The sequence below is a fragment of the Malus domestica genome, chromosome 01, assembly GCF_042453785.1.
Source record: "Malus domestica chromosome 01, GDT2T_hap1".
Taxonomy (NCBI): Eukaryota; Viridiplantae; Streptophyta; class Magnoliopsida; order Rosales; family Rosaceae; genus Malus; species Malus domestica.
In genome coordinates, this window is record NC_091661.1 from 16,878,773 (window position 1) to 17,022,080 (window position 143,308).

The window sequence follows — 143,308 nt, forward strand, 5'->3', positions numbered from 1 at the left end:
TCATATCATCTACATAAATAATCAAAGTTGTTACTTTACCGTTTCTCCGCTTCACAAATAAAGTATGATCAGAATGACTCTGATAATACCCATTCTTTCTCATAGCCTGAGTGAACCTCCCAAACCATGCACGTGGTGACTGCTTAAGCCCATAAACAAACTTCCGCAATCGGCACACTCCCAATTTTCCGCCGTTGCTATACCCTGGAGGGAAGTCCATATACATTTCTTCCTCCAGATGTCCATGAAGAAATGCATTTTTTACATCAAACTGTTTCAATGGCCAATTCAAATTTGCAGCTAGTGAAATAAGAACTCGTACCGTATTCATCTTAGCCACGAGAGAGAAAGTTTCCTGGTAATCAACTCCGTACATTTGAGTATACCCTTTCGCCACCAACCTTGCTTTATACCTGTCAAGTGATCCATCAGCCTTGTATTTCACAGTAAAGACCCATCGGCACCCAACTAGTTTCTTTCCCTTTGGCAGCTCAACTATTTCCCAAGTATTATTTTTCTACAATGCCCTCATCTCTTCATCCATTGCTTCAATCCATTCTAGACTCTTCACAGCGTCTTCTACTCGAGTTGGTACCTGAATTGAATCCACATATTCACCCATGCCTGACGTTTGGATGACAGACTTTCACAGAACACATAATTGGCTATAGGATACTTCACTTTTCCTTCTGGAGAGAACTTGTCAGGTGGTACACCACGATTTTGCCTTGCTGGCAATTTATATGTACTTATAATATCATTAGTTACATGAGTATCACTAGTACTTACCTCAGGGATATCCAAAGAAGATGCATTGGACGACAACACTGTTGAGTTAGAGAGAGGGGGGAAGCTTCAGCAATAATTGGCTGGTCACCAGTGCACTCCCCTTCGGCAGCACCAATACATGGACTAGTAGTCTTTTCTTCAGTGGGAAGCTGAGGGATACTTGGACCAGGTTTCGTGGGACCCTGTTGTCTACTCATAACTGCAGGCTCGGTAGAATGAGACTGAGCATTATCACTTACATCACTCGTCACACCCTGCACTCCCCCTGAAGATGTTTCCTCTGGTACATCCAACCATTCGAGAACACCACCAAGATCACAACTAGAACTCTCCCCCTTGTGATCAAAAGGCGGTGATATAGGAGTATAAAAATATTCAGACTCAGAAAAGGTCACATCCATGGTGATATACATGTGACGAGTGGCAAGGTGGTAAAACTTGCAACCTTTCTGGTGGGATGCAAAACCCACAAAGACACACCGAAGAGCACAAGGATCCAATTTACTACGATGAATCTTGTGAATATGAATATAAGCCACATACCCAAACACTCGAGGAGTCAGTGTATTGGTAGAAACAACCGGAACATGTTTTGTTAACACTTGGAGTGGAGTACGAAATTCGACAACCCGGGATGACATGCGATTGATAACATACACGGCGTAGGTGATGTGTCCGTCCAAAAACTCTTGGGAACTGACCCACCAATAAGCAGTGCACGAGCAGTTTCCAAAATATGATGGTTTTTCCTCTCAGTAACCCCATTTTGTTGTGGGGTGTATGAGCAAGTTGTCTCATGGAAAATTCCTTGATCATGGAAAAAATTGGAAAGCTCAAAGTTAGCATATTCTCCCCCATTATTAGGACGAAGAACTTTAATAATGGAGGAATATTGAACAGCCACCATCTGAGAGAAAGACTGAATAATTGCACTTACATCACTTTTATGTTTCAACAAATACACCCATGTCATACGAGTGCAATCATCAACAAACATAACAAACCACTTAACTCCTGAAACTGTATTAACGGGTGAAGGCCCCCAAACATCTCAATTCACAAGCTCAAACGAAAGCAATCTTTTATTCATATTAGAAGGAAACGAAGCATGATGGCTCTTAGCAAGAATACATACTTCACAATATAAGTCTGATTCCTTTATTTCATGAAACATACTAGGCAACATACGCCTTAAATAACCAAAAGAAACATGTCCTAACTAACGATGTAGCAACCAAACTTCTTGCAGATTACTAGTACAGGATGCTTGAACTGCATTAACTTTGCCAGGAACGACGTCATCCACATAGTACACTATCTTAGTGCCACGCCAAATTATCTCCTTGGTCTGAATATCCTGAATAAAACAAAAAAATGGATACATAAGTACAACACAATCCAGTTGCTCAGTAACTTGGGGAATAGATAATAAATGGTGAGGCAACGACGGAACAAGCAAACAGTGGTGGAGAGAAAGAGATGGCGTGAAGTCCACTATGCCAGCTCCAGTCACCATGGCAGTGGTGCCATTTGTCGTGGCAACACACTTTTGATGTGTCATTGTCATATACTTAAATAACCTTTTATCAAACGTCATATGATCAGTTGTTCCAAAGTCCATAATCCAACTTGTATGTTGTTCAGTACCAGAGGCTAAAAGAACACGCCCACAATACCTGTATTGGATGAAGACTCACTGGGATTGAGTCGGGTCAACAAGGCTTGACTTGGATCCCCTGAGTAGGCACGGCATCTTTGTTTCCAGTTGTTGTGGCAGCCATAGGTGGATGCCTTCCACTAGCTCCGCTAGAAGCACGCTCTTTAGCACGCAACTTTTTCTTCAATTCCGGAAACCATTCAGGTACTCCATGTTTCTGAAAACACGTATCTTCCGTATGACAAGTTTGCCCATAAAAAGTACACTTCAAATCATCCTTATTATCTCGAGTGAAAGGGTAAGAATCAGGTGATGAAGATGGACTAGGGCCGACCAGAAGAATGAGGTCGTGACATCATAGGCACGAGAAGGGTTCCTCCTTGGTTCCTAGCGGCACTAACTCCCATCATAATAGCATGGCGTTGAGCTTCCCGCCTAACTACTGAAAACACTTCCTCCACGGATGGTAGAGGGTGAGTTCTCAAAATATCACTACGGACCTTGTCAAACACATCATCGAGGCCCGCTAAAAAAGCATACACACGGTCTAGTTAAACTTCTTCCCGAAGTGTCTTCAAGTCAAGAGCACACTCCATCTTGATTGGTCTTATCTGATCGAGTTTTTGCCAAACAACTTTAAGATCAGCATAGTATACACCAATAGGCCGCCCTTCTTGGCAAAGTCAAGAGCACACTCCATCTTGATTGCTCCTTAATACTCCTTGTCACGAACCCTTTTTTTCCACGCTCAGCAATATGCATCTCTAATACTTTTGACCAAAGAGGGTAATTTGATCCATTGAGTTTTACGGTATTTGGTACGTTTGAAGCATCATTTTGAATAACCACATGATTGACAACTGACCCGTGGGTAGAGCCAAATGCCCTACCTTCCAATTTCAGCACAGCCTCTCCTTTGTCACTTGCCATTAATCACAATACACACCACACACACGGTTTTGCTGCAGGGATGCAGTGACAAACCCTGAAATCTGATGTGGTCCTTGTCTCCTACAACAGCAACACGGCAGCCTGGACTTGCTGCAGAAACGTAGCAGAGATCATAGATGTGTGAGGGGCTTTCTCGAGGTTTTCTTGCTTTTACTGTAGCAGCGGCACGGTGGGAATTTTTTAGGGTTACGCTTGTCTCTGATGCCAAATTGAAATTACGGCTTGAATTTCATTGTATTGCATAATAGACATATATACAAGATACAATCCTTGTTCTATAAGGAAACAATAAAGGACACACACATATCCTTCCTAATAAAGAATTTTTAATATTTACAATATATTTATATGCCTTTTTTAATACCACTCATGGCAACATTTTGCTCCTTGATTTACCTTGTCCCGTACGTCTCAGTATGAACGTGTGACTGTTTTAGCTACAACTGGCTTCATCATCTTTTTTTTCTTTTTTTTGAATCTCCGCAGTACGAAGAAAATTTATTGACATGAAAAATAAAAGTTACACCTAGTTAAAAGGACAAACATTACATGTCATACTACAACAAATGAGAAGGGAATAAAAACTTGACCCCTCCTGAAACTTGAAGAAAATGAATACAAGAAAAGACGGGGGTGCAAATGATAAAAAACCCTCTGATATAGAACTTAGAAGTCATTGCAACCAAGTGACAATCTACAAACCATATCCGAAAAAGATTACCTCGGACGAAAAAAATGAAGTCCAACACGGTCTCTTCTATATGATGCATCTGCAAAATCAAGTATCAAGTCCCACTATGTAAAACTACTATTTATTGTACCAAAATTAGCAAAAGAATCTGCCAAACAATTTCCTTCCCTAAAAGATATGAAAAACGGAAGCACAAGCGAGCAATATACCATAGACAACTTGCTTCATCTAATGGAGGTAGATTCTCTGCCCTCCCGTACCCTCCTGTTTTGTGTGGTTATGGTTAAGCCATGTCAACATTTTATATTTTTTTTTATAGAGATAATAAGATAAAAATGAATAGTAATATAAAGTGCTGACGTGGCTTAACCGTGACCACACAAAACAGAAGGACACGAGAGGGCACAGGAAGTGGGAGGGCAGAGAATTTGCCTTCTCATCTAATTGGCTTTGTGTTTTCTGTTTGTATATGGGAAACAAAGGTCAATGGATTCATTGACGTTTAGCATAACTGACAATTGCCTCCTTATGAATGGTTGCTTGGCGATTTGAAATTACAGGTCTCCTTATCACATATGTGGCTTTGAACTTGATGGACGGCCATGGCCAACCGGCTTTCTTTGTTCCGTTCACACTTGGTAAGACACAAGCTTGGCTAATCTACACCAACATCTATATTGCTTGTGCTCTATAGAACGGAATTAGGTTTCGCGCTGATCGTTCATTGCAAAACAAAATCCACGAGCATCCATTGACATAAGCTAGTTGCATTTGGGGATGGGCAATGGTTATGGTGAGCGGGTAACCGCGGTTATTTACCCATAACCGTTTATGCTCATACCCGCATAACCGTTTACCCATTGGGTAATTGCCTAAACGGTTATACTCATACCCATAACCGTTTATAAACGTTTAACCATACTCATAACCGCATATCTATTTAACCGTAACTGTTTAATACCCGTTTACCCATTTATCCTTTTTAACCTGTTTATCTTTTTTTTTTTTACCATTACTCATTTTTCACCAGTCTACATGTTTTTTAACAACTTGAAAATTTAAAAAAAAAATTGTCATAATTTTTTTTTTTTTGACAATTAAACACCGTTATAGGTACATTCATCATACATTTCCGTATTTTAATTTTTTAAGTTCTTATACCATTCCAATAATTGAAATAATAGTTTACAGACGATATTTTTAACTGTTACCAATGAAGGTAATATAATATTTGCTAAGTATTATTGGGTTACAAAAATTGTTTAGAAGACATTTTTGTCAAAGCATTTCTGTCAATTTCACGGTTATCTGCAAGAAATTTAAATTACTTGATGATGAGAATCATCATTCCTATAACATTGTTATTGAGAGAATGACCGATGAATTCCTTGCTAATTTATTGGGTGCTAAGTATTATTGGATCGAGAACATGATTTGTATTAGTTTTACATATATAAAATAGATGGGTAAACGGTTATCCGTTTATAACGGCGGTTAATACCCATAGCCGCTCATTTAAATTTCACGGCTAAACGGTTATACCCATAACCATTTATTTATCTAAACGGTTACCCATAACTGTAATCGTTTAATTTAAATGGACGGGTTACCGCGATTACCCATAACCAATGGGTATTTGCCCATCTTGCATTTCTGCAAGTACCTTTTTTACTTTGGGAGACATGAGAAGTGATCTCAAAGTTCTGTGGATAAGGGGGGAATCGGGAATCGGGGAATCGGATAGCAAATATTTACCAAGTTGTAACTATTAGATGATTTTTTAAAGAATCAACTAATACAAGTTAGAATTCAGTTCCAAAAACAGAGTCCGTTTTCTTAGACCCTATATGGTCCAACGTTACTGGATTATATCACTAGTACAAAAATGGTCATAAACGACAGTTTTTAACTGTCTGTCTGGTACCAATTAATCGAACTTTGATGATAAAAGTCAAGAACAATTGTGACTGGGATTAATTACCATGAGACCCTACAATATGTAGAAAATTTTCATTGTGACTAGAACACGGATGGTACACCATGTATTTTTATATAAATAGTTGAAAATTTTATTTTTTAAGTTATTAACTTTTTAGCACACATATCTCACTTATTTATATGATGACATGTGATGTACCACCTTATGTTCTATTTACACTAAAAAATCTCTCTACAATATTTGCATTTAGTGAAAAGGGTGTGCTATCCACACACCCCTTTTTACTTCTCACACATCCCTTGTTAATTTCTGTCCGTTGATCTTCTTCAATTCATCTGATCCGATAGCTGAAAATAAAAAATGTGTGAGAGAAGTAAAAAGGGGTGTGTGGATATCACACCCCTTAGTGAAAGTATAAACACTACTGTATATACTGGGCCTGATTTTCACGGCACGGAGCTCATTTAAGCATCTTTTTCTATTAATATATATATATATATATATGTATGTATGTATGTATGTATGTATATAGTGTGTTATGAATTAACAAAAGCAATTGAATGCCTTCAAATTTGCATTTTATATTTTTGGTTGACCGCAAAGCTTTCAAAAAAGAATATAAAATATTCAATTTTGTCGAAAGATGTAAATAATAATGTAAATTTACATATATTAGAAGTGGTCCGCGCTAATAAAAAGGGGCACAATAAATGGAATATACATTTACATGTCTCCGATTCAAGTAGAAGTAACATTTATCCCTACAAATGTGAAATGTGATTTAAATGTAATATTGATATCCTAAATTTGCATCTCTCCGATGAAAATGATTCAAATTTAAATTTTGACTGACGAGTTTGGTATATTATTTATTCCACTTAATGTGAAAAAAAAAAAATATATATATATATATATCCCCCAAAAAAACGAAACAAATAACAATAAACGCGATTTTGAATTTTGACTTTTGACTTTGAAAGCTGCACATGAAACAAAACAAATAACACGTTGACATCAAGGACCAGCACAAGAAAGAAAGAAAAAATCTAGGGTAAAAGATTGTTTACTACCCTAATGTTTCGTGGTTTTCAACATTTAGTACATCAAGTTTTTTTCGTCTCAGAGTCATACCTAAAGTGTAAATTTTGGGACAATCTCATACATCCGTTAGTCAAACTGTTAAGTTTTTCGTTAACTGTGACGTGGCGCATTGAGTGGGCGCCACGTGTCATCCACGTTTTTTTTTTTCTTTTTTCTTATTCTTCTTCCTTCTTCTTCTTCTTCCTCCGACTGCAACTTTCTACTTTTTTTTTTTTTTTTTTTTTTGCTTCTTCCTTCCTTCCTCCTTCATTTCCCTTTCTTCCCCTTCTTCCTTCTTCTTCCTTCTTCTTCCTCCGAAATTTGGGGAATGTTTTTTTTTTTTCTTTCTTCTTCTTCTCCATCTTCTTCCTCAAAAAAAAAAAAAAAACACTTTCATCTTCCCCCAAATTCGGAGGAAGAAGAAGAAGAACGAAGAAGAAGAACGAAGAAGGAGAACGAAGAAGGAGAAGAAGGGGAAGGAAGAAGGAGAAGAAGGAGGAGGAAGAAAAAAAAATTGAATCTGGGCAGATTCGGAGGAAGAGGAAGAAGAAGAAGAAGAAGAAGAAGAAGAAGAAGAAGAAGAAGAAGAAGAAGAAGAAGAAGAAGAAGAAGAAGAAGAAGAAGAAGAAGAAGAAGAAGAAGAAGAAGAAGAAGAAGAAGAAGAAGAAGAAGAAGAAGAAGAAGAAGAAGAAGAAGAAGAAGAAGAAGAAGAAGAAGAAGAAGAAGAAGAAGAAGAAGAAGAAGAAGAAGAAGAAGAAGGAAGAAGGGGGAGGAAGAAGGAGGAAGAAGAAGAAAGAAAAAAACAAAAAAACATTCCCCCAAAAAAAAAAAAAGCAGAAAGTTGCAGTCGGAGGAAGAAGAAGAAGAAGAAAAAAGAAAAAAAAAAGAAAAAAAACGTGGATGACACGTGACGCCCACTCAGTGCACCACGTCACAGTTAACGAAAAACTTAACAGTTTAACTAACGGATGTATGAGACTGTCCCAAAATTTACACTTTAGGTATGACTCTGAGACGAAAAAAACATGATGTACTAAATGTTGAAAACCACGAAACATGAGGGTAGTAAACAGTCTTTTACCCAAAAATCTATCTCCTCATCGTCCCTTCAGTTGAATTGAGAGATATCGGATCAGATTATCTTGAAAAATACGCCGTCAATTGTGAAGAATATGAATTTGATAATTAAACCAACTTTGATTGGAAATGACTCAGATTCATGCAGCCACTATGGTAACATCTGGCGTTTTCATGATAGCAAGGTGCTCCCCTTTATTTGAATACCCACCTACGGCTTTGATTTTATTCTCAAAATTTCGTTCTCATGCTCCATTTTCAAACATGGAAAAAAACCTGAAACAAAAAAGACAAGAAGAGTGAGAGAATCCACTTTGGCTCGTTTCTAATCACGCTAGTGCTCCTTTTCTTCCCTACCCTTTATTTTGTCTCCTTGGACTTCTCTCTACCTCTCTGTCACTTCTTTCTTCCTCTATCTATAACACCACCATTTCATTTCTGTTTGTTTAAACATTTAATTTCAGTTTTTTTGCAAGTACAAGCAGAGGAGGAAGAGATATGTTATAGCATATATATTAAAGGTTATTTTATAAATAATAGTGGGTTTGAAAATAACATTTTAATTTTTTCATCTTTTTGAGGTCGGTGAGATTATAATGTGGGTGGAAAGATAAAACATTAGGGCGAGTCTAGTAACACTCCATGAAATATTGATGCCAAAGGTCAAGTCAATATATTTCAATTGGCATCGTGAAAATTTTAATTTTGCTCGTCACTTATTTTCTTAGCTTGTAATTTATTTGTATATGTATATTTATTTTGTAGTACGATTGAGACAAATGATAAACGACTTGGGAAAAGCAGAATTCACGTTTAACCATAATAAAGATGGTGAAAACGCGTCAAATCCTGAATCCATAGTTTTCATTCTTCATTCATTCTTGAATTGTCTCTTCTTTGCAAGCTGTGACGATTCCAAAGCTAAAAGAAAAGAAGACTTGGAACAAATTTATCCCTTTTAATAGTGTATCATTTTATTCTTTTCAATAATTTTCCTTGAGAAACTTTGGAACAAATTATTAATCAAGATACAAAGAAAAGAAGACAAATAATTCAACCAAGATCAAAGACATTAACATTGAGAGCGTGTGGTGGAATTGGAGCCGGTCTTCCCACGCTTTTGTTGACAAGAACCTTAATGTTAAACAACAATGCTTCAGGCAATGTAAAACATGAGGTTACCGAGTGCACAAAAAACGAGTTTCAAAGGCTTGCTGGACACGTTAATCTCACCTCAACAACAACAATGATAAATGAGCAGAAACGGATTAAAAAGAAGGGGGTTTTGAACTTTAATCTTTGGAGAAGATTACACTTCAATAAATATTTAGTGTTAGATTGGATATTGATTTTAGTCCTTTAATGTGTACTTAATTCAAATTTATATTATATTTTTGTTTTAATATTTAATAGATATCTTATTTAATGTCATTACATTAAAATTTAAATTGATTGTTATACACATTTTAATTCATTAATTTTATTTCCTCTAATTAGGGTACCTAAACGTCTGTATTATAATATATTTTACTAAATTAGGGTACCGAAATGTCTGTACCTAAATATATTGTAGTGAATTAGTGGCACATAAGAAAATATGCAAAAACATAAGTGTACCAAAAAATTCCATACCTAAATATATGATATTAAACTAGTGTACTGAAATGTCGGTACCTAAATATATTATACTAAACTAGTGTACCAAAATGTCCGTACCTAAACTAGTGTTTGAAGTGAATGACATTATTGGATATTCTATTTTTAAAATTTAGGAAAACTAATGAAAAGGGCTTGAAAACTTTGAGTTTTAATGATAAGGACAAAATAAAGGGTAAAGTGAATAGTATCAGGATTGACTTTTTAGTGTAAAAATATGGTTTTTCGTTAAAGTGAACAGTACCGGGTGCTTTTCGTTAAAGTTCCCTTTTAAAATCTTATTCATTTATTCCGTATCATTCAATTCAACGTACTATTAAATAATTTTCTTATTTTGTGGTGTTCTCTTTTATAATTTGGCTTTTCAATCTCATGACTTGAAAATCCCACACCCAAACATAGCGTGTCATAGATTGTCCGTGACATTTGTCGGTTTTTCATTAACAATTTTTCACATTTAGTACTACGAACTAATAATATTCATTTTCATTTATAAGTAGAAGGTGTTAAATTTAAATCTCGTAAAATTGTGAGTTTGATACAATATTTACTCTTATAGTGTAAATATATATCGTTGTATAAAAATAAAAAACAATTTCTAACCAAAAAGATAAGTCAGTCTAGTGAAAAATAGAGCAAGAATATCAAAAATATTACTCTTATCATCTATTATTTGGTGTGGAACACACTTTTTCCCTTCAATTGGTTTGAAATTCCCAGCAAGATTTTTAATGAAGCCATATGCATCCTATGGTTGTACGTATTATCTTCATTAATGCATATCCTACATTTTCATCCACAGCCACCCACGCCCTCAGCCAACACGGACCACACAACCCAACCCAACCAACCCACCCACCCAACAAAAACAAAAAATAAAAAATAAAAATAAAAATAATTCCTGACCATTTTGAACCCCATTTGCAGCTTCTTCTAAATCAAAATCCTGAATCCACAGTTTTTCTTTTTCATTCTTCAATTGTATTTAGGTTGATTTAGTTCAATTAAAATGGAGGGTGATGGAATCAGATGCTTCAACAAACTCTTTCATGCTTTAATTGTGGTGGTAATTTTACTACCATGTGTTGTCAACCATTCCCCTTCTCTTGGATTCAACAATATTTCTTCAGGAGGAGTGATGAGGTGCATTGAGAGGGAAAGAGAAGCACTCCTTGCTTTCAAACAGGCCTCGTGGATGACAACAACTTCCTCTCTTCGTGGGGAATAGAAGAACACAAACAAGATTGTTGCAAATGGGTAGGCGTCCACTGCAGCAACCGTACCAACCATGTTATTCAACTTGATCTTGGATTGGAACGTTACCATCGAAGTCGCTCATTTGATCAGAAAGGACACCCACACGATATCCGATATCATTTGCAAGGTAAGATGATGAATCCTAAACTCATTGAGTTGCAGCATTTGAAATATTTGGACCTTTCGTGGATAAACTTCAATGGGATCCGACTTCCAGATTTCATTGGTTCCCTTTCCAGTTTAAGATACCTCGATCTCTTTAGTGCTTCTTTTGGTGGTCAATTTCCAAGTCAAGTTGGAAACCTTACCCACTTGCAACATCTTGATCTCAGCTTCAATCACTTTGCTAATGTAGTAAATCTCAATTCATGGCTACCTCATCTTTCTTCTTTAACATATTTGGATCTGAGTTACAACAATCTTAGTAATGTTCCTGACTGGTTGGAAATAGTTAGTAAGCTCCCCAAACTTACAAACTTGACACTGTTAAATTGCAGTCTTCCTTCTCCTGCAATTCATTCCAGTACTCTTTTTAACATAAATTCGTCTAGATCTCTTGCTCATGTTGACCTTAGTTCCAACGAACTCACTTCTTCCATATTTCGTTGGTTGTCCAAATACAATGCCAGTCTTGGTCATCTTGACATGTCTTTCAACCAATTAACTGGCTTATTTCCCGATGTCATTGGAAACATGAGCTCTCTTACATATCTAGATCTCTCTTTTAACCAATTTGAAGGGGTGATTTCAGAAAGTCATTTCTCGGGTCTCTCCAGATTAAGATGTTTTGGTTTGTCCTCGGCCTCACTAACTTTAAACTTCCATTCTAAATGGGTTCCCCCTTTCCAATTGGATTTCATATTCTTGGGGTCTTGCAAGATGGGCCCACATTTTCCAAATTGGCTTCAAACTCAAAGAAGTTATTCAGTCCTTGATATTTCTAATGCAGGAATATCTGATACCCTTCCAAGTTGGTTTTGGGAAAGGCTGTCTCATCATAATGAAATTGATTTTGTAGATCTCTCCAACAATCAAATTAGGGGAACAATTCCAAACTCGCAAATCGATTTTTTATATTACCCTCGTCTACTAAATTTGAGTTGGAACCAATTGGAAGGTCAAGTCCCTCCATTCCTATTAAAAGCGTCATCTCTTGATCTGTCCCACAATAATTTTTCAGGGTCTTTTTCTTTCTTGTTTCCAATGAAGGCAAGTAACTTAACGTTGCTTGATCTCTCGAGCAACCATTTAGACGGACAACTTCCCGATTGCTGGACTCATTTCAAAAATCTTTTAATTCTTGATTTGAGTGACAACCATTTTTCGGGGAGAATTCCTACCACAATGGGCTCTTTATTTTCTATTCAAACATTGAACCTAAACAATAATGGATTTGTGGGGGAATTGCCTTCATCCTTGAACAATTGTTCAAGCCTAGTAGTTTTTGATGTTGCAAATAATAACTTATCAGGGCCGATACCTGAATGGTTAAGGTATGGACTTCCAAATTTGACTATCCTTATACTTCGTTTGAATCACTTCTATGGAAGCATTCCGTTACAAATGTGTAATATGAGAAGCATTCAAATTTTGGATTTCTCGATGAACAATATCTCCGGAAGTATACCCAAATGCCTCAACAATTTGACTAATTTGGCTATAAGAGGAAGTTCAAGTCTAACTATCACTCGTACCATTTATGTAAACTCCCATACTATCACTGGTTATAGTTATGATGACGAAGCATCCTTGATATGGAAAGGCATGATGTCCAAATACAAAAGCATTCTAGGGCTTGTAAAGAGTATTCATCTGTCCAGTAACCGATTAACAGGAGAGATTCCTTGTGAAATCACTGATCTTGTGGGGTTGGTTTCTTTAAACCTATCAAGAAACAACTTAACAGGTCAAATAACTCCAAATATCGGGAAGTTGCAGTCTTTAGATTTGCTTGATTTGTCAAACAACCAAATACATGGTACAATTCCAACAAGTCTCTTTGGAATATCTGGCCTTGGTATGTTGGACTTGTCCAACAACAACCTGTCTGGAAAAATTCCCATAGGATCTCAGCTTCAAATTTATGAGCCCTCTGTTTTTGCCGGAAATCCTCTCCTTTGTGGAATTCCACTTCAGACATGCTCTTCTGAGGAAACAACTCCAGAGGAGCAGCCGGTGGTTGGGAATCAGGATGAAGATAATGATGGGTTTATAACTCCGGGATTTTACGTGAGTTTGGGGCTTGGATTTGTTGTTGGATTCTGGGGAGTTTGTGGGAGTTCGATATTCAATAGGTTATGGAGATACACATACTTCAAGCTCTTGAATGGTTTAAATGATTGGCTTTATGTCGGGGTGACATTGTTCGGGCAACAAAGAATGCTCGATGAATAAACTGTAAGTTTTCTGTGACATAATGAATAATATTGCAATTAACATACATGTCTTCTTCTCTTTTAAACTCCCGGCTAACAGCTAACGCCTGTGGTTTACCTGAATTTTTGTAGCTCGTTCATCGTCTTGTTTGCTACTTCATGCTAACCCTTTCGGCTTTCGGTTTGAGGAGGAGCCTGAAGGAGAAGAAGAATGCAATAACTTTTAGGGTAAAAGACTGTTTACTACCCTCATGTTTCGTGGTTTTCAACATTTAGTACATCATGTTTTTTTCGTCTCAGAGTCATACCTAAAGTGTAAATTTTGGGACAGTCTCATACATCCGTTAGTCAAACTGTTAAGTTTTTCGTTAACTGTGACGTGGCGCACTGAGTGGACGCCACGTATCATCCACGTTTTTTTTTTTTTTTTTTTTTTTTTTTTTTTTGCTTCTTCCTTCCTTCCTCCTTCCTTTCCCTTTCTTCCCCTTCTTCCTTCTTCTTCCTTCTTCTTCCTCCGAAATTTGGGGAATGTTTTTTTTTTTTCTTTCTTCTTCTTCCTCCTTCTTCCTTCCCCTTCTTCCTTCTTCTTCCTTCTTCTTCTTCTTCTTCCTCCGAAATCTGGGGAAGTTTGTTTTTTTTTTTTTTTCTTTCTTCTTCTTCCTCCTTCTTCTTCTTCTTTCTCTTTCCTCCTTCCTTCCTTCTTCTTCTTCTTCTTCTTCTTCTTCTTCCTCCGAATCTGCCCAGATTCAATTTTTTTTTTCTTCCTCCTTCTTCTCCTTCTTCCTTCCCCTTCTTCTCCTTCTTCGTTCTTCTTCTTCTTCCTCCGAATTTGGGGGAAGATGAAAGTGTTTTTTTTTTTTTTTTTTTGAGAAAGAAGATGGAGAAGAAGAAGATAGAAAGAAAAAAAAAACATTCCCCAAATTTCGGAGGAAGAAGAAGGAAGAAGGGGAAGAAAGGGAAATGAAGGAGGAAGGAAGGAAGAAGCAAAAGGAAGAAGCAAAAAAAAAAAAAAAAAAAAAAAAAAAGTAGAAAGTTGCAGTCGGAGGAAGAAGAAGAAGAAGGAAGAAGAAGAAAAAAAAAACGTGGATGACACGTGGCGCCCACTCAGTGCGCCACGTCACAGTTAACGAAAAACTTAACAGTTTGACTAACGGATGTATGAGACTGTCCCAAAATTTACACTTTAGGTATGACTCTGAGACGAAAAAAACTTGATGTACTAAATGTTGAAAACCACGAAACATTAGGGTTGTAAACAGTCTTTTACCCTAACTTTTAAGTTATGGGGGAAGAGATTTTACAGATTGAAGAGCTCTACTGTTACTTGTAACAATAAGTTGGAATTTCTCCAAATACATTAGAGGTAGATGTATTTGACTCATTGTCGAGTTGTAATTTCACACAAGTATTTATGGTTTTAGTTTCAATTTTTCTCAATTTGTAATGGATGAATAAACTGCATTCCAAATTGAAAGCCAGGTTCAAAGAGCTGTGTGTAAGAGACTAAAAAGAATGGCACTAAACGAAGGACATGAATTAAAATTTCAAAACTACATTGAACTTGTTAAACAAATGCCAAAATAAGTGAGACGACCAGTTCGTGTAACCTCATACAAGCTCGTGATAAACGGACGAGTTTGGCTCATAAAAATAGAGGCAGAAGTATTATTTTTTGATTTATTTGTTGCCCTAACATACGAACAGTTGCCCCCAAAATCCAACTCCAGCTAATTACCCCAACAAAAGAAGAAGATTAAATTATGAAGAAGGGAAAAAATAATTATGTTTGGGTCCAAATAAATGAGAATAGGAACTCTTGGTAGCCTGTTAGCATCTGGTCAAAATTGTTCCAGCCTTTGGCCAATAAGAGTTTTGTTCGAGCCGTTTCCACTCTGGATATACTCCTGTATGCTCGAGTGGTAAGATGAGTAATAGGGAATGTAATGCTGAATAAGTGCTCTTGAGTTTAATGTTTGTCTCTTGTTCTGATCCTTCGGTGAATAACATACGATTCAAAAGCGGATAAAACAGATACACACTCGGGAGTTTCATAAAGAAAGATATGTTATACAATGTATTCAAACGTTGATCGAACATTCAGGATTGGTACAATACTAGTGGAATTAAGCTTGTCTGAGTGAGGGAATATCACTAATCAAATAGCTAATGCACAGCCAACTAAGTGAACAGGGAAGGGGGGCAATATCGATATCAATATCAATTCCTCTCACTTGGTAAAATTATAACGTGACAGAAACAGAATGGCCAACTATGAATAACCAGGAATACGAAAAGAAATACTAATGAATAATATTCATCAGCCCGTGAAAAATAAAAAATAAAAAATAAAGGAGATTCTGGAAAACCACACGTAGGAGACAAGTAAACAGATTATACTTTCCAGCTTTCACTCCACAACTATATACTTTATGGATATCATATAGTAAAGAGGAATGGTGAAAACATTTTCTTTTCGGGTTGCAGAGTTAAGTTTCACAGACCCACCGGGATTAGCACTCGCCCTCCACCCTTGGTCTTAAGGAACATGGCATGTCATTAGGTTCAAAAGCTATTTGAAGGGAGAAACATGTAAAGCATTTGTAACCTTACTTACCAAAAGAAAGTAACGAAAATATCTTAGCGCTGATTTACTTATGTGACAAGAGTATTATGTGTCAGGAAAAAAAAAATGGTAGAAGGCTAGAAGCTTTCGAAGAGGAACAAAAAAGTAAGAAGAAAGAGAACATACAAGCATATCTTCTGACAGAACTGTTTCCATTAATGGAAAATGGTACAGGCCTCCTTTCCTGACCCAAAGATAGGATTTCTTGCATCCTTTCAGGCCAGTCTGAATTTAACCTCCGAGCAAAATCTTCAACCTCCGTGAACAAAGATTTAAGAAAATACGTAACAGCAGCAAGAACAAGGTTTCTCTCTACAAATTGCGTATTTACATGCAGAACCATTGTGGATTACGCAACTTAAAATTTCCAGTTACATCCTAATCAGAAAATAAAATAATACTGACTGTAGAGAAAAAGATTTGCAGTGCCAGAAGAGTGGGCGGCCGGAACCATGTTTCGCAACAGATGCTTAATGGTGATGACCAGAACGAGAGCTCTTTTTCTTTATAAGCATAAACAAATATATATTTAAAATATCCAAACACACACACAAAATAGGAATTAACCCAAAACACACACAAAACCGGCCTAAGAGGGAATGGAGTGATGGCTCACTTACTACAAGTTTTTTACTCACTTAGAATGAGGTATAAGGTCAGCTTTAAGCTCCATCCTTCATTAGGGTTTCTTTGAGGAAAGATGAGCGAACATAAGCTCTCTCTTTCTCTCTAGAGAGGCCAGCCAACATCAAATCTTTAGCTAGCAATCTTTGCTTCCATGGTCACTTATCTTCGTCCTTCACCATTCTTGGTGTCAGAATTTAAAGGTCTCCAACTTTTGGGGACTTTTGGAGAATCATTCAAGCATCCAAATTCAAGAATCCAAAGAGGCTACAAGATGAAGATGACGACCATGGAGTCCTAACTCAAGGAGAAGAATGAAGGTCTTCTCATTAGTCTTTGCTCATGCAAAGAGAAACTCCAAAGTATCAAATTTTTAACTCTTTTGTTATTAGAGTTAAGTCTTAGTTCACTACCACTACTACGCTTTAAATTTCATGGTTTAAGTTTTGTTTTAAATTGCATACAAGCACGCTTCCTCCATTTAATTTTTGAAAGCATGCAATTTGTTGCTTAATGAACTTAGATTTTCACAAATTTTCCTTCAGTTATATGGATCCCCAAGCCTTCCGGCAGAAATTCAGCAATAATAGACCTGGGTTTTGGTCACATTCGCCATTGAAGATGAACTAACTTCGACAACCCGCTGCAGCGCAACCCACGAGGTCACCCACCTTCAGCCCTCGCGGTTTGAAGTTTGGATCGCCACGACGCCAGCCTTATTCCACAATAGCAGCAGCACTCCACAGACCCGTCGCTGCAACCCATGAAGCTTCAACCCGCGGTTCGTACCACCAGACCCCAGCCGCAACCACATTCGAATCCCTCGACAGCCGTCCCCCGAGCACAGCTTTCCCCGCGACGCAACTGCAGCTCAACCCACGACCAGTTTCAGTCACGAGCTTCGAGTTCAACCTTTGGAGGTCTCGCGTTTCCCAGATCTTCAGTCATGAACAGACGATGGTCTTTGTGCAGCCCGAAAAGGAGAGATCGACGAGGATAAGGAAGGAAATGGATGAAGGGATAAGGAAGGAAAGAGAGAGTTGTGTGGCTGTGCGACCGTTTGGAGGAGAGAGACGGAAACAACAATAGAAAGGGCGCTGGCTACTGCAACAAGAAGGCTGGGTCCAAACTTGGGCCTAGTGGGCGTCCAGCACAAAAGGGATAAGGTTAGCCTGCTGCAATGGTTAAGCGGCGTGGGCCTCCTTCCCTCTTTTGCCTTGAGCTATTAAAAATAAAAATCAGGGAGGCAACAAAGAAATTGAATAAAACAAAGATATGTGGCCTTATAAAAGAAGGCTCAAATGTACACCAGAAGAAGGAAGGGAGAGAATTTTTGAAATTTGTGCTCCTTCGGTGACTCGGGAAATTAAGACACCTTCTTCAGCAACTCTCCTTATTCGAAGATTTCAACAGACTCCACTATATGCTACTACACTTCGATAGTTATAAGTTTCGTAATTACTCAGTGACTTGGGTTTTGTAAGTCCCAACTAGTAAACTTTCCTCACTCGAGAACTTGGGGAGATAACTATTTGTATTGTACTTGACCAATCATGAAACTATCGGTCAACTTCATATCTTCAAGGACCCACTGAAGGGTTCGTGATGAGGCACTCCTGCCGAAGCACAAGAGTTCTCTCCAATTAGAAGGCCAATTTAGTTCCTGAATTATCACCTGAGTGAAAATTAGGTCCTAACTTCTTCTCTCTTTTTTTCAGAAAAACTAGTCCTTGAATTATAAAACTCGGCCAATTACATCCCTAATATTATATTTGAAGCTACGATATTCAATTTTCCATCAACTTAAGTCACGGTACATGCATGTGATACACATTTGAGGGTAGATTGGTAATTTTACATAAAGAATAGTGTTTGGAGTTAACTTTGAAGGGTTAATTAGATATTGGATTCGCAACCTATATAAAATGTTAAGGGCTTATTGGCTAAAAATGATGGTCTTACACTCTAAAGTGTTTCAAGTGACTTAAGTTGATGAAAAATTGAATAAAAAAAAGCTTTGAATATAATACTAGAGATGAAATTAGTAATTAACTGAAAAATAAGACCTAATTTTTACTAAGATAACAGTTCAGAGACTAAATTGACATTTTATCCTAAATCAATTGCATCTTTTGGGTTTCTCACCACTCCTTGAAACACCAATTCATTTATGCACTTCCAAATTCTCCAAAGAACAAAAACCACCTCCTACATAATCTCCTCTCTCCGCTGCTCATCCTTACATCGCATACCAATATACTCCAACACGCACGAAAATCAATCCCCACAAACGCCGTTGCATCCAGTTGTAATGAGCAGCAATACCAAATGACACGACTAAATTCACACCCAAAAAATAGGTGTTCTTCCATTTCCTCAGCACACCCACAAAGGACACATGAATTGTCCACTCTCATCCTCCTACGAATTAGATTTCACCGAACCGCCATAGAGTTGTTACAACACCTCCAAATAAAAAAACTTCATTTCTTTGGCACATGTAATCTCCATATATTCGGATTATTGTTTAAGTGTCGATTAACGTGTTTATTTCTTATTGGTGACACATAATTTGGTTTGAAATTGGCTTATAAATTTGATTAACCTAGCATTACTCAACACAGTCAGACTCATTCACAATCTAACAAATGTCCCTAACTTAAGCTATTTGTCGCCCCAACATACCTGGGTGTAGAAAATTGACTATAGCAGTATGCTTCTATTGAACTTGAACTCAATGTTCTAAACCTCCTTCCCATAGTTTAAATTAGATTAGAATATTGCTCAAATTAGAAAAGCTAGATGTAGCCCCAAACTTAATCCGGATGATGAACATGCAAAGTATGATTATGTTGTAAGCACTTATTTAAATAATATTGATCATTCTTGCTATAATATCTCACCTACTGAAGCGTGCACTGATTGCCTCGCTTTTAAAAAGATTAACTTTCATCCAGATTTAGTGGTTGACTTGAAAAGATAATACTTTTGAAAGTTGTTGCTTTAATAAAATTATTTTACACTAAGATTTCCATACCTTGGTGAATCAAAACAGTAGTTTGGCGGAAAGCAAATTTGTTAATCAAAAAAGTAGTTAATTTGTTAATCAAAAAAGTAGTTTGGCGGAAAGCAAATTTGTTAATCAAAAAAGTAGTTTGGCGGAAAGCAAATTTGTTAAACAACTCGTCTTTGTTTTGGTTGCTTGTATTTTATCAAAACTTAGTGGGTGGGCAATGCATATAGATTATTGGGCGAACTAGAAAAAGCAGTAAATTAGGTGGAAAGAAAATTTGTTAAAGACTCACCTATATCTGGTGCATAAAAAAATCTCATTTTATCAATCATTGTCTAGTGAAATTATTGTATAGCTTAGTGCTTGATGTAGTTTATCAAGTGGAATTATTCTGCTTTCGTAGCTGATTGTGCTTCTTGGTCTTAATTTGACTCTAATGAACATGGTTGAACTTGAAGGAATGTACAGCTTCAAAGTGCTTTACCCTTGGATTTCAGTACCTTGATGAATAAAAAAATAGTTTGTTGGAAAGCAAATTAGGTAAAGACTCACCTATATATGTGGTGCATTATAAAGGTTCAATTTATCAATTATAATGTCTACTGAATTATTATATAGCGGGCATTTCTAATGGGGACTCTAAAGCCATCTCCAACCGATGGTTAGCCAGATGACTCGTTTTAGTCATCTGGCCCTCTAAGATCCTCCAAGATATTAATATTTTAATGAACAATACATATCCATATTTGCCTCCGTCTCCAACCGAGGGCCAGATGGCTCGTTTTAGCCCTATCACACAAAAACCGTCTCCAATCGAGGGCCAGAGGGTCATAAGGCCAAACATAATTTATTATTTAAAAACTACAACTTAAAATAAAATGAAACAAATTTTGTGAAATAGAAGTTATAGGAAAAAATGGAATTTAAAAAAAATATGAAACAAATTTTGTAAAATAAAAGTTATAGGAAAAAATAGAAGTTATATGAAAAATTTTGTAAATAAAAAATAATAATAAAACTGTAAAAAAAAAAATCAAATCAAATGCAACAACTAGTCAGCTAGCCGTTGCATTTGAATTCTTTCTTAAGAAAACCGACAGTAATACATTTATACTAAATAATATAAATGTATTCATGTCGGCTATAACCGACAGAAATAACAAAACATTAAAAAAAATGGCCAGCCCCAGGCTGGCTGGCTGCATGCAGCTAGCCCTCCAGCCCTCTTCGATTCCGTGGGACCCTCCCAGGTTCCAGAGCCCTCTGACCTAGCCCTCGGTTGGAGACGGTTTTCAAGCTATTTTCGGCCCTCTGACCCTCTGGACCCTTAGGTTGGAAATGGCCTAAATGGTGTCTCCACAACCTTATAGCCTCTAAATATAGGGACAAAGGGCTTTCAATAGGCTTCTAATGAGCTGGACTAAAGGTTTTTACAGTATCCCAATGTATAGAGACTCATCGGATACCTCAAAAAAATTCTCAAATGTAAAGACAACATAGGGACTCAAAGAGTGCGCCCAAATGTTGATTTTAAGTGGGAAACAAACCTCACCCACGTGATAATGTTGGACAAAAGCTTCTCTCACCACCAAACTGACGCAACGTCAGTCATGGGCCCATACTGCACTTGTGTCATTTTTCTTTCTTTTCTTTTTTTTTTTTGAACCATTGAGAAACCAACGGTTGAGTTTTTTTTTTTTTTTTGGTTTTTGTTTCTTGTTTTTATCGGCAACCACAATACTATAACGAAATAAACAATGCTTTTTTTTTTTAAATATTTTAGTCCCTACATTTAAAGATTCTATTATAAGGACCTCCTATTGCAGACAATATTCATTTGAAGACCTGAATATTCTCTTAAAGCCCCTAAAAGTGTCCTCAAGTGTGGTGGTGGATACCCAAAAATAGGTATTCCATTGAAGATGCTCTTGGTACTCGATGAACTTTATCAAGTGGAATAACTTTGCTTTCCTTAGTAATTGTACTTGGTCTTAATTTGACTCTAATGAACATGGTTGAACGTACTGCTTTTATTACTACACATGAATCCCTGCATTGGATGCATTGAGAAGATTTTACATCAGTGTGGGGATCGGGTTTGTTGTTGAATTTTGGGATGTTTGTGGCACATTGATATTCAACAGGTCATGGAGATATTCATACTTCAAGTACTGAAATGTTGTAAACGATTGGATTTAGGAAAGGGTGGAGTTGACAGATAATGCTTTGATGTTGTTTTTGTGGATGCAAATTTCTTCCTTCTTGATCTTAGACAAAATTGCACCTACAAAACAATGAACATCTCAGCTCAAGGCCAAGAGCCTCACGTGCCCATGATGAATGGAGGGCTTTGGCTGAAGAACCTCTGATGCCAAAGTTAAAATTTAGAAAGAAAAAATGTTTGAGAATTCTAGAGAATTTTAGCAAGAGTTGGAACTAGTTTTTGGGAGAGAATGGTGAGCTATATATAGGGATATGGCCGGTCCTATTAGGAAAATAGGGACCGGCCATTTAGGTATTTTTTGGGTGTAAATTGTGGTTAATTAGCCATTAATAGTTTAACTAGGCAATAAATCTATTAATGGACTAATTAACATATTTTGAAAGAAATTATATAGGGAGTTATGGAATGATTAAAATAATTAGCTAATTGATTAGCTAAAAATGGAAAAATGAGGTAGAAAATATATGGAATGAAATAGGTTTTAGGAGTTACCTTGTAGAAGGGATTTGATGAGATAGGTTTTGAATTGTTACCTATTTTGGGCACTTTTGATTTAGTTGAAGGATGATTGCCCGCTGCTCATGCGTAAGAATCTCGTTGTACCTTAAGGGTATTTTTGTCCTCTTTTATCCTGTCGCATTGTGATTATTTTTGGCTCCACAGTTTTAGCAGCATCTTTTTGGCTCATGCATATCTTGGTGACACTCATGCATGTGCCATTCAGTTGGAGACGGAGATTGGTGACTGCACTTTTAAAATTATGACGGACAACTACTAGTGTACTTAACTTGTGTTTGATTTTGTGGCCTTGTCTCAATGTCGACAATTTGCGCACTATATTTTTGCTTTTGAGGAAGCAGCACATGAAAGATTCATGCCAAAGGGTAAGGCAAATACATGTAATAATTTGAAGACAAAAAATCACTAATTCAGGTCAATACATTTTCTATTTGCATTGTAGAAATTTTGATTTTGTTCATCACTTATTGTCTCCTCTTGTATGAAAAAAGTTGTTCTTTCTAATACCATGGAATTTTTTATTTTGCATTGTGAAAATTTTGATTTTGTTCCGCTTTTTTACCGTGATTTCGGCAACTATTTTCGTCGATTGAAGTATTGTCACGTCCCGGACTCAAAATGAGTGAAAGAAATGATCTCGGGCCCATATGCGAATAAAAATAAAATAAATAAAAAGAAACTTAAACAGGTTTGAAAACTAGCTCATTTAAAAATGATGCGGAAGAATAAATAGGCTAGTACGCCAGAATGAATGGGAAATTGATTTATTTAATATACGAGTCAAATACACAATAAATAAGAATTTACTAAAATACAATAATCACCATTCGACTTCACGTACATTTCACGAGTCCCTTAATTCTCTAAATTGATCTGCAGCCTTAGATGCTTGGATTCGACTCCCTGATCACTGATGTGAAAATTGTACTGTAATTCGACTTAACTCAAGTTATGAAAATACAGTAAACAAGTTGGAAGGCTACAAAGTTCCCTCTGTCTCACTTTCCTTCTTTTTCTTCGGGTCTGAAAACTTGGAAAACAAATGGTGTTTTCCTCGGACTAGGATTGTCTGCCCTCCACTTCCGATGTCATTTCCGTTTCCTCCTATTTGTGTGGTCACGGTTAAGCCACGTCAACATTCTATATTACTATTTATTTTTGTCTTATTATATCTATAAAAAATATATATATAAAATGTTGACGTAACTTAACCGTGACCACACAAAACAGGAGGGCACTGGAAGTGGAGGGCAGACAATCCTTGTCCGTTTTCCTCTTCATTCTTTTCTCTTTCTTTGTGGTCCAATCAAAGAACAAGAGGGCACGAAAGGGCACTGGAAGTGGAAGGACAGACGACCTTTGTCCCCAATCAAAATCCTTCATATGTGACCCCATGTCATCATTCATATGTGGCTAGCTATCAATTTGTCACGTGGCGAAGTCAACCATCTGTCGCTGCCACATGTCAATCATTTAGTCGTCCTCTAAACTGACAAATATTCCGAAAGATACTATCAAAATCACCTCTAGTTTCATCCTACTACTTCCGGATCATCAATTGTTCTCAATCAAAATAATATTTTTCCCAATATCTTAGTCATCCGAAATAACGACTACTTGTGAAACATTAATAATTTCAGGGTTTCAAAGCTATGAACCTTCATCTATTCTTCACAATCTTCAAGTTAGTATGCTTTGTTTCTACATTAATAGCCGTTTTGGAGTCGGGTGTTTAGAAACTTATAAATCTGGTTTTGGCCGATGGTTTTGGTCGGTTGCCGGCTAGAATTGATTGTCGGGATAGTTATAAAAGTTGATCCTTATGTTGAGTTCTATATGCCTGTAAAATTTGGTGTGTCAGAAAATTGGGTTTCTAGTTTCATAATCATATCAACACTAAATCAAGCCCAGAAAGGTGGCGTTAGAAAGATTTGTATATCCCTCACAAACTTGTAGAAGGAACCTTCCTTAAAAATCACCATCTTGACCGGCTTATAGAACAACTAAGCCCAAAAATTCAAACTGATAGCACTACGCAGTCAACCTTCTTTTCTTTGCCACAATCAAATGGCATGGAATAAAAATCTTGAATTTTTACACTATTAACTTGAAAGATCACAAACACACAGAATTACTTCAAATTCCTTTTTTTTGATAACTTTTTTCCCTACCAACGAAATATAGAATAAAGTATTAAAATTATACCAAAATAGTTAATAAATTATATCTAAGACTATGGTAAAAATATAGAATAATGTTGATTCATCAGCAAGTATTGAAATAATAGTTTAACACATTTTTATTTGGCCTATCGATTCACCAAACATATACATACACATAACTAGAGACAGCAAGAGAGAGAATAGTGGGAATCATTCATCCCACAGTCCGACGCATGGATTCTCCCCAATTCAACGAAAGTCCTCTTCATTATGTACACAAAATAACAACAAACACGTTTTTGAGTAATTATATCTCTGCCTGCCCTTTTACTTTTGACTTTAGAGAAAGCGGCTCATGTGATGTACGATTCATGCCTAACTTTAAAGGCAAATACATTATTCTAACAAACTATTAAAACTTAAAGGGGTAATTTGGATTTCAGAGAATTTTAATGGATTTTTTTTAAGTAACAAATTTGAAAAGATTTTAATAGATTTATAATTTTACTTGGATTTTGACAAATGTATATGGATTCCTATTATAGATTTTTATGGATTTGAATGGATTTCTTTAATGGATTTCTTAGGATGTTAGTTGACTCCTACAACATAAAATGAATTTGTTCGTGGCAGGAATTTCCTTGGAGGATGTTCCCTGGCCGACGAGCACACAGCTCCCCGGGATGGTTGGCGCCGGTTGAGGCTTCCTGTCAGGCTTCTGCTTTACTGGCGGGCTTGTCGGGCAAAGCTTAGTCGGGCAAGGCTTGTCGGGCAAAGCTTAGTCGGGCAAGGCTTGTCGGGCAAAGTTCTTCGGGCAAGGCTGAAAGAGAAGGACAGAGTTAACTTTGAAATAATGCCTTTATGGGGCCTTAGGTGTAGGCCTTCCCTTTCTCTTGGATTCAATAATATTTCTTCAGGAGGAGTGACGAGGTGCTTTGAGAGGGAAAGAGAAGCACTTCTTGCTTTCAAACAGGGCCTCGTGGATCACTACAATCTCCTCTCTTCGTGGGGAAGAGAAGATCACAAACAAGATTGTTGCAAATGGGTAGACGTCCATTGCAGCAACCGAACCAACCATGTTACTCAACTTCATCTTGGACGGGAAAGTCTCGTGCGTGTCGTACAGCGTGTCCCGCCTCCCCCAGTTCTTAGGGATGAAACCAGAAATTTAACTAAGAGGGGGCATCTTAAAAAATTTGAGCTCCTTTTTTGGACAAATAAAGTTAGTTCTTTTACAAATGCTGAAAAATTAATTACAAAATGCCTAATTTTATTACTCTATTGTCTAATTTTGTCTTTAATTGTTGACAATCTAATGTTCATTTGTACTAATTAACCAAATACATGTAACTCAATAAGGTTTAGACATTAGTGTGTGAGAAAAATATATAAGACGGAGGAGCATTTGAAAACTAAAAAAAGATTTTCACTATTTTAATATGATTAATTGAATAATCTGCCAAGCAAAAAAAAATAGAAATGATTAATTGAATAATTTGTCCTGAGGGACCACGTGTCGTGAGCCGTTCCTGCTGCGACTCAGTGCTTTGTTCGCAGAGATGAGCGATAGGATCGTCTCCGTGGCGGTCGACTGTAAGCAGAGCATGTTCTACGGGACCACCGTCCGTGGGGTCAAGTTCTGGGACCCTACTTCTTCTTCATAAACCCGAGGCCGACGTACGAGGCCACGTTTCTGGACCGGCAGCCGGACAACATGTCGGACGACAAGTTTCTAATTCCACAAAATACAAAAAGACTTATAAAATGTAAACAGAACGAAACAATCAACGCGGAATTGTGTTGATTGTTGCAGGCTTTGTCATTATTTTGGAGAGAAGAGTCAGCGTCTAATTACTACACCTACGTACAGAAAAGTAGGTGGTCCACTCACACATGTTTCATACTTGACCATTTGAGTCAAGACAACTCAGTGTGTGGATCGTATTGTGAACTATTACGTAGTGACCCAGCCTTATAAGATACTCGCATCTTTCCTTGTGCTCCTAAATCAATTATGATCGTACACTTCTTCTTCTTCATTCTTCAATCATCTTTGCCTTGATTTTGTTGAATTAAGATGGAGAACGACGGAATCAGGTGCTTGAAGAAATTCTTTCACACTTCCATTGTGGTGCTACTTTTTCTACAATGTTTCAACCCTTCCCTATCCTCTGGATTCTATAATGTTTCTTTGGGTTTCGGAGCAATTGGCCACCGGGTGGTGACGAGGTGCATAAAGAGTGAAGGGGAAGCACTCCTTTCTTTCAAACAAGGTCTGATTGATGACTACAATCTCCTCTCCTCCTGGGGAAGAGAAGAACACAAGCAAGATTGTTGCAAATGGCTTGGCATCCACTGCAGCAACCGAACCAACCATGTTACTCAACTTGATCTTGGATGGAATCATATGAATGAAGTTTACTCACTTCAACAGAAAGGACAGCAGGAGTATCCCGTATATTACTTTCAAGGTAAAATGATGAGTCCTAAACTAATTGAGTTGCAGCATTTGAAATATTTGGACCTTTCTTCCATTAACTTCACTGGGACCCAGCTTCCAGATTTCATTGGTTCTCTTTCCAATTTAAGACACCTCGATCTCTGGTATGCTTCTTTTGGTGGTCGAATTCCAACTCAGATTGGAAACCTTACTCACTTGCAATATCTTGATCTCAGATCCAATCACTTTGCTAATGTAGAAAATATCAATTCATGGCTACCTCATCTTTCTTCTTTAACATATTTGGACCTGAGTTACAACAATCTTAGTAATGTTCCTGACTGGTTGGAAATAGTTAGTAAGCTCCCTAAACTTACTAACTTGTCTCTGTCTTATTGTAGTCTTCCTTCTCTTCTAATTCATTCCAGTACTCTTTTTAACATAAATTCTTCTAAATCTCTTGCTCATGTTGATCTCAGTGATAACCAACTCACTTCTTCCATATTTCTTTGGTTGTCCAAATACAATGCCAGCCTTGTTCATCTTGATCTCAAATACAATAACTTTGCTAATGTAGAAAATCTGAATTCATGGCTGCCTCATCTTTCTGCTTTAACATATTTGGACCTAAGTTACAGCAATCTCAGTAATGTTCCTGACTGGATCGAAGCAGTTAATAATCTCCCTAAACTTACAAACTTGTCTCTGTCTTATTGCAGTCTTCCTTCTCCTCTAATTCATTCCAGTACTCTTTTTAACATAAATTCTTCTAAATCTCTTGCTCATGTTGATCTCAGTGACAACCAACTCACATCTTCTTCCACATTTCTTTGGTTGTCCAAATACAATGCCAGCCTTGTTCATCTTGATCTCAAATACAATAACTTTGCTAATGTAGAAAATCTGAATTCATGGCTGCCTCATCTTTCTGCTTTAACATATTTGGACCTGAGTTACAGCAATCTCAGTAATGTTCCTGACTGGATGGAAGCAGTTAATAAGCATCCTAAACTTACAAATTTGTCTCTGTCTAATTGTGGTCTTCCTTCTCCTCTAATTCATTCCAGTACTCTTTTTAACATAAATTCTTCTAAATCTCTTGCTCATGTTGATCTCAGTTACAACCAACTCACTTCTTCCATATTTCTTTGGTTGTCCAAATATAATTCCAGCCTTGTTCATCTTGACCTCTCTTACAACCAGTTAACTGGCTTATTTCCCGATGTCATTGGAAACATGAGCTCTCTTGCATATCTAGATCTCTCTTCTAACCAATTTAAAGGGGTGATTTCAGAAAGTCATTTCTCGGGTCTCTCCAGATTAAGATCTTTGTCTCTGTCCTCTACCTCACTAACTTTAAACTTCCATTCTAAATGGGTTCCTCCCTTCCAATTGGATGTCATATTCTTGAGGTCTTGCAAGATGGGTCCACATTTTCCAAATTGGCTTCAAACTCAGAAAAGTTATCGGACGCTTGATATTTCTAATGCTGGAATTTCTGATATCCTTCCAAGTTGGTTTTGGGAAAGGCTGTCTCATGCTCCTGAAATTGGTTATGTAGATCTCTCCAACAACCAAATTAGAGGAACAATTCCAAACTCGCAAATCAATTTTGTATGTTTCTCTCGTCAACTAAATTTGAGTTGGAACCAATTGGAAGGTCAAGTCCCTCCATTCCTATTGAAAGCTTCGTCATCTCTCTTTCTCTCCCACAATAAATTTTCAGGGTTGTTTTCTTTCTTGCTTCCAGTTAACGCAAGTCATTTAAGATTGCTTGATCTCTCGAGCAACCATTTACATGGAGAACTTCCCGATTGCTGGACTCATTTCAAAAATCTTTTAATTCTTGATTTGAGTGACAACCTTTTTTCTGGGAGAATTCCTGCCACAATGGGCTCTTTATCTTCAATTCAAACATTGAACCTAAACACTAATGGACTTGTGGGAGAATTGCCTTCATCTTTGAAGAACTGTACAAGTCTCATAGTTTTTGATGTTGGAGAAAATAAATTATCAGGTTTGATACCTGAATGGTTAGGGGTTGGACTTCCAAATTTGACTATCCTTATCCTCCGTTCTAATCACTTCTATGGAAGCATTCCATCACAATTGTGTAATATGGGAAGCATTCAAATTCTGGATTTCTCGATGAATAACATCTCCGGAAGTATACCCAAATGTCTCAACAATTTGACTAATTTGGCTCTAAGAGGAAGTTCAAGTCTAACTATCACTCACCTATTTAAGGCAACCTCCACTGATATTGCTGTCAGTATTTTTGATTATGAAGACGAAGCATCCTTGATATGGAATGGAATAATGTCCAAATACAAAAGTACCCTGGGGCTTGTAAAGAGTATCCATCTGTCAAGTAATCGATTAACGGGGGAGATTCCTAGTGAAGTCACTGATCTTGTGGGGCTGGTTTCTTTAAACCTATCAAGAAATAACTTAACAGGTCAAATAACTCCAAAAATAGGAAAGTTGCAGTCTTTAGATTTGCTTGATTTGTCAAACAACCAAATACATGGTACAATTCCAACAAGTCTCATTGGAATATCTGGCCTTGGTAAGTTGGACCTGTCCAACAACAACCTATCTGGAAAAATTCCCATCGGGTCTCAACTTCAACCCTATGACGCCACTGTTTTTGCTGGAAATCCTCTCCTTTGTGGAATTCCACTTGAACATATGTGCTCTCCTAAGGAAACAACACTGGAGGAGCAACCAGTGGTAGACAATCAAGATGAAGATGATGACGGGTTTATAACACCTGGATTTTACATGAGTTTGGGGCTTGGATTTATCATTGGATTCTGGGGAGTTTGTGGGAGTTTGATATTCAACAGGTCATGGAGATACATGTACTTCAAACTCTTGAATGGTTTAAATGATTGGCTTTATATCAAGGTGGCATTGTTCATGCAACGAAGAATGCTCGATGAATAAGCTGTAAGTATACTGTCACATAATGAATAATACTGCAATTAACATACATGTCCTCCTCTCTTTTAAACTCCCGGCTAACGGCTAACGCCTGTAATTTACTTGAATTTTTGTAGCTCGTCCATCGGCTTGTGTGGTACGACATGCTAACCCCTTCGGCTTTTGGGTTGAGAAGGAGCCTGAAGGACAATAGCTTTTAAGTTATGGTGGAATTTCTCCAAATTCATGAGTGGGAAATGTATTTGGTTCATTGTCGAGTTGTAATTTTACACAAATATTTATGGTTTTAGTTTCAATTTTTCCCAATTTGTTATGAATTAATGGATGAATAGACTGCGTTCCAAATTGAAAGCCAGGATTGAAGAGCTGTGTACAAGAGACTAAAAAGAGTGGCACTAAACGAAGACCAAAAAGAGTGCCACTAAACAATGGACATGAATTAAAATTTCAAAACTACATTGAACTTGTTAAACAAATTCAAAAATAAGTGAGACGACCAGTTTGTGTAATCTCATACAAGCTTGTGATAAACGAACAAGTTTGGCTCATGAAAACAAAGGCAAAATTATTATTATTTTTATTTATTTGTTGCCTTAACATACCAAACAGAAGCCCCCAAAATCCAACTCCGGCTAATTACCCCAACAAAAGAAGATTAAATTATGAAGAAGGGAAAAAATAATTATGTTTGGGTCCAAATAAATGAGAATTGGAACTCTTGGTAGCCTGTTAGCATCTGGTCAAAATTGTTCCAGCCTGTGGCTGATGAGAGTTTTGTTCGAGCCGTTTCCACTCTGGATGTACTCCTGTATGCACGAGAGGTAAGAGGAGTAAAAGGGAATGTAATGCTGAGTAAGTGCTCTACAGTTTATTGTTTGTGGCTTGTTTTGATCCTTCAGTAGAACGATGCAGAAGCAGATAAAACAGTGTATTCAAATATTGATCAAACATTCAGGATTGGTACAATACTAGTGGAATTAAGCTTGTCTGGGTGCGGGAATATCACTAATCAAATAGCTAATGCACAGCTAACTTGACTGAAAAGGGAAGGGAGGAAATAACGATGTCCATATCAATTCCTCTCACTTAGTAAAATAAGAACGTGATAGAAACAGAACAGCCAATTATGAATAACCAGGAATACGAAAAAAAATTCTAATGCATAATATCAATCAGCCCATGAAAAAAAAAGAGATTTTGGAAAACCACATGTAGGAGACAGGAAAACAGATTATACTTTCCAACTTTCGCTCCACAACTATATGCTTTTACGGATATCATATGGTAAAGAGGAATGTTGAAAAAACAATTTCTTTTCGGGTTGCATAGGTAAGTTTCACAGACCCACCGGGATTAGCACTCGCCCTCCACCCTTGGTCTTAAGGAACATGGCATGTCATTAGGTTCAAAAGCTAGTTGAAAGGAGAAACATGTAAAGCATTTGTAACCTTACCAAAAGAAACGAAAATACCTTAGCACAGATTTACTTATGTGACAATAGATTATGTATCAGGAAAAAAACAATGGTAGAAGCTTTCGGAAGGGAACAAAAAAGTAAGAAGAAAGAGAACATACAAGCATATCTTCTGAAAGAACTGTTTCCATTAATGGAAAATGTTACAGGCCTCCTTTCCTGACCCAAAGATAGGATCTCTTGCATCCTTTCAGGCCAGTCTGAATTTAACCTCCGAGCAAAATCTTCAACCTCCCTGAACAACGATTTAAGAAAATATGTAACATTAGCAAGAACCAAGTTTTGTCTCTATAAATTGCGTATTTACATGCAGAACCATGGTGGAGGATGCAACTTGAAATTCCAGTTACATCCTTATCAGAAAATAAAATAAACACTGACGAGAGAAAAAGACTTGCAGAACCAGAAGAGTGGGCGACCGGAACCATGTTTCACAACAGATGCTTAATGGTGATGACCAGAATGAGAGCTCTTTTTCTTTATAAACATAAACAAATATTTATTTAAAATGTCCAAACAACTATTGCACACAGAAAATCAAAAACCAACATCTCTCAAAGCCACCATAAAGAGCTAGCAAAGGCAAAACATTATCCCCAATGTTTACTCATTTTTATCACAGACCAACTTTTTTAAGCAACCTTTTTCATCTTCTTAGCTGGGTGAGGAGTGGATTTGAACATGGGACAGTTTAAAAAAGAAGTGGAGAAATACCACTACATTAATAGCTATTTAGTTTTTAAGCAAACTCTGCAACATTGAAAAACAAATGACAATTTGAAATTCTTTTGCAGTTATCAAATTTCATCTTCTAATTGCATATCTTCAATTTCAGAACTGCGTTCACAAAAATAAAATAAAAAAAGCAACGAAGTTGCACCATAATGAGATCCACCATTCTGTTTCCTTAAGCTTTCCATAACTAAAGTCATCATCGACAAAGTTATTACCACTGAGTTCAATTCAGTACTTTTTCTTCCACATGTTGCTCAACGTGATATATTTTTTTTTTTCATCCACTAAAATTAAAAAAGATGATATTATATTGCAAATCGTGTAATAACCCAAAATAGTTGCAGACAAACCTATCAATTTTTTCCTTCAATGCCGGATCAATCTCATCATCAATATCACCTTCATCAAACCCAATCATATCCTCCACCCTATCATCCTTTAGATCTTGTAGCTTTAATGTCAAACTAGAACTAGGCGTAAATTTGTTGAGTTCATCACTGGGGCAAGCAAAGTTAAGATTGCTCGACACCTAAAACATTTGGGCGAAAAGAAAAATGAAGAAAAACTAGCTACCCAACAACTCAAGCAGAAAAGTACAAGTTCAAGACCGAATTAGTGATTCAAACCTCATGGATCTCATTGGCCTCATATAGACACGTGCTTTTCTGCTGATCTTTTCTCCTGCGATTCTTCTTTTTGTTCTTGGAAGTTTTAATTCCTTTGGAATCTGTGAAACATAATTTCCTTACCTCCAATGAGGCCTTCAAAAGGAAATAAAGTAAAAATAGACGACTAAGACACTACACTTCAAATCCCATTTAAAGGAATCTTAAGTACTTCCAAGTACAGTATAATGTGGGCTAATGCAATCCTGAAAAAGATTAGTATCAAGTGTGCATTGTGCAATTTGCTCGTTGGAACTACAACCTACTCAATGATAAATCCAATTTCTCAATTAACAATAACCATGCAGTCAAGGAATAAGAGAGCAATTACTCAGGTATACCTCCAATTTCTCCATTAATGAATGACAAGAGATCATCAACTGAACGTTCATCGTTTTGCTCTTCTTCGAGATGACAAGAGATCATCAACTGAACGTTCATCGTTTTGCTCTTCTTCGAGCTCGTCATTCTGAAAAGTATGGAAGGTTCAATAATGACTACCAATAAGAAGGATATATTATTTAGCATAGTATAAAAGCCAGAAAACATATTATGTAGTACGTTTTGAATTTAGATTCATCAAATACCAAACTCACCTTCAATTTCTCTCTTTCCTGAAGTTCCCTCCTCTTTCTTGCATATAATCGATTCAAAAGTCGAATGCGTGGATCGTCAGTTGAATTTTTCAAAGGCTCCAACTTCTCTTCCTGGATGATTTCTTAGTGGTGTTAAAAACAACAAAGAAACACCAAGTTTTTGCTAAGCATACACAGAAATCTCAAGCATCGGAGACCTCTGTAAGATCATCAGGGAGATGAAATATTTCACGTATCTCCTCAGGTGTTTTCCCTTCAATTATTCGTGCAAGAGCACGACTAGTAAGATCCACCAATGGTTTTAATTGGAGGCTGTCAGCTGCTGAAGTCAACTCACAGAGCAACTTTGCGTCCATTCGGATGTATTTTTCATCAAAAGCCTTGCATTCCTACATAAACGAGTGGTGCCGAGTCATATGAGCGTGCCAAGTTTACACCAGCATCAGAGTAAACATTTAATCCAGTGTGCAGGTGGAGATTAATGTCCTCAATAGCTCAAATTTATGCAAAACAGACAGAGGGCATAGACTCAGAAAGAAGTAAAACAGAATGACATTCCAAAAACATGTAGAACCTTGTTCGAGCGACCTGGTACTTGATGAAATCGGCAGTAATCAAGAATTAAGCTCAACATTGCAGTACCGACTCTTTCAGGAAGAGATATTGCATGGTTCTTGGAAGCTCCCATCCCTTTCTGTATATTTTCTTTGCATATCATAGGGCAATACACGTGTTCGCTCCCTAAATCCGCCATGGCGCCTTGCGGGCAAGCCGGGGATTTACTTCACATATGAGATTGGTGGGTGCGGGCGTGCCACTACTAGATGCCGCTAGTAGACGGGATTTGAGTGATTGAGGTTGCGCCTGAATTTGCCCGAATCAAGAGATTGTGTCATTTGAGTGGGAGTTGCTCAAATTAAGGTTCTTTGTTTGCCTTAAAAATAAGGACTTTACTTATATGGAGAGATAGAACAATATGTAAATGATAAGGTTGCTTGGAAATATAAATGACAGAGGAAAGTGACTAAAATTGCAGATTGCTTGTAATTTATATGGCTGGAAATGAGTACATAACAGCTACAAATGAGATCGATACCGCAAGTGAGCAGCAGAGCTAATAAACTAGATAAAAGAAGGCTTTTTGGTGAAGGTTTATCCCGAATGGGATGAAGGTTTGGGCTGACTACAGCTTCGTTGAAGGCAAATCTGGCTTGAGCAGAGTTTTGGCTTTTGTTTGTTTGTTTGAGTGTCCATAATCCTTGTGCATCTGCTCCTTTTTATAGAGGTCTGGAGGAAACCCTCCTGCTGAGGTTTTGTATCTGCCCGAAAAAAGCTTGGGCAGCTTGTATTCCATTGCTTTAGACAGCTTGCATGCTTTTCACTTGCCAACTTGCATGGAGAAATAATATTAAAAGGGGAACTTGCATTTCCACCACAAGCTTTTAGCACATGTTTTCCCACTTGTAATAAACTAACATTTAAAAGAAGCAAGTTGGATTCTTTCACATGTTCCTTGCCCGAAAGCTTGCTGATGCTTTTCCATCCACTTGCAATACATGCATGTACCTTGATTAAACAAATGCTAGACAAACCTCCACCACCCAAACAAATAGGAGAAACAATATTATAGTGTCCAACCCCTCCACTTGCATCTAAATATCTTTCCAAGTTAGCTTTCTTGCATATTAATCCTCCAAATGCCATATTTTACCCAAATTGCCCAAATAAGTAAAAATGTGTATATTTTGAGTGCAAACAGTGCCCCCCAAGTTTTACAAATTTGAGCAAAGTTTGTGAAACTTACAACCCCAATGCTGCCAGGATTGATGTCGAAGGAAGAGGCACGTCTACATCTTCAGTCCTTTCGTCGTTGAGAAACTTGGCAAGATATGTTCGCTCCCTAAATCCGCCATGGCGCCTTGCGGGCAAGCCGGGGATTTACTTCACATATGAGATTGGTGGGTGCGGGCGTGCCACTACTAGATGCCGCTAGTAGACGGGATTTGAGTGATTGAGGTTGCGCCTGAATTTGCCCGAATCAAGAGATTGTGTCATTTGAGTGGGAGTTGCTCAAATTAAGATTCTTTGTTTGCCTTAAAAATAAGGACTTTACTTATATGGAGAGATAGAACAATATGTAAATGATAAGGTTGCTTGGAAATATAAATGACAGAGGAAAGTGACTAAAATTGCAGATTGCTTGTAATTTATATGGCTGGAAATGAGTACATAACAGCTACAAATGAGATCGATACCGCAAGTGAGCAGCAGAGCTAATAAACTAGATAAAAGAAGGCTTTTTGGTGAAGGTTTATCCCGAATGGGATGAAGGCTTGGGCTGACTACAGCTTCGTTGAAGGCAAATCTGGCTTGAGCAGAGTTTTGGCTTTTGTTTGTTTGTTTGAGTGTCCATAATCCTTGTGCATCTGCTCCTTTTTATAGAGGTCTGGAGGAAACCCTCCTGCTGAGGTTTTGTATCTGCCCGAAAGAAGCTTGGGCAACTTGTATTCCATTGCTTTAGACAGCTTGCATGCTTTTCACTTGCCAACTTGCATGGAGAAATAATATTAAAAGGGGAACTTGCATTTCCACCACAAGCTTTTAGCACATGTTTTCCCACTTGTAATAAACTAACATTTAAAAGAAGCAAGTTGGCTTCTTTCACATGTTCCTTGCTCGAAAGCTTGCTGATGCTTTTCCATCCACTTGCAATACATGCATGTATCTTGATTATACAAATGCTAGACAAACCTCCACCACCCAAACAAATAGGAGAAACAATATTATAGTGTCCAACCCCTCCACTTGCATCTAAATATCTTTCCAAGTTAGCTTTCTTGCATATTAATCCTCCAAATGCCATATTTTACCCAAATTGCCCAAATAAGTAAAAATGGGTATATTTTGAGTGCAAACAGTGCCCCCCAAGTTTTACAAATTTGAGCAAAGTTTGTGAAACTTACAACCCCAATGCTGCCAGGATTGATGTCGAAGGAAGAGGCACGTCTACATCTTCAGTCCTTTCGTCGTTGAGAAACTTGGCAAGATGAGCAAGGCAATTGGTAGTGTAACTAGCATTGGAAAGAATGTTGTCTGACTTGTGCATCCTTCTTGTTGATACCAAAAAACATGGGAGCAACCTCACTGATTACATAGATAATAAATTGGACAAATGCTCGAAGTCGGGCAAACTGGAGAACAAGGATAAAACATAAATAAACTTGGGCAACTATTTATTTTTTGTCTTTTTCTTTTGGCCTCTTTTCATATGTAATATAATATATAATACAAATACATATATATATATATATAATATAGCCCACTCGGCAAAGAGAACAGAAAGAGACAAGAAGAAAGAGAAAGGAAGGAAAAGAAAATAAATAAATAAAGAAAAAGGAAGAAAGAGAAGAGGACCCTTTCGGGCAAGAAGGGAACGGAAGAGACAGAAGAGAAAGAAAGGGGAAAGGAAAAGGGAGAGAGGGAAAGAAATAATAAAAAAGTAAGGAAAGAACCTTTCTTTCTTAGGCCGAGCCAAGTGAAGGACAGACCTTGAGAAAGGGACAAGGAACAGAAAGCAAGAGAAAAGAAAAAAGAAAAGGAAAAAGAAAGAGATAGATAGAGAGAAAAAGATACCCACGTTCTCTAGCCTTTCCTTTTCTCCAAAAGAGAAGCTGTTTCTCTGTTCGAGGCACCACTTAAAGATCAAGGTGCGGCAACCAAAATCCAAGTCTGAGAGAGAGAGAGAGAGAGAGAGAGCAATCCTTGTTCGTTCCCAAATTTTGCCTCTTTGGAATTAAGAGAAGTGGAAAGATGCCTCTTAAGCTAGCCGACGCCACCATCTCCACCTTCGATTGTGTGTTTGACAAATTCAAAGTAGAAGCTCTAAACAACAAAATCAATTTCATCCTTTTCTTGGCTGACAATGACCCTTCTACCTCTTGGTGCCCTGATTGTGTGAGATCTGAGCTTGTAATCTACAAAAGGCTAGAAGCTATACCAGATGATGTTGCACTGTTGAGGAAATCAAACTCCTCTGGTGTTATTTTGTTCAGAGCCCTCATAGTCTTTCACACGCGATCCTCATCAGATAGAGCAACCTTCTAGCTGACCATAGTACCTCAGCTTTGATTGAAGTAGGAGCAGGCCCTCCTCCTTGGTTCTGTTCATGCAAATTAAGCCTGATTTGCATCTTGCTGTTTGTGACCAAACCGATCACCAGACTTTTTGTTCTTCCGGAGAGCACCCGATGACCGTACTCTTTAAGGCAGGAATTGGTGTAGAAGTGCCACGCCAAACTCGGCTATTGGGCTCCGAATAATCAATTTTAGGCTGGAGATGGAGCTGGAGATTTGGTAGAATGGTTTTTGCATGACCTCAGTTCTGATCTTCACCACTGGAATTTCATCAGGGAGCAAAACAGCTTCCCTAAGCTGTAGTTGATTCTTTGGGACGGAGTGAGATGCATAGTGCGCTAGCACACTCCCCTCCCTAACCAGCAAAAATCCAGACTTTTCTTCCCATACTGAGAGATAATTAGGGAAACTAGAAATCCCCGAGATTGGGGAATGGAAGAATATCACCTGCAATTGTTGCTTATTGATCCATTCCATTGAGGTCGGGAGCTATACTAGACTTTGATCCGCTGTTTGATGTTCTTTGCCCGAGCTGCGGTTCCAAGACACCACCCATGGATTCGTTTTTGGAGTAACAATACCACATCGGGCTCATGGGAGTTTGCAATAACCCTGCTGTCGAAAGCATTGTTGGAATTAAGATCGTTATCACTTCCAACATGATGTTGCAGCGCAGGTTTTGGCTGGAATTTGTTGGGAGGTAACGACGAGCAGCTGTGAGCTACGATGTTGTTGGTTGACTTGTTTTTCACAGAAGCTTGCTCTGTCCACCATTTAAGCAATTTTTGGGCTAGGAAGCCATTGACAGGTTTGTTGGGGGAGTCGGTGTAATTTCCAGCATCTCCTTCAGGGGCAGCTATGGCACGAGCACTTCAAATACGTTTGCCCGATCAAACATGGGGCCCCATGTCTAATTGACAACATCTAAATAAATTGTAGCAGAGAAAAAGTCTTGCTCATCGGGCAAGATTATAGCTCCATCGGGCAATAGCAACATACTTTCATCAAGCATTCGGGCAAACTGCAAAAACAATTCTGCACCCACCATCCAACCTCCACGGTTTAATCGTAGCCTCCAATGGTAGTCGTCGAAGTAGCCCGACCCTTGGTTGTAGGAGCTGGTGAGAGTTAGGGAGACATGCAGAGTCTGTTGGTGGTGAACAGGGAAGACGTCACTTCCGTCGGGCATGGTTATGGTGGTCTCATCGGGCACCACCAATCGGGCAAGATAACCCCCTGCTCTTTTGCAATAGCCATTGAGAAGCTGTCTGATAGATTTTTGCACAGGAAAGCCATGATTTGGCTTTTTATAAAACCTCCAATTCCAAGATTCTGGGTGAGATTTTGTGGAAAATGTAGTTTTATTGTATGGTTTTGGGTTCGGGCTAAATACACCCATTGGATAAGAGAAAAGGTGGAAAGAAGGGTAAAAATGGCTACTCACAAACTGCCCAACTCTTTATATTTTCTGTAAAATTCCCCAGCAAGAAAACAAAAAGGGAAAGAAAGCAAGAAAAAACAAAAGCAAGAAAGCAAAATGTTTTTGTAATTTTTGGAATTTTTAATTTTTATATCTTTTTCTTTGTAACAACACAAGAAACACACCAAGAAAACAGAGCCCTTTCGGGCAAACAGAAAAAGGAAATTAAAGGCCTGTCAAGCAAGTTGGAAAAAGACAAATAAAAAGAAAGACTTGTCAGACTTTCTTTAAAAAGAGTAAAACATAAAATGGACAAAAGCCCTTTCGGGCAAACCAACACCAAAGGAAGAAATATAATCTTTTTATTTTTCTTTGTTGTCCTTTTTTTTTTAAAAGCTATACATATAATATAATAAAATATACACCTACGAAAAGCCTTCGGGCAAAACACTTTTATCATATAATATAATATAATAAATATAGATATATAGATATAAAAGTGTTTTGGGCAGCAGAAAGACAGGTGAGAGAGAGACAAGAAGGAAAAGAAAGGAAGAAAGAAAGAAAGAAAAAGAAAAGGAAAGAAAAGGAAAAGGAGGAGAAGGGTACTGGAGAAAAATGCACAAAAGAATAACATAAAAGAAAGCCATTCGGGCAAATTGGATGAAGCCCCTTGGCTACTCAAGTGTTATTTTTCTCTCAACACTCAAATCTTTTTCTCTTTTTAAAATTGAGTGTAGAGAGATCAAACCCACCATTTAAATTGGCCATGCTATGTAGCTTGGGAACCATAGGAGGTGGCCATTCATGTTTGATCCCAAGCTTTGTCCTCATTGAGATCTCGATGCGGACAACATGCTTGTGTTGGCGGGGAAGATTATAGGAGCTATTTTCTTCTTCTTCGGGCTCCACATGAGGTGTGGGCTCATGCCCCCCGAGCGTTGGTGTTTGGCCTACAACGGCTTGGACTTCTACAACCATATCCATTTTCATGGATTTTTCCTTGGGTGGGGCCATTGTTTGGCCTTCATCAACATGTATGATCTGTTCTTCCTTGGTTGTAGTAGGGTGAGTGTGCTTTGTAGAGGGGATTTGACACATTTGATCTATCAACTTTCCCAAAGTTTCTCCAAAAGTTGTATAGCTTTCCTCCACCTTTTTAAAACACTTAGTCATCTCTTCACCATATTCGATGCTTGCCACATGGAGTTTTGACACCTTCTCTAATTTGCCCACATCCTCTTTGTAGAGCTCTTCATCCGAATGATCATGAGTTGGCATCTTATATATTGGCTTTATGTACTTATTGGAAGTCTTTTGATACTCAAAGCCATTTGTTGGCCTATCATAGTATTCATGAATATGATTGTCTTCAAAAGAATAATAACCTTCATCATAACCATAAGTTGGCCAATCTGTAAGATCATTATTTATTTGATGGCCATTAGTTGGCCGACAATCATGTTCCATGGGACTTGAGTACTTTTCAGCCATGTACCCATAAGTTGGCAACTCATAGGTTGGCTCTATGTGATAGCCATAGCTTGGGCGCTCTTCCACACCATCATCTTCCGAAAAAGCAGAAAAATCATGAACATAAGGATTGTTCATGATCTAACTCCATATAAGGATCCCACCGGGCGTGCCAAAATATGTTCGCTCCCTAAATCCGCCATGGCGCCTTGCGGGCAAGCCGGGGATTTACTTCACATATGAGATTGGTGGGTGCGGGCGTGCCACTACTAGATGCCGCTAGTAGACGGGATTTGAGTGATTGAGGTTGCGCCTGAATTTGCCCGAATCAAGAGATTGTGTCATTTGAGTGGGAGTTGCTCAAATTAAGGTTCTTTGTTTGCCTTAAAAATAAGGACTTTACTTATATGGAGAGATAGAACAATATGTAAATGACAAGGTTGCTTGGAAATGTAACTGACAGAGGAAAGTGACTAATATTGCAGATTGCTTGTAATTTATATGACTGGAAATGAGTACATAAAAGCTACAAATGAAATCGATACTACAAGTGAGTAGCAGAGCTAATAAACTAGAGAAAAGAAGGCTTTTTGGTGAAGGTTGATCCCGAAAGGGATGAAGGCTTGGTGCTGACTACAGCTTCGTTTGAAGGCAAATCTGGCTTGAGCAGAGTTTTGGCTTTTGTTTGTTTGTTTGAGTGTCCATAATCCTTGTGCAGCTGCTCCTTTTTATAGAGGTCTGGAGGAAACCCTCCTGCTGAGGTTTTGTATCTGCCCGAAAGAAGCTTGGGCAGCTTGTATTTCATTGCTTTAGACAGCTTGCATGCTTTTCACTTGCCAACTTGCATGGAGAAATAATATTAAAAGGGGAACTTGCATTTCCACCACAAGCTTTTAGCACATGTTTTCCCACTTGTAATAAACTAACATTTAAAAGAAGCAAGTTGGCTTCTTTCACATGTTCCTTGCCCGAAAGCTTGCTGATGCTTTTCCATCCACTTGCAATACATGCATGTATCTTGATTAAACAAATGCTAGACAAACCTCCACCACCCAAACAAATAGGAGAAACAATATTATAGTGTCCAACCCCTCCACTTGCATCTAAATATCTTTCCAAGTTAGCTTTCTTGCATATTAATCCTCCAAATGTCATATTTTACCCAAATTGCCCAAATAAGTAAAAATGGGTATATTTTGAGTGCAAACAACATGTCAACCTCCTGTACCACTTGTTGGATTGAACCGTCGGTAGTCTGAAGCCAGATATAAGACTTCATCATCTGAGAATGAGTTGGCACCGATGTGGCTTTAGAATTCCAACATTACAAAGTACACGAAAAATATAAAACAGTTAAACAACCCACCCACCTTCACCCCCTCCAAATAAACAAAAACAAAAAGAGAGAACAAATTAACACTCAACAAGTAGAGGCGGCTACAAGCATTCAAAAGAAACGAAAAACAGAAAACAATCGATTCGACTATGGCTTGAAGAACAAAGAAAAGAAAACATAATGCATTTATCTATTAAACACTAGACAAAGACGACATAACATAGTGGAAAAAAAGGAAGAAGGGGCATAAAAAGAATCACGAAGAACGCGTACGGAAAAGTGATAATACCTCAGGTTCAATAACAGTCATGTCACCTTCTGACATTTGAACAATCCCAAGTTCTGAGGCTTAAAAACTGGAGTGCATCAGGCAAAAGAAAACAGCTTTATGCTTCTTTTGCAGCAACTTGCTGATACCCTGTTAAGTCAAACAAAATTATAATTAGCAGCCCTTCTATGCAAATCCTTACCCAAAATTAAAGTTTACACAAATTTAACATAAACCCAAGTTAGCTAGGGCAGTAAACCACCCTTTGCAATCCCCAAGCCGTCGTTTAGATTAGATTAGAATATCGCTTTCAAAACATAAACCCAGCTCTTACTTGCCATGAAACAATACAAGTTCCAATTTTTCCTAACAAATCTATACTTCATACATATATATTTCCACTAAACTTAATTCCATTTATTCCCAAGTACATGAAAAAGCATTCTGGTGATTATATTGCCCTAAATCAAGTGAGAAAAATTGCAATTCATAGGTATTTTAGCTGAATTTCTCGATTAAACTAACTGTTATTACCAGTAAATGATTGTTTTTCCTAAAGATTTTAGTTCACCGAGCTCCGGATTAAAGGGTACTTGGCAATTTCATTTTTCTATTCAATCATTTCCATTTTCCCGCACTTTCTGGGCAACCAAACAGGCATACAGAAGAGAAAAAAAACATGGTAAAGAAAAGCAAAAGGACAGACAATTAATTAACACGAAGGAGACATACGAAATGTACGGATTCCAGGTAGGGGGAGCTTTGAATTGCAGAGATTTGGCGGTTGTCGGCGAATCCCCAAAAATGGATAAAATTGCGAATAAAATTTAGGAAAAAAAAAGAAAAAGAAACTCTCGTGTGACTGAAGTTGCGTCAAAAATCAAAAGGTCTGCAAATCACACGTCAGCGTTTCGTTAGGGTTTCCTGACCTCTTGTATTTATTTTGATTTGATTGATTAGTGTTGTTTGTTTGTACAATTCCTGGTGCGGGCCCACCTTAACCAACGGATCATATTGATCATCAATGTGACCTGGTAATTAGCAGGCTTTGATTGAAAATGGTTCTTATCAATGAGGCCCGTACTCCCCTTGTATAGTTGGACACTGAATATTGAGTTAAACCTCGTTGCAGTGAGAGGTTTTTGTGTGAGGCCATCGCTGTTGGTGAGTCATTTGTGTTGTGCGCAAGGTCTAAAATTATTCGACAGCCTGCTGCTATTATCACCAACTAGGTGATCAAAAGTACGTCCAGTACTCTAAAATTATACATGAGCATCACTCATGTCAATCATGCATAAACACTCATGAGCATCACTCATGTCAATCATACATAAACATTCATGAACATCATTCATGTCAACATTCATGAGCATCACTTATGTCAACATCCATGAGCATCACTCATGTCAATCAACATAAACATTCATGAACATCACTCATGACAATCAGCTTTGAAAGTTTCATTTACAGAGCTCCAACTTCAAGAGCTCCAGCTTCAAAAACTTCATTTACAAAGCTCCAGCTTCAAAAACTTCATTTACAAAAGCTCCAGCTTCAAAGCTTCACCTACAAAGCTTCAGTGCATGGTTTACAAAGATCGCCTCCGAACAACTGCCACTTCGGTCCATACATGGATTGAATTTGAAGTCTCCAGCCAATAGCCTCTATTGACTGAAGACTTGGGGGACTGCACTCTGTACCATATATTGGGCTTCCACAACTAGGTCTCATGAAAAATACTTTGGGACTCTAGTCCATTATTTATGTACTGAGGAGCGAACCCTTATTCTATAAAAAGGACTCCCTTACTTTCATTAGAGAGCACACATTATTCATGTACTGAGGAGCGAACCCTTATTCTATAAAAGGGACTCCCTCACTTTCATTAGAGAGCACTCATTATTCATGTACTGAGGAGAGAGCCCTTATTTTATAAAAGGAACTCCCTCACCTTCATTAGAGAGCATCTCCACCTGTTGAGCAACCGCCTCGCCCCGAGCATCAACTCTTAGCCCATCACTTATGTATTAAAGAGCAAGCCCTTATTCTATAAAAGGGACTCCCTCACCATCATTAGAGAGCATCGCCGCCTATTGAGCAACCGCCTCGCCGCGAGCATCAACTATAGCCCATCATTTATGTATTGATGAGCGAGCCCTTATTCTATAAAAGGGACTCCCACACCTTCAACGCCACAAGCGGAGCCAACCAAGGCAACATAAGCCACAAGCAGGGCAACCTCGCAACATGAGCTACTTTTAGTTGAGCATCATTTCAGATTGGGCACCGCCTCATATCGAGTATTAGTTCTAGGCGACATCTAGTTACTTCGGCCCACACGTGGACTAAATTTCAAGTCTCCAGCCAAAAGACTCTCTTGACTGAAGACTTGGGGAACTACTGTTTGTACCATACTTAGGGTATCCATATTTAGATCTCGTATAAATACTCGGGAGACTCAAATGTAATTATGTAATAAATGGAGGGGCAAATATGTAATAAGTGAGGAGCCCTTATTCTATAAAATGGCTTCTTCACCCTCACAAACCGAAAGCTCTCATCCTCACAAACAGAGAGCTCTCTCAAACTCTCTCTTTCTTTGGGGGACTCCCCCTCACCCTTGTAATCCATACGTACAGTTAGAGAGAAATACAATCAACATCAGTGTGGACGTAGCCCAAACATTTGGGTGAACCACAATACATCTTGTGTTCTTTACTTTCTTGCAGATTCACGGTTGGATTTACGTTGTTCCAAGACCCCTCCGGTTTTGTGCATCAAAATAAATCATAATTCCCATTTACGAAATTTCATAATCACCCTGGAATTTTCACCACAAACACAATACAATTTATGTATGTATTTCACATATAAAACATGAATGCCACTTCATTCACAAAATATGAATTAATACAACCACAATGCATTCCACAATCCATATAACAAGAACTCAAGAATATTGCATATTGTAGAACATGATCATTTGCTCTGATACCATTAAAGTTGTCACGCCCGATCCCGACATATGTCCAAGATCGATACGTGACGTTACAAAATACCCATATCACTCACACACCCCGCTTCTAGGATATGGACAATGCACAACTCAAGATTCAAATTTCATGATAATTTTTCTTATACTTTATGGTTGCATCTAACCTCCTCGTTAGACTGTTTACGTACCCTCAATAGGGATCAAGCCATTCGTAGTTCAACTTCGCTATAACTCGACATATAACACAGTATGTTCAAGCCAAAATGCATAACATTCCTCAATCAAACATTTGGACTTGACAAGCATGAATTATTCGATTCAAACTACATAACAACCCGCATGACAATCAAGGTTTCTATTTCATCCATCATATAAATCATTATGTTTCAACATAAAATTGCTATTCATATCATGTAATATATCAAAGAATCAACACAGCACAATAGTATCCTCTAGTCGCATTAATCATTGATCTAATCATATTAATAACAATCATATTCAACATCCTTCCACAATCATCTCAAGTAACCCATTCCATGATATCAAGGAGGCACGATATTAACATTTAATTATGTTAATCAATCAATCAATCAAATCACACCTCAATGCACAAAATTAATAAAGGACTTCTACATAGTTCTCTGCCTGGATTTCAAGTAATAACTTGATAATTCTAATTTATATTCACAAGATATATTATGGGTACATCCCATTCAATCGAATCCAGGGAACAAGTCTAACTTAAGGAAAAGAGCAAAAGTAGGGATAACGGACCACTCAACGTAATCCAAATCAGGATACGATTCCGAACCATCACTCAATGGAATTGCGGAGTAGAAAGGATTTTGGACCATCTCTCAACGGAATCTGAGTGGATACGATTCTGGACCATCACTCAGCGGAATCGCGGAGTACAATGCATAACAACCACTAAATGAAACCCAAGTTGGATACGATTCCGGACCATCACTCGACGGAATCGCAAAATAGAAGGGATTCCGGACCATCACTCAACGGAATCCAAACAAGCATATGATTCTCCCATCAAATGTACCAAGTACAACTAATCCTCCTCACTTTTAGAATGCATATGGTCCCCCAACGCGGATTAACCAAGTAGGTAGTGACTCCCCAAAGTGTATTAACCAAGCAGAGTCATACCTACAAAACTGTTAGGCAATGATCACCTTATGCGGATTAACCAAGCATGATCACCCCTAAGTATAAATGGCCATAAGGATCACCCAACGCGGATTAACCAAGCACGATCCATAAATAGTATGGTCCGCCAACGCGGATAAACCAAGCAAGACCAGCCATGCACCACGTCTACATAGTGCAGTCTCATCATCACACCTTATACATAATTATACGCATACATACTATCGATTCCGCATATCAACCAGCATTCAGTCATATGGAGCACAACACAAGGAATTCCCTCAATTACTAATTCTACTAAAAATCTAATAAAGTACCTAACTCATCTCCTGACTTTCATCTCCATCTCATGCTAGGTAATAGTGCAAAGTTCAAATAAGTATTCAGTTGGCAATCATATCCAAATAATTATCAAACAATATTTAGATCCCATAATTGTCATAACATTCTTCATAATTATCATTCACATTATTAAAAGTTAATTAAACACATATCTATCACAAACATCATCAATACACAAGCCAAATCATATTTAATTAGCATAGGTCTATGGCCAAATATATAAAATTCACATTTCAATAGAAATCATATTTATAAGACCAATTCATATTCACAAATGATACTAATAGTAGAAATTAAGATAATAATCATATTTCATATATTCAAGTCGCTATCTAACCAATGTAGGCCCACTAGACTTCACTTAGTCCCTCATGATACTAATTTTAGTAATTAGGACGTTTCGAGACATGTTGATCAAAAGTCAACTTTTGGTCAAAGGTAGGGTCCACAATTCTACACAATTCAATCCGGAAGATCCACACCTTGGATTTCGGATATGTAACTTTCCAAAGTCCACATTATGCTCAAATAACAACATGCTAAAATCTTAACACGATCCGACGATTGGATCTCCGCCAATTTCAAAATTCAAGTGGCGATCGACATTTAATTTTACAAACTTAGAAATCCAATTAGGGAAGATCTGTATGTCGGATTCTCGATCCGTAAGTTTCTATGATCCAAAAATATTATGTTCTATCACACATTAAGATTTGGTGACAATCCAACGGTCGGATCGTCGAATCATATTTTTGACCTAACCACGTATCGTAATGAAATTAGGTTCAAACAATCAAATCATATAATAAGGATATCAATTATGAAATCAGGGCATCTAATTGAACTTAAAAGGACATCATCGGCCCACTGGCCAGGCCGCCGCAGCACACGCCGTCGCGGGTGGCGGTCGGCCACCCCGACTTGTCGGAAAATTCAACTATTTTTAAAAATTACTAAAAATTATAGAAATGAAGATCTCAAAGAGTAAAAAACTTTATACCTATGGCCAAGTTCAATTTGGCCGGGAAACACTTCAATTTCACTCAAACCCGCCGAAACCCTAGAAAAGGGTGTGCTTTGATTCGGCTTCCAATCGAACTCCGACGCCTCCAACACTACTTGAGCTTTGTTCCTGGGGTTGAGAGAAGTCTTTTGGTGGTGGTCATGGATGGTGAAACTTGTCGGAGCCACCGGGAAAAGGGATAAAGCTGCCGGAACACCCGTGGGTTTGTGGCTTCGAACTGGAAAAATGGGAAGGAAATTGTGAAATCTAACACTACCAGGATGTAGGGCTCATCAAAGGCTTTCCATGGACACCAAGATCACCCAAAACGGAGTTCGTATGAATAAGATATGGCCGGGTCAAAAATGGTGGTTCGTAGGTCAAAAAATGACCCATTTCAGGTCCCTACTTTCCCCTCCTTCTCCTTCTCCTGATTGGGCAGCTCCTAACCTTTTAAAAATCTGATTGGTTCCCTCCCTCTTCTAATTGATTGGTCCCTTAATCCAAATATCTGATTAGGCCTCTTTCCCATAAAGTGGGAGTCTAAATAATTCCTAAATTCTATAGTATCCCAACTTCAAACGCCCGTAACTATATCGTTATAACCCGAACTCGTAAACGGCTTTTGCCTATGCGTTCGTGATCTCTAAATCTAATCAACAATATAAATTGTGACCTTGAATGGTCTACGGATTTTAAATAATTAATTTCCCAAAAAATAATATAAAAACTCAATAATACCAATACTTAGATTATAATAATGAAATCCAGGAATGGGATTTCACAATTTATATGTCTGTTCCTCCTGGTCTTCGGCGACAGTGGGAGAATCTTGTGTGTCGCCTTCACAAGTCTCTTTATGGTCTCAAGCAGGCTTCTCGCCAATGGTTTGCCAAATTCACTACTGCCATTCTTTCCGCTGGCTTTCAACAATCCAAAGTTGACTATTCATTGTTCACTAAAAAGTCTGGTACTTCTTTTACAGCCTTGCTCATTTATGTGTATGATATTGTGATTACAGGCAACGATGTTTGTGCAATTGATTCTCTGAAGTCTTTTCTCCGTGATCATTTTCGGATTAAAGACCTTGGTGATTTAAAATATTTTTTGGGCATTGAGGTTTCTCGTTCCAAACAAGGGATTTATATTTCACAGCGCAAGTATGCATTAGAGATTCTCAAGGATTATGATTTTTTTTTAGCACAACCCATTACTTTCCCTATGGACGACACAAAATTCTCTGATAAGGGAGAACTTCTCAAGGATCCTGAAAAGTATCGCTGATTAGTAGGACGGTTGATCTATCTCACATAACTCGGTCGGACATCACCTATTATGTGCATGTTCTGAGTCGTTTTATGCATGAGCCAAGGATACCTCATATGGATGTTGCGCTTCGTGTTGTTCGTTATTTGAAGGCTACTCCAGGTCAAGGCTTATTATTCCGTTCTGACAACCAAACCAAGTTAACTGCATTTTGTGACTCTGATTGAACAGGTTGTCCTATCACTTGCCATTCGACTACTGGGTATTGTGTATTCTTGGGCAATTCTTTGGTTTCGTGGCGGGCAAAACGACAGGAAACTGTTTCACTTTCTTCATCAGAAGCAGAATATAAGGCTATGGCAAGTGCTTGTTGTGAGTTAATTTGGCTTCGGTTTCTATTGAAAGACTTGAACATTCCTTTCGATGGTCCTTCCGTTTTATTTTGTGATAATCAAGCAGCATTACATATAGCAGCTAATCCTGTTTTTCATGAGCGGACTCATCACATTGAGATGGATTGTCACTTTATACGAGATAAGATTGCAGATGGCACTATAGAAACCAAGTATGTTGGTACGGCACACCAGTTGGCGGATTTGTTTACCAAGCCTCTCGGGAAAGACAAGTTTTCGAGTATGTTACGCAAGTTGGGAGTTCTTGACATCCACTCTCCAACTTGAGGGGGGGTGCTAGACAAGTAGAAACGTAGTTGGAATCTATGTATAATTGTAATCCTAGTTATAGTTGTATTCCTAACTTGTGGGATAATTTCTTGCTGACCAAGTTATGTAATTGTATATATTTGTGTTTCACGTATCAATGAAATGCGCTTCAAACCCATATATCTTTTTCTACATATTTTAAATTGCATACAAGCAAGCTTCCGCCATTTAATTGTTGAAAGTATGCCATTTCTTGCTTAATGAACTTAGATTTTCATAAATTTTCCTTCAGTTATATGGATCCCCAAGCCTTCCGGCAGAAATTCAGCAATAATAAACCTGGGTTTTGGTCACATTCGCTATTGAAGATAAACCAACTTCGACAACCCGCTGCAGCGCAACCCACGAGGTCACCCACCTTCAGCCCTCGCGGTTTGAAGTTTCGATCGCCACGATGCCAGCCTTATTCCACAATAGCAGCAGCACTCCAGAGACCCGTCGCTGCAACCCATGAAGCTTCAACCCGCGGTTCGTACCACCAGACCCCAGCCGCAACCACATTTGAATCCCTCGGCAGCCGTCCCCCGAGCACAGCTTTCCCCGCGACGCAACTGCAGCTCAACCCACGACCAGTTTCGGTCACGAGCTTCGAGTTCAACCTTTGGTGGTCTCGCGTTTCCCAGATCTTCAGTCATGAACAAACGATGGTCTTTGTGCAGCCCGAAAAGGCGGAGATCGACGAGGATAAGGAAAGAAATGGATGAAGGGATAAGGAAGGAAAGAGAGAGTTGTGTGGCTGTGCGACCGTTTGGATGAGAGAGACGGAAACAACAATAGAAAAGGCGCTGGCTGCTGCAACAAGAAGGCTGGGTCCAAACTTGAGCCTAGTGGCCGTCCAGCACAAAAGGGAGAAGGTGCTGCAATGGTTAAGCGGCGTGGGCCTCCTCTCCTCTTGGCCTTGAGCTATTAAAAATAAAAAATAAAAATCAGGGAGGCAACAAAGAAATTGAATAAAACAAAGATATGTGGCCTTATAAAAGAAGGCTCAAATGTACACCAGAAGAAGGAAGGCAGAGAATTTTTGAAATTTGTGTTCCTTCGGTGACTCGGGAAATTAAGACACCTTCTTTAGCAACTCTCCTTATTCGGAGATTTCGACAGACTCCACTATATGCTACTACATTTCGATAGTCATAAGTTTCGTAATTACTCAATGACTTGGATTTTGTAAGTCCCAACTAATAAACTTTCCTCACTCGAGAACTTGGGAGAGAACTATTTGTATTATACTTGACCAATCCTGAAACTATCGTGCATTGGTCAACTTCCTACCTTCAAGGACCCACTGAAGGGTTCGTGCTGAGGCACTCCTGCCGAAGCACAAGAGTTTCTCTCCAATTAGAATGCCAATTTAGTTCCTGAATTATCACATGAGTGAAAATTAGGTCCCTAACTTCTTCTTTTTTCAGAAAAATTAGTCTTTGAATTATAAAACTCGGTCAATTACATCCCTAATATTAGATTTGAAGCTACGATATTCAATTTTCCATCAACTTAAGTCATGGTACATGCATGTGATACACATTTGAGGGTAGATTGGTAATTTTACATAAAGAATAGTGTTTGGTAATTTTACTTAAGTTGATGAAAATTGAATAAAAAAAGCTTTGAATATAATAGTAGAGATGAAATTAGTAATTAACCGAAAAATAATTCAAGCACCTAATTTTTACTAAGATAACAATTCAGGGACATTTTATCCTAAATCAATTGCATCTTTTGGGTTTCTCACCACTCCTTGAAACATCAATTCATTTATGCACTTCCAAATTCTCCAAAGAACAAAAACCACCTCCTACATAATCTCCTCTCTCCGCTGCTCATCCTTACATCGCATACCAATATACTCCAACACGCACGAAAATCAATCCCCACAAACGCCGTTGCATCCAGTTGTAATGAGCAGCAATACCAAATGACACGACTAAATTTACACCCAAAAAATAGGTGTTCTTCCATTTCCTCAGCACACCCACAAAGGACACATGAATTGTCCACTCTCATCCTCCTACGAATTAGATTGCACCGAACAGCCATAGAGTTGTTACAACACCTCCAAATAAAAAAAACTTCATTTATTTGGCACATGTAATCTCCATATATTCGGATTATTGTTTAAGTGTCGATTAACGTGTTTATTTCTTATTGGTGACACATAATTTGGTTTGAAATTGACTTATAAATTTGGTTAATCTAGCATTACTCACTAGACACAGTCAGACTCATTCACAATCTAACAAATGTCCCTAACTTAAGCCATTTGTCTCCCCAATATACTTGGGTGTAGAAAACTGATTATAGCAGTATGCTTCTATTGAACTTGAACTCAATGTTCTAAACCTTCTTCCCATAATTTAGATTAGATTAGAATATTGCTCAAATTAGAAAATTTAGATTAGATTAGAATATTGCTCAAATTAACATTCTTCCCATAATTTAGATTAGATTAGAATATTGCTCAAATTAGAAAATTTAGATTAGATTAGAATATTGCTCAAATTAGAAAAGCTAGATGTAGCCCCAAACTTAATCCGCATGATGAACATGCAAAGTATGATTACGTTGTAAACACTTATTTAAATAATATTGATCATTCTTGCTATAATATCTCACCTACTGAAGCGTGCACATTGCCTCGCTTTTAAAAATATTAACTTTCATCCAGATTTAGTGGTTGACTAGAAAGGATAATACTTTCGAAAGTTGTTGCTTTAATAAAATTATTTTACACTAAGATTTCCACACCTTGGTGAATCAAAAAAGTAGTTTGGCGGAAAGCAAATTTTTTAATCAAAAAAGTAGTTTGGCGGAAAGCAAATTTGTTAAACACTCGCCTTTGTTTTGGTTGCTTGTATTTTATCAAAACTTAGTGGGTGGGCAATGCATAATTCAATATTATAATGCATATAGATTATTGGGCGAACTAGAAAAAGCAGTAAATTAGGTGGAAAGAAAATTTGTTAAGGACTCACCTATATCTGGTGCATAAAAAAACCTCATTTTATCAATCATGTTGTCTAGTGAAATTATTGTATAGCTTAGTGCTTGATGTAGTTTATCAAGTGGAATTATTCTGCTTTCGTAGCTGATTGTGCTTCTTCTTGGTCTTAATTTGACTCTAATGAACATGGTTGAACTTGAAGGAATGTACAGCTTCAAAGTGCTTTACCCTAGGATTTCAGTACCTTGATGAATAAAAAAAATAGTTTGTTGGAAAGCAAATTAGGTAAAGACTCACCTATATGTGGTGCATCAAAAAGTTTCAATTTATCAATTATAATGTCTACTGAATTATTGTATAGCGGGCATTTCTAATGGGGACGCTAAATGGTGTCTCCACAACCTTATAGCCTCTAAATATATGGACAAAGGGTTTTCAATAGGCTTCTAATGAGCTGGACTAAAGGTTGTTACAGTATCCTAGTGTATAGAGACTCGCCGGATACCTCAAAAAAAATCTCAAATGTAAAGACCGCATAGGGACTCAAATAGTACGCCCAAATGTTGATTTTGAGTGGGAAACAAACCTCACCCACGTGATAATGTTGCACAGAAGCTTCTCTCACCACCAAACTGACGCAACATCACTCATGGACCCTTACCGCACTTGTGTCATTTTCTTTTCTTTTCTTTTTTTTTTGTTGAACCATTGAGAAACCAACGGTTGAGTTTTTTTTTTTTTTTTTTTTTTCTTGTTTTTATTAGCAACCACAATACTCTAACGAAATTAACAATGATTTTTTTTTAATATTTTAGTCCCTACATTTAAAGATTCTATTATAAGGTCTCCCATTGAAGATGCTCTTGGTACTCGATGAACTTTATCAAGTGGAATTACTTTGCTTTCCTTAGTAATTGTACTTGGTCTTAATTTGACTCTAATGAACATGGTTGAACGTACTGCTTTTATTACTACACATGAATCCCTGCATTGGATGCATTGAGAAGATTTTACATCAGTGTGGGGATCAGGTTTGTTGTTGAATTTTGGGATGTTTGTGGCACATTGATATTCAACAGGTCATGGAGATATTCATACTTCAAGTACTGCAATGTTGTAAACGATGGGGTTTAGGAAAGGGTGGAGTTGACAGATAATACTTTGATGTTGTTTTTGTGGATGCAAATTTCTTCCTCCTTGATTTTGGACAAAATTGCACCTACAAAACAATTAACATCTTAGGTCAAGGCCAAGAGCCTCAAGGGCCCATGATGAATGGGGGGCTTTGGCCGAAGAACCTCCGATGCCAAAGTTAGAATTTAGAGAGAAAAAGTGTTTGAGAATTCTAGAGAATTTTAGCAAGAGTTGGAACTAGTTTTTGGGAGAGAATGGTGAGCTATATATAGGGATACGGGCGGCCCTATTAGGAGAATAGAGACCGGTCATTTAGGTATTTTTGGTTGTAAATTGTGGTTGATTAGCCATTAATAGTTTAATTAGGCAATAAATCTATTAATGGACTAATTGACATATTTTGAAAGAAATTATTTGGGGAGTTATGGAATGATTAAAATAATTAGCTAATTGATTAGCTAAAAATGGAAAAATGAGGTAGAAAATATATGGAATGAAATAGGTTTTGGGAGTTACCTTGTAGAAGGGATTTGATGAGATAGGTTTTGAATTGTTACCTATTTTGGGCACTTTTGATTTAGTTGAAGGATGATTGCTCGCTGCTCGTGCATAGGAATCTCGTTGTACCTCAAGGGTATTTTTATCCTCTTTTATCCAAAAATCCACGTGTCGCATTATGATTACTTTTGGCTCCACAGTTTTAGCAGCATCTTTTTGGCTCATGCATATCTTGGTGACACTCCTGCATCTACCATTCAGTTGGAGACGGAGATTGGTGACTGCACTTTTAAAATTATGACGGACAACTACTAGTGTACTTAACTTGTATTTGATTTTGTGGCCTTGTCTCAATGTCGACAATTTGCGCACTATATTTTTACTTTTGAGGAAGCAGCATATGAAAGATTCATGCCAAAGGGTAAGGCAAATACATGTAAAAATATGAAGACAAAAAATCACTAATTCAAGTCAATACATTTTCTATTTGCATTGTAGAAATTTTGATTTTGTTCATCACTTATTGTCTCCTCTTGTATGAAAAAGTTGTTCTTTCTAATACCATGGAATTTTTTATTTTGCATTGTGAAAATTTTGATTTTGTTCCGCTTTTTACCGTGAATTCGGCAACTATTTTCGTCGAGTGAAGTATTGTCACGTCCTGGACTCGAAATGAGTGAAAGAAATGATCTCGGGCCCGTGTGTGAATAAAAATAAAATAAATAAAAAGAAACTAAAACAGGTTTGAAAACTAGCTCATTTAAAAATGATGCAGAAGAATAAATAGGCTGGTAAGCTGAAATGAATGGAAAATTGATTTATTTAATATACGAGTCAACTACACAATAAATCAGAATTTACTAAAATACAATAATCACCATTCAACTTCACGTAAATTTCACGAATCCCTTAATTCTCTAAATTGATTTGCAGCCTTAGATGCTTGGATTCGACTCCCTGATCACTGATGTGAAAATTGTACTGTAATCCGACTTAACTCAAGTTATGAAAATACAGTAAAGAAGTTGGAAGGCTACAAAGTTCCCTCTGTCTCACTTTCCTTCTTTTTCTTCGGATCTGAAAACTAGGAAAACAAATGTTGTTTTCCTCTTCATTCTTTTCTCTTTCTTTGTGGTCCAATCAAAATCCTTCATATGTGACCCCATGTCATCCTTCATATGTGGCTAGCTATCAATTTGTCACGTGGCCAAGTCAACCATTTGTCGTTGCCAAATGTCAATCATTTGGTCATCCTCTAAACTAACAAATATTCCGAAAGATACTATCATAATCACCACTAGTTTCATCCTACTATTTCCGGATCATCAATTGTTCTCAATCAAAATAATATTTTTTTCCGATATCTTAGTCGTCCGAAATAACGACTACTTGTGAAACATTAATAATTTCAGGGTTTCACAACCTTCATCTACTCTTCACGATCTTCAAGTTGGTATACTTTGTTCCTGCATTAATAGTCGTTTTGGAGTCGGATGTTTAGAAACCTATAAAGCTGGTTTTGGCCGGTGATTTTGGTCAGTTGCCGTCTAGAATTGATTGTCGTGATAGTTATAAAAGTTAATCCTTATGTTGAGTTCTATATGCCTGTACAATTTGGTGTGTCAGAAAATTGGGTTTCTAGTTTCATAATCATATCAACACTAAATCAGGCCCAGAAAGGTGGCGTTAGAAAAATCTGTATGTCCCTCAAAACTTGTAGAAGGAACCTTCCTTAAAAATCACCATCTTGACCGGCTTATAGAACAACTAAGCCCAAAATTTCAAACTGACAGCACTGCGCAGTCAACCTTCTTTTCTTTGCTACAGTCAAATGGCATGGAATAAAAATCTTGAATTTTTACACTATTAACTTGAAAGATCACAAACACACATAATTACTTCAAATTCCTTTTTTTGATAACTTTTTTCCCTACAAACGAAATATAGAATAAAGTATTAAAATTATACCAAAATAGTTAATAAATTATATCTAAGACTATGGTAAAAATATAGAATAATGTTGACTCATCAGCAAGTATTGAAATAATAGTTTAACACATTTTTATTTGGCCTATCGATTCACCAAACATATACATACACATAACTAGAGACAGCAAGAGAGAGAATAGTGGGAATCATTCATCCCACAGTCCCACGCATGGATTCTCCCCAATTCAACGAAAGTCCTCTTCCTTATGTACACAAAATAACAACAAACACGTTTTTGAGTAATTATATATCTGCCTGCCCCTTTTACTTTTGACTTTAAAGAAAGCGGCCCATGCGATGTACGATTCATGCCTAACTCTAAAGGCAAATACATTATTCTAACAAACTATTAAAACTTAATAGAGGTAATTTGGATTTCAGAGAATTTTAATGGATTTTTTTTAAGTGATAAATTTGAAAAAAATTTAATAGATTCATAATTTTACGTGGATTTTGACAAATGTATATGGATTCCTATTATAGATTTTTATGGATTTGAATGGATTTCTTTCATGGATTTCTTAGGATGCTAGTTGACTCCTACAACATAAAATGAATTTCTTTCGAGTACACAATATGAAAAGAACATAAACTGAAAGGAACATAAACATATATCTATTGATATAGAAATACAAACCAATCAAATATGTAAATAGAATGGGTCATTGAGAATATTGATCCAAGAGTTTGAATAATTGTAAATGATAGCTTCTGCTTTAGAACATCATATCCATTCAAGAATGATGATTTCAAGTTTAAGAACAGGATATCCAATCATGAATAATAATATATGTGAAAGAATATCAAATGACAATCGAAATTGAGTAGGGACATATTTGGGCTGCAAAATCCTGGGATAAAAACATTTTAACCATGACAAAAAAAAAAAAAAACATTTGAACTCAAACAAAAACATGGTCACTAATTTGCGGGAAAAAAAGGCTTAAATCAAAAGTGCAAATGGGAAAAGCCCAACTTAGAAAAATCAGAAGTGCAAATGAGAGAATCTCAATTCGGAAAAAGCACGAGTATGAAGCAAAACAACATACAACTATAATCCAAATTAAAAAAAAAAAAAATCATGGTCCAATTGTTACTCATCTTCCCAGAGGAACAAACCAAGAGCATGAATTCAGAAAAATACATAAACAATGCGAAAAACGGGGAGTCTACCGGGAAATGCTCTAAAGTCTAAACTCATGGTAGGATTGTCCACTTTCTACTGTTTGGTGTGAAAAGAAATCTTAGGGGGAGGGTAGGATTGTCGATACCATTTGGGTATTTAGATCACCCACTCTCAAATCCATTAAAATCCTTCATTCACAAAAATTCTAACAAATGTTTGACATTTCCACTACATCTAGATTTGTATGGACTTTTAAAACTTTTGATTGACTACCCATGAATTTGGATATATTTTTTAAATCCTCCTAAATCTTAATTTGACTACACCATGATTTTAAAATCTTTTAAAATCCACATTTAAACTCCTAATTGACTACACGCTGATTTTAAAGTTTATTAAAATACTACTAAATCCTAGTTTGACTACATCCGATTAGTTTCCCAACCAACATTTATTCACACCCAACACATTACACTGTCAGGTGTTTTTCCATACCACGAGTCCTGACCATTTGAACTACACTTGCAGCTTTCCTTTTGCTCCTAAATCAAAATCCTGAATCCACAGTTTTTCTTCTTCCTTCTTCAATTGTCTTTTGGTTGATTTAGTTCAATTAAGATGGAGGGTGACGGAATCAAGTGCTTGAACAAACTCTGTCGTGCTTTAATTGGGGTGCTAATTTTACTACAATGTGTTGTCAACCCTTCCCATTCCCTTGGATTCAATAATATTTCTTCAGGAGGAGTGACGAGGTGCTTTGAGAGGGAAAGAGAAGCACTCCTTGCTTTCAAACAAGGCCTCGTGGATCACTACAATCTCCTCTCTTCGTGGGGAAGAGAAGATCACAAGCAAGATTGTTGCAAATGGGTAGACGTCCACTGCAGCAACCGAACCAACCATGTTACTCAACTTCATCTTGGACGGGAAAGTCTCGTGCATGTCGTACAGCGTGTCCCGCCTCCCCCGGTTCTCAGGGATGAAACCAGAAATTTAACTAAGAGGGGGCACCTTAAAAAATTTGAGCTCATTTTTTTGACAAATAAAGTTAGTTCTTTTACAAATGTTGAAAAAATTAATTACAAAATGCCTAATTTTATTACTCTATTGTCTAATTTTGTTTTTAATTGTTGACAATGTAATGCTCATTTGTACTAATTAACCAAATACATGTAACTCAATAAGGTTTAGACATTAGTGTGTGAAAAAAATATACAAGACGGATGAGCATTTGAAAACTAAAAAAAGATTTTCACTATTTTAATATAATTAATTGAATAATCTGCCAAGCAAAAAAAATAGGAATGATTAATTGAATAATTTGTCCTGAGAGACCACGTGTCGTGAGCCGTTCCTGCTGCGACTCAGCGCTTTGTTCGCAGAGATGAGCGATAGGATCGTCCCCGTGGCGGTCGACTGTAAGCAGAGCATGTTCTACGGGACCACCGTCCGTGGGGTCAAGTTCTGGGACCCCTACTTCTTCATGAACCCGAGGCCGACGTACGAGGCCACGTTTCTGGACCGGCAGCCGGACGACAAGTTTCTAATTCCACAAAATACAAAAAGACTTAAAAAATGTAAACAGAATGAAACAATCAACGCGGAATTGTGTTGATTGTTGCAGGCTTTGTCATTATTTTGGAGAGAAGAGTCAACGTCTAATTACTACACCTACCTACAGAAAAGTAGGTGGTCCACTCACACATGTTCCATACTTGACCATCTGAATCAAGACAACTCAGTGTGTGGATCGTATTGTGAACTATTACGTAGTCACCCAGCCTTATAATACACTCGCATCTTTCCTTGTGCTCCTAAATCAATACTGATTGTACACTTCTTCTTCTTCATTCTTCAATCATCTTTGCCTTGATTTTGTTGAATTAAGATGGAGAATGACGGAATCAGGTGCTTGAAGAAACTCTTTCACACTTCCATTGTGGTTCTACTTTTTCTACAATGTTTCAACCCTTCCCTATCCTCTGGATTCTATAATGTTTCTTTCGGTTTCGGAGCAATTGGCCACCGGGTGGTGACGAGGTGCATAGAGAGTGAAGGGGAAGCACTCCTTTCTTTCAAACAAGGTCTGATTGATGACTACAATCTCCTCTCCTCCTGGGGAAGAGAAGAACACAAGCAAGATTGTTGCAAATGGCTTGGCATCCACTGCAGCAACCGAACCAACCATGTTGCTCAACTTGATCTTGGATGGAATCATATGAATGAAGTTTACTCACTTCAACAGAAAGAACAGCAGGAGTATCCCGAATATTACTTTCAAGGTAAAATGATGAGTCCTAAACTAATTGAGTTGAAGCATTTGAAATATTTGGACTTTTCTTCCGTTAACTTCACTGGGACCCAGCTTCCAGATTTCATTGGTTCTCTTTCCAATTTAAGACACCTCGGTCTCTGGGATGCTTCTTTTGGTGGTCGAATTCCAACTCAGATCGGAAACCTTACCCACTTGCAATATCTTGATCTCAGATCCAATCACTTTGCTAATATAGAAAACCTGAATTCATGGTTGCCTCGTCTTTCTTCTTTAATATATTTGGACCTGAGTTTCAACAATCTTAGTAATGTTCCTGACTGGTTGGAAATAGTTAGTAAGCTCCCTAAACTTACAAACTTGTCTCTGTCTTCTTGCAGTCTTCCATCTCCTCTAATTCATTCCAGTACTCTTTTTAACATAAATTCTTCTAAATCTCTTGCTCATGTTGATCTCAGTTACAACCAACTCACATCTTCTTCCATATTTCTTTGGTTGTCCAAATACAATGCCAGCCTTGTTCATCTTGATCTCAAATACAATAACTTTGCTAATGTAGAAAATCTGAATTCATGGCTGCCTCATCTTTCTGCTTTAACATATTTGGACCTGAGTTACAGCAATCTCAGTAATGTTCCTGACTGGATGGAAGCAGTTAATAAGCATCCTAAACTTACAAACTTGTCTCTGTCTAATTGTGGTCTTCCTTCTCCTCTAATTCATTCCAGTACTCTTTTTAACATAAATTCTTCTAAATCTCTTGCTCATGTTGATCTCAGTTACAACCAACTCACTTCTTCCATATTTCTTTGGTTGTCCAAATATAATTCCAGCCTTGTTCATCTTGACCTCTCTTACAACCAGTTAACTGGCTTATTTCCCGATGTCATTGGAAACATGAGCTCTCTTGCATATCTAGATCTCTCTTCTAACCAATTTGAAGGGGTGATTTCAGAAAGTCATTTCTCGGGTCTCTCCAGATTAAGATCTTTGTATCTGTCCTCTACCTCACTAACTTTAAACTTCCATTCTAAATGGGTTCCTCCCTTCCAATTGGATTATATAATCTTGGGGTCTTGCAAGATGGGTCCACATTTTCCAAATTGGCTTCAAACTCAGAAAAGTTATTGGAGCCTTGATATTTCTAATGCAGGAATTTCTGATATCCTTCCAAGTTGGTTTTGGGAAAGGCTGTCTCATGCTCGTGAAATTGGTTATGTAGATCTCTCCAACAACCAAATCAGAGGAACAATTCCAAACTCGCAAATCAATTTTGTATGTTTCTCTCGTCAACTAAATTTGAGTTGGAACCAATTGGAAGGTCAAGTCCCTCCTTTCCTATTGAAAGCCTCGTCATCCCTCTTTCTCTCCCACAATAAATTTTCAGGGTTGTTTTCTTTCTTGCTTCCAGTTAACGCAAGTCATTTAAGATTGCTTGATCTCTCGAGCAACCATTTACATGGAGAACTTCCCGATTGCTGGACTCATTTCAAAAATCTTTTAATTCTTGATTTGAGTGACAACCGTTTTTTTGGGAGACTTCCTACCACAATGGGCTCTTTATTATCAATTCAAACATTGAACCTAAACAATAATGGATTTGTGGGAGAATTGCCTTCATCTTTGGAGAACTGTACAAGTCTCATGGTTTTTGATGTTGGAGAAAATAAATTATCAGGTTTGATACCTAAATGGTTAGGGGTTGGACTTCCAAATTTGACTATCCTTATCCTCCGTTCTAATCACTTCTATGGAAGCATTCCATCACAGTTGTGTAATATGGGAAGCATTCAAATTTTGGATTTCTCGATGAATAACATCTCCGGAAGTATACCCAAATGTCTCAACAGTTTGACTAATTTGGCTCTAAGAGGAAGTTCAAGTCTAACTATCAGTCATTACTATAATGTATCCTCGAGTGGTCTCGCTTTTCTGTATGACGACGAGGCATCCTTGATATGGAAAGGCATAATGTCCAAATACAAAAGTACTTTGGGGCTTGTAAAGAGTATTCATCTATCAAGTAACCGATTAACGGGGGAGATTCCTAGTGAAATCACTGATCTTGTGGGGTTAGTTTTTTTAAACCTGTCAAGAAACAACTTAACAGGTCAAATAACTCCAAAAATCGGGAAGTTGCAATCTTTAGATTTGCTTGATTTGTCAAACAACCAAATACATGGTACAATTCCAACAAGTCTTTTCGGAATATCTGGCCTTGGTAAGTTGGACTTGTCCAACAACCACCTGTCTGGAAAAATTCCCATGGGGTCTCAGCTTCAAACCTATGAGCCCTCTGTTTTTGCGGGAAATCCTCTCCTTTGTGGAATTCCACTTCAGACGTGTTTTCCTGAGGAAACAACGCCGGCAGAGCAACCAGTGGTTAAGAATCAAGATGAAGATAATGACGGGTTTATAACAACTGGATTTTACGTGAGTTTGGGGCTTGGATTTGTCGTTGGATTCTGGGGAGTTTGTGGGAGTTTGATATTGACAGGTCATGGAGATACACATACTTCAAGCTCTTGAATGGTTTAAATGATTGGCTTTATGTCAAGGTGGCATTGCTCAAGCAACGAAGAATGCTCGATGAATAAGCTGTAAGTATACTGTCGCATAATGAATAATACTGCAATTAACATACATGTCCTCCTCTCTTTTTAAACTCCCGGCTAACGGCTAACGCCTGTAATTTACTTGAATTTTTGTAGCTCGTCCATCGGCTTCTTTGGTACGACATGCTAACCCTTTCGGCTTTCGGTTTGAGAAGGAGCCTGAAGAAGAAGAATGCAATAACTTTTAAGTTGTGGTGGAATTTCTCCAAATTCATGAGTGGGAAATGTATTTGGTTCATTGTCGAGTTGTAATTTTACACAAGTATTTATGGTTTTAGTTTCAATTTTTCCCAATTTGTTATGAATTAATGGATGAATAGACTGCGTTCCAAATTGAAAGCCAGGATTGAAGAGCTGTGTGCAAGAGACTAAAAAGAGTGGCACTAAACGAAGACCAAAAAGAGTGCCACTAAACAATGGACATGAATTAAAATTTCAAAACTACATTGAACTTGTTAAACAAATTCAAAAATAAGTGAGACGACCAGTTTGTGTAATCTCATACAAGCTTGTGATAAACGAACAAGTTTGGCTCATGAAAACAAAGGCAAAATTATTTTTTTTTTTATTTATTTGTTGCCCTAACATACCAAACAGTAGCCCCCAAAATCCGACTCCAGCTAATTACCCCAACAAAATAAGAAGATTAAATTATGAAGAAAGGAAAAAATAATTATGCTTGGGTCCAAATAAATGAGAATTGGAACTCTTGGTAGCCTGTTAGCATCTGGTCAAAATTGTTCCAGCCTATGGCTGATAAGAGTTTTGTTCGAGCCGTTTCCACTCTGGATGTACTCCTGTATGCACGAGAGGTAAGATGAGTAAAAGGGAATGTAATGCTGAATAAGTGCTCTACAGTTTATTGTTTGTGGCTTGTTCTGATCCTTCAGTAGAACGATGCAGAAGCAGATAAAATAGTGTATTCGAATATTGATCAAACATTCAGGATTGGTACAATACTAGTGGAATTAAGCTTGTCTGAGTGAGGGAATATCACTAATCAAATAGCTAATGCACAGCTAACTTGACTGAAAAGGGAAGGGAGGAAATAACGATATCCATATCAATTCCCCTCACTTGGTAAAATAAGAACGTGACAGAAACAGAACAGCCAATTATGAATAACCAGGAATACGAAAAGAAATTCTAATGCATAATATCAATCAGCCCATGAAAGAAAAAAAAAAGAGATTTTGGAAAACCACATGTAGGAGACAGGGAAACAGATTATACTTTCCAACTTTCGCTCCACAACTATATGCTTTTACGGATATCATATAGTAAAGAGGAATGTTGAAAAACAATTTCTTTTCGGGTTGCATAGGTAAGTTTCACAGACCCACCGGGATTAGCATTCGCCCTCCACCCTTGGTCTTAAGGAAAATGGCATGTCATTAGGTTCAAAAGCTAGTTGAAAGGAGAAACATGTAAAGCATTTGTAACCTTACCAAAAGAAACGAAAATACCTTAGCACAGATTTACTTATGTGACAAGAGATTATGTATCAGGAAAAAAACAATGGTAGAAGCTTTCGGAAGGAAACAAAAAAGTAAGAAGAAAGAGATCATACAAGCATATCTTCTGAAAGAACTGTTTCCATTAATGGAAAATGGTACAGGCCTCCTTTCCTGACCCAAAGATAGGATCTCTTGCATCCTTTCAGGCCAGTCTGAATTTAACCTCCGAGCAAAATCTTCAACCTCCCTGAATAACGATTTAAGAAAATATGTAACATTAGCAAGAACAAGTTTTGTCCCTATAAATTGCGTATTTACATGCAGAACCATGGTGGAGGATGCAACTTGAAATTCCAGTTACATCCTTATCAGAAAATAAAATAATACCGACGAGAGAAAAAGACTTGCAGAACCAGAAGAGTGGGCGGCCGGAACCATGTTTCACAACAGATGCTTAATGGTGATGACCAGAATGAGAGCTATTTTTCTTTATAAACATAAACAAATATTTATTTAATATGTCCAAACAACTATTGCACACAGAAAACTAAAAACCAACATCTCTCAAAGCCACCATAAAGAGCTAGCAAAGGCAAAACAATATCCCCAATGTTTACTCATTTTTATCACAGACCAACTTTTTTAAGCAACCTTTTTCATCTTCTTAGCTGGGTGAGGAGTGGATTTGAACATGGGACAGTTTAAAAAAGAAGTGGAGAAATACCACTACATTAATAGCTATTTAGTTTTTAAGCAAACTCTGCAACATTGAAAACAAATGACACTTTGAAATTCTTTTGCAGGTATCAAATTTCATCTTCTAATTGCATATCTTCAATTTCATAAAAATAAAATAAAAAATAAAACAAAAATAAAGCAACGAAGTTGCACCATAATGAGATCCACCATTCTGTTTCCTTAAGCTTTCCATAACTAAAGTCATCATCGACAAAGTTATTACCACCGAGTTCAATTCAGTACTTTTTCTTCCACATGTTGCTCAACGTGATATATATATTTTTTTTCATCCACTAAAATTAAAAAAGATAATATTATATTGCAAACCGTGTAATAACCCAAAATAGTTGCAGACAAACCTATCAATTTTTTCCTTCAATGCCGGATCAATCTCATCGTCAATATCACCATCATCAAACCCAATCATATCATCCACCCTATCATCCTTTAGATCTTGTAGCTTTAATGTCAAACTAGAACTAGGCGTAAATTTGTTGAGTTGATCACTGGGGCAAGCAAAGTTAAGATTGCTTGACACCTAAAACATTTGGGCGAAAAGAAAAATGAAGAAAAATTAGCTACCCAACAACTCAAGCGGAAATGTACAAGTTCAAGACCGAATTAGTGATTCAAACCTCATGGAGCTCATTGGCCTCATATAGACACGTGCTTTTCTGCTGATCTTTTCTCCTGCGATTCTTCTTTTTGTTCTTGGAAGTTTTAATCCCTTTGGAATCTGTGACACATAATTTCCTTACCTCCAATGAGGCCTTCAAAAGGAAATAAAGTAAAAATAGTCGACTAAGACACTACACTTCAAATCCCATTTAAGGGAATCTTAAGTACTTCCAAGTACAGTATAATGTGGGCTAATGCAATCCTGAAAAACATTAGGATCAAGTGTGCATTGTGCAATTTGCTCGTTGGAACTACAACCTACTCAATGATAAATCCAATTTCTCAATTAACAATAACTATGCAGTCAAGGAATAAGAGAGCAATTACTCAGGTATACCTCCAATTTCTCCATTAATGAATGACAAGAGTTCATCAACTGAACGATCATCGTTTTGCTCTTCTTCGAGCTCGGCATTCTGAAAAGTATGGAAGGTTCAATAATGACTACTGTTGATGCACAAAATCAGCGAAGACTTTGGTACAACAGAAAGTGTCAGGTTTTGTGACCTTCGCTTGGTTGCTTCGGTCACTAGTGAGGATAAGTACGTAAATGAATAGAGACAGAGAAACAAACACAGGATGTACGTGGTTCACCCAGATTGGCTACGTCCACGGAGTAGAGGAGTTCTTATTAGTAGTGAAGGGCTTACACAAGTACAAAGGATCAAGCTCTCAATTTAGTGAGTTCTTGTGAATGATTTAACACAAAATGGCATTAGGCAATATTGTGGGGGAATGACCCCTATTTATAGAAAAACTTGTAGCTTTGTCACATTGACATGTGTCATGTTATGATTGGTTCTTGATGTTGACACGTGCTGCGCTCTGATTGGCTTCTAATCTTGACACGTGTCGAGTAGTGATTGGCCTCCTGGTCGGAGGGGAACTCTTCTGGGTCCTTGACAGTATAGCGTTGGCCGGTGCTCGGTAGTTTCGGGATTGGTCAAGTATGGTACAAACAGTGCTCCCCTAAGTTCCCGAGTGAGGGAAGCTCCTCGGTTGGGGACTTGCAAGATCCAATCCCTTGAGTAATCACGAAACTTCTAAGTACCGAAGTGTGGTCTGATCTTCATCTGCCCTTCTCTGGAAGTACCTTTCCTCCATCCAGGAATGGTGTACTTAGCTGATGTTGACGCACAAGGTAATGTATCAATTTCACTTGAAGCTTAGTTGTAGTTTCGGGCTTAGTCAAGTGTGATACAAACCCTATAGTAGGAGTCCCCCAAGTCGCCGAGTTAGGAGATCTGCCGAAAGAGGTGACAGACAAGGTAAGCAGTCAAACTTCCAAGTAAGCAACCCAGGATCAGAGGTTTGACGTCGGCTTCCGGTTGATTGTTCTCATTCTCCTTGTCTCTCATTCAACTGCCAGGATAAGGAGAAGCAAATGGATAAGAGATGATATGAGATACTTTTGCTTTTGAAGAAGTAACTTTCCACAGGCTTATTCTTGAACTGTGCTGGAGGGTTTTCTGGTGCCCTTCAGAGTATAAGGCCGACTCAAAAATTTGAGGGTCAAAACAAGTCCATCAAATCTAGAGTACGTTCGACCTTGATGATATGGGATACTTTTGCTGTTGACGGAATAATGAATGTGGTATGGAAAGGTGTCGTGCTGTAGTGATCTGTTTCAGCTCACCGTTGAACCTTCTGCTTCAATCTTTTGCATGGCAGAAGTGGTGTGCAACCTTTGCATTTAAATGGTCCTTCAGAACATTCCTTCATAGTGACTCATCCACGCTTGGCAGCTTCAGTGTAAAGAGCCAATATCTGATCAACTGTCATGAGGTATTTGCCGGTGGAATTCGTGACCTTGACAGCAGTTGAGGATGAGTACTCGAGAGCAATGCTAAGTAAGCAACCAGGCAAAGGCTCCAGGCAGTCAGTTCCAAATTGGAGGTTTGATTTCAGGTTCCGACTGACTGCTCTCTTTCTCCTTGTCCTGCAGGTGTGGACAAGGACAAAGACAAAGACAGGGAGAAAGCATGATATGGGATACTCCTGCTTTCGACCCTGATGATATGAGATACTCTTGTTCTTGGTGTGGCTTATTTGCTGAGGTATTATCGGGGGGAAATAAAGCTGAGTATTTCGAGAGGTTATGTTGAGGGTGCCTTTTCGAATGCGAGAAAGGGTTGAGCATTTTTGCAGGTTTGCCTGTCCGTTGAGGAGGGAGGTCAATGTATATAGGGATTTCCCAATAACAAGTAGTAATGCTATTCCTTTACCCTTCTTGGTCACAGCAATGTAGTGGGAGCTGCCAGCTTCACGTGTTTTAATTTTGTCAGAGCACTTTGAAAAAGTGGTATGTGGTATCTGGAAAGCTGATATTACGTGTGGAGATTACAGACAAGCTTTATCTAAGGAAATCTGGCTCTCGAAGTTCTGAGAGTTGTGCCTCTTCGGTTTTCGAACAAGCAATCCCGTCGAGGATCTGACTCTCGAGATTCGGAAAGCGGTGCTACTCCGGTTTTTGAGAAAGTAATTATGTTGGGAGTCTTTTCTCGAATGTGAGTAAAGGTTGGTCGTTCTTGCCAACCTGTCTTGCCACAAAACACGGAGGTCGACACACATAGGGACTTTCCAGTTGTCAAGCAGTGGTGCTGTTCCTTTACCCTTATGGGTAATAGTAGGGTAGCTGGCACTTCGAAATTCTCGTGCCTAAACTTTGTCAGAGATCTTTGACAAAGTTATATGTGGTACCCGAGGAGTTGATGGTGCATATGGAGAGCGGTGATTGATCAGTAAGATTCACGTGCTTTCTACTTCACCAGAAATCTTCGACAGATTGCCCGTAATTTCCGCAAAGCTGATTGTGCATGTGACAGGTGCTGACGAGGCTGCAAAAGCAGGTGCTTCTTCGATTTCTGAGATCGGCCCTCGTGGTCTCTGAGCAGCCCAGCTTTTGAGAAAGCATTCGCCTCTTCGATTTCTGAGATCGGCCCTCGTGGTCTCTGAGCAGCCCAGCTTTTGAGAAACCAAACGCCTCTTCGATTTCTGAAGCTCCGTCGAGTGCAGATTTTTATAGAGGCTGGCATTAAGTTCCACAGCACACTTGAATCTCTACCAGTAGAAGCTCATTTCTTGCACTTCTAAGATCTTGATTTGTCTGACCTCTTCCTTCTTCAACACATTTGAAAATGTCTGGACCCTCCGACCGTCGTTTTGACTTGAACCTTGGAGAAGAGACAGCCATGCCTTCTCTAGACAACATATGGCGCCCATCCTTCATATCCCCTACTGGTCCTCTTACCGTTGGGGATTCTGTGATGAAGAATGATATGACCGCTGCAGTGGTGGCCAGGAACCTTCTCACTCCCAAAGATAACAGACTACTTTCCAAACGGTCTGATGAGTTGGCTGTTAAGGACTCTCTGGCTCTTAGTGTTCAGTGTGCAGGTTCTGTGTCTAATATGGCCCAACGCCTATTTGCTAGAACCCGCCAAGTTGAATCATTGGCTGCTGAAGTGATGAGTCTCAAACAGGAGATTAGAGGGCTCAAGCATGAGAATAAGCAGTTGCACCGGCTCGCCCATGACTATGCTACAAACATGAAGAGGAAGCTTGACCAGATGAAGGAATCTGATGGTAAGGTTTTACTTGATCATCAGCGGTTTGTGGGTTTGTTCCAAAGGCATTTATTGCCTTCGTCCTCTGGGGCTGTACCTGGTAATGAAGCTTCAAATGATGAACCTCCAATGCCTCCTCCTTCTGGGGTTTTGTCAAGTACTGAGGCTCCGGATAACCACCCTCCGGTGCTTTCTCTTTCTGGGGCTCTACCGACTGCTGAGACTTCCCCTTTTGTGAAGGCTCCCTTTTGTTTGTTTATTTTGACTCATGTATATGTACATATTTGTGGCTTATCGAAAATATTAATAAATAAGCTTTGCTTCATTTCAACATATTGTGTTAAATACACCAAAGCCTTCTTCATAAAGTTCTTTGAATTTTTGCTTTTGTTGAAACCTGTATTGTTGAAGCTTTGTGAGTGAAGCATGTAGTTTGAGGTAGTGTTCCCTTAATTTCCCGAGTGAGGAAAACTTCTCGGTTGGAGACTTGAAAAATCCAAGTCACTGAGTAGTCACGAACTTTTGAGTACCAAGGCGTAGTATCATATGGTGGGAGTCCCCCAAGTCTCTAGTCGAGGGAGTTGACGAATGAGGTGTCTTGCTAATAGTCCATGTCGTAAGTACCAAAACTTCATTCTTTTGTTTTCTAAGTGGTAGCCCCGGACTTTTTCTTCATAGATTTTGTTTATGAAGGTTGCTAGGCCCGAATAAGTGGAATTGCAGAAGGTGTAACCGTTGGTGCATTAACATCATAATGGGAGCATCACAATGATGGAAGCATCACAATGATGAAAGCATCATAATGATGAAAACACCATAATGATGAAACATCATAATGATGTTTCTTTGGTGGAATTGTTTTTCATTTCCCCTAACAACCGGAATTGTTTTTCAACATAACACCATCATCTGTAGGTCGAATCACAAAGTTGTCTTCATGAAAGTTGTTCGTTAATTCCTTAACTACAACATATCCAAATTGGAGAGCCATCGGAGCAGTACAACTCCAGAAATCCAGGTATGATGAGTGACTGTTTATCATTTGTCTGTCAACCCGTCAGATTTGTTGTGAGCTTTGAAACTCTATTTTCTCTTGCTCAGATCAGCATGCTTTCTTCATTGAAGTTGTTCCTCAGCTTATGAACTACAACATATCCAAATTTGAGATCCCTCGGAGCTGTATAACTCAAGAAACTCAGGTATGATGAATGACTGGTTATTATTTTTCTGTCAACCCGTCAGATTTGTTGTGAGCTTCGAAACTCCATTTTCTCTTGTTCAGATCGGTATGCTTTCTTCATTGAAGTTGTTCCTCAGCTTGTGAACTACAACATATCCAAATTTGAGATCCCTCGGAGCTGTATAACTCAAGAAACTCAGGTATGATGAATGACTGGTTATTATTTGTCTGTCAACCCGTCAGATTTGTTGTGAGTTTCGAAACTCCATTTTCTCTTGTTCAGATCGGTATGCTTTCTTCATTGAAGTTGTTCCTCATCGACTCTTTCATAACATATCAAAAATTCAGGATGAACTAACGGTTAAATATTTCCAGATCTTCGAAACATCACAACAGCTTCGAAATCTGCAAGAAGCCGACTATCATGTTTGGAGCTTCAACACTTTAATTTCCGTCGCTCAAACAGAAATGGTTCCTTCTTGAAAGTTGTTCATATGCTCAAGAACTATAGGGTGTCCAAAATTCAGCTCCATTGGAGAAGAGCAGAGGTTGCAGAAATGTGATAGATGAAAGGAGGCGGAAGAGGGAGAGAGAGAAAAAGTCTCTTGGGTTGGATTTCTATTTTGGGGCAGATTCCAATTTTTGTAGCACCTTCATTATTGATGAATTGCTTGTACTTTTGTCCATTATGAAATTTGGGACTTTGGCTTGTTGTTGGATCTATTATAATATGTTTGGGAACATATATAAGTGAATAAATAAGAAGGAAAATTGTGGGCCCTTGTGGGTGTAAAACAAAAAATGTTTATGTTTACCCAAGTGTTTTTGTACAAGTTCAAGGGCATCTTGGGTTTTGTGAACAAAATTTGTTTATTTGGAGCAAGGTTTTGTGTTGAAGCTTTGTAGGTGAAGCTTTGGAGGTGAAGCTTTTCGGGTGAAGCTTGTTGGGTGAAGCTTTTTAGGTGAAGCTTTGTGGGTGAAGCTTTTTAGGTGAAGCTTTTCGGGTGAAGCTTTTTGGGTGAAGCTTTTTAGGTGAAGCTTTTCGGGTGAAGCTTTTTGGGTGAAGCTTTTTAGGTGAAGCTTTTTGGGTGAAGCTTTTTAGGTGAAGCTTTGATGGTGAAGCTTTTTGGGTGAAGCTTTTTAGGTGAAGCTTTGTGGGTGAAGCTTTGGAGGTGAAGCTTTTCGGGTGAAGCTTTTTGGATGAAGCTGTTTTTTTTTTTTTTTTTTTTTTTTGGCGCTTGACACGGTCTTCATTTGCTTGTTTTGTAGTGACTCTTTATTGAATTCATTGCCAAATGGCCTTCATTACATAGGATGCCGAACGACTATAGCTCAACACTTGTACATCGTGAGTCTATTTGTAGTAGTACTTCAAGTGATCAGCGTTCCATGGATGGCCAAGGGTCTTGCCATCGGAGCTTCTAAGTGTGTAAGAGCCAGGGCGACTGATGCCAATGACTTCATACGGTCCATCCCAGTTTGGACTAAGTGTGCCTTCACTCGGGACTCTGTCGCAGAGTAATCTTTTCTTTAAGACCCAGTCTCCTATTTTGAAAGAACGAGGCTTGACCCTAGAGTCATAATAGTTGGAGATGCGCTGCTTGTAGGCGACATTCCTCAAGTGAGCTTGGTTTCTGTGTTCCTCGACTAAATCCAAGTTGAGGGTGAGTTGTTTGTCATTTTCACTTTGAATGTAGTTCTGGACTCGGAATGTTGCTTGCTCGAGCTCAACAGGGACAACCGCCTCTGTGCCAAAGGCAAGTGAGAATGGAGTTTCTCCTGTTGAAGTCCGATATGAAGTGCGATATGACCAAAGAACTTGGGGTACAAATTCTGGCCAACAGCCTTTAGCTTTGTCCAAGCTGGTTTTCAAAGTGCGCTTGATTATTTTGTTGATGGCCTCAACTTGTCCATTAGACTGGGGATGAGCTGGAGAGGCAAAGCATAAGTTGATGTTGAACTTAGAGCAGAACAACCTGAACTTCTTGTTGTCAAACTGTCGCCCATTTTCAGTGACTATCGCATTGGGAATGCCGAATCTACAAAGGATGTTCTTCCACACGAAGTCTTCTATCTTTGCCTCAGTAATGGTTGCCAAGGGTTCTACTTCGGCCCACTTTGTGAAGTAGTCCACTGCAACGACTGCGTAACAGACTTTGCCCTTCCCTGCCGGCATTGGGCCGATCAAATCAAGTCCCCACTGGGCGAAGGGCCAAGGGCTGATCATAGGAGTAAGAGGCTCTGGAGGGGAATGAGGAATAGCCGCATATCGTTGACATTTGTCACATGAGCGGGATACTTTGATGGCATCCTGGTGGAGTGTTGGCCAGTAATATCCTTGGCGAAAAGTCTTGTGTGCTAGGGACCGAGATCCAGCATGATCTCCACAGACTCCCTCATGTATTTCCCGAAGGACGATTTCCGCCTCGGCAGGCGTAAGACACCTTAAGTATGGCAGGCTAAAACCTCGCTTATAGAGTTGATCATTGATGATCAGGTAGCGGGTAGACTTGTATCGAATTTGCTTAGCCTGGACTTTATCATTTGGGAGGGTGCCATGAGCAAGGAAATTATAGATCGGGGTGATCCAACTATCCCCCTGTTGTAAGTTGCATACTTCTGCGGCCATGGTGCTTGGTGTTGCCAACAGTTCGACATGAATTTTTCTTCCAATCTTGTCTTCCACAGCTGAGGCGAGGCGAGCCAGGGCGTCTGCATGACTGTTTGTCGCTCGAGGAACTTGGGTGATCTGGTAGTGGAAGTGCTTGAGCAAAAGTTGTGTTTGCGCAAGATATGCTGCCATGGAGCTGTCCTTAGCATCAAAGTTGTTGGTAACCTGGTTGACCACTAATTGGGAGTCACTGAAAATATCAATTTGTTTAACCCCGAGGTGTTTGGCCAAACGTAATCCTGCTAGAAGGGCTTCATACTCGGCCTCATTGTTTGATGCCTTGAATTTGAAACGAAGAGCATACTCCATTGCTACTTTGTCGGGCGTAGTCAAGACTAGTCCCGCTCCACAGCCCTGTTGGTTGGATGAGCCATCAACATACAGACTCCATGCTGAGGTCGTTGATTCTACCTTCTGAGCTTCCGATGGTAATGAAGCTACTGCTTCAGGTGTAGAAGCAATGTCAACAGGATATGTGAAGTCGGCGATGAAATCTGCTACTGCTTGGCCCTTCTCAGCTGGCTTTGGTTGGTAGGAGATGTCAAACTGACCCAACGCTATTGCCCATTTGATCATTCGCCCTGAAGTGTCAGGACTTTGGAGTATCTGTCGAAGAGGATAATTGGTAAGCACGATGATGGAGTGCGCTTGGAAGTAAGGGCGGAGTTTTCGAGCAAACATGACCAATGCCAGAGCCAATTTCTCAATGTTAGAGTACCGTGTCTCCGCATCTTGTAAGGCTTTGCTAGCGTAGTAGACAGGTCGCTCAATATTCCCATCCTTTCGAATCAGAACGGAACTTACGGCTGAAGCTGATACCGATAGGTAGATAATGAGAATGTCTCCTACCTCGGGCTTGGAGAGTAGAGGGGCTTTACTCATGTACTCCTTGAGGTTTTTGAATGCCTCGGCACATTCATCAGTCCATGTAATGTACTTCCTACTTCCCTTAAGTGCTTTAAAAAAGGGAGCACATTTGTCTGTGGCCTTAGAAATGAACCTGGTTAAGGCTGCCACCTTGCCAGTAAGGCTCTGGATGTCCTTTGAAGTTACCGGTTCCTTCATGTCGAGGATTGCTTTGATCTTCTCGGGATTAGCTTCAATGCCTCGTTGGCTAATCATGAAACCTAAGAATTTGCCAGAGGCTACGCCGAAGGCACATTTGTTGGGGTTTAACCTCATTCGATACCTCTTCAAAATAGTGAAAGTTTCATATAGGTTGGTGATGTGTTGGTCAGCATGTTTGCTCTTGACTAACATATCATCAACGTAAACTTCCATGCTCTTCCCAATCTGCTCGGCGAACATTGAGTTGACTAGTCTCTGATAAGTCGCTCCTGCATTCTTTAGGCCGAAAGGCATGACTTTGTAGCAGTATAGTCCTCTGTCGGTAGTGAAGGCTGTGTGTTCTTGATCCGAAGGGTTCATGAGGATTTGGTTGTATCCTGAGTAAGCATCCATGAAGCTCAGGAGTTCACACCCGGCAGTAGAGTCTATAAGTATGTCAATAAGAGGAAGAGGGAAGCTATCTTTCGGACACCCTTTGTTTAGGTCGGTGTAGTCAACACACATTCTCCACAAGACCTTTTGAAGCAAAAGACTTTCTTTGGTCGGATTTTTCTTAACAAGGACCACATTTGCTACCCATGTCGGGTAATTGACTTCGCGGACAAAGCCTATGCCTTTGAGTTTTTCAACTTCTGCTTTCATTGCCTCGTATCGTTCAGCGTCATAAGATCTTCGCTTCTGTCTCACCGGCTTGATCTTGGGGTCAATACTCAAACGATGACAGATGACATCGGGAGAGATGCCTGGCATGTCCTCGTATGACCAGGCGAAGACTTCAGTGTTCTCTTTCAAAAAAGATATCAATGCTAACCGAAGGGGTGGTGACAATGTGGTGCCAATCTTCACCATGCGATCTGGATAATCTCTTGAGATAGGTACCTTCTCCAACTCTTCAGCAGGTTGGGCTTGCTGGGTGAAAGAGTCATCTCGAGGATCATCGGGTTGATTGTTGCTATCAGGAAGATCCAAGTTCGCTTCATCTAGGCTGGTCTTTGTGACTTGGTCATGTACAGACAGGGTTTCCTTGGGTCCGGGCAAGTGTTGTTGCTTAACTGAAGTGTTGTAACATGATCGTGCACTAAGCTGATCTCCTCTGATGTAGCCGTTGCCATGGGGGGTTGGAAATTTCATCAACAGCATATGCGTGGATACCATAGCCTTGAGATCATTGATGCCTGTGCGCCCAAAGATGACATTGTATGTCGTTGGGCAGTCAACCACTAGGAAGTTAGTGGTAATGGTAGCCGTGTAAGGGCCTGTACCAATAGTAAAGGGTAAATGTATGCTCCCTAAGGGTTGCACGATATCACCGGAGAAGCTTATCAGAGGAGAAATCGAGCGATCGAGCAAGTGTTCAGCTACACTGAGTGCCCTGAAAGCTTCGGCAAAAATGATATTGACCGAAGCCCCTGTGTCTACGAGGATTCGTCGAACATCAAAGTTGGCTATGTGAGCCTCCACGATCAATGGGTCGTTATGAGGGTAGATGATGCCTCTTTCTTCCTCAGGGTAGAAACATATCGGATCCCAGTTAGGCTTTTGATACTTCCCTCCCCTGATGTCTTCCACGTGAAACACTTGGTGACCAGGCCTCAGAATTCGTTCACTGTTTTTCATGGCCCTATTGGAAGATTCAGATATGGGTGTGCCGCCGCTTATGGAATATATGACATTCACCTGGCGTTGGTTACGGTTATCCCTTTGAGGGTGAAGGAGGAATTGATCAATTTTTCCTTCTCGTGCCAAAGCTTCAATACGATCACGGAGGATGATACATTTCTCGCTATCATGGCTGTTATGCTCATGGTAGCAACAAAACATGCCCGCGTTATTCGGGGGCGTGTAATCTGGGTGCCTCGGCTTTGGCTTTGGTATCAGGTGAGCTATGCTGGGGTAAATGGCCGCGCATGTGGCATTCAAGGGCGTGTATGTCTCATACCTTAGGGTAGGGGGTATCTTGACGCGGGTTTGACCCACTGCATTGACTGCCTGGGGGCGAGCGTTATTGTGGCGATACCCTTGGTTATCGGGATAGTGTCCCTTACTCTTTTTACTGAAATGAGAGTGGTGAGGATGGAAATCCTTCCTCTTGCCTTGAAATTGATATGTCTGTTGATTCGGCGAAGCATTATGCAAGGCATGGGGAGGTGCCACTGCTGTTTGGAAAGTCGAGGTCTTCTCATTTAGGTGAGTCTGGCTTCCACCTCCCACTTGTTGATAAAGGATGGTTGTAGGGGGTTTCTCCTGATATGTCTTTGCCTCGGCGGAGGCATGGTTATAAGCCTGCGCCATCACCTCAGAGTAAGTCTTCCAAGTATTGGCATTGATCATGTATTTAAAGAAACAATCACGTAGGCCTGCCGTGAAGGCTTTGAGGGCAGTCTTGTCGTCTGCCTCGGCACACCGGGAGTATTCATGGCTGAAGCGGCCAGCATACATACGTAATGACTCGTCTGGCTTCTGGCGGATAGTGTACAGGTCATCTGCAGAGTGCAAGCGATCGGTTTGGAAAATGTGTTGGGAAACAAATAGTTTCCTCAATTCCTCAAATGAGTCTACCGTCTCAGGTGTAAGACGACAATACCAATTTAGAGCTCCGCCAGAGAGGGTGGAGGGGAAGAGAAGACATCGCTCTTCGTCGGTGTGCATCCGGTATGCCATGGTGGACTCAAAGAGGTTAAGGTACTCAATCGGGTCCTCTTTTCCAGTATCAAGTTGCAAGCCAAGCTTTTGCTTTGTCTTTGCTTCAAGGGGGGTGTTGAGGATCCTCCTTGTAAGAGGGCCAGGCCTGGGTTGGTTCCAGTCAGGTATTTCAGCCTGACGTTCAGCCTTCAACTTGTTTACTTCCTCAATAAGTTGTAGGACAAGGGGGTCCTGAGAGGAGTTATGTGCCACTGGAGCTTTCTTTCGTAAATCTCCATCTCCTCTTGGAATTAGGAAGGTTTGATCAAGGGCATGTGATTTTTCCCTGGACTCGTTGTACTGGCTTCCAGGGTATGTCTGTCGGAACACCTCTGAGTCCCCTGTACCCTCATGTCTCTCTAGGACTTGTTGCCCCTTCCCCAAATTGGTGGCCGGCTCGGGCCGTGGCAGGGGACCGAGTCTCTCAGAAATCCTTGGGTCATTGATCTTTGAGCTTATATGGATGGAATTCTCTCGACGTTGCTTCAGGAAATCCCGACAATCGCGAAAGACGGCTTTCGATCCTTCTGCCCCTTCAGCAAAGAGGTGTCTCCCTCCACTTCTCATGGTTCGGGTCGAAGCAACTGGGTTAAGAGAAGCCTCATGTTGATTATCAAGTCGAGGGGTAATCTGTTCCCTATCAGGGATATCTATGTCGAATGCATGTGACCCTCCATGTTGGAGGGCACCCAGTTGATGGTTGACTTCCACGGGGGCAACAAGCTCGCGTGTCTGAGCTTGCCTAGCTTCGTGGAGTGTCTCGAAGAGCTTCTCATATTGCTCCTGGAGGACCTCATTCCTCATTGCTATCTTGTTGTTCTGAGCTTCCAACTCATCGACTTTAGCTTGAAGAAGAACTCGTTTTCCTTCCTTCTTTCGTTGTTTCGCACTATGTGCATGGGGGGTGTCATTCTGTGTGCTGTGGCTTCCTTCGCTTCCCATGTTGGAGAGGGATGCCTGATCAAAAGAAAGTGTACGAATGATAGAAACCAGCTTGACACAGCTGAAGAGAGTAGGAATAAGTGTCGTTTCCCACAGACGGCGCCAAATGTTGATGCACAAAATCAGCGAAGACTTTGGTACAACAGAAAGTGTCAGGTTTTGTGACCTTCGCTTGGTTGCTTCGGTCACTAGTGAGGATAAGTACGTAAATGAATAGAGACAGAGAAACAAACACAGGATGTACGTGGTTCACCCAGATTGGCTACGTCCACGGAGTAGAGGAGTTCTTATTAGTAGTGAAGGGCTTACACAAGTACAAAGGATCAAGCTCTCAATTTAGTGAGTTCTTGTGAATGATTTAACACAAAATGGCATTAGGCAATATTGTGGGGGAATGACCCCTATTTATAGAAAAACTTGTAGCTTTGTCACATTGACATGTGTCATGTTATGATTGGTTCTTGATGTTGACACGTGCTGCGCTCTGATTGGCTTCTAATCTTGACACGTGTCGAGTAGTGATTGGCCTCCTGGTCGGAGGGGAACTCTTCTGGGTCCTTGACAGTATAGCGTTAGCCGGTGCTCGGTAGTTTCGGGATTGGTCAAGTATGGTACAAACAACTACCAAAAAGAAGGATATATTATTTAGCATAGTATAAAAGCCAGAAAACATATTATGTAGTACGTTTTGAATTCAGATTCATCAAATACCAAACTCACCTTCAATTTCTCTCTTTCCTGAAGTTCCCTCCTCTTTCTTGCATATAATCGATTCAAAAGCCGAATGCGTGGATCGTCAGTTGAATTTTTCAAAGGCTCCAACTTCTCTTCCTGGATGATTTCTTAGTGGTGTTAAAAACAACAAAGAAACACCAAGTTTTTGCTAAGCATACACAGATATCTCAAGCATCGGAGACCTCTGTAAGATCATCAGGGAGATGAAATATTTCACGTATCTCCTCAGGTGTTTTCCCTTCAATTATTCGTGCAAGAGCATGACTAGTAAGATCCACCAATGGTTTTAATTGGAGGCTGTCAGCAGCTGAAGTCAACTCACAGAGCAACTTGGTGTCCATTCGGATGTATTTTTCATCAAAAGCCTTGCATTCCTACATAAACGAGTGGTGCCGAGTCATATAAGCGTGCCGAGTTTACACCAGCATCAGAGTAAACATTTAATCCAGTGTGCAGGTGGAGATTAATGTCCTCAATAGCTCAAATTTATGCAAAACAGACAGAGGGCATAGACTCAGAAAGAAGGAAAACAGAATGACATTCCAAAAACATGTAGAACCTTGTTCGAGCGACCTGGTACTTGATGAAACCGGCAGTAATCAAGAATTAAGCTCAACATTGCAGTACTGACTCTTTCAGGAAGAGATATTGCATGGTTCTTGGAAGCTCCCATCCCTTTCTGTATATTTTCTTTGCATATCATAGGGCAATACATGGCAACCTCTTGTTCCACTTGTTGGATTGAACCGTCGGTAGTCTGAAGCCAGATATAAGACTTCATCATCTGAGAATGAGTTGGCACCGATGTGGCTTTAGAATTCCAACATTACAAAGTAAACGAAAAATATAAAACAGTTAAACAACCCACCCACCTTCACCCCCTCCAAATAAACAAAAACAAAAAGAGAGAGCAAATTAACACTCAACAAGTAGAGGCAGCTACAAGCATTCAAAAGAAACGAAAAACAGAAAACAATTGATTCGACTATGGCTTGAACAACAAAGAAAAGAAAACATAATGCATTTATCTATTAAACACTAGACAAAGACGACATAACATAGTGGAAAAAAAGGAAGAAGGGGCATAAAAAGAATCACGAAGAATGCGTACGGAAAAGTGATAATACCTCAGGTTTAATAACAGTCATGTCACCTTCTGACATTTGAACAATCCCAAGTTCTGAGGCTTAAAAACTGGAGTGCATCAGGCAAAAGAAAACAGCTTTATGCTTCTCATGCAACAACTTGCTGATACTCTGTTAAGTCAAACAAAATTATAATTAGCAGCCCTTCTATGCAAATCCTTACCCAAAATTAAAGTTTACACAAATTTAACATAAACCCAAGTTAGCCAGGGCAGTAAACCACCCTTTGCAATCCCCACTCCGTCGTCTAGATTAAATTAGAATATCGCTCTCAAAACATAAACCCAGCTCTTACTTGCCATGAACAATACAAGTTCCAATTTTTCTTAACAAATCTATACTTACATTTATATTTCTACTAAACTTAATTCCATTTATTCCCAAGTCCATGAAAAAGCATTCTGGTGATTATACTGCTCTAAATCAAGGGAGAAAAATTGCAATTCATTGGTATTTTAGTTGAATTTCTCGATTAAACTAACTGTTATTACCAATAAATGATTGTTTTTCCTAAAGATTTTAGTTCACCGAGCTCCGGATTAAAGGGTACTTAGGAATTTCATTTTTCTATTCAATCATTTCCATTTTTCCTGCACTTTCTGGGCAACCAAACAGGCATACAGAAGAGAAACAAAACATGGTAAAGAAAAGAAAAAGGACAGACAATTAATTAACACGAAGGAGACATACGAAATGTACGGATTCCAGGTAGGGGGAGCTTTGAATTGCAGAGATTTGGCGGTTGTCGGCGAATCCCAAAAATGGATAAAATTGCGAATAAATTTTAGAAAAAAAAAAAAAAAGAGAAAAAAAGCAACTCTTGTGTGACTGAAATTGCGTCAAAAATCAAAAGGTCTGCAAATCACACGTCAGCGTTTCGTTAGGGTTTCCTGACCTCTTGTATTTATTTTGATTTGATTGATTAGTGTTGTTTGTTTGTACACTTCCTGGTGCGGGCCCACCTTAATAAACGGATCATATTGATCATCAATGTGAGCTGGTAATTAGCAGCCCTTGATTGAAAATGGTTCTTATCAATGAGGCCCGTACGCCCCTTACATAGTTGGACACCGAGAGCAACCCTCCCCAGACAATATATTATGCTATTCACCCATTTAACAGTAATTGTTCTTACTGAACAGTAATCATCTTTACCGTTACACTTCAATAACCCTGGTAATAGGTAATAAAATAATAATAATTTTTTTATTTATAAAATAATACTAAGATAATTAAAAAAGACAAAGCAAAAGCAGCATCTGACTTTCTCTCTCTCTCTATGTTGAAATGAAGACCACAAACACAAAGCTTATCCTCCTCCACCCCCAAGCAATCCACAAACGGCGGAAGCCACCGCCTGTGGCTCCTCTTCTTCTTCACCTTCTTCACCCTCACTCTCATCAGCACCACCATCCCCCAAACCCTCCCCACCTCCGTACTCCCCCTCCCGCTCGCAGTCCTAGATGCACTTCTTCACTACGCCATTTCATCATCAAACACCTCGTCAGCACCCCACATGCCCCCGTCGGAACTCACCTCCATATCCTCCGCCCTCACCCGCCTCTGCGCACCCAACTGCAATTTCCTCGTTTTCGGCCTCACCGATCCAGAACCTGACAGAAAAAAAGATTAAAAAAGGCGTCTGACATCAACTGACGTTAGAACCACCTTAGGCGCCTGGGCCGGCACGAATCCACGGGCCTGGCGCTCGGCCCTGCTAGGGCTCCCTCGCCAGCCAACGCTAAAATTCCTCTCTTTGGCAATCAGGCCCTGTGCTGAAGCCTGTCCATAGAGCAAAAGCTCCCGCTGGAGCTGCTCTGAATATTGAGTTAAACTTGTCGCAGTGAATATTGAATTAAATCTTTTAATCGTATCAATTCATCGCAGTGTTCGAAAAAACGGCCTAGGCGGATTGGAACCTTGTGCAAAACGGCTAGGCGGGCTAGGCGGCTGGGCGGTTTTTTTTTTTTTTTTTTTTTTTTTTGAAATTAAAAAAAAAAACTTAGATTAAGCCTAATTCTAACATTTGACTCATTTAGCATTCAAACATTTGACTCGTTGTTAATTTTATCCTATGAAAACTTGTTCTGAAGTATACCATATTATTATGATTCGCAGATGTGAACTTGTTTTTGAGAACTGCTTTGTTCTAGAAGAAAATGTTCTCGGGCAGGAAGGAAAAAGTGTAGTGATGCTTTTATTACAACTTTGTTATTGGAAGGAAAGATCATTTGGATTGGTTGCATGTTAAAATTCGCAGCAAGAATTGATATGTTAGTTAACTTATAACCTGATTTCTCATCTGTCATATGGCTTCTGAGCTGCTGTTTAGTATTAGGGCGATCAAAATTTACCATTAGCGAAGACTTTCACCATGGGACTTATTCCTGTATTGCTGGAACTGCTCAACCAGACTTGTTCTAGTAATATATGATGCCAACAGTTTTGTTGCGCCACTGGCCTCCCAGATTATCACCTAAAGAAAATAGACGACTTTATGAATTACTTCATTTATTGAAAGAAATATTTCTTTTGTACATTTTCTACCTATTTTGTAAGAGTCACTATGCACTTATTCATAGGATATACAAAAAAATTACCTAAATCCACCTAGGCCGCCTAGGCTCCCGCCTAGGCGCTAGCCCGCCGCCCGACTAGCGCCTAATTTTTTTTAGAACCTTGATTCATCGTACATTATGCACTTAAAAATTATTTTAAATATTTTATTTAAAATTAAACACAAATAGTACCAGATAAAAATTGACAGTATGATTTATGATGAACGAACAAGATTAAAGAATTTCCTGAATCCTCACAAAGAGGATTAGAAGAAAATCCTCATTCGTATGAGCCACCTAGTCTGGACTCTGAACAGAAAAAATTTTCCTTCATAGGACATATTCTCTTATAAGTCACATCACTAATACATCACGTAGTCAGTTGATAAGTGTTTAATCAGTCATTACTTTTATTATCCTTTTCTTCACTATTTTGTTGTTTCTTTTATATTTGAGTCGCTTTTTACAATTTGTAAGTCAATTGGAGTAAAGAGAGAAAAAGGAAGAATTTTCAAGAGATTTGAAGCAAGATTTGTCAAAGTGCTAGAATGTTGCTGGTGGAATGTCACGAAGATTAATTTGCCGAGACTAGATCAGGAAGAATTTGATGGCGTGCCATATGGATGGAATCTGGATCTAGTTTTTGGAGGCTTTTACCTTTTGTGATCCCGATGTATGAAACAAAAATGATTGTTGTTTTAGTAACTGCTGCTCAGTGTGAAGTTTCTTCGCGAACATTGGAGAATTAAATAAACTAATTCAAATTGTTAAATTGGGTTTAAGAGTTAATGCTGCTGAAGTTAAAGATTGGAAAATGCTCTTTGATGAACAGATAGGAATAACAATGCTGATGCGGAATTGAAGTAATCCTAATCATCGAACTCGTTGGGCCTCAACTAACTACCTTTTGGTGTGGGCTTTGGTCATGGATGAGTTCATGCTCATGTACTCTAATTTAAATTTGGCCCATTGGCTTTCTATATGCATATTAGGGTTTTTATTTTATTTTTTTATTACAAACGATATTACTCATAAAAAAAAAAGTGTTTATCCACCAGAGAGAATCAACCACCTGTTGTATAGAGTTTTTAATTAGCTAAAGGGTGCATACTTTACTTGCACACTGCAATATTTTACTTTATTTGCTAAGACTTTAACGATTGTTTGTTTCTAAGACTTGTGCTCAATATATTGAGTACCATGCGAATTGGTATCTGAATTATTACGCGAGTAGAAATTAAGTCCTTAACACTCATTTCTACTATAAGATTCAAAATTATTCTATTTATATTATTGAGGGGACTTTTAGGTTGAGTTGGACTTGAGTCTTGATGGAAACCCTTGTACTTTCCTTGGTTCGTTCCAACACGAAGTCCCAAAATACCAAAGAATTAGCGCGTCTTAGGAAATACTCTGCTTGTAATAGTGGCACAAAAATTGAATGATTAAGGCAAATTATGGCTTGCCTAAGAGAGACGTGGTGTGGAAGCTAAAAGCTTATCAGTTTAGCATGAGATCAAACTTGTGCATGGTTGCATGGTTTTGAAAGATGAATCATCTGGATTTCCTAAGGGTCTAAGGGTGTTTATACTGGCTAAGGAAGCTCAAATGAAACCTCAAATAACCCCTAAAACTCCAGGAAAGTGATTTCCTAAGGATTCAAGGCTTTCTGCACTTAGAGAAGAATTTCCATGCCTCGTGCAATTTAGTCTTGAATCCTCTCTACCTTGTCTCTCCTTTGCATTGAGTTCATCCTTCCCTTTTGTAGATGCAGGGTCTCTTTCTATCTTTCCTTAGGGAATTCCTTGACTTCCTTGTTTCCTCTCGTTTTGGCTTAGTCTTCCTTTTTCTTTCCTTTGGCACATCTATGACCTTCCTTTTTGGTGCAACATTGAGAACGTCATTGCTCCCCTGAAGATTGAGTCGCGCACTCTGCCCATAGAGCCATCTTCCCTGGTCAATTATCCACGGACGTTACTTTTAACAACGCTCTTCCTTGTTTTCCTTCCTCATTTTTCTGTGTGAGCTAGGAAGAGAAAGATCCATTCTCTCCTCATTAAGGAATGCTTTGCACTAGGTTTTCACATGATCCTGAAGCTTTGGGTTCTTGTTTCTTCCTAAGTGGGTTGGTTTGCTTGTTAAGGGAAAGGGAAACTTGGTTTGTTCTCTCCTAGACCTACCTATGTGGAACTCAAGAATCATGAGCTTGGACTTTTGGTGCTCCAAGAAGCTCAAAGTCTTCCACAATTTTGGTTTCATATAGGTTCGATAATCTTTTGTAACCATCCACACCACAATCCACTTGTCAAGCCCCAATATGTGGCTTGGGCTCATTTTATCGTGTAGCATGGTTAGCTTGACTTGTCTACAATGACCACATCATACTTATGCATGGATTTTCATGGGCTTGTTGTGATCATGCAAACGTCCCGCTCACAGATTATTATTTTATTGGCGTGATGTGATTGTAAATACGCTTCCTTCTTGATTTCGCACCTTTGCATGTGTTTAAGCTTGGATTGGGGCATTTTTATGACAATCGGGCTTTGAGATGTGATTGAGCTTGTATGTGAGATTTTTGGGCCCTAACACATATTTTGTCACTTTAAGTCACATGACTTACATGTGAGACACTTCATGTGTTGGTCGGCTGAGCACCTGAGCTTTGTTAGGCTAATGTATCAAGAAAACATGCACCACATAGAGCAATTGATGGAACAGATTCATTGTAATCGTGACATTTTAGACAAAATATTATTGTTATTGTAGCGTCCTGTATTAATAATATAAGGTCATGTATATATAAACTTCAATATATCATTATCTTATTAAATAGAGACATAACGGTGATAATAAACCTGTTTCATATAAATCTTCCGCAACATGACATCCGATGGCTGCCACGTGGACTGTAGGGTTCATGTACGGTCGATGAAAAGTGCGTGGTGGTTGAACTTGAAAACGTGAAGTGTCAGCATGATTGAGATGGTGCCCACGGAGGCATGTGAGTAGGTCACAGGGAGGATCACAGCAATGGTATGAGTTGGATTGAATGAATGACCGGCCAATCCTTTGAGACAAAGGATTTTTAGAGGAGTTTCAAACAAAAGCGTTCGTGGTCTCTCCCTCGGTCCTACTCATTTGTGTGTTTTTAGCAATGATTCATTCCTACTATCTTTTTTTTCTTTTTTTTATATAAATAGGGCATGGATAATGTTGATATATATATAAAGATAGATAATAATTCTATTAATCAATGGTTTAATCAATTATATTCGTATTAGTAATATATTGGGATACCAAAGTGTTTGGCCTTAGCTCAAATGGAGAGAGAATGTATGACACTAAATTAGAATTACGGTATGTGTTAAAAATTAGATTATGGTATGATCAAGTTTCTTTTTCCTTCAATATACACAATTTGAATAAGTCCACGCACCTCATGTATTAAGTTTTTTTATATTCAGCAACTATTGTTAAAAAATAATTGCATAAATCCAAACATTTATTTATCCAGCCTTGAGGTAGATCGACTGCTACTCCTCTGATAGGAAATAATGATACATCATTCTCATACCGATGACAATTTCGAATAGATAAATACTAATTCTCCTTCTCTCAATATATAGAAAAAAGGAAGTTTGTGTACCAATATCCGCCATAAAGGGATCAAGTCATAACATAGGAGAAGCTATTATCTTCAATATAAAGAAAAAGTCAAATAAGTCCATGCATGGTGCATGATTTAATAAAAATTGTAAAAATTAGGACCGGCACAAGATTTAGAATCATTGCAAGAGAACTTGTATATGCTTAAAAATAATTAAGCTACTTCTTATATTGCCAATTGATTTTATAATATAATCCCAACGTTCTTCACTTCGTCTTTGAGTAATTCAAACTTCATTAGTACATAATTTATTTGTTTTATAGTGTAGCGACTTTTGCACAATGCATGCGCCTTTTATTTTTCTAGCATTAAGGCACATACCATCATTATCACATACTTGTTGAACTTTTGTTGTCATTTTATTTTTATTTAGTGGAGAATTTTCACACAATGACCAAAGTAATTGATGGTGGACAAACTCAGAAGCTAATTTTATCAATTTTAAATCTTAGAAATCAAAATGAAGAGTTATTTAAATCTCAAAAATTATTTTGATTAAAAAACTATCAAAATATAAAAATGTAGCCGTTGCGTTCCATTCTATTGCAAAATGCTCTACTTTTCTTTACTAGAAGTAGAAGACCCTCACCTGTCGTTTGATGCTTTATAGGCTGCCATGATGCCATCCCTTTCTCAACGGTCCTCAAAACGGAGGTGAATAGTCTGCCTTCCATTTCCATGCTTTACTCATACACTCTTGTGATGTATGGTCACAGTTAAATCACGTCAATATTTTATATTAATTTTTTATAAAAATAATTAAAAAAAAATAATAAAAATATAAAATGTTAACATGATTTAACCGTAACCATATATACAAAAAATAACAAAGAAAATATGAAAATAGGATGACAGATAATCCACCTCACCTCGAAACACCCAAATTTCCTCAAACCTCTACAAAATTCATAACTTTACTTTTTCTTTCTGTGGGCCGTGTTCTAATTCACAACTAAAATTTAGCAAATGGGACGGTTTTATACCGTTAAATTATCTCATTGCCCAAAGTTGCCTTTTGCTTTATAAATCTAATGCCTCGGTAATAGGGTCTTCTTTTTTTTTTCCTCTTTTTAAACTTATCGTTATCATCCAACACATATTTTTTTATAGTTTAAATGGGTGCTATTAGTTTATCTTCACTGGCCTGGATAACAAGATAGTCCGATCTTTTATTTATTAAATTGGCATGTTAAGAAAGATAGTAGTTTCTTGATTCAATCATGACCGTCGATTTTTCATACTACTAAGTACTGCTAAAGAAAAATTGTTATATTATAGCAAAATTATGTATCGTTAATTCACATGATGAGAAATGCAAATACATGTATAAAGTATCTTCGATATGAACACACAAAATTTTAATATTAGAACATCATTCACGAGAATCAAACTTAAAATTAATGAAACATAATAGATCACATTTATAAACCATATGATGTGTCACCAATATAAAATAAAGGGTAATGCTATGGAGACCAAAATTTTCAAACCAAATTTGCAAACCAAATGATGTGATTGCTGATGATTGAATTATTACTTAAACGTTGGTTAACGTACTTATTTTCTATTGGTGACAAGACATTTGGTTTGTAAATTTAATTTAAAATTTTGATATCTCTAACATTATCCAATATTATTCTAGACTAAAATAATAATTCAATTATCAATAACTAAATTATATAATTTATAAAAAACGGTTTAAGTAGACGGTATCCTTAAATAACTAAAATGAAACTTAGCTTTAAAAGATTGGAAAAGTGGATTAAAAGGCAAGGAATAAATAAAAGCGAAGAAGAAAAGAAAAGGTGGAGGGAAATAAGATTAAATTGTCCAACGGGTCTCTGGAAAGACAAAGACAACCCACCATTCATGACATGGATTGGTGACAGCGACGTTGTCCTCATCTTTCCTGCACTCTCCAGAAACATCTCTTGATTAATCCACATAAAACATCCATTACCACTAATTTACTAGAAAAAGGCATAAAGGTTAAGGTTAAGCACACACCTTTTGAGAATAGTTCCAAATAATTCACCTACCAAAACTTGAAAAGGATGTAACTCATGTATATTTTGTTTTTCTGCTAGGATGTTTGATTTTATTTTCAACACAAGAAATACAAAAGAAAATCTGTCCGATATACTGAGACTGATTTTTCTTTCGAATGCTGTCGTCTTGTTTGATTTGAATATTCTCTTTTTTATCTTACAATGTAGTAGAAGGATTATTTATTTAATAGATTATATTGAAAAAATTAATTAGGTATGAAATTATTTAGTCATTTTAAAATTATTTAATAAATAGACGAATTATATCTTTTAATTAAATAATTCCTTTTTACAATAATGATCAAACGGTTAAATAATTTCTAGTTTGGTTAAGTTTAACTGGTTCGAAGTTTTCAATCATCAAGAATAATTGAAGAGTGAAATGAGAGTAGAGAAAGGTAAACCGCAAAGATTCTAGCGAGATCCTTTTTTTTTTTTTTTTAATATATATTTTAGGGGGATAAAGAATAAAGGGAATAAAATGCCTTTTCATCATTTCATTTGTTTAGCATACTTTAACATACTTTAACAGCTCAGGCAGACAAACAATTTTCCTTTATAAATCTCACTCCATTTCTCACTCGATCATCCAAAAACCAAACCCTTGCATTCTTTCAAGAGAGAGAAACCACACAACCCCCCAAACCAGAGAGTTCTAGAGAGAGAAACACAAGCCCATGGAGGGTAAAGAAGAAGATGTGAAGCTGGGAGCCAACAAATTCCCAGAGAGGCAGCCCATAGGGACCTCAGCACAGACAGACAAGGACTACAAGGAGCCACCGCCGGCGCCGCTGTTCGAGCCCGGCGAGCTCAAGTCCTGGTCTTTCTGGAGGGCTGGGATTGCTGAGTTCATGGCCACCTTCCTCTTCCTCTACATCACTGTCCTCACTGTCATGGGGGTTTCCAGGGCACCCAACAAGTGTGCCTCTGTGGGTGTTCAGGGCATTGCCTGGGCCTTTGGTGGTACCATCTTTGCCCTTGTTTATTGTACTGCTGGTGTCTCAGGTATACTTCTCCCTCTCTCTCTCTCTCTCTCCTGTTTTTTCTTTTGTTTCTTTGGCTTGATCTGTTGCTTGCTATGCTTCCTTTTATTTTGGTGTTTTTTTGTAAGTTTTTGGTTAAGTAAGTGCAGATATGTACAAGAATATTTGGGTTTTGAGTTGTTTCTTAAGTTGATGTTTGGTTCCCAGGAAAATGAGGGAAAGAAAAGTAATAGTGGAGAAAGAAAGTTTCTTTTTCTTTTACTTTAGCATTCTGAGAGAACCAACTGGAGGATTGGAGGACTTTACTGTTTTACTTGGGTGTGTGAAAATTGATGAAAAATAAATAAACCACTTACCAAAAAGAGAAGAAAAAAGTGAGAACTTTAGATTATTGGGATTAACTGTAAGGGTTATTTTTCTTAAACTCTTGTATAGTTAGCAATTTTTACTGCTGAAAATCAGAGTAGTAGAGTAAAAAAATTTGGATTTGTTAAAGATATCAACTTTGTTACTGATCTTCTTGTTGGATTTACTGGTCTTTATAACTTTACCTCACAAATCCAAATTTCTGGAAAAATGAAAATCTGCATCTTTATTTTGCAGTAAAAATTTGAGAGTGTATAAATTAAGCCAAAAATGAATTCAAATCATATGTTCCTCACCAATTTTCATATTTCGTCGTAACAGTATATTAACCTTTGATATATTGATAATTTGGACAGGTGGTCACATAAATCCAGCTGTGACATTTGGTCTCTTCCTAGCAAGGAAGCTCTCCCTGACCAGATCCGTGTTCTACATCATCATGCAAAGCCTTGGGGCAATGGCTGGTGCCGGGGTGGTGAAGGGGTTCCAACCGAAGCAGTATGAGTTGCTCGGCGGTGGAGCTAATGCGGTGAACCATGGCTATACCAAGGGTGACGGCCTAGGCGCTGAGATTGTTGGCACTTTTGTTCTTGTGTACACTGTTTTCTCTGCCACTGATGCCAAGAGAAATGCCAGAGACTCTCATGTCCCTGTAAGTATATCTCACCTTTGATGATTGAGTACTTGTTTACACACTGCGCTCATAACTATTTTCTGTAAATGTTGTAACTATGCATCTGTCTACTTGTATCATTGTAATGCCTTGGTTACTAAGGCATAGATTTCATTGAGTTTTGAGTATATTGTGATTGACTGTTTAGCTAACCGCCGCTCAATCGTTGTTGCTATTTGCAATATCTTTGGTTAAAAGTTAATGTTTTATGGCTCTGGTACATGATTACAAACTTTTTCTTTGTGCCAAAATTACCATGCCGATTAGTCAATCTTCTCTGTGATTTAGAACACTTTATCTACAATAAGCATCACACGAAACTCTTTCATGTAGTAGCAACTGGTATCCCTATTGCAGCTATGTCGATAAACATGTTCTTATATACGAATGGAAATGCAGATCTTGGCTCCACTCCCCATTGGGTTTGCTGTATTTTTGGTGCATTTGGCAACCATCCCCATCACCGGAACTGGCATCAACCCTGCTAGGAGTCTGGGAGCTGCCATCATCTACAACAAGGGCCATGCATGGGATGATCATGTGAGTAAAACTAAATTGTTTACATCATGAAGTTGCATCGATCTAAATGCACGGGAGAGGATACATGTCTTACATCTTCAATGATTTTGTTGTGTTTGCAGTGGATCTTCTGGGTCGGACCATTCATCGGAGCTGCACTTGCTGCACTCTACCATCAGATAGTCATCAGAGCCATCCCATTCAAGACCAGGGATTGACATGGTAATCCCCGTCGGGCCTTGTTCTCCCCGTCGGGCCTTGTTCTCCCCGTCGGGCCTTGTTCTGTCTAAATGCTGCGATTGTGTTTATTTCGTTCGTTGTGTTTTAATGTCGAGAGTGGAGTATTTGGGGTGCTAATGTGCATATTAGTTATTTATCCTGTTACATTAATGGAAAACTTTATTTAATTTATTTATACTTTGTTATTATGTTAATCCTTACTTTTGCATTGGAAGGCTTTAGGCATTTGTTACCAAGTAATTTGGGACTCGAAAGCTTTATTTAATTCATGACTTGCGTAGCCACATTTATAACAAGAGACAATGCGTCTCCTCTGTCTCGTTTGGAAATGGATCTTCATCAAATCTCTACTTAATCTTTTTCATCAAATAATCTGGATTTTTGGTTACAAATAGGGGTTTATTTTAAAAGTTATAATAACTTTAACCGTTTGATCAAATGAATTATTTGATCCATAAATAATTCATTTCCGTCTCATTTCTAATTTGTTGACACATGGTCCGTAATTGGTAATTTTAACACTGTTACTTTACATAGAATTTGATTGGAAAAAAAAACCTGAAAAATTAATGGTACGTAGACGGAACGGGATGAAACGAAACGAAGGTGTAATTTTTGAAAAAGACATGGGGTATATTTGTCTTAAAATGGTAAAACATTGTGTTCCACAGACGTGGAACAAACCCGTTCCAGGGGGGAGGTGTGACGCAAAAACACCCAAAATCTGTCTTGTGGAACAGCCCGTTCCACCCATTTTTGACGCACCAAACGCGGGACGGAACGCCTCGTCCCGTTCCGTCCCGTCCCGTCCCACGTACCAAACGCACCCTAAAGGCACCACAGCTGATGAAACCCTTCAGCATCCTTCCCCACGGGATGGATCAATTAGATTAGATATTTTCAATCTATCACCGCAGCAACCAACCCCAACCCTTCAACATCCTCCCCCAATCGATCGATATGATATTCTCAAATTTCAAACTTCACACACTGTTTGCCAGCTGTGACTAGATGGATTGATCACATACCGATCGATTAGATATTCCAAATTTCAAACTTCAAACTTCACATGTATTGACGAGAGTAATTTGAAAAGAGAGAAAGGAAAGGAAAGAAAGCTTCGCCGCTGTGAGGAGCATCGTCGGCAGCGATGGGGTGGTGTCACTGGTGTGGTTGCAGTGGTCGGCGGCGATAGGTTGTGTGGTTGCAGTGGCCATCGGCGGTGTGATTCTGTAGTTGCAATGGATAGTTATTGAGTGGGTTTTTGTTTTCTTTAATTTTTAATTTTTCAATTATTTTATAAAAAATTACAGTGTTAACTTTGGTGTTAAATTAATAGACAAATGTTAAAAAATTAAGAAAGAGACACAAAGGAGACATTATAAATTCAGAAAACAGATCCCCGGCCCTTGAAAGCTTTATTTAATTAATGACCTGGTTAACCACATTTAAATTGTTTATAACAAAATCATGCTCAAACCGAGTTAATAACAAGAGAAAATGTTATTGATTCTCTAAAAAAGTTGTTACTTAATTTCCTCATTATTTTCACAAGGGTTAGATGGTTAGACATTAGGGTTTGATGATTCGTTTTGTTTGAGAGGAATGAAGAAAAGAAGAAAAAAAATTATATGTTAAGTAAATAGGTCGAAAAAATTGTTAACGACCGTATTTTTACTTTAAAATCTATTTTGGTCATCAGTAGTTTCTAAATTCTCTTCCATATGTTTTGTTTGTTCTTTTATTGTGTCACCTAAGTTTTCTTTAAGTTCATTCACAGTGGATGAATTTCATACTTACTATTATAGTCTTGAATAAAATGATAAAAAAAGGAACACAACAAAGTCGTTCGGGATGTGACAATCGATTATCACTCATACTATTCAACAAACCACGATTGAATTAAGCATACGGTTGGGAATGACAGAATATCAGAATTATGATTCAGCAAAGGACAGCATAACGAGCAATGCCAAATTTTGTCAATTAGGATCAAACATTGTGACAGCTTACGAGCATTTTCTTTTACTTTAAAATCTTTTTTGGTCATCAGTAATTTCTAAATTCTCTTCCATATGTTTTGCTTGTTCTTTTATTGTGGCACCTAAGTTTTCTTTAAGTTCATTCACAATGGATGAATTTCATACTTACTATTATAGTCTTGAATAAAATGATAAAAAAAGGAACACAACAAAGTCGTTCGAGATGTGACAATCGAATATCACTCATACCATTCAACAGACCACAATTGAATTAATGTACGGCTGGGAATGACATAATATCAAAATTATGATTCAGCAAAGAACAACAGAACGAGCAATGCCAAATTTTGTCAATTAGGACCGAACATTGTGACAACTTATGAGTATTTTCAAAGGAGATGTCAAATTTCAAACGTAAATTTAAATTTGACAGCTTATATAACACTTTGACATCTTTTAAAGTTTTGTTCTCCACCTAATATGTCAAATTAAACTATTATTTTATTATAATAAATGTTTTTTTTAACAAACGATATTTAACATTGAAGGGGAGGAGAGTGAGCTTAACCTTCCAATGGGTTAACAATAATGTAGTTCAAATTCGCCTTTGGTGAGAATCGAACCTTAGTACTGTCACATTCCAGGCTCGACTCTACTGTAGCACGATAGCTTTGTGCCCCGACCACGCTCTCACAGTTTTGTTTCTGGGAACTCACACGAGAACTTTCCAGTGGGTCACCTATCCTGGGATTGCTCTTGCGCAAACTCGCTTAACTTCGGAGTTCCGATAGAACCCGAAGCTAGTGAGTTCCCAAAATGCCTCGTGCTAGATAGAGATGAGAATATACATATAAGACATAGAGGATCCTCACCCTTGGGCGATGTGGGATATTACAAGAACTCTCGCTTACAAGTGAAGAGGAATACCACCAGACCGTAGTATTTAGTGGCATTATAATAAATGTTTTAAAACAAAAAACAATTATAATATTAGTAAAATGCATTTAATAATCAATTAATAAAAGATTTGAAGGTGATGTCAATTTTGGCAACAAGAGTGAGGGCTGCCAATTCATGTCATGCCGCTTTAGATTTGGCTTTTCGTTAAAAAACATTGTTGTTAGTTTTTTTATTGTTAATACTGATTTGAACATTTCTTTTAGAGATGCTCTAAGAGTATACGGTAGATTTCAATGGCTGAGCTTTGGTAATTTGTAGTTGGAGTTAATGCCGTTGAGTGGTGCACTTATAAGATTTTCAGGTAATTCAGATTAGGTTGCATCTTTAGTTGAGATTGAGAGCACCCTTTACACGAATTTAATTATGGCATTTTTCCCTTTCTATTGTTGATTTAACTGGAGGCATTTTATTTGAAGATACCTTGGCATAAACAAGATCCTTAAACATATGTGTCGTGCTCTCTTTTTCCTAGTTCGACTTTTTCTGAGATCCACTGCAATGCAATTTTTTTTTTTTAACAAACTATATTATCTACATTAACAGAGAAAGGACGTTAGCTAAGTCTTACAATGGGTTAGCAAGGAAGTGGTACAAATTCCATTTTGAGAGAATTGAACTTAAAACATATCACTTATCGATGACGGAGAATACCATTAAACTGTAGTATTAAGTGACACATTCATATGTTCTATCAAAAGTTTTTTTTTTTTGAAGGCAGAAAAATTGGGTACCAATAGAGGGCACCCAAAAACAGACACAAAGCGCGGGCCTTTCAATTCTTCCCATACAAAAGCCCAAATTCGAGTAACCCAAACTCTGCTGTCACCCTTTCTCCCACTTCTCCCTCGACATTTTTCCATCTCTCTCTGACGCCACCTCTACCAGGTAACACCGCCACTCATCCTCCACTGCACTTGCTGATTTTTCAGTCTCTAGCTATTTTATCGGAATAAGTTCAATTTTTGTTTTTTTTTTTTCTTTTCATATGGTTTCGATCAGTGCATATCCAATTCTCCGAAATGAACCTTTCTGCTTTGATTTGTGCAGCGAAGTTAATAAAACCCATATAATATAAAGCTTCAATTTTGATTTGAGTTCCAGTCTTTGAATTGTTTTCTTTCAATTTGGTAGCTTGGTAGAGCAATTTGCTAAAGTGGGTAGTTCCTGTTCCCCTCAAATTTGCCGAAAGATTTGAAATTTTAGATGATGTTAGGATTCTGGATATGGGATTTGGTGGGTTTTGATTAGTTTGGCATCAATTAGATGGGTTTTGAGCAATGATGGATTGAATGGGCTTTTGCTGGTTTTTGTGTTTAGTTTATCTTTGGGTTATCTGTGAACTAGTTTTTCTTTTAGTACGAAAATAAAATTTAATTGATGGCAAGGGCAGTTTAAATAGGGTTTTAGTAGACAATGGAACTTGTTTTTCATCAAATTCTCCTTGTTATGTAGTTTTTGTAAGTCATCCAAGTTTGAAAGATGAATTCTTCTTTTAATGATTCAGTTCTGTGTTGAAATCAATTCCCGGTGTTAATCTTCCTTTCGTTGTTCTTTGGATTACAGATTCTACTCGTTTTGCAAACTTTTAAATCTTTAATTTGTTGTAATACTTGGTTGTTCTCTTGATTCCGAATATTTTTATTCTGTTAATTTTTTTTTTGTTATCGCTAGGAACAGCACTTAGTTTCTCTAGCAATGGCTTATGAAATTTTTTCATAAATTGCCTTGCATAATTTAATAATCCTGTAAACTTTTTGATTTATAATGTATATCTTGTTGGAAAAAAAAATTCTCTCCATTAAACTTTGAGTTTCTTCTCTTGGTGGTTAATAACAGATAATACAAACTATAGTCAACCAAACAGCTATTACACTTCTGTGCTAATCTACTGCTTTCTTGTTTCTAGGTAGAAATTAATCATTGGTTGGAGAACCCAAGGGGAGGCAACTATGTCGTTCATGAAGGGAGATTTACTTACGAGAACTAGAAAGCTGGTGAAGGGCCTGGCCAAGGCCGAGCCTGTTTGGCTCAAAGCCATGGAAAAGTTTGCCCCTCTCTTTCTCACCATTTTGTAATTCTTGGAATGCCTTTTCGTTTTACTTATTTGTTAAAAACATCATGTATTGTGAATTTTTCAGGGCACCGCCTGTAACGTTTCCTCGTGCAAATGCAATTCAGAAAATCACTCTCCCAGAGGATGTTTACATAAAGAAGTTTTTCCAGAAGCATCCAGATTCCAAACATGAAGATGCCATCAAGTATGGTTTATCTTTGTTTTTTGGTATAATATGAGTTGTTGTCTCGTTACTGTTGTTTGGTCTTGTCATGAGTTTATCCTTGGCTAGTAGATGTGGTTGGTAATTCAGGATTGAACATGTTGCGTGAATCCGAAGACTTAATAACTTCTTATCAGAAAACGCAGGGCTTATTAACTTATCCGTCATGTTTGAATAGGATTTCTTCTTTTGATCCTCCTCCAGCCCGTATATTTGGTTTGCGGGTACTTGTGTTGAAGGAGCAAGGTGTTGCTGAGGAAGAAGCAATGGCAGTAGCTGATGTATGTATTTGGATTTCCTGTCCCTAAATGTGTGCTTTTCTAAGTTGTTTTCTGACTGATGTTTCACGTTGTCTCCTAGATGGAATACCGGATGGAGAGAAAAGAGAAGAAGAAGGCATATTCCCGCTTGAAGAAAATTGCACGCCTTCAAGGGAAGAGGCCTCCTCCCAACCCATATCCCAGCGCTATCAAGGAAATACAAGCTGAGGAGAAGAAGTTTGTTCGTGACCGTTTTTACAATCCCAAAATTATTCAACTTGTAAGGCAATTGCAAGAGGACAAGGCAGCTGAAGCGCAGGAGAGATTCAGAGCAGGAGGAGGTTCCGGGTAACTTAAAGTGCCGTCTTTTGATAATAATTTAGTTCAGTTAGCTTCCTGAGATTTTTACTGATTTGCTCTAGCTTTTGATCAAATATTAGCCTAGTGTATTGGAAATGATTCTTAGGTACTTCTCATTTGCATCCATTTATGGTCAATGAAATGCTATACATTTGTGAAAATCATGGAATATGAATGCTGCATTTTCCGTTTTCCAGTTTGTGTATTTTTATGAACTGCTTATCCTTCCAGACCACTGGTAACGTCTTTCGTAATCCCATACTCAATAATAGATATTTCCAGTGTTCGAAATGTTAGCCACTTGGTTTTAAGATGCGACTAACAACTCTTGGTCCATCGGTACTTCTCTCTAACTATTTTGCAGTATGGCAATTCAATTGTTATAGAGCTTCGGGTTCATTTCTAATAAATCATTAGGCATGAATCATACCATATTTATCGTAGACTTGCATCCAAACTTGTTGAAGATGGTAGAACTTCTATGCTAGTAAATAAGGGGGCAGTGTAGAACATATCAATGGAGAAGAACCATCTAACTGGGACGCCAAGGTGACTGTTTTCCAACCAAATCACGTTAAGCCATGTGAGCAAGTTAAAACACATGACGTCGGGTAATAGGCTTGACATACCACCACCTTGGCGTCTTGGTTCGACTCTCATGGTGAATGGTTAGATATGACAAAGAATCCAGCTAATGAATGTGTTTTGTATGCGTTCCATTAATGTGTGAAGATTGTGCATCAGCATGTCTTTTATCATTTCATAAGCTGATTCACCGTCGGAAACTAGTGCTTTTTTACAAGTGATGATATTACCAATCTAACGTTTTAGATTGTCTTACAAAAGAACATTTCTCCGAGCGATAAAAGATACACTCATAATAACAATTCATTTGAGATTGACTCTGTTTGAAGTAATATTGCTTGTAAGCGATTCAACTAAAAGTTTCTTTGCCAAACATAATTCAAAGCGTTCTAAATTGCTAGAAAGCACTTTACTTCTCACACATCCCATTTTACTTCTCACACACTCCCTGATAATTTCTGTTTGTTGATCTTCAATTTATCCGATCTAACGATCTAAAATTAAAAAGATATGTGAGAAGTAAAATGAGATGCATGAATATCACACGATATCAATTCCCACCAAAAAATATAAGCTGATAAATTACACCTTCAATTACAATCAACTTCTACCAGTTCAGATTGATAACATTTTAAACTATCTAACAAAAGAATATTTATTCTAAAAAAAAGAGAAAATATTATCAGCGAGATAATCATAAAAGAGGAGAATAACGATTCATTTGAGGTTGCAAAATACTGCCCATAAGCGACCCAACCAAAAGTTCTTTTACAATAAACAAAGTTTATTAAAAATTGATTCTACAACCCGTAAACGCTTTCAAGGTTTTGTTTTTTTTTTTGCAAACATAGTTTAAAGCGTTTTTAATTGCTAGAAAGCACTTTTAGCAATTTCGGAAGTAGTCTCAAATAGATTGGAAACCAAAAGAGGTATCATTTGCTAGTGCTGAAAATAGTATGTATTGGCAATTGGTGTTAACCTAATGGGTGATTTTCCTCCTAAACAATGAATTTAACAACATTATCACACATAACAAGGGTAATAAACATTTTCTAGGCAACCAAACAAGTCCTAAAATTAATTCCTTGCACGCATTCATAGAAGTTGAAACATATTAGATAAGATAGACCAAAATAAAGGGGAAAAGTATGGCCACCAATAAAAAGCAGAGATGAAATAAACATTTAACAATACTATCGGATTCTCTTTGTGGGATCGGATGATTAATCAATCATATCCGTTTATCATATATTATACGATAAAAAATCACTTTGAATTTTTTATTTAAAATTGAAGACAAAAAGTATATAATGAAAATTAGCCGCATGATATACGATAATTGATCTTCTAGATCTTCACGAAGAGGATCCGGAGAGGATCCTCATTCACTTTAAGGCTTCACCAACTCCAACCAACCCCCTAAATAAAAGTATTAACTTTGCTCGGATTGATGATCTAACTTCCAACAGTATTTAGCTCCCTCTATGCTTCCTACATTTAATTTCTTGGGAGACAATTTTCTTCACTACAAAGTCAAATAGCAAATCTAGATGAGCTGCCAAGGCAATGTGGTTGCTTATTCGAATTCATTTGTTCGTAAATTAGACTAGTTTATGACATTGTCTTGTCAATCTATTATTTAGGCCCTTTACAATGTGTAGAAAAATTGAGTTTGACTCTAATTTAAAGTCAAAAATTTTGAGTTTGATTTCAATCTACTAGCAGATGCTATTTAAGTTAGTTGGTCAGAGTAATGTGCTCATCTACCAAGTTTAAAATTATCTACCATTGATTAAATTCGAGTATTTTTGAATATTGAATTGTAAAAAAAAAAGAGTATTTTTGCTCACCAACACATTTATCACTGTTAAATAAATTTAAATTCAAGATATGTACAGTGAACAGACACAAATTTTAAAATTTAAATAACTATCCATCACCAAAGTTGCACATCATCACACATTAGATTGTAATGTTGGAAGATTTTGCCATACAACAATGTTTGTCATTGTTCAATTCGACTGATTCAATATTCTCTATCGTTCTGTATATCTCTTAACTATGTCTTGTGATTTTGAGCAGAGAGGTTTTAGCAAAAATAATAAAAATCTTTTATACACACTTTGCTTGTGAGGAATTGAATTATATAATAAAGCTGTAAACGCATCAACATCTCCGGTCCCATGGGCATTTTTGGGTGTGGGCAGCAATTTAATGCTCGCTTGATCCTACAGCTAGCTAGCTGCAGGTCAATTATTTTGGCGGTAATGCTTTGAAGACAAAATTTACAAATTAAATGATATGTCACTAATACAAATAAACACGATTATCAATACTTAAGTAGTAAATCAATTATCAACTTCCATGTTTTTTAGTTTTCAAAATTTTATCTACAAATTAAGTCCCTTATCATTACCCTTATTTTGGTGACAAATGATATTAATCACTTAGTTAAAAGTCAATAGAAATCAATCATATATACTAAAACCCAGTTCGGGTGGGTACTGTTGATGACCAGTGAGATGACCGCTTTGCCCCTCAGTTTATCCTTGCTTTCCTCCTTTGTGGTCTGCTTCATACAATAAATTTACGGTTTTGCCCTTTTCCATGCGTCTCTTATCTTTGATATGTCCGCTTCGAGTATGAGTAGGGATGGGCGCGGTGCGGTTTGGTGCGGTTTTAAAGGCAAAACCGAAATGAAACCAAACCGTTTGGTTCGGTGCAGTGCGGTTTCAAACGGTTTCGGTTCGGTTTTTGAGAAAAAAATGTACAATTTAAAATATACACTTATTTACGCATAAGACGGTCTTATTTTTCTTATATATTAATTAATGAACATGCAGAAAAAACAGCAACAAGAATGCAGTAAAAACAGCAACAACATTGCAGCAAAACTGCAGCCAAAAACTGCGGAAAAAAAAAACTGCAGCCAAAATTGCTAATTCCTGGTCTTTATCTATGACTCTGCTAATTCCTGAGAAGTGGTCTCTATTTGCGACTCTGCTAATTCAATTACATAACTCAAGCCATGCTTCTGATGAACAAAAATCCTATGAGAGTACCTCTATCGTGACTCTGGGATTTTGTTGCAAGTGTTTTTTATACAGTTATTTGGCTTCATCAATGATCAGAGGCTTTTCTTATAATAAATACCAAATTTGTTGAACTCCAATTTTCATGATACATTAGTGGTTTTTGTTACATTTAGGCAAGCACACAAGGCAATGCCTAAAGAAATTAATAATTTAGAACTTAAATTGATACTTTAAGAGATGAACATGAGTTTTGAGAGAGAGATGAAGATGAGTTTTGAGAGACAGAGAAAGATAAATGAATATAATGACTTGAATAGTGTAGTTGAAGTTGAACTAATTAAAAGTTAAAACATAACATTCAAAATATATGGTGCGGTTTCGGTTTTGGTATGGTACGGTTTTGAAAATCTAAAACCGAAACTAAACCGTTTTCTTTGTTGCGGTTTGGTTTCGAAACCGCAACCGTTTTAAAATCGCAAAATCAAACTGTTCGGTGCGGTCCGATTTAATTTGTGTTTCGATTTCGGTTTTCGGTTCCAAATGCCCACTCCTAAATGTACGAGAGTTTTCTATTTCGTTTAAACCTTTATTTCTTCTGCTCATTCTCTGATCCGTGCCTTATTCTCACTGTTTTTCTTTGATATTGTGGTGTTTTGAACCCAAAATTTTTCGTATTTTAAGTGATATACTACGAGGAAGACATCCTCCAAACCCTCTACATAAGCATCGAGGTAAATCCCGCTTCTGCTCTGCTGCACAAATTATTTGTTATTTTCCGTAATATATTTGATTTCTAGAACTGTAATTTCAGATTATTGCCCCTTTCGATTTTTGTCAGTTTGGACCAAACCCTAACCGTTTGGTTTTGTGATCAGTAGCACTCTTTGTTATCTCACTTCATAAATCTCGGATTTGGCAGGAATTGGAACGGCGCTGTTATTTTTTGGGTGTGTTATCTCTGCTTCTGTTTATCCCAATTTTAATATGTATTTGCAATTGTTGGATTAAAAAGGGTTTGTGATTTGTGAAAAAAGATGAGTCAAGCGACTCCAATTTTTGAAAGTTATCTGGTTTTGGTTTGTATCGAAAACAGGGAACACTGAGAGGGAGATGATGACATAAAGTATTAAGTTTAATTGTGATTTAAATTTTTTTATGTTGTTAGCGGATGAATCCATCTGTTGGTTGAAGTGATAGGTGTAAAAAAATGAATATGCCAAGGTGTAAATAGTTGGAGGTTTATGGTATTTTGCAGGTTTTCTGTTGGTTCATGGTTTTGGTAGTTTTGATTTCGTGAGAGGCATAGAGAGTATACACTGAGACAAATAGGTGGGAAGACAGAACAAGGGAAGGGGAAAATGAGAGAGACACGGGTTGGGCCATTTTTTTTTTATAATTGATTTGGGGTTTTGTTTGGGTTTGGGGTTGTGATGTTTCTGTATTTAATTTGGTATTTCATAGTTTGGGGTTGAGTCGTTATTTTTTTGGACTTTATGATCTCATTTGTGATTATCAAGTGCATAATGGTTAATTGTAATTTTCAAATTTTTATGCTATTAGTAGTTAAAACTAGGGGAATGGCTCCAATTTTGTTAGTCAATTAATTTATTTTTTTGTGTATCTCAAGCTTCTAATTGATTTCCTGCATCATTGCTTAGTTTTATTCACTGAGATTTGAGTGGTTAATTTTTTTTACCTTATGACCTCATTTGTGATTATCAAGTACATAATGGTTAATTGTAATTTTCAATTCTTTATGTTGTTAATGGTTAAAATTAGGGGAATAGCTCCAATTTTGTTGGTCAATTAATTTAATTTAATTTTTGATATATCTCAAGCTTCTAATTGATTTCCTGCATCATTGCTTAGTTTTATTCACTGAGATTTGAGTGGCTAATTTGGATCAAACTCTAATGATTTTCCTTTTCAACAGTTGTGGTCCTCTGTTAGGATTTTCCTGGAAAAGAGTATATTTTCCGTTTTGGTTGCTCAGTTGCTCAATCACAAATTTGCAAATAGCTCTGGTGGTGCTATTATTTTTGGGTATGTTTTCTGTCATTTTTTCCCCTGTTTGATCATGCATTTATGAATGTTGGATTAAAATGTGTTTATTTTTGGGAAGAAATGAGACGGCTAGTTAGAGTTTTAGAAACCTTTGTCTTTCTTGCTTTTTATGGCAATGAGAAGAAGGAAGAAAACATTGATCTTAATTGTAATTTTCAGTTCTTTACACTGTTAGTGCTGAAACCTCTGTTTTGTAGACAAATAGCTGACATGTGAACATTTGCAAATCCATGTTATTTTCTAAGTTGTTTTTTATTTTCCAATGTATTTTTTTCTTCATATGAACCTGGATGAAATGATTGTTGGTGGTTTTTAACCAGATGCTTTGTTTCAAAATGATTAATCCTATTAAGAATAAATAATTGCTTGGGGTATAAAATGTGTATTGTTGATGCTTTGGTCAATCTGACCATAAAAATAGAGTGCATTTTGGTTTCTTTGACTCTTTTGTTTGCTTTGTTTGTTGTTTGGACCTAAGCTTAAAATACTTACACAATACTTGACAAGAAAAATAATATTTAGGATTAGGTTAGTGTTTATGCAATGATAACCATAGACAATTAATTCTCTGGTGACTTATTTCATGCTTTAGTTTGGAAACTCTTGTTTTTGTCATATATAGAATACTAGCACGGCGTGCAAATGCGTTATCGATTGACTTCTAAATGGTGGTTAATTTAGTTTATAAATTTGTAATGCATGTGTTCTCTAACCTTGAGCGACTGTACATGAGGACATAAGACGTCTTTTGGGTGAGAAATCTGCTTCCTTGATATGGGCAGCGAGTCAGTTTGGTTCGACTCTTGATCCGGAGCAGAGACTAACTGTTCTTCACATCCAAGCTCGTCTTGTGATAGGGTCCTTAGGTCTGTACAGAATCTGAACATAGAAAAGCACCCTAGGCATTTTGTTTTGTTTTTCTCTGTACTTGAATGAAATACAATCAGTAATATGTAAGAGAATGGTCGGCTTCAATGAAATGTTTGCCTTGACATTTTGTGCAGTATAATTTCAAAATCATACAACATTCTACGGACTAACGTGACGGTAGGTAAAACTCCTCATGCGAGTCTGGAAGCCCTCGCATTGACAATAATCACACAATGAATGAACAGTCACAAGTGAATAAAACGCAAGAAACCGTTGTCGCTAAAAGACCAAATATCAATAATAATGTTCCAATAGTATTGCATTAACAACACTTTAGCATAATTTCTATGCAAATACATTTAAGTCAGTCAATTATTGTGTGAATAAATCTGTAAAGACCGAGTAGAATAAAGTCGGTCAATTATTGAAGTATCACATGGAGTGTCGCATGGGGTCCAAGTCAAGACAATAGTTTCACTTGCATCGTGGAAATTTTGGTTTGTAAGTCCCTATTGTTCTTAATTTGTAATTTATTTTGAAGCGTGATTAAGATAAATGACAAACGAAAGTGGAGAAGAATCATTATTTTATGGGAGTCATTCATCCTTCCTCTTATCCTCCAAAACGACTTTTGACTGTTTGCAACTTGTTTGAAAAGAAAAAAAGTGATGATTCTTCATTAACAACACTTTAGCATAATTTCTATGCACATACATTTAAGTCGGCCAATTATTGTGTGAACAAATTTGTAAAGACCCGAGTCGCGGTAGAATATAGTCAGTCAATTATTGAAGTATAGCATGGAGTGTCGCATGGGGTCCAAGTCAAGACAATAGTTCCACTTGCATCGTGGAAATTTTGGTTTGCAGGTTCCTTCTCAACTTGTAATTTACTATGAAGCGTGATTAAGATAAATGACAAATGAAAGTGGAGAAGAATCATCTATTTTGTGGGAGTCATTTATCCTTTCTCTTATCCTCCAAAACGACTTTTGACTGTTTGCAACTTGTTTGGAAAAAAAAAAAATGTGAATTTGTCTCTCAAAAGTTGAGGCCTTTTTTTGCGTATTTTAGCCTGATCTAAATAACATAAATTATGCATTCTGACTATTTGCAACTTGTTTGAAATTAAATGTAAATTTGTTCTCTCAAAAGTTAAGATGGTGTCTGTGCTTTTTAGCTTGGTTCAAATAACATGAATTACGCGCATATACGTTGTTTTCTAATTTCACAAAAAACAAAAAAACTTCTAAAACGTAAACAGAACGAACAATCAACGCGGAATTGTGTTGATTGTTGCAGGCTTTGCCATTGTTTTGGAGAGACGAGTCATCCTCTAATTACTACACCTACCTACAGAAAAGTAGCTGGTCCACTCACACATGTTAATTACTACACCTACCTACCTACAGACGAGTCATCCACCTATCTACCTACGGACGAGTCATCCTTATAATACACTCGCAGCTTTCCTTTTGCTCCTAAATCAATTCTGATTGTACACTTCTTCTTCTTCTTCAATCTTCAATCGTCTTTGCCTTGATTTTGTTGAATTAAGATGGAGAACGACGGAACGGCGCTTGAAGAAACTCTTTCATACTTCCATTGTGGTGCTACTTTTTCTACAATGTTTCAACCCTTCCCTATCCTCTGGATTCAATCATGTTTCTTTCGGTTTCGGAGCAATTGCCCACCGGGTGGTGACGAGGTGCATAGAGAGTGAAAGGGAAACACTCCTTTCTTTCAAACAAGGTCTGATTGATGACTACAATCTCCTCTCCTCGTGGGGAAGAGAAGAACACAAGCAAGATTGTTGCAAATGGGTAGGCGTCCACTGCAGCAACCGAACCAACCATGTTACTCAACTTCATCTTGGATGGTCTTCTATGCGTCAAGCTTACTCACTTCAACACAAAGGTCACCTGGAAGATACCGAATATTATTTACAAGGTAAGATGATGAGTCCTAAACTGATTGAGTTGCAGCATTTGAAATATTTGGACCTTTCGTTGATTAACTTCAATGGAAGCCAAATTCCAGATTTCATTGGTTTTCTTTCCAACTTAAGACACCTCGATCTCTTTGTTGCTTATTTTGGTGGTCGAATTCCAACTCAGATTGGAAACCTTACTCACTTGCAATATCTTAATCTCAGCTACAATAACTTTGCTAATGTAGAAAATCTGAATTCATGGCTGCCTCATCTTTCTGCTTTAACATATTTGGACCTGACATACAACAATCTCAGTAATGTTCCTGACTGGATGGAAGCAGTTAATAAACTCCCTAAACTTACAAACTTGTCTCTGTCTTATTGCAGTCTTCCTTCTCGTCTAATTCATTCCAGTACTCTTTTTAACATAAATTCTTCTAAATCTCTTGCTCATGTTAATCTCAGATCCAACCAACTCTCATTTTCTTCATCTTCTTCCATATTTGTGTGGTTATCCAAATACAATGCCGGCCTTGTTCATCTTGACCTCTCTGAAAACCAAATTGAAGGAGGGATTCCGCAATCTTTTTCCGGGTTATGTAATCAGCAAGAATTGTACCTTTACAATAACACTTTGAGTGGACAGTTTTCCTGGTTGGTTCAAATATTAATGTCTGCATGCCCTGATCAGAACTCATTAGAGACTCTGTCCCTCTCAAAGAATCATCTTTCTGGATCAATTCCTAATCTCACAAACTTTTCATCATTGAAAGAATTATCTCTCGATGACAATCAATTGAGTGGAACAATACTTGAAAGCATTGGGCATATGTCCACGCTTGAGGCTATCTACCTTGGTATGAATGCTTTGGAAGGTGTGGTTTCGAAAAGCCACTTCTCCAACCTCTCCAGATTAAGGAGTTTGGATATGTTCAATACCTCACTATCTTTAAGCTTCAGTTCTAATTGGTCTCATCCTTTCCAATTAGAGTATATAAAATTATGGTCTTGTAAGGAGGGTCCACATTTTCCAAAATAGCTTCAAAATCAGAAAAGTTATAAGAGACTTGATATTTCTAATGCCAGAATTTCTGATATCCTTCAAAGTTGGTTTTGGAGCCTTCTGTCTCATCAGGATCTTAGATCTATTTCTATAGATTTTTCCCACAACCGAATTAGAGGAACAATTCCAAATTCAAGATTTGAGTTTTCCTCATCTTCCTTTAGTCTAGTGAATTTGAGTTAGAACTAATTGGAAAGTCCAGTCCCTTCATTCATTTCCACATCGATATCTTTAGATCTCTCCAACAATAAGTTTTTAGGGTTAATTTCTTTCATGTGTCCAAGGACTTCGAACAAGGTTAGTCATATAGCCTTTCTTGATCTCTCAAGCAACAATTTGTACGAACAACTTCCTAATTGTTGGACACGTTTTGAAAATCTTGCCTTTCTTGATTTGAGTGATAATGCTCTTTTTGGAAAAATTCCTACCACAATGAGCTCTTTACCTTCTATTCAAACACTAAAGTTAAACAAGAATAGGTTTGTGGGGAATTGACTTTATCCTTGAAGAACTTTACCACACTCAGTGTTTTTAATGCTAGAGAAAATAACTTATCAAGTTTGATACCTGAATGATTAGGGGTTGAACTTCCAAATTTGGCTATCCTTATCCTCCGTTCTAATCACTTCTATGGAAGCATTCCACCACAATTGTGTAAACCCAACCCCTAACCATTCAGGTATCAAACCTGATAAGTTATTTTCTCCAACATCAAAAACACTGAGTGTGGTAAAGTTTTTCAAAGATGAAGGCAATTCCCCCACAAACCCATTCTTGTTTAACTTCAGCGTTTGAATAGAAGGTAAATAGTCCGTTGTGGTAGGAATTTTCCCAAAAAGAGCATTATCACTCAAATCAAGAAAGCCAAGATTTTCAAAACGTGTCCAACAATTAGGAAGTTGTTTGTACAAATTGTTGCTTGAGAGATCAAGAAAGGCTAAATGACTAACCTTGTTCAGAGTCTTTGGACACATGAAAGAAACTAACCCTGAAAGCTTATTGTTGGAGAGATCTAGGGCTATTGCTATGGAAAGGAATGAAGGGACTAGACTTTCCAATCGGTTCCATCTCAAATTCACTAGACTAAAGGAAGATGAGGGAAACTCAAATCTTGAATTTGGAATTGTTCCTCTAATTCGGTTGTTGGAAAGATCTATAGAAATAGATCTAGGATCCTGATGAGATAGAAGACTCCAAAACCAACTTAGAAGGATATCAGAAATTCCTGCATTAGAAATATCAAGGCTCTTATAACTTTTCTGATTTTGAAGCCATTTTGAAAAATGTGGACCCACCTTACAAGACCTCAATTTTATATACTCTAATTGGAAAGGATGAGTCCAATTAGAACTGAAGCTTAAAGATAGTGAGGTATTAGACATATCCAAACTTCTTAATCTGGAGAGATTGGAGAAGTGGCTTTTCGAAACCACACCTTCCAAAGCATTCATACCAAGGTAGATAGCCTCGAGCGTGGACATATGCCCAATGCTCAACAATTTGGCTAAAAAAGTAAGTTCAAGTATAGCATCCTTGATATGGAAAGGCATTCTATCCAAATACAGAAGTACTATGGGGCTTGTAAGTGTATTCATCTGTCAAGTAATCGATTAATAGGGGAGATTCCTAGGGAAATCACTGATCTTGTGAGGTTGGTTTCTTTAAACCTGTCAAGAAACAATTTAACATGTCAAATAACTCCAACGATCAGGAAGTTGGAGTCCTTAGAGTCCCTTGATTTGTCAAGAAACCACATATATGGTGGAATACCAACAAGCCTTTTTCAAATATATGGTCTTGGTGATTTGGACTTGTCAAACAACAACTACAACAACAACAAAGCATTTTCCCACTAAGTGGGACTCGGCTCCAAAGCCTTTTCAAACAACAACTAGTTTGGAAAATTCCAATTGGGACTCGGCTCCAAACCTATGATCCATCTGATTTTGCTGGAAATACTCTACTTTGTGGAATTCCACTTCAACAGTTGTGCTGTCCTGAGGAAACAAGTCCAGAGGAGCAACCAATGTTTGGGGATCAAGTTAAAGATAATGATGGGCTTATAACAACATGATTTTACTTGAGTTTGGCGCTTGGTTTTGTTGTTGGATTTTTGGGAGTTTGTGGGAGTTTGATATTCATCAGGTCATGGAGATACACATGCTACAAGTTCTTGAATTGTGTGTACGATTGGCTTTTTGTGAGGGTGGCGTTGATCAGGTGACGAAGAATGATTGATGGGTAAAATGTAAGTACTCTTGCACATAATGAATAATATTATTGCAGTTTTGAGTCTATTAAATTATGACTAATATATGTTGCGTTTGTTTTAATCTTTTTAGCTCGTTCATCTACCGTTGGCAAGCACTGCTCCCTTTAAACTAGAGAAGAAGGAGATTGAAGAGTGCAATTTGAAGTTATAATTTAGTGAAAGTGTTGTGTTTAATTTAGTGGCCTTTTTGAGGCTATTTACAGTGACCGTATTCTTTATGCCGACACCAAACTTTAAGTTCATGTGGAAATCTATTTATACGTTGAATAACACACTAATCTGTAAATATTTTTTTACAGATAGTGTGCAAATTTCTTTCTTTCAGACTGTGTATGCTTATGACGTGATAAACATATTAGAAGTTTGCGATTTAATATGTTACTCCCAAATGTGATTGTTATTCTGTGAATTCGCTAAAATTTAAGGTTGTGTGTATTGTTGTTTTTAAAACCCTTTGCTTAGTAATACATAATTGAATATGAGCTCTTCCATTTGATAATATCTTAAACTGCTTAAGATATACATCATAAGCAACCATGCTTACAAATTTCAGCACTCTTAGAAACAACATACACTAATCTACAACGGTTTCTAATCTTACTCAAGGCTTCAAATACACTCGTGTGTCACATGATTTGAAACGTGCAATTTAATTACAATGTATTTGGATTGCACATTTCAAATCTTGTGACACACAAGTGTGAGTGTTTTAGATTGATGAATTTTAGTCATCTAACGAGATATAAACTTGTTTCGTTCCAAGTGAGTAATTAAGCAAAAATAGTACTCATGTGACCAGCAGGCAGCAAGGATGTGAGGCATCTGATATACATGCAATGGCTAAAGTTACTTACAAAACTAAACGAAACGTCGTCGTCTGTTAGCTGTGTTTGGGCCAAAAGCGTGGTCGTTTTGATCAGAACATTTCCGGGGCAAAAAGCAGAAGAGAAAGATTGAAATTCTAAAAAGAGAGAGTAAAAGACTGGGGCGAGGTCACGCTCCAGACCGCCGTCCACCGCCGTAGGCGATCCGGCCAACTTGTTGACCTGCAGAGATTCTATAGCGAGGTCACGCTCGCGTTCTGGAGCGGCCTCCGCGACCTTCCGCCGAGTTCTCGTTCCTCCGCGTCCGCGGCCTCCTCAATTTCCTCCGATCCGTCGCCGAGTCCGATTCCACCGTCAACCTCTTCTCTCAAACGCAATTGCTCCCCGAGCTTCAAGGTAACCAGAAAATTACAAAATTCCTAGTACATGGCGAGGAGGTTTGGGGAGAGAACGTGGTGGCTGCCTCAGTGAGTCACGTGGTTGCCGAAGTGACAAGGTTGTTGAAGGTTCAGCGCGGGAAAGTTTGGTTGATTGGTGCAACGGCTAGCTATGGAAGTTACTTGAAGTTTGTGGGGAGGTTTCCATCTGTTGAAAAAAAAAAAAAAACTGGGACTTGCAGCTTCTGCCCATCACTTCTCTCAGAGCTGCTTCCATGGCTGAATCATATCCCAGGTCCAGCTTGATGGAGTCGTTTGTTCCATTTGGTGGATTCTTTTCAGCACCTTCTGACCTAAAGCTCCCACTCGCTGGGCTCTGCGGTATTTGTATGGAAAGTTTAGTTGATTGGTGTAACGGCTAGCTATGGAAGTTACTTGAAGTTTGTGGGAAGGTTTCCATCTGTGGAAAAAAAACTGGGACTTGCAGCTTCTGCCCATCACTTCTCTCAGAGCTGCTTCCATGGCTGAATCATATCCCAGGTCCAGCTTGATGGAGTCGTTTGTTCCATTTGGTGGATTCTTTTCAGCACCTTCTGACCTAAAACTCCCACTCGCTGGGCTCTGCGGTATTTGTATGGTAGCCGATGCAGCGGGAGTGGAGCATCATCGTTGGGCAGAGGAGAAGAAAACTGGAGACGATGGAGACTGCCTGGCCATCATAGTAACTCGCTGCTGCTGACCAATCACGAACCTTTGTTGGTTGTCTAAAGAACTTGACGTTTGACTGTCTCAATGCTGACTTTTGAAGTTTCTGATTTTGTATTATGGAAATCGTAATAAGAGCATACGTAGGTTACAAATATATATGGGAGTTTGAGTGAGTTGCAAACTACACTCAACACTCAAGTTATCTATCCCAAATCTCCTTGAATCATGCTAAACAGCCGGCATAGGTAACATAACTAAGCTCCTTGGATTAAGGAGTTGACAACAAGATAAGACCCTTATACAAGTTGATGAGAACAAGAAAATAAATGGCTATTAACTAGGTAAAACACTAATAAGGTTGACACAAACCCTATTACCCAGATAATACTGAGAAACACTAATCATGAGGAACCTTAAGTAACCAGAGGTCTTTCAATACTCCCCCTTAAGCTGGATCCAGAAGTTTGATGGATCCAAGCTTGCTGAGAAGCTTTTGAAACTGATGGGAGGCTAATGGTTTGGTGAATAAGTCTGCAAGTTGATTGTAGCTCCTGCCAAAATGAGTTTTGATGACCTGTGATTGTACTTGTGCACGAACATAGTGACAATCAACTTCAATGTGCTTGGTTCTCTCGTGGAAGACGGGGTTGGAAGCAATGTGCATTGCTGCCTGGTTGTCACAGAAAAAGGGACATGGAGTGAGGAGTGAAGACATCTAAGTTACATAGTAGACCTTTCAGCCATATTAGTTCACACGCAATAGATTCCATGACTCAATATTCAGCCACATCACTTGATCTTACAACGACTGCTTGCTTTTTACTTTTCCATGTAACAAGGTTGCCTCCCACAAACGTGCAATACCCCATTGTAGACTTACGATCAATAGAGTTGGCAACCCAATTAGCATCAAATAACCTGTGATCTAAGTGCTCTCATTCTTCTTCATGATTATGCCACGACCCACTGAACCTTTTAGGTACCGAAGTATTCTTTTGACAAGATTAAAATGCTCTATCGTGGGAGAGTGCATAAATTGGCTAGCAATGCTTACTGAATAGGCTATGTGAGACCTTGTAATAGTCAAATATATCAACTTACCAACAAGTCGTTGATAATAGCTTATGTTTAGAAGTGGTTGCCTCTTCAAGCTGAGTTTGAGCTTGATGTCAAGAGGTGTATGGACATGTTTAGCATCACTCATGTTTGCTTCCTTGAGAAGATCCATGACATATTTCCGCTGGTTGAGAAAGAAACCCTTGTGAGAGGTTGCCATTTCTATTCCAAGACAATATCTCAGTATTCCAAGATCTTTGATTGCAAAACGTTGTTGTAGTGAATGCTTGAGCTTCTTTATTTCTTCAGGGTTGTCTCCTGTAATGATCAAATCATCTACATATACAAGGACTACCAATTTCCCAGCAGTTCTTGTGCACACGAACAATGAGGAGTTTGCGTTGCTTCTTTTAAAACCAACACTTGTAAGGACTAAACTGAGCTTGGCATACCAAGCTCTCGGTGACTGTTTAAGACCGTAAATTGATTTGTGCAATTTACACACAACATCATGTTCATGACTTTGAGGATGACTTGGGGGTAATCTCATGTAGACTTCTTCTTCAAGATCACCATGTAAAAAGGCGTTCTTTACATCTATTTGATACATAGGCCACCCTTTGTTAACAACAACTGAAATGAGTACTCTCACTGAGTTCATCTTTGCAACAGGAGAAAAGGTTTCCTTGTAGTCCACATCAAATGTTTGAGTAAATCCATGAGCCACTAATCTTGCCTTGTGTCTTTCTATGGACCCGTCTGAGTTGAATTTAACCTTGTATATCCATTTACAACCTACTGTCTTATTTCCTTTGGGTAGTGTCACAATGCTCCAGGTTTTATGTTGATCAAGGGTATGCAGTTCATCTTGCATAACTTGCTGCCAAACCTGTGATTGATTTGCTTCTTGAAATGACTGAGGCTCAACATGCTCAGATACATTACAAACAAAAGCAGTGTATTTAGATGACAATTTTTGATAGGACACATAGTTGGACAGTGGATGCCTTGGCTTGTAAGTGACAAAGTCTTGCAGTCTTGTTGGATGATGTCTTTCACGAATGGGATTTCGTTGAGGCGCAGCAGAATGAGACTCGTATGAAGATTCCTCAGGTGCAACATTATGGAGAGATTCATCTTCAACAGAAGTGTTGGTGTCATCACTTGAATCTGGTTGGTCAGTTGCAGCGCGGGACTTTGTGTGATGTGCAGACACCATTGCATTAGATTGAGTGACTTCAGTGGCAAGTATCTCAGTCCATGGCAATGGAAAAAGGTCCAAGAAACACTTCCCATGACTTATACTATCCAGAGATTTGCTGTAATAAGGGTTAGTTTCATGAAATCTAACATCCTTGGAAACAATTAATCTCTTAAGTTGTGGATTGTAACATTTGTATCCTTTTTGTGTGGATGAGTAACCAAGGAAAATACATTTGGTTGCCCTAGGATCTAGTTTGTCTCGATGCAAGGGCTGAACATGGACAAAACAAATGCATCCAAAGACCTTAAGGCGTTGCAAGTCCACTTTTCTATTTTTGACCATTTCCATTGGTGATTTGAACCCCAAAACCCTGCTAGGTAACATGTTGATCAAGTAAGCTGCTGCCACAACACTTTGAGACCAAAATCATTTTGGTACATTCATTTGGAACATCAAGGCCCTAGTTTTTTTAAGAAGATCTCGATTTTTTCTCTCAACAATACCATTTTGTTGGGGTGTGCCAACACAAGCATGATGCCATTGTTGCTCAAATATTGAGTCATGACTTGGGACATCTATTCGGTGCCATTATCAGACCTTAGAGTTTTGATTTGAGAGGAAAAATGATTTTTAACAAGGTTATGAAAGTCCTTAAACACTTCCATCACTTCACTCTTTGATTTTAACAAATATAACCAAGTGGCTCTTGAATAATCATCAACAAAGGTTATGAAATATTTGTAACCATCAAAAGATTCACTAGTTGGTCCCCATATATCAGAGTGTACAAGTTTAAAAAGATGAAAAGCTCTAGACAAAGATGAACCTTGAGCTAGTCTAGTTGCCTTTGACATATGGCAAGTTTCACAGTGAATTTGTTCTTTGCTTAGGTCGGGAAACAAGGTTGACAAAACATGTTGAGAAAGGTGAGCTAGTCGCTGGTGCCACAAGGAATGATCTTGATGGAGGCATGGATGAACTTAGACTTGGCTTGGAATCCATTGGGAGAGCTTTTCGATATGTAATAGAGACCGTCTAGGTAAAACCCCTCACCAATCGTCCTCTTGGTGACACAATTCTGAAAAATGACATTTTCTGGTGAAGAAATGGCTAAATAGTTTAAGGAATTTGTGATTTTTCCCACTGAGATAAGTTGGAATGGAAATGAAGGAACATATAAGGCCATAGACTCTATTTGGTCTGATATCAAGTGAATTTTTCCCTTTCCTACAATCCTAGCACCTTCACCATTAGCTACAGACATATGTGATGGTTTATGAAGTTTCTAAAATTTATGCAATTTTGACACTTGATTAGTCATATGATTTGTGGCACCTGAATCTACAACCCAAAAATCATGCAACTTATTGATTGTAAGAGCAGTTTCGAAAGCATTCACGATACCTTTCATGTCTTGTTGAGGTAAGCGATCAGCATCGACAAAAAAACTTGCAAACTTGCCCAACAATGCAGTGGCACTTCCATATGGTCAACAACTCGATCTTCCCTTCCCGTCTTCTATTGGAGATAGGCTGCAAACTTATTTATAAGAGTAGCAAGATTTGTAGTGAACTGTTGGTAAGAATTTGAACTGTTGATAGATGAAGATGATGCAGTGTTGGCATGAGGATATGCTTGACTTGTCTTCTGTGCAATCTTATCCTTCATGACTTCAGGCTTGAGCTTTGGATGCAGGATCCAACACTTATCTCTCACATGCTCGATGTTGTCACAGTGTAAGCACTTCAGATGAGGGTTTTTTCCTTTGTACCTTTTTTCATGTCAGATAAGCCCTAGCTTCAATCACATTGGTTTTTGTACCACTGTTCATGACTTTTCTTCTCACTTCCTCACGTTAGATGGTTAAACAAATGCTAGTGAAGGATGGTAGCTCAGGATTCATGAGGACATGACTTCTCAAATCCTCATATTCTGAGCTCAAGCTAGACATCAATTGAAATTTTTTATCTTCTTCAGTTCTTTTAAGAATCACCTTGGGATCAGTTGTATGAGGTCTGTAGACATCTAGCTCATTCCACATGCTTCTTAGAGAACCAAGATGTTGAACAAAAGTTTTACCTTTTTGTTGAATGTTGGAGATATCATTCTTGAGTTGAAAGATGCGTGCAAAGTTGTTTTAATTACCATACATCTCCTTCACAATTGTCCAGAGAGTGAGAGATGACTCAGAATAGCTGAAGATTTCAGCAATCTTCCTTTCCATGGAAATAAGCAACCATGACATGACCAATTGATCTTTACAAAGCCACCCTTCATATTTTGGAGAAGTAACTTCAAGAGCAGAATGACTGCCATTGATGAAACCAAGTTTGGATCTTCCACCAAGCGCAAGACTAACAACTCTTGCCCACGACACATAATTAAACTCATTCAGTAACACTGAACTAAGTCGTTTATTTGGATTGATATCCATTTTAGAGATGCTAGCAGAAGGAGAAGCAATGATGCTTTCATCCTCTAAATTCTCATCAGTTATATTTTTGCTGAAGGAAAATCACAACAAGTGAGATATACAAAGATAGACTCAGAAGGATGCCCGCTCTAATATCATGTTGACTTTTGAAGTTACTCAGAAGGATGCCCGCTCTAATACCATGTTGACTTTTGAAGTTTCTGATTTTGTATTATGGAAATCATAATAAGAGCATACGCATGTTACAAATATATAGGGGAGTTTGAGTGAGTTGCAAACTACACTCAACACTCAAGTTACCTATCCCAAATCTCCTTGAATCATGCTAAACAGGCGGCACAAGGAACATAACTAAGCTCATTGGATTAAGGAGTTGACAACAAGATAAGACCCCTATACAAGTTGATAAGAATAAGAAGAAAATAAACGGCTATTAACTAGGTAAAACACTAATAAGGTTGACACAAACCCTATTACCTAGATAATACTAAGAAACCCTAATCATGAGGAACCCTAAGTAACCAGAGGTCTTTCAATACTCAACTTGTACAATTCCTTGTTGAATATGGGCCCACGAGAGATGTGAAGATGATTGATTGGCGTTTGAAAGCTGTCCCATGAAAATAGTGTTGAAAGCCCAACACCAACGCCAATCCAAAACAAAGGCGACCCTACATTTGTGGGTGGGGGAGGTACTGAGATTTGTGGTTTGACACCAACTGAAGATGTTTCTTGGGTACTCGAAGAAGAAATGCTCGCAAAACATTCCGCTTCTAACTTTGTTGGGAGGCGAGTGGCACTGAAGCGACCATTGGCTCTGGAATTCTGGTGATTTTTGGAGTTTCTGAGATTCGCAGAGCATTGAAAGAGAGGGAACCGACTAGAGTCTATCTTTTTTTTTTCTTCCAAAGAATATGTTGCCTTTGTAATAAAATTGACTTTCATTAGTCAAGCCTTTATTTTGATGTGACTGAACTCGAAGTTGAATGTTCGAGCTACCTACATACCCTTCCAAAGAAGAGATCAAGTCAGAACGTAGTTCAAATATGTTTTGTTTTTGTGCTGTACGCAGTTTATGCTTATGCGGGCCAGGAGCATTTGGTGCCATTTGCAGTTTCAACTCATGCAGGCAATAAACTCTTGGTGTGGATTTGGTGCTGTTTGCAGTTTCAGCTCGTGTAGGCAATGAGCGTTAGTTGTCGCCTTTTAGGCTCGTGCGGACGATGAGCTCTTGGTGTAGATTTGTCAAGCGATCTTGGAGAGGTGTTCATCGCAATCTTTATAGCAAGAAGTCTTGATCGAGGGATTGAAGAAGTCTTCGGGGAAGAAATCGCGCATCGTGATGGGGATGGACGATCTTCGTGTCGAAATTTCATCATCCTCAACACTTTCACGTTGCCTTGGAGGTTGACAAGAGCTTCTTTGCCCTATTTTCGATTGTTGAACTTGTGGACGACAAGTGTCACGCCCCGATCCCGACATACGTCCAAGATCGACACGTGATGTCAACAAATACCCATATCTCAAAAGTCAACCCTCGGTCAACGGTAGGGTCCACAACTCTACATAATTCGATCCGAAAGATCAACCCATCAGATTTCAGATCCGTAACTTCTTAAGGTCTCATTATACTCATAAAACATCATACTAAAGTCTCACCATAATTCGACGGTTGGATCTTCGCCAATTGCTAGAATTAGGTGGCGGTTAACAATTAATTTTACTAACTTAGAAATCTAATTCGGGAAAACCCATACGTCGGATTCCCGATCCGTCAGCTCCAGCTATCCTCAAATATTACGTTCTATAACGCATTAAAGTTTGGTGACGATCCAACGGTCGATTCATATTTTGATCAAGTAATGTATCGTAATGAAACGAAGTTCAAACAATCAAACCACTTCATATGGATATCAATTATGAATTCAGGGCATTTAATTGGACTTAGAAAGACATCGTCGGCCCACTGGCCACGCGTCGCCGCCGATGGTGGTCAGCAGCCACGACTCGCCGGAAAATTCAACAATTTCCAAAATTTATCAAAACTCATAGAATTGTAGATCTCAATGAGTATAGCAAATTTTGTACCTGTGACCAAGGCCAATTTGGCCTGGAAACACTCCAAATCACCACGCACCCGCCAGAACCCTAGAAAGAGTGTGCTCCAATTCTTCCTCCTCGGTGTTCCACCACCCCTACAACTGATTGGGATTTGTTCAGGGGCTCAATGGGAGTCTAATGGTGGTAGAGATAGAGGTAATTTGCATCAAAAATTGGCGGATTGTCACCAAGAACACCATAGTGCTGCCGCACCCTACGATGTGGTTTTTCACAAAATCAAGGCCAAACATCTTCAATTTTTGGGTGTAATAGGTAGATGAAACGATAAGGAATGTCCCGATGGTTAAGTGACGGGATTTGCCGGAAAAACCTACGAAATCCACCGGAAAGATCAAGGGGAACCGGTAGAGTCGAAATAAAGGGGGACGAGTTGATGATCTCATGCCTTCCCCCACCCTAATTTCCCCACCTTTCTTCTCTTGCTGATTGGTTCTCCCCTCCTATCCTTTATTTCTAATTGGTCCCTAAAAGAAACTGATTGGTCTCTTTCTCAATATTGATTGGGCCTCTTGTGGGAATTTATTTAACTTAAAAACTATAGTATAGTAAGACGACTTCAAATGTCCGTAACTATACCGTTATAATCCGGATTCTCAAACGGCTTTCGCCTATGCGCTCGTGGTTTCGAGATCTATTCGAAAACATTAACTGTGACCTCGAAAGGTCTATAGATTTTAATTAATTAATTTCCAAACTTCAAACTTTCTAATTAGTTTAATTAAAATCTAAATTCAAATAAATTGATATAAATTCTCGAAAAAATAATATACAATCTTAATAATACCAATACGTAGATTATAATAGTGAAATCCAGGAACGGGGTTTCACAACACGTATGCTTTTTGTGCAGTTTCTTTGGAGTGACATGAGTTCATCCTTCAACTTCACTTGGCTTGACTGGTATGGTTTTGGAGCATGCCCCCAACGATTGAGGTGAAGATATTGAGTTGGAAGAGCCAAAAGTGACGGTGGTATGGTTTGACCCTAACACATCGTTAAGATCTAGCTTGATGATTCCTTTTTGGGCCAGCTTCATGATGAGATCTTTTAGCACGAAGCACATTTCCGTCAATGACTGATGAAGCGGTGGTACTTACAATATATTGGGTTGCCGGTGCGATTCATCTCTTCCAGCCGTTTGCACTCGGGTAAATCGATCACCTTTTTGTTGAGCAAGTCCTTCAACATGGCAACCACATCAGAGTCGGGGAATGGATAAGTCTTCTTCTCAAGCTCCTTCAAAGTGCGTTTACGCCTTTCTTGGTCACTAAAAGCTTTGGTCCGAATCACCTTGTCTCGTGTAAAGATTTTAACGGAAGCTGCGTTGACCACCATTGCTTTATTGAAACCCTCACGAATTTGTCCATTTTCTGCCCAAAGACCTTGTCATTTCTGTAGTTAGCAATCGGTTATTTCTTCTCATGATGGGCAATGCTCAACTCAATGTCGTGGGCGGGGGTGGCTAACTCCTCGAAGGTCCACGGTTTGATGCCTTGAAGAATGTAGTGTAATCCCCAATGCATGCCTTGTACACACATCTCCGAGAGTCTGTCTTTGCAGTCAAGACTTAGAGTGCGCCATCGGTTGATGTAGTCGACGATTGGCTCATCCTTCCATTACTTTGTACTTGTGAGCTCCATCATGCTGACAATGCGACGAGTACTGTAGAAACGGTTTAAAAACTCCCGCTGCAATTACTCCCAGCTGTTGATGGACTCGGGTTCTAGGTCCGTGTACCAATCGAATGCATTCCCATTCAGACAGCGGACAAACTACTTTGCGAGGTAGTCTTTCTCAGTCCCCGCATTGTTGCAAGTCTCGACGAAATAGGCGACGTACTGCTTTGGGTTTCCTTTTCCATCAAATTGCATGAACTTAGGTGGCTAATACCTCATCGGCATCCGCAAGCCATCAATCCGCCTGGTATATGGCTTCGCATACAGCAGTGTATCCCGCGAAGTGTCTCCTACCTGTGTTCTGATGGTGTTCGCAATCATATCCTGGAGCTGCTGGATGGAAAGAGAGCCCATCGAGGTAGCTTCAGTCTCCGGTTAATGTGATTGATTTAGCTTTATATAGTTGTTTCTTGTGGTTAACACTATGTTGATCTATCATAATATAGTATATGGAGAATCAAGTCTTGCCCTTAATTTTGGGTATAATAAATTGGTATTGAAATCACTATTCACGAGGTTCGAACGTAAGACATTCACTTACAAGTGAAGTTGAAGTACCATTAGACCGTAATACTAAGTGTCATTTGAAATTGATCATAAATTAAAATCTCAATTGCTAAATTAATCAAAATTAAATATTGACCACATAATATCAAAGATTGACAACAATACAATCACGTATTGACGATGTATAAAAAAATTGGTCATTTTAGTAATTAGAATTTGAAAGATGATCATTTTGATCAATTTTTCAAGTAACTTAACAATTAAAAACATAAGGAAAAAAAAAGAATGAAACACGAGTAATGATATGAATGTAGTTTGTTTGTTTTGTTTTGTTTATACTCCATTTCTTCCATGTAACTTCACTTCAAATTCATAAACAATGAAGTTTCTTCAATTTACATTGTTAAAACTAGAAGAATTGGGAATAAGAATTTTTTGGCCCATCCTTGTCTACCATTTTTAGACGAGGAAATATTGGATGTCATTGAATATAAGGCATAATGATCTCTGAAAATTTAATTTACATTCCATTCGACGTAACTGCAATGGTTAAATTGATGAATTTTCACTTATTTAGTAAGATATAAATAAACTACAACCAATTACCAATTGAAACGTGTAAAAATAAACGGAAACGTCGTCGTCTGTTAGCTAGGGTACCAAAATGTCGTCGTTTTGGTCAGAACATTTCCGGAGCAAAAGCCAGAGGAGAAAGAAAAAAAATCTCCAGTGTGAGAGTAAACAACTGAGGCGATGTACTTGAAGAAGCCGCTATGGAGCGAGGGGATAACGCTGAAGCCCTCGTCGGAATCTGAACCAGAGCCGCCGTCCACCGCCGTAGGCGATCCGGTCAACTCGTTGACCCAGCAGAGAGTGTACCGCGAGGTCATGCTCGCGCTCCGGAGCGGCCTCCGCGATGTTCGCGCCGTGTTCTCCTTCCTTGTGTCTGCGGCCTCCACGACGTCCTCAAGTTCCTCTGATCGGTCGCCGAGTCCGATTCCACCATCAACCTCTTCTCTCAGACACAACTCCCCGAGCTTCAGGGTAATCAGAAAATTACAAAATTCCTAGTTTCTGCTTAATATTTTGTTTAATTTTTCTGAATGTTGAAATTGATTTATTCATCGTTTTACAGTCGTGGCGATTCTGTTTGGGCACTCGCTGAAAGATTCGGGCGATGAGATAGTGCGGAATTTGGATCACATATTCGGCGTCGAGCCGCTGAAGATCACAAGCCCTTCAACCGATTTCGAGGTCTCGCTTGCGCTTAGGGTTTTGGAGGGTTGCTGCCTGCTTCATTCGGACAGCGCGGTTTTGGCTCATCAGCACAAGGCCATTCAGGTACTCAATGTAGCTAAATAGCTTAACCAAAATTTATGGAGGTTGGATTTCTGAGATGAGAACGCAGTTTCTGTAATTGGGTATTTGTAGGTTTTGATGAATATATTACCGACTAGCGGCGTGATTGAGCAAGGAGCTTGTTTGGATGCTTTGATTGCTACTATGTTGGACTCATCAGCTAATCAAATGGTAAAGCTTCAAACTTCAGTTTCGCGTCAAATTAATGGTGTATAATTGATTTGTAGAGATTCTGTATAAAGTTTTGATTCATTTCCCTCGAAATCTCATGAGAAGACGTGACATATGTTGATGCTTAAAATACATCCCAATTGAATACACCCCTTATTGTGATTGGTTTCGAAGCGGTGATGGGTTTTTTATGATTGAATTGTTTTCTTGTGTGTAATGTGTAGGATTTTGAGGCTTTTCATGGTATTGAGGAAGTTGCAGAGCTCATAATGGGCAAGCAAGTTGATGAGAATCTCAGGTTTTGATTTATTTCTCTTTGCTTGCTTGATTCTCGTTGTCTCTTTTCAAAAAAAAAAATTCTCGTTGTCGTGAGTTGTGATTTGAAGCTCCATCTACTTAGTGTAGTTTTCAAAGGGTAAAGTCTTTTGAATTAGTCCTCTTGATAAATTCTTTGGTAAAAATGTTAAGTTTTTTGCAAAAATAGGTTTGTGGTAGCCACACAGTTGCTGTGTGTGCTACTACTTCTTCAAAATCATCATTATCACAGGCAATGCCATTTTTCGACTTGTTCATCGGACGATTCTTAATAGAATCCCGTCTTTCCTTATTTTCTAGGATTTTATTTAAACCATGTTGTTTTGCTCATTTTCATGTTTGTCAATTGAGTAACGAGGTCATCTGCTATGAATGAATTAGAGTTGAGGATTCTGAACACTGGTGTGCCTAGGCTGGATCCTTTCTTTGCTAATATAATGCACACTGAAGAAAAACGTGTGTTGCTTTTGATTAGGTTGAAATGTGGAGAGTTCTTGCTGCTTCCGATTGGTCATGTAAATGGGAGGGATAGGCCACCCTTGGCGACTGTACATGAGGACATATGAAGTCTTTTGGGTGAGAAATCTGCTTCCTTGATATGGGCAGCCAGTCAATTTTGTTTTGTTTTTCTCTGTATTTCAATGAAGTACAATCAGTAATTTGTAAGAAAATGGTCGGCTTCAATGAAATGTTTGCCTTGACATTTTGTGCAGTATAATTTCAAAATCATACAACATTCTACGGACTATCGTCACGGTAGCTAAAATTCCTCATGCGAGTCTGGAAGCCCACGCATTAACAATAATCACACAATAAACGAAAGGTCACAAGTGAAAAAAATGCAAGGAACTGTTGTCGCTAAAAGACCAAAAATCAATAATAATATTCCAAAAGTATTGTATTGATCAAATGACAGTGATGATTCTTTACTAACAACAATTTAGCATAATTTCTATGCAAATACATTTAAGTCGGTCAATTATTGTGTCTTCTAATCTACTAACTCCAAGACTAAATTTGTAAAGACCCCAGTCGCGTTGGAATTATTTGATATACCGGAAACTCTTGATAACTTGGTGTCAATAACCTTGAAGTATCGCATGGGGTCAAAGTCAAGACAATATTTCCACTTGCATCGTGGAAATTTTGGTTTGCGGGTACTATTGTTCTCAACTTGTAATTTACTCTGAAGCGTGATTAAGACAAATGACAAACGAAAGTAGAGAAGAATCATCTATCTTGTGGGAGTCTTTCATCCTTCCTTGTATCCTCCAAAACAACTTTTGACTGTTTGCAACTTGTTTGGAAAATAAATGTGAATTTGTCTCTCAAGAGTTGAGGTGTTTTCCTGTATTTTAGCCTGGTCTAAATAACGCGCATTTTGACTATTTGCAACTTGTTTAGAACATAAATGTAAATTTGTTCTCTTAAGAGTTGAGACGATTTCCGCGTTTTTTAGTGTGGTCCAAATAACGTGAATTGCACGCATATATGTTGTTTTTTAATTCCAAAAAAACAAAAAGACTTCTAAAACGTAAACAATACATAAATGTAATTCAAAGAAGCAGATGTATCGGTACATAAGTTTCGGTACGATATATCGATACATAAGTTTTGGCATGATGTATCGGTACATAAGTTTCGGTACGATATATCGATACATAAGTTTTGGCATGATGTATCGGTACATAAGTTTTGGTATGATTGCATCAGTACATAAATTTCGATACGAATGCATCGGTACATAAGTTTTGGTACGTTGTATCAATACATAATCGGTACGATTGCATCGATACATAAGTTTCGGTAAGATGTATTGGTACAAAGTTTTGGCATGATGTATCAATACATAAGTTTCGGTACGATTGCATCAGTACATAAGTTTCGGTACCGATGCATCGGTACATAAGTTTCGGTACGAATGCATCGGTACATAAATTTCAGTACGAATGTATCGGTACATAAGTTTCGGTACGATTGCATCGGTACATAAGTTTCAGTACAAATGCATCGGTACATAAATTTCGGTACGAATGTATCAGTACATAAGTTTCGGTACGAATTTATCAATACATAAGTTTCGGTACGAATGTACCAGTACATAAATTTCGGTACGATTGCATCCGTACATAAGTTTCGGTACAAATGCATCGGTACATAAGTTTTAGCACGATGTATCGGTACATAAGTTTCGGTGCGATTGCATCCGTACATAAGTTTCGGTACGATGTATTGGCACATAAGTTTCGGTACGATTACATCGATACATAAGTTTCGGTAAGATGTATTGGTACAAAGTTTTGGCACGATGTATCGGTACATAAGTTTCGGTACGATTTGCATCAGTACATAAGTTTCAGTACGAATGCATCGGTACATAAATTTCAGTACGAATGTATTGGTATATAAGTTTCTGTATGAATGTATCGGTACATAAGTTTCGGTATGATTGCATCGGTACATAAGTTTGAGTACAAATGCATCGATACATAAATTTTGGTACGAATGTATCAGTACATAAGTTTTGGTACGAATGTATCAGTACATAAGTTTCGGTACGATTGCATCCGTACACAATTTTCAGTACGAATGCATCGGTACATAAGTTTTGGTGGAATGTATTGGTACTTAAGTTTCAGTACGATTGCAATGGTACATAAGTTTCGATACTATGGCGAAGCATCTGAAGCATAACTGCACACTCACACGATCTTTGTTGAAAGGTAGGAGCATTCGGTAGAACCGGTGAACTAAAGTACATATGTATTAATAGACACCTCATGGGGAAGAGAAGAACTCAAGCAAGATGGTTGCAAATGGCTTGGCGTCCACTGCAGCAACCGAACCAACCATGTTACTTAACTTCATCTTGGATGGAAACATATGGGTAAAGTTTACTCACTTCAACATAAAGGACAACAGGAATATCTCGAATGTTATTTGCAAGGTAAAATGATGAGTCCTAAATTAATTGAGTTTAGGACTCATCATTTTAATGTTTGCATGCCCTGATCAGAACTCATTAGAGACTCTGGACCTCTCATCCAATCATCTTTCTGGATCAATTCCTAATCTCACAAACTTTTCATCATTGAAAGAATTAGTTCTCTATGACAATCAATGGAGTGGAACAGTACCTGAAAGCATTGGGCATGTCTACGCTCGAGAGTATCTACCTTGGTATGAATGCTTTGGAAGGTGTGGTTTCGGAAAGCCACTTCTCCAATCCCTCCAGATTAAGGATTTTGGATATGTTTTATACCTCACTATCTTTAAGCTTCAGTTCTAATTGGACTCCTCCTTTCCAATTGGAATTGATACATTTGAGCTCTTGCATGATGGGTCCGCATTTTCCAAAATGGCTTCAAACTCAAAAAAGTTATCAGGACCTTGATAATTCTAATGCAGGAATTTCTGATATGTTGTTTTCTAATTCCGCAAAATACAAAAAGACTTCTAAAATGTAAACAGTACATAAATGTAATTCAAGGACGTAGATGTATCGGTACATAAGTTTCGGCACGATGTATCGGTACATAAGTTTCGGTATGATTGCATCAGTACATAAGTTTCGGTATGAATGCATCGGTACATAAATTTCGGTACGATGTATCAGTACATAATCAGTACGATTGCATCGATACATAAGTTTCGGTAAGATGTATTGATACAAAGTTTCGGCACGATGTATCAATACATAAGTTTCAGTACGATTGCATTAGTATATAAGTTTCGTTACAAATGCATCGGTACATAAGTTTCGGTATGAATGTATCGGTACATAAGTTTCAGTACGATTACATCGATACATAAGTTTCAGTACAAATGCATCGGTACATAAATTTCGGTACAAATGTATCAATACATAAATTTCGGTACGAATGTATCAGTACATAAATTTCGATACAAATGTATCAGTACATAAGTTTCGGTACGAATGTATCAGTACATAAGTTTCGGTACTAATGTAGCAGTACATAAGTTTCGGTACGATTGCATCAGTACATAAGTTTCGGTACGAATGCATCAGTACATAAGTTTCGGTACGATGTATTGGTACATAAGTTTCGGCACGATGTATCAGTACATAAGTTTCGGTATGATTGCATCCGTACATAAGTTTCGGTACGATGTATCGGTACATAAGTTTCGGTACGATTGCATCGATATATAAGTTTCAGTAAGATGTATTGGTCCAAAGTTTCGACACGATGTATCGGTATATAAGTTTCGGTACGATTGCATCAATACATAAGTTTCGGTACGAATGCATCAGTACATAAGTTTCGGTACGAATACATCGGTATATAAAATTCAGTACGAATGTATCAGTACATAGTTTCGATACGATTGCATCGATACATAAGTTTTAGTACAAATGCATCGGTACATAAATTTCGGTACGCATTTTCCAAAATGGCTCCAAACTCAAAAAAGTTATCAGGACCTTGATATTTCTAATGCAGGAATTTCTGATATCCTTCCAAGTTGGTTTTGGAGCCCTCTGTCTCATCAGGATCTTGGATCTATTTTTATAGATCTTTCCAACAACCGAATTAGAGGAACAATTCCAAATTCAAGATTTGAGTTTCCCTCATCTTCCTTTAGTAAAGTGAATTTGAGTTGGAACCGATTGGAAAGTCCAGTCCCTTCATTCCTTTCCATAGCGATATCTCTAGATATCTCCAACAATAAGCTTTCAGGGTTAATTTCTTTCGTGTGTCCAAAGACTCCGAACAAGGTTAGTTGTTTAGCCTTTCTTGATCTCTCAAGCAACAATTTGTACGAACAACTTCCTAATTGTTGGACACGTTTTGAAAATCATGCATTTCTTGATTTGAGTGATAATGCTCTTTTTGGAAATATACCCAAATGCATCAACAATTTGGCTAAAAAAGGAAGTTCAAGTATAACTGTCTATCATATCTATAATAGCTCAATTGTTGGACAAGGTTATTTTGAGGAAGCATCCTTGATATGGAAAAGCAAAATGTCCAAATACAAAAGTACTTTGGGGCTTGTAAAGAGTACTCATATGTCGAGTAACCGATTAACGGGAGAGATTCCTACGGAAATCACTGATCTTGTGGGGTTGGTTACCTTAAACCTATCAAGAAACAATTTAACAAGTCAAATAACTCCAATGATCGGGAAATTGGAGTCCTTACAGTCCCTTGAACTGTCAAGAAACCACATATATGGCGGAATACCAACAAGCCTTTTTCAAATATATGATCTTGGTGATTTAGACTTGTCAAACAACAACCTGTCTTAAAAAATTCTAATGGGGACTCAGCTCCAAACCTATGATCCATATGATTTTGTTGGATATCCTCTGCTTTGTGGAATTCCACTTCAACAGTTATGCTCTCCTGAGGAATCAAGTCCAAAGGAGCAACCAATGTTTAGGGATCAAGTTAAAGAAAATGATGGGCTTATACCACAGGGTTTTACTTGAGTTTGGTGCTTGGTTTTGTTATTGGATTTTGGGGAGTTTGTAGGACTTTGATATTCATCAGGTCATGGAGATACACATACAAGAAGTTCTTGAACTGTGTGTACGATTGGCCTTATGTGAGGGTGGCGTTGATCAGGCGACGAGGAATGATTGATGGGTAAACTATAAGTACTCTTCCACATAATGAATAATATTATTACAGTTTTGAGTCTATTAATACGATTGGCTAAGTGCACTTTTATACAGAGAACTGCAGTATAATGATATGGCATCATTGCCATCATGGTTAATATCATTTTGGTCTCTACAATTGTCTTTAAATTATGACTAATATATGTTGTGGGTTTTTTGAATCTTTTTAGCTCGTGCATCTACCATTGGTAAGCAATGCTCCCTTTAAACTGGAGAAGAAGGAGATTGAAGAGTGCAATTTGAAGTTATAATTTAGTGAAAGTGTTGTGTTTAATTTAGTGGCCTTTTTGTTTTTGCAATGACGTTACTTAGATTATCGTTGAGGGGTTATAAATTAGGTTCTTTTCATCCTCCTTTACTAAGTGTACCAGTTGATCCTTTTCAATAAATTTCTTTGAGAAACTTGCAAGAACTTACTAATCAATTAGTTACAGAGAGAACAAGCAGACAGATAATTCAATAAAAGATTGGATACATTAACATTGAGAACATCATACATTTAACAGATAATTCAATCAATATATCTCACATCATCAATTGTTGATTCTTTACAGTTCAAGTCTGATCAGACCGCATTATCTTGACAACCGAGAAAAAACAATTCGAATTATTAAAATCTGATTCGAGTAAGAGCTCACTACTGGTTTAATTGACTATTCTCATCATTCATTAATTCTCATTGCCACCTTCAGCCAACGTAAAAAATGAGGGTTATCGAGTGCACCAACTGGGCAATTAGCATGACAAACGTTGCATGCAGCATTGCAATAACGTAATGGAAACTTCATTTTCGTACACAGCGCCCCCAATAATGCATCGGTTCAGCTGCGCAATGTTAGAAAAACAAAATAAGGACCATATTTGTGGGTTCCAATTCCAAATCCAATTGCCTTTATAAAAACAACATGAAAGTACAAACCAAAGACCCCATTAAATTTTTTCAGATTCATCAAAAACCCGAACATAAAAGAACAAAGGTATCGGAAGAGAACCATGAGATGAAAAAAAAAACACCTTTTCACCAATTGAATTAGAAGGTCCAGCTTCAGCAGCAGTCTCCATCCCCAGTTGACCTAAACCATGTATCACTTCAAGTGCACTTGCAAATCCCATGAACACAGCAACTAGTAACCTTGCGAACATATAAGTTACTAATTTCAATACAAAATTCGTTGTATAAACACGAGAAGAAAAGCAATGAAATTTCAACATAATTAACAAAACACCAAAAACTCACCGAAAAACACATGCATGAGCTCTAAAAAGGTTTTAGAAAACATGTTTTTGAGGCTATTTACAGTGACCTTATTCTTTATGCCAACACCAAACTTTAAGTTCATGTGGAAATCTATTTATACGTCGAGTAGCACACATCTGTAAATATTTTATATAGATAGTGTGCAAATTTTTTCTTTCAGTTTGTTGTATGCTTATGACGTGATAAACATATTAAAAGTTTGCGATTTAATATGATTACTCACTCCCAAATGTGATTGTTATTCTATTAATTCGCTAAAATTTAAGGTTGTGTGTATTGTTGTTTTTAAAACCTTTTGATTAGTAATACAAAATTGAATATGAGCTCTTCCATTTGGTAATATCTTAAACTGCTTAAAATATACATCATAAGCAACTATGCTTACAAACTTCAGCACTGTTAGAAACAATAGGCACTAATCTACAATGGTTTCTAATCTTACTCAAAGCCTCAAATGCACCCGTGTGTCACATGATTTGAAATGTGCAATTTAATTATGATGTATTTGAATTGTTGTTTTCAAATCTTGTGTCACACAAGTGTGAATGTTTTAGATTGATGAATTTTACTCATCTAACGAGATATAAACTTGTTTCATTCCAAGTGAGTAATTAAGTAAAAATAGTACTCATGTGACCAGCAGGCAGCAAGGATGTGAGACATCTCATATGCATGCAATGGCTATACTTACAAAACTAAACGAAATGTCGTCGTCTGTTGGCTGTGTTAAGGCCAAAAGCGTGGTCGTTTTGATCAGAACATTTCCGGGGCAAAAAGCCAAGGAGAAAGATTGAAATTCTAAAGAGTGAGAGTAAAAGACTGGGGCGATGTACAAGAAGAAGCCGCTATGGGGCGAGGGAATAACACCGAAGGCCTCGTCGGAATCTGAACCAGACCGCCGTCCACCGCCGTCGGTTATATGCTAAAACCAAGTTAGCTAAAATTCCTCAAGCGAGTCTAGAAACCCTCGCATTAACAATAATCACACAATAAACGAATAGTCTCAAATGAATAAAACGCAAGGAACTGTTGTCGCTACAAGACCAAAGATCAATAATAATATTCCAATAGTATTGTCTAAATGACAGTGATATTCTTCATTAACAACAATTTAGCATAATTTCAATGCAAATATGTTAAAGTCGGTCAATTATTGTGTGTCTTCTAATCTAATAACTCCAAGACTAAATTTGTAAAGACCCCAGTCGCAGTGGAGTTATTCGAAATACGGAAAACTCTTGAGAACTTGCTTGAAGTATCGCATGGGGTCCAAGTCAAGACAATACATTTCTACTTGCATCGTGTAAATTTTGGTTTGCAGGTCCCCATTGTTTTCAACTTGTAATTTACTTTGAAACGTGATTAAGGCAAATGACAAACGAAAGTGGAGAAGAATCATCTATGTTGTGGGAGTCATTCATCTTTCCTCTTATTCTCCAAAACGACTTGTGACTGTTTGCAACTTGTCTAAAAAATAAATGTGAATTTGTCTCTCAAGAGTTGAGGCGTTTTCCGTGTATTTTAGTCTGGTCCAAATAACGTGAATTACACATTCTGACTGTTTGCAACTTGTTTGGAAAATAAATGTAAATTTGTTCTCTCAAGACGTTTTCTGCGTTTTTTAGCTTGATCCAAATAACGTGAATTGCGTGCATATATGTTGTTTTCTAATTCCACATAAAAAAATATAATAAAAAAAAACCAAACATACTTTTAGAACGTAAACAAAACGAAACAATCAACGCGAAATTGTGTTGTTTGTTGCAGGTTTTGTCATTATTTTGGAGAGACGAGTCATCCTCTCATTACTACACCTACCTACAAAAAAGTAGCTGGTCCACTCGCAGCTTTCCTTTTGATCCTAAATCAGTTCTTATTATATAGTTTATAAATCAACTAACCTCTCCCAACGCACATGAGACTTTTTTTTTAATCACGTCTTTAAAAGTGTATTGATGCGCATGCAAGAAACATTTTTATTATCATAGACACTACGTGCACCTATATCCCAAGTGCCGTTGAAACGACATGTCATTTGAAATTGGCCGTACTTGTAATTGCATAGGATCATGATTATTGGCATAAAATTACTATAACTCAAGTTCACTTCACAATCACAAATGATCGTAATTGCATAGGATCATGATCATTTGGTATTGGCAGTACTTGTAATTGCATATGTATGTTGAAACAACATGTCATTTGGTATTTGCTGTTTTTTTTTAATAAAAAAAACAATATTATCTATACTAAAAAATAAAGGGTGGGCTTAGTCTAGCAATAATGTGGTTCAAATTCGCTTTTGTCAAGAATCGTACGTAAAACCTCTTACTTACAAGTGAATAGGAATACCACTAGACTGTACTATTAAGTGACAATAGTTGTTAAAATGGAACAATTTAACCAAATATTCAAATATGTTTTTCTAATTGGCAAGAATGGAAATAGAAAACTTGGAAGCAATTGTAATTAACAAAAGGTTTGTGCAGATGGAATCTAACAGAATTAGCTTTCTTACCACTGATCAATCCAAAATATTGTTAGGCAAAAGAGGAAGAAAAATAAACGTAAAACCAAAATGAAATTAAAATATAATGCAGAGCACCCATCTCAACATGTAAAGACATGATTGCCAAACCAGTTCACCTTCCAAAGCCAACCAAAAAAGAGAAGTAAATTGTATATTCCACATATATATATTAACAATTTAGAGAGAGAAATTACCAACCTGCAAACTGCAAACCACGTTCTGATTCCTCCCCATTCTTCAACAGAGCTGTCTCCAAAGGCCTCACCGTTAGCGGCTTAGCACTGCGAGTGAAATATTGTCATCTGTTTGGTTGCTCAGGGCCTCACCGTTAGCGGCTCCAACTCCACATCCAGGCACCGGTCAAATTCGAACTCCCACCATCTCAGTTACGCTTCTCTTCCTCTCTCTCTTCAATCTCTTTCTCTCTCTACTCCCTAAACTCTTTCATCTATAAAATTCTCAAAATTCAACCTGCCTGATGAATTGATTGATGGTAATTTTGATTCAATTTCAAACTTGTGAAGTTGCAGCTCCAAAAAGGGCAGCAACGCCTTGCCCTGCAACTCCAGCTCCATCACCGACCACCTTCTTCAGCCTCCACCAACTTGTTAATCAGGTTTGTGTTAATCAGGTTTGATAAAATAATGTTAATCAAGATTTTATTAATTTTTGGATTAAAATTTGGCACTTGGAGTGGATTATGGAGGTAATTTTTGCTTCTTTGCTCAATGTACTTCAAAGGCGTGTCGTCACTTTAGAAAGATGATCTGGTTTAGTGTTCTGGTCTTGATCTTAATGCATCATGCGTGTGCTGCTATTGCCCCAACTTTTTGAACCTCAACTTGCTTAACTAGTATGCAGTAAGTTTGGTCATAGACTAATGGATTCACAATTCATCTCTTATATATTGCATAAGAATATCTGGGTCGCGTTTTCTGTGAGGTTTTAAACAATCTAGCTTATGTTTATGTCATGCGGAATATATTTTTCTTAATTGAAGCTTGCTGAATGCTTGATTGCGTTGTTGACTGCAGAAGTCGCCGTGTGACCCATGCTTGACACACTGCTGCTTGCACTGGTGGCCCTTGTGCCATGAGCACATGGAGATGAAGGGATAAACCCCAAAGATGTTGGGTTTAGTCACACTACAGTATAGCACTGGTGAATTGAAGGTAAGATGCCTTAAAAATAAGTTATTTGAGTATTATAAAATCATACTTCTTCAGGTTTTTGTTATATGGAAACATTACATATTTATGGCATCAACTTGTGTCCACCAGTGTTCTTTTTCTCAGCCGAGGAAAATTGTTAGAAATTGCAAAACTGTTGGGATCTTTTGCTACCCTGTTTGAGTTCCCACAAATGAATCACATTTTCTTGAATCTTGCTCATTGAGTGTTTGCAGCCAACCCTCTAATTGTCAATCTCTATTTATATTCAAACTTGTACTTCTATTCTTAATACATTCAATTTATCCTCATAAACTATTGCGGGAATTATAGTTCCCAGTGATTGATGTTGTGAAACAACTCTGCTGCTGTACTAGTTTTGTTTTCCTTCTCTTTTTTGTTTATAAAGTTAACAATTCTTAAAAAGATACAACCCCTCGTTTAAAGCCACTACTGCTTCTCAATGTCAATCTTGTTTTTTCTAGCGGCCACAATTGGTGAAAGGAAATTTGCAACTGTTGTCCGTGGATTAAATTTTTATTTTTATTTTTTTTCTTGCTGCAGCTGCGGCTCCACTGTTATTAACAGCCGTTAGCGGCGATTGTTAGTCGCTGGGAGAAGGTGAAATCTATTGCTGAGCTACCTCAACTCTCTTCAGAACACAAGGCAGCCAGCAACCACTGAAAGCCAATTGCCGTATACACTCAAAATGTTGCAGAGTGCAGGAAGTTATGGATTTTCTGAGTTCTGAAAGCGAATTGAGAGTGCTGCAAATCAGAAATGATGTTACACGAGGATGTGTCTTCGGGGCCAAGGAAGCGAAGGACAACACATTTTGTTGTGTAGTTATTTTGTAAAGGCTGGTAGTATTGCATTCGTTTATTCTTTTTCCTCATTATTGCAATAAGAAGCCCAAGCTGAAGAGAAATAACAGGTTGAGTGATATGAATTAGGATTTGTTGTTGTAGGTTCTTCTTGGTTGTGTCTCATTTTTTGTCATCCATTTCAAATGAGCCCAAAAAGAAGGGACAAGAAATGGGAGTGTAAAGGAAAACTAGAACAAGAAAGAACACGTTCTAGTTTGGTTTTGTTGTTTCTTTGTTTTAGTTTGTAGTTAGAAGTTGAAATCTGGTTATAAGAATTGTGAGTGTAAAGGATAAGTGGCTTAAATTCACCTGTTATATTTTTTTTGGAATTGTTTCATTGATTTCTCAAATTTTTCCTAAGAATTGCTTATATTTAGCTTTGTACCTCGGTTCAGAATTGCTTAGGTTTCTGCTACTTTGGTGTTGGAATGAAGCAAATAGCATTTAATATTTTTTATACATCATTGGTTTTTTTTTCTCTTCATTATCTTGCTTCTTAGTCTGACATTGCACCAAACGCTTCACTAAATCAGTCCAGCTTAGTCTATTCTAAGCTAGTCCAGCTTAGTCTTAGAAGTTAGTCCAGTTCGAGATAGTCTGGTGTAATAAACATACCCCAAAAGTATTCAAGTGGGACAAACATTACATCAATCACTTGAATGAAAAGGAATGAACTGAGTTTGAATTACTTAATTCTGATGAAGAAAGTTTCTATAAAAGGTATAAAAATAGTAAAGAAAATGTCACTCCACTCAATACAAATTCAGTCATAAAAAAATTATAAATTAAACTCGTCATTCGCGTGCCGAATGTATCACCAAATATCTTTTTAACTGAATAGTTTTTTACTTCCAACTAGAATTCTCCTTTTCAATTGAAATACGTAAGATTGAGGTCCTACCAAGACTCGCAAGGCACCTGACATTCTCGCTCCTTAAAAAAAAATTGAAATCGTTGATTAAACCAACATGGAGAACTCAATCCACAGATGACTCTTCCCTCCATTATCTCATTAGACTGTTCTTTCCCATTTTACCCCTCTTGTCAAGTCTCACTTTTATTTACCAATTGAGCTCCTCATCTACTTTTTGTAGTATATGTATAATGTATTTAGTATTTGACGAGTTCCTTTCAAATAGTTTTTTTTTTTTTTTTTTTTTTTTTTTTTTCCAACCATATCAGAATGACAGAATGGGGTGGTGGATTCTCGAAACTAGCTGTAGTGAATGTTGATACCAAAGTCTAAGCATTGAGGTAAAACATCACTTACAAAGCCACAACTTATATGAAATGGGTTAAAAGTCACGCAGCGTCTTGATCTATGAAACGAATGACATGTGTTGAAAAAAATTACTTGTCATTCTTTTGTGGAAAGAGACGTCATGATGGTAATGAACTCGTTCCATGTATTAGAGTACTAGATTTTCATCACCACATACATCAATTTCCTCGTCACAATCTTCAACATTTGAGTTTAAATCAGCAGTCCACAGATGAGATTGACCAAGCTTCTGCTTCATTGCAAGTTTTCCCTTTCAGTTTCAGAAAGAGTTGTCATTTTGGTTAAGTGAATGACGATAGGAACATGACTGAGGGCATTGAAGTTTAAAGCGGTAAAATAGGAAAGAGATGACCGATGAGATAATGGAGGGAAAAGTCATTCGTTGTTTGAGTTCTCCATGTTGATTTAATAAACAATTTCTATATATTTTTTATTTTTTTTTATTTTTAAAGAAGTTGTTCCGAGCTAGAATTGATGATGGGATAAAAATACCAAATGCCTAGCGAGTCTTGTAAGCAATTATCATAGCCTCAAACTCATAATTTGGATCGTAATCTTTGGATTGAGGTCGGTGGTAGACTAAGATAACTTAGTGGTTAACTCACTCAATAAATTGTTAATTTTCTACGCCCCTCATATGAAGTCATGATAGAGAGCTCAGTGGTTGACTCCCCCAATAAATTGTTCATTTTCTATGCCCCATATAAAGTCATGATTGCTATATATATTTAGTCTTTGTAGTGTGTTGATCTTTGGTCTTTGTAAAGTTATTACTCTAGTTTTTCCAAGGAATATAAAGTAAGACACTCTCAAGTTTGAAATACATGCAATAATGCATAACACCATTCACTTTGTTTTTTCTTTAGTCTATAACAATATTAGTTCACTCCGATTCAGCACATTACAGATTCCGAACCTATATCAAAAGAACAAAAAACTAAGATACATGAATTTTCTTTTCCTTTTTCCTACTTACATAAAACCAGCATGCATAGTCTTGTTGCATAGCCAACTGGGCATACGCCTCTTTGTGGATTGCAAGATTTGAAAGATTAAATACAATTAAAATAAAAAATCAACCAAATCAAGGCAAAAAAATATGTAATTTTGCGTCAATATTTCAACTAGTAAAAGTATAGTCAATACCTGGCCACTTGCATTGAGCCAAGTCAAGCAGATATTGTGGGTTGGTTGGCCACTTTAACTTGCTTTTTCCATGTCACTGTTTTAGCTACAATTTGCTTCAACTAATTGTGTACGTATATTCGATGCAAGCTTGTTCGTGAAGTACTCATACATCCCCATATACTTGCACCTTCATTGTGCTCCCATCTTTTTTGATATTACATTCCATTAACAAACCCCAAATAGTTGTGCTGCTTCTTGATTATTCAATCGCCTCTACGTTGATTTGAATATTAACATGCACTTTTATGCTTTGATTGCGGTGCTAATCTCATTACAACATTTCAACCCTTCTCTATCCCTTGGATTCGATGATAAAGTTTCTTCAGGAGAAGCACTTGGCCACGGTGATGCTTCTGGCGGAGTGGTGAGGTGCATAGAGAGGGAAAGGGAAGCACTCCTTGCTTTCAAACAAGGCCTCGTGGATGAATACAACCAACTCACTTCTTGGGGATCTCCTTATTGTTGCACATGGGAAGGAGTTTTCTGCAGCAACCAAACCAAAGGTGATCCTGTTATCAAACTTGATCTTCTACCATATGATTTGCAAGGTAAGACGATAAGCCCTAAACTGGTTGAGTTGCAGCATTTGAAATAATTGAGCCTCTATGGAATTGACTTCAATGGGAGCCAATTTCCAGATTTCATTGGTTCCCTATCCAATTTAAGATACCTCGATCTCTCTGACGCTTCTTTTGGTGGTCGAATTCCAAGTCAGCTTGGAAACCTTTCACACTTGCTACAACTCAATCTTGCCTACAACCACTTTGCTACTAATGTTGTGCAAAATCTCAATTCTTGGCTCCCTCGTCTTTCTTCATTAACACATTTGGATTTGAGTTACAACAATCTCAATAGCACTTACGACTGGCTTGAATCAATTAATAAGCTCCCTAAGCTAAGGGACTTTTCATTAAGGGATTGTTCTCTTCATTCTCCTCCAATGCCTTCCACTCTCTTTACCATAAATTCTTCTAAATATCTTGCTCATGCTGATTTCAGTTTGAACCGTCTCACATCTTCTTCAATATTCGTATGGTTGTCAGCCTACAGTACAAGCCTTATTTATCTTGACCTCATTGGCAACAATTTAACTGGTCTAATTCCTGGTGTTATTGGAAACATGACCTCGCTTTCCTATCTTGATCTCTCTTTTAACCAAATTGAAGGATGGAATCCGCATTCTTTTGCTAGGTTATGTAGTTTGCGATCGTTGGTCCTCAGGAGCAACAGAATGAGTGGACAATTTTCCCAGTGGGTTCAAATATTATTATTAATGTCTGCATGCGCTCAAAACTCATTAAAGTTTCTGGACCTCTCTTACAATCATCTTGTCGGGCCATTTCCTAATCTTATAAAGTTTTTGTCGTTGAAAGATTTAGATCTCTCTGGCAATCAAGTAAGTGGAATAATTCCTGAAACTATTGGGAAAATGTCTAAGCTCGAGAGTATCGACCTTAGTACGAATCATTTGGAAGGGGTGATTTCCGAAAGCCATTTCTCACGACTTGCCAGATTGAAATATTTGGATTTGTCCTTTAACTCTCTAGATTTAAACTTCCATTCGGATTGGATTCCTCCTTTCCAATTGGATTATATAATACTAGGTTCTTGCAAGGTAAGTCCAAATTTTCCACAATGGCTTCAAACTCAGAACTTTTATTCTAGACTTGATATTTCAAATGCTGGAATTTTCGATATCCTTCCAAGTTGGGTTTGGGGAGGAATGTCTCCTAATTTGGCCTTCATGAATCTCTCACACAATCAAATTGGAGGACCAATACTTGCAAATTTGACATTGGAGTTTGCATATTACCCTCAATTACATTTGATTTCCAACAAATTGGAAGGTCCAATCCCTCATTTCTATCACAAGCGTCATTCCTCGATCTCTCAAATAATAATTTTTCCGGGCCGATTACTTGGTTGCGTGCACCTACCGCATCAAGTTTAACCTTAATCTTTCAAGTAACAATCTCTATGGACAACTTCCGATTTCTTGACATATTTGGACAATTTGGTCATGCTCGATTTGAGTTACAATGCTCTTTCTGGAAAAATTCCTGCCACAATAGGCTCCTTATTTCGGATGGAAACGCTGAAGTTAAGAAGCAACAGGTTTTTGGGAGAATGGCCTTGCTCCACTTGCCAAGTTTATCAACGACAAAAGGACCGAAGAGGTAGATGTGCCTCTTCCTTCAACATCATTCCTAGCAGCACTGGAGCCACCAAGGCCATTGGAAAGTCAGGTTTGAGAAAGCTACAACATATGAACAGATCAAGGCTGCACTTTACAACCATTCATACAAGTTTCTCAATGGCTTTCCAAACCATGCATTATTCCCATTTGTTACAAGAGAAAACATGACTTGGTGGCAAGGCTTTTTCCAGGTGATCTTCATGCTCAATGTCTCTTATGATTATTATATGCTCAATCTTCTAGGAGAGCCTATGAGAGTTGTAAATTTCACAAACTTTGCTCAAATTTGTAAAACTTGGGAGGCTTCTGTTTGCACCTAATATGTGCACCATTTCACTTATTTAGATCATTTGGGTAAAATATGACATTTGAAGGATTAATGTGCAAGAAGGCTAACTTGGAAGATATTTAGCTATCAAGTGGGATAGTTTGGCATTAAAATAATGTTTTTCCCTTTTTATGTGGGTGGTGGAGGTTTGCCAAGAACTTTATTTAATCAAAACAAATGTTTGCTTATGGATTGGAAGATAACATGCAGACATGGACGTGGACATATGGATGAAACAAGCCACCTTGCTTCTTTTAAATGTTAGTTTATTGCAAGTGGTGGAGACATGTGGCGAAAACATGTAGTAGAGATACAAACTTGCTTATTTTAATATTATTTCATAATGCAAGCTGTAAAGGAGTTTCTTTCGGGCAAGTTCAATATTCTCAGCAAGGGCTCTTTCAGATCTCTATATAAAGAAGCAGAGACAGAAAGATTAAGGACACTCAAACAACCAAGCAATCAACTCTACTCAAATTAGCTCATCAGCTTCCTTGTAGACATTTAGCTTTAGCCAAGCATCCATTGCTTTCCTTGTTTATTAGCTCTGCTGCTCACTAGTAGTATCAATCTCATTTGTAGTTTATATACAACTCTTTTTCAGTCATTTAAATTATAAGTGTTGGTACCATATATTGGGCCTTGTCTTTGGGCCTCACCCCTAAGCCCATGACAAATGTAAAAGGGGAGGGAGCCCTTATTCTATAAAATAGACTCGCCCTCACCCTCATTGGGGAGGCCTCACATCCAGAAAGAAACAAAGGGTCTCAGATCCACCCCTCACAACAATGGAGGGCAATACCCTCTCAGCCAAACAGAGAGCAAAATGGCAAAGGTTGCATCCACGGAGAGCTCCTTTGCCAATCTATTGTAATCCATACAGTAAATGGAATCAACATCAGTGTGGACGTAGCCCAAACATTGGGGTGAACCATGATACATCTTTGTGTTCTTGAGCGTTTGTGTAATTCACGACCGGATTTACGTTGGTCCAAGATCCTCCGGATTTTGTGCATCAACATTTGGCGCCGTCTGTGGGGAACGACACGAAAAGCTATGTCGGTTATCTTTCATTTTTTTTATCAAACCTCCACCGTGAATCTGCACAACCCAAGAACCCAGAACCTCCCTCCTTGGGCTTTTTTCAGAAAACATTCACTAAACTCCTAAACTCAACCACAGTTTCTTCTCCCCCTCTTTCTACCCCTTCGTTAAGTCTCTGAAGCATTCGCTTCTTTGCGTGCTGCAGAGAACCTCCTGCTTCACTCACCTTCCCCGCTTCAATCCCCACCGCATCGCATCGGGATTATCAGGTGCTCCCATGGCTTCCACATAGAAGGATGCGCATGTTGCTGCTACAAAAACCCTCGGACCCACAGAGAGATGAGAGTAGATCACAATCGGAGAATGGCTACCGCTCAAGCGACGCCCGACGGCGGCGGGCGCCAAGTATTGGAGTCTATGTACTCGATGATTGTGTTTGCATCTCGAGCTCATCTTTGTCTCTCCTCTAGATTTCTATTTCACCATAGAGTTCGGCAATCTATTTATTGAGCATGTGTGTTTTCTTGGCATTGTTGTGCTCCTGAACAAGATCCTCCAGCTCTAATTGCTCCTCATCCTCACTTGTCCCACCTTTAAAGATGGTTGCCTTCAACCCGGCAGCATCCCCGCAGGATTCTGGCCTGCTGGAAAGATTGGCTATTTCACTATTTTTCTGCTCCAAAATTTCTTCCAGGTCTCGTACTGCAAGAATTAAATCAGAATTTGATTCTTGCGTCTTCTGGAGCTGTAAACGGAGATTGAAATTCAGACTTTAGTTTCTCACATTCCGCCTTGAAAGAATCTCGTTCGCCTGCGTTGAGCTCTGCGACGCCGCCACCGTCGTCGACGTGTATCGGCTGATCCAGTACGACATCTCTGGTGCTCCTTTCGGATCTCGGCTCGCCAACCTCAACCACCATGCTGGCTCTTTGAACTTCGCTTCTGACTCTGATCTCTCCCGCACTGTCCTCATCATCCCTTTACACGAACTCAACATCTCCTTCGTCACTGAATACAATACCCAGAAGCAGCCTCTGGGAGGTTTGCTGTTTTTGCTGTGGATTTCAGCCAAGGTTGCAAGATAGCCAACTGTGAAATCCCGTTCCTGGATTTCATTATTATAATCTACGTATTGGTATTACAGAGATTTCATATTATTTTTTTTGGGAAATTAATTATTTAAAATCCGTAGACCATTCGAGGTCACAATTTACATTGTTGAATAGATTTCGAGACTACGAACGCATAGGCAAAAACCGTTTGCGAGTTCGGATTATAACGGTACAATTGCGGACATCTGAAGTTGTGTTTCAAAACTATAGATTTTAATTTTCTTTAAAACTCCCCGTGGGAATGATGACCCAAAAAAAAAAAAAGGGGAGGACCAACCCAATTATGTATGGGAGAGTTAAGGGAGCCAATTAGAAGGGAGGAAGGGAGCTAATGAAAAGGAGAAGGGGAGGGCGTCGGATTGGGCAGCGAGAAAGAGGAAAGAATAGAGTGCAGGAGGGAAAGGAGGAAAATGGGAGGACGAATCAGGAAGAAGGATAGGGAGGGAAATGAGGGAGTGAGAAGACACACAATCAACCCCCTCTTCCCTTGACCCATTTCCAAACCGTGACCCGTTTTTAGAATTTGGAAAACCGTGTGTTTTTCTGACGGTTTTAAGTCATTTTTCAGGTGAATTTAGGACCCCTCATCACCACTAAACATCATCACAACCTTCCATCGTTCCATTCTAGCCAAAATAGACAAGAATTGGTTGAGATTTCACGAAGATTGAAAGTGTGGGTGTCGCGACCCCCTTGTTCGAAATCCACCAAATCTGAAACGATTTGGATCAAATAGCAGCACCCCTAGACTTATCTTGAGGTCTGGAGCAAGGCCCAAACAATTTTAGGGGCGGCGGTGCACCGGAGGTGACGAATCGAGAACACCAATTTCTAGGGTTTCCAGCGAGTTTGAGGGAAATTGGAGCTTTTCCCGGCCAAATTGGACTTGGCCACATGTATAAAACTTGCTCTACTCATTGAGATCTTCATTTCTGTAAATTTTGGTAATTTTTAAAAATAGTTGAATTTTCCGGCAAGTCGGGGCGGCGCGTGTGGCGGAGGCCTGGCTAGTGGGCTGACGATGTTCTTTTAAGTTCAAATAGATGCCTTTATTTCATAATTAATATCCGTATGACGTAATTTGATTGTTTGGACTTAGTTTCATTACGATACCTTAGTTGGTCAAAATATGAATCAACGATCCGACCGTTGGATCGTCACCAAACCGTAATGTGTGATAGAGCATAATATTTGTGGGTCATAGAAACTTACGGATCGGGAGTCCGACATATGGATCTTCCCTAATGTTGTAAAATTAATCGTTAACCGTCACCTAAGTCTAGCAATTGGCGGAGATCCGACCGTTGGATCGCGATGAGAATTTAGTATATGGTTCTATGATCATAATGTGGACTTTGGGAGGTTATGGATCGGAAATCCGATATACGGATCTTCCGGATCGAATTTGCAGGGTCGTGGACCTTACCATTACCCGAGAGTTGACTTTTGGTCAATATGTCTCGAAATGTTTTAAATACTAAATCTAGTACCACGGGATACGAAGTTAAGTCTAACGGGGTCACATTGGTTAGAGAGTGACTGGAATATATGTGATGTAATTACTACCTTAATTTCTTATATTAATATCATTTGTGAATATGATTTGGGTTATAAATGACATTTATATTGAAATGTGAATTATATATATATATATGCCATAGACCTATGTTTATTAAATGTAAATTCTATTGAAGTGTTTTCTAACCATTGATCTATTTTCATTAAGTATGATTTAACTTGTGCATTGGAAATATGGTTTGTATTGTATAATTGGATTGATGTAATAAAATGCGAGGGCTAATAGTGGACCGTTAACCCATTGTCATGGGGTTTGTTGCTTCGAAACATGTTTCACCCCTCGTGTCATTATTTCATTCTCGTTTCGTTGAGTCTTTGTAACTTGAGTAACTTGATTCATGTCTTGGTTCATTGAGTGGTGTTATACATTATACTCCGCGATTCTGTTGAGTGATGGTCCGGAATCATGTCCTGGTTTGGATTTCGTTGAGTGATGGTCTGGAATCCCTTCTACTCCGCGATTATGTTGAGTGATGGTCCGAAATCGTGTCCTGGTTTGGATTCCGTTGAGTGATGGTCCGGAATCCCTTCTACTCCGTGATTATGTTGAGTGATGGTCTGGAATCGTATCCTGGTTTGGATTCCGTTGAGTGATGGTCTGGAATCCCTTCTACTTCGCGATTCCATTGAGTGATGGTCCGGAATCGTACCCTGGGTTGGATTTCGTTGAGTGATGGTTCGAAATCCCCTTTGTTGTCTTGGCTCCGTTGTGTAGTTAGAAATCTCGTTCTTTTGAGATGTAGGCTTCAACCAAACTGTGTCGCTCTAACCCTGCATTTCGATGAGTGGTATGTGATATTGATGATGCGATGGTTGGCATTATTGTTCGATGTGATTATGGAATGATGTTGGCTATGGTTATTGTAATTATGATTAGACTCGTTTACTATTGTGACTAGTGAATATGATTGTGCTCCGTCATTTGTTCTTTGTAATATTGTTTGATATGCATTGTGATATATTGTTGAGACATAACGTTCTATGTGATGAATATTCGATTGTAGTGAAATGACGAACTACGAATGGCTTGATCCCTGTTGAGGGTACGTAGGCAGTCTAACGAGGAAGTTAGATGCAGCCATAAAGTATATGCAAAATTATTATGCATCTGGATCTTGAATTATATTTTGTACATATCAAAAAGGCGGGGTACGTTGAGTTATGTGCATTTAGTGAACTCACGTGTCGATCTTTGATGTATGTTGGGATCGGGGCGTGACACCAAATTTCTACTCAAATGGGGCTTCAAAACTGTCGCCTTTGATATCAGATACGTCGATAGATTCGCAGCAATGCCTTCAAGCTTCACGGTGTAGTTGCTGACTCAAAAGGTCCCTTCCAATTCATCTGCAGAATCGGATTTCGTTTGCGTTGTTCTTCTGCAGGAACATTGTTCTTGCATCAAGATCCATTTACCAAGTATATGGAACTATGTTAAGATTTGTAAGGGGAGCTCTCATCTCAGGCTCTACCCTCATCCCCGGCTCTACCGGCACCCAGGACAGGATGAATGCACCAATTTCATGATGGCAAGCCCAGGCATCTACCTGGTGTAGTAAAGTCTACTAATCGAATTCATACAGCTCGAATTACTGCAATTCAGCCCAACAATCGCTTCGTGTTCAGAAATGTCAGCCTAGAAGCAATCAGAGGAAACCATAACCTTCAACCAGACCGACAATAGAGAGGAAGAATATAAGCTTTCTCATAACAATTCTATTATTATTCCCTGCCATTTGCTAAAAGAAAAAAAGAAAAGAGCTTTACTTTTGTTTTGTCTGCCATCTGCCAAAAGAAAAAAAAAGAGCTTTACTTTTTACATCATTATGTTTTCTTAAATTATTTATTTATTATTTTATTATTTTGTGATATTTATCACATGATCACTATCAACAACGTGGCAAAGCACATCACGCAAAGTTTTATTTTTAAAGTTGTGGTGATGTATCACTGGCTCCTGCACACTGCACAATACAGATATGTATGTTTAAATATTTTATTATAATGTTAATAGTCTTTCGGCACATCACTATTCCTATGCCATGTGACATAATCAGACATCACATCCTTTCATTTTGTGGTATTCACCTCATAATTATCACACATATTTACATAAACAATATTTATTCATGGCCTAGAATATTGTGACTGCCATTAAACTATGTCACTTATACAACATGTGATTTACCACACGACTGAATAAATTATTTATTTATAGAAGGCACATAGTACAATATTTTGCCTTGACAAACTTTGTCAATTTGATTTATTCAGTATACGGTCATACTTATACTGTCATTTATTGTTATGAATTATTGAGCAACTAGATCCACTGATCAACATTATTGCTGATTAAAGAAGCCTACCGACACTATTGATCAGCCTATGAATCACTGAGCCACATGCTTATAGTGACAAATATTTAGTCCGAACAATGATCTCTTGTCTAATCCGACAAGCGGACTCTCCCTCACCCTCATAACAAGGTCTCACCTTCACTAAGAGATCCAAAGAGTCTCATATTCATCCTTCACAACAATAGAGGGCAATACCCTCTCAGCCAAACAGAGAGTAAAATGGCAAGGGCTGCAT

The 143,308-nt window shown here is 38.1% G+C and overlaps 9 protein-coding genes, 5 long non-coding RNA genes and 2 pseudogenes across 23 annotated transcripts; 13 read left to right on the forward strand and 3 right to left on the reverse strand.

Moving 5' to 3' along the window:
• The first annotated feature begins 10,608 nt into the window (after window positions 1-10,608).
• Window positions 10,609-14,946, forward strand: LOC103417600 (receptor-like protein EIX2). Of its 4 annotated transcripts, XR_011578515.1 has the most exons (3): window positions 10,609-13,494; window positions 13,605-13,700; window positions 14,753-14,946. XR_011578515.1 is itself a non-coding variant. In XM_070817821.1 (2 exons), the coding sequence occupies exon 1, from the start codon at window positions 11,230-11,232 to the stop codon at window positions 13,489-13,491; it is 2,262 nt and encodes a 753-aa protein (XP_070673922.1). In that variant the 5' UTR covers window positions 10,609-11,229; the 3' UTR covers window positions 13,492-13,494; window positions 13,605-13,742. The 4 variants fall into 4 exon arrangements, 2 of the variants coding, with proteins under 2 accessions (XP_070673922.1, XP_070673928.1); XR_011578514.1 differs by having other exon boundaries at window positions 10,609-13,700; XM_070817821.1 differs by lacking the exon at window positions 14,753-14,946 and having other exon boundaries at window positions 13,605-13,742.
• Window positions 14,947-16,776: 1,830 nt separating this feature from the next.
• On the forward strand, window positions 16,777-18,106 carry LOC114822048 (uncharacterized). Its single transcript, XR_003770091.2, has 2 exons — window positions 16,777-17,112; window positions 17,265-18,106. It is a non-coding gene; the product is annotated as an uncharacterized lncRNA (long non-coding RNA).
• Window positions 18,107-26,608: 8,502 nt separating this feature from the next.
• On the forward strand, window positions 26,609-62,409 carry LOC103403871 (receptor-like protein EIX2). 2 transcript variants are annotated; one of them, XR_011578509.1, is made up of 3 exons: window positions 26,609-30,029; window positions 30,140-30,209; window positions 62,348-62,409. XR_011578509.1 is itself a non-coding variant. In XM_029096031.2 (2 exons), the coding sequence occupies exon 1, from the start codon at window positions 26,715-26,717 to the stop codon at window positions 30,024-30,026; it is 3,312 nt and encodes a 1,103-aa protein (XP_028951864.1). In that variant the 5' UTR covers window positions 26,609-26,714; the 3' UTR covers window positions 30,027-30,029; window positions 30,140-30,378. The 2 variants fall into 2 exon arrangements, 1 of the variants encoding a protein (XP_028951864.1); XM_029096031.2 differs by lacking the exon at window positions 62,348-62,409 and having other exon boundaries at window positions 30,140-30,378.
• Window positions 30,572-34,321, reverse strand: LOC103403872 (SKP1-like protein 21). The gene is made up of 9 exons (XM_070817847.1): window positions 34,068-34,321; window positions 33,691-33,882; window positions 33,494-33,604; window positions 33,239-33,326; window positions 32,859-32,959; window positions 32,583-32,761; window positions 31,599-31,732; window positions 31,372-31,471; window positions 30,572-30,829 (listed from the first exon to the last, which is right to left on the reverse strand). Exons 1-8 carry the CDS (start codon window positions 34,245-34,247, stop codon window positions 31,377-31,379), a joined length of 1,080 nt encoding a protein of 359 aa, XP_070673948.1. The 5' UTR covers window positions 34,248-34,321; the 3' UTR covers window positions 30,572-30,829; window positions 31,372-31,376.
• On the reverse strand, window positions 35,628-42,979 carry LOC114822087 (uncharacterized). Its single transcript, XM_070817851.1, has 3 exons — window positions 42,856-42,979; window positions 42,145-42,273; window positions 35,628-41,801 (listed from the first exon to the last, which is right to left on the reverse strand). The coding sequence occupies exon 3, from the start codon at window positions 40,655-40,657 to the stop codon at window positions 39,746-39,748; it is 912 nt and encodes a 303-aa protein (XP_070673952.1). The 5' UTR covers window positions 40,658-41,801; window positions 42,145-42,273; window positions 42,856-42,979; the 3' UTR covers window positions 35,628-39,745.
• On the forward strand, window positions 59,084-62,527 carry LOC103417604 (receptor-like protein EIX2). 2 transcript variants are annotated; one of them, XM_029096192.2, is made up of 3 exons: window positions 59,086-59,579; window positions 60,723-62,169; window positions 62,281-62,527. In XM_029096192.2, the coding sequence occupies exons 1-2, from the start codon at window positions 59,186-59,188 to the stop codon at window positions 62,096-62,098; spliced, it is 1,770 nt and encodes a 589-aa protein (XP_028952025.1). In that variant the 5' UTR covers window positions 59,086-59,185; the 3' UTR covers window positions 62,099-62,169; window positions 62,281-62,527. The 2 variants fall into 2 exon arrangements, with proteins under 2 accessions (XP_008353997.3, XP_028952025.1); XM_008355775.4 differs by having other exon boundaries at window positions 59,084-62,169.
• On the reverse strand, window positions 61,698-79,925 carry LOC103406208 (SKP1-like protein 21). Of its 3 annotated transcripts, none has more exons than XM_070817840.1 (10): window positions 79,737-79,925; window positions 79,029-79,157; window positions 78,461-78,685; window positions 78,084-78,275; window positions 77,887-77,997; window positions 65,395-65,473; window positions 65,015-65,115; window positions 64,739-64,917; window positions 63,755-63,888; window positions 61,698-62,343 (listed from the first exon to the last, which is right to left on the reverse strand). In XM_070817840.1, exons 2-10 carry the CDS (start codon window positions 79,062-79,064, stop codon window positions 62,249-62,251), a joined length of 1,152 nt encoding a protein of 383 aa, XP_070673941.1. In that variant the 5' UTR covers window positions 79,065-79,157; window positions 79,737-79,925; the 3' UTR covers window positions 61,698-62,248. The 3 variants fall into 3 exon arrangements, with proteins under 3 accessions (XP_070673941.1, XP_070673947.1, XP_070673946.1); XM_070817846.1 differs by lacking the exon at window positions 61,698-62,343 and adding an exon at window positions 62,589-62,981; XM_070817845.1 differs by lacking the exon at window positions 61,698-62,343 and adding an exon at window positions 63,317-63,627.
• LOC139193948 (uncharacterized) lies at window positions 69,408-70,318 on the forward strand. Its single transcript, XR_011578531.1, has 4 exons — window positions 69,408-69,641; window positions 69,725-69,822; window positions 69,906-70,003; window positions 70,179-70,318. It is a non-coding gene; the product is annotated as an uncharacterized lncRNA (long non-coding RNA).
• A 408-nt stretch (window positions 79,926-80,333) lies between the features above and the next one.
• On the forward strand, window positions 80,334-80,679 carry LOC139197738 (protein IRREGULAR XYLEM 15-like; annotated as a pseudogene).
• A 7,065-nt stretch (window positions 80,680-87,744) lies between these two features.
• PIP1 (aquaporin PIP1-1) lies at window positions 87,745-90,297 on the forward strand. Of its 2 annotated transcripts, none has more exons than XM_070818620.1 (4): window positions 87,745-88,327; window positions 89,028-89,323; window positions 89,744-89,888; window positions 89,986-90,297. In XM_070818620.1, the coding sequence occupies exons 1-4, from the start codon at window positions 88,000-88,002 to the stop codon at window positions 90,087-90,089; spliced, it is 873 nt and encodes a 290-aa protein (XP_070674721.1). In that variant the 5' UTR covers window positions 87,745-87,999; the 3' UTR covers window positions 90,090-90,297. The 2 variants fall into 2 exon arrangements, with proteins under 2 accessions (XP_070674721.1, NP_001280950.1); NM_001294021.1 differs by having other exon boundaries at window positions 87,869-88,327; window positions 89,744-89,884; window positions 89,986-90,164.
• Window positions 90,298-93,691: 3,394 nt separating this feature from the next.
• LOC103404604 (uncharacterized) lies at window positions 93,692-96,137 on the forward strand. The gene is made up of 5 exons (XM_008343553.4): window positions 93,692-93,930; window positions 94,952-95,089; window positions 95,184-95,303; window positions 95,500-95,602; window positions 95,682-96,137. Exons 2-5 carry the CDS (start codon window positions 94,995-94,997, stop codon window positions 95,931-95,933), a joined length of 570 nt encoding a protein of 189 aa, XP_008341775.2. The 5' UTR covers window positions 93,692-93,930; window positions 94,952-94,994; the 3' UTR covers window positions 95,934-96,137.
• Window positions 96,138-100,058: 3,921 nt separating this feature from the next.
• Window positions 100,059-102,619, forward strand: LOC108172358 (uncharacterized). The gene is made up of 3 exons (XR_001788894.3): window positions 100,059-100,292; window positions 100,440-100,508; window positions 101,495-102,619. It is a non-coding gene; the product is annotated as an uncharacterized lncRNA (long non-coding RNA).
• A 1,830-nt stretch (window positions 102,620-104,449) lies between these two features.
• On the forward strand, window positions 104,450-105,466 carry LOC139187477 (receptor-like protein EIX1). The gene has a single exon (XM_070825745.1). The coding sequence runs from the start codon at window positions 104,450-104,452 to the stop codon at window positions 105,464-105,466; it is 1,017 nt and encodes a 338-aa protein (XP_070681846.1).
• A 774-nt stretch (window positions 105,467-106,240) lies between these two features.
• On the forward strand, window positions 106,241-108,136 carry LOC114822197 (uncharacterized). Its single transcript, XR_011578533.1, has 2 exons — window positions 106,241-107,738; window positions 107,833-108,136. It is a non-coding gene; the product is annotated as an uncharacterized lncRNA (long non-coding RNA).
• Window positions 108,137-119,422: 11,286 nt separating this feature from the next.
• Window positions 119,423-121,215, forward strand: LOC103404686 (uncharacterized; annotated as a pseudogene).
• Window positions 121,216-130,144: 8,929 nt separating this feature from the next.
• Window positions 130,145-132,316, forward strand: LOC103417602 (uncharacterized). 2 transcript variants are annotated; one of them, XR_526563.4, is made up of 4 exons: window positions 130,145-130,337; window positions 130,477-130,568; window positions 130,987-131,124; window positions 131,686-132,316. It is a non-coding gene; the product is annotated as an uncharacterized lncRNA (long non-coding RNA). The 2 variants fall into 2 exon arrangements; XR_526564.4 differs by having other exon boundaries at window positions 130,483-130,568.
• Window positions 132,317-143,308: the final 10,992 nt, after the last annotated feature.

Excerpts from the sequence above, each read along its gene's own strand:
- LOC103403872 (XM_070817847.1), bottom strand. The coding sequence starts at position 34,247 with ATGGCGGATTTAGGGAGCGAACACGTGTATTGCCCTATGATATGCAAA. Across the intron at positions 33,883-34,067 it reads TACCAGGTCGCTCGAACAAG|GAATGCAAGGCTTTTGATGA; the intron begins GTTCTACATGTT and ends TCGTTTATGTAG. Across the intron at positions 32,960-33,238 it reads CATTAATGGAGAAATTGGAG|ATTCCAAAGGAATTAAAACT; the intron begins GTATACCTGAGT and ends TATGTTTCACAG.
- LOC139187477 (XM_070825745.1), top strand. The coding sequence starts at position 104,450 with ATGATGAGTCCTAAACTGATTGAGTTGCAGCATTTGAAATATTTGGAC.
- LOC114822087 (XM_070817851.1), bottom strand. The coding sequence starts at position 40,657 with ATGAACAATCCTTATGTTCATGATTTTTCTGCTTTTTCGGAAGATGAT.
- LOC103417604 (XM_008355775.4), top strand. The coding sequence starts at position 59,186 with ATGGAGAATGACGGAATCAGGTGCTTGAAGAAACTCTTTCACACTTCC.
- LOC103406208 (XM_070817840.1), bottom strand. The coding sequence starts at position 79,064 with ATGTCAGAAGGTGACATGACTGTTATTAAACCTGAG. Across the intron at positions 65,474-77,886 it reads AGGAAAGAGAGAAATTGAAG|AATGCCGAGCTCGAAGAAGA; the intron begins GTGAGTTTGGTA and ends CATACTTTTCAG. Across the intron at positions 64,918-65,014 it reads AGGCCAATGAGCTCCATGAG|GTGTCAAGCAATCTTAACTT; the intron begins GTTTGAATCACT and ends CAAATGTTTTAG.
- LOC103417600 (XM_070817821.1), top strand. The coding sequence starts at position 11,230 with ATGATGAATCCTAAACTCATTGAGTTGCAGCATTTGAAATATTTGGAC.
- LOC103404604 (XM_008343553.4), top strand. The coding sequence starts at position 94,995 with ATGTCGTTCATGAAGGGAGATTTACTTACGAGAACTAGAAAGCTGGTG. Across the intron at positions 95,304-95,499 it reads AAACATGAAGATGCCATCAA|GATTTCTTCTTTTGATCCTC; the intron begins GTATGGTTTATC and ends ATGTTTGAATAG. Across the intron at positions 95,603-95,681 it reads AAGCAATGGCAGTAGCTGAT|ATGGAATACCGGATGGAGAG; the intron begins GTATGTATTTGG and ends GTTGTCTCCTAG.
- LOC103403871 (XM_029096031.2), top strand. The coding sequence starts at position 26,715 with ATGGAGAACGACGGAATCAGGTGCTTGAAGAAATTCTTTCACACTTCC.
- PIP1 (XM_070818620.1), top strand. The coding sequence starts at position 88,000 with ATGGAGGGTAAAGAAGAAGATGTGAAGCTGGGAGCCAACAAATTCCCA. Across the intron at positions 88,328-89,027 it reads TTGTACTGCTGGTGTCTCAG|GTGGTCACATAAATCCAGCT; the intron begins GTATACTTCTCC and ends TAATTTGGACAG. Across the intron at positions 89,889-89,985 it reads TGCATGGGATGATCATGTGA|TGGATCTTCTGGGTCGGACC; the intron begins GTAAAACTAAAT and ends TTGTGTTTGCAG.